The sequence below is a fragment of the Sorex araneus genome, chromosome 1, assembly GCF_027595985.1.
Source record: "Sorex araneus isolate mSorAra2 chromosome 1, mSorAra2.pri, whole genome shotgun sequence".
In the NCBI taxonomy this organism is placed as follows: Eukaryota; Metazoa; Chordata; class Mammalia; order Eulipotyphla; family Soricidae; genus Sorex; species Sorex araneus.
The window spans coordinates 238,160,812-238,294,953 of NC_073302.1; the positions used below are offsets into that span (position 1 = coordinate 238,160,812).

At 43.9% G+C, this 134,142-nt stretch overlaps 1 protein-coding gene across 1 annotated transcript; it reads right to left on the reverse strand.

The window, feature by feature from the left end:
* Positions 1-850: 850 nt before the first annotated feature.
* Positions 851-89,921, reverse strand: LOC101542927 (WD repeat-containing protein on Y chromosome-like). Its single transcript, XM_055123996.1, has 21 exons — positions 89,810-89,921; positions 82,027-82,073; positions 66,852-66,969; positions 61,303-61,372; positions 51,285-51,528; positions 49,110-49,215; positions 40,743-40,894; positions 36,727-36,829; positions 30,468-30,574; positions 30,305-30,384; positions 27,618-27,672; positions 27,092-27,137; positions 21,705-21,870; positions 15,414-15,512; positions 14,474-14,532; positions 13,739-13,880; positions 11,207-11,246; positions 10,512-10,597; positions 9,176-9,339; positions 6,753-6,856; positions 851-1,880 (listed from the first exon to the last, which is right to left on the reverse strand). The coding sequence occupies exons 1-21, from the start codon at positions 89,882-89,884 to the stop codon at positions 1,673-1,675; spliced, it is 2,271 nt and encodes a 756-aa protein (XP_054979971.1). The 5' UTR covers positions 89,885-89,921; the 3' UTR covers positions 851-1,672.
* Positions 89,922-134,142: the final 44,221 nt, after the last annotated feature.

Below are 134,142 nucleotides of genomic sequence, written 5' to 3' on the forward strand. Positions count from 1 at the left end.
TTGCTAGGGGGGGTCCGGGTGGGGGTTTCTCTGCAGAGATCCAGGGGTGGGAGTCCAGGGCAACAGCTGCATGCTTGGAGCTCAGAGGTCACTGCCAGCATTAAAAGGCCACTCTGGAACTGTGGTTGGAGCACAGAGGGCAATTTGGCCTTCTGACTTTATTCCCAGAGATTATTTTCTCTTCTCAGAGCTCCAGCATGGTTGGGAAGGAGGAGAGTGGGTTTCCCTGGCACGGGGTAAGTGTTCAGAGCGGGGAGCTGCTGGCCCCGACCGCCTCTGCTCCTGCGTACACGCATGCCCGAGCAGCTGCTTCACGCTGCTCTCAGTTCCAGTGCAGCCTCAGCTCTGGCTCCCAGTGCTCTTCACTCCCATCAAGTCCCAGCTTCCGAGGAAGAGGAACCTTAAATCCTGTTCACTCATTGCAATCCAAGTTGTCTAGCTCTGGGAAGAAACCCGAATCAGCTGGTACTGTTCTGTTCCAGGTGACATGTGAAGTGGGGAGGGGGAAGGAGGCAGCCTCCTGAAGGGTGGAGAAGGGCGTTCACCACTTCCCTCTACCATTGTGGTAGCCCCAGGAAGTGCCTCGGGAAACCTAGGACTGATGAGTCTGTGATGATGCAGATCTCACCTCTCCCCAGCTGCAGGAGGTGGTCATCAAACCACGCCTGGGTTCCACTTGTCTTGCCAGGTGTGGAGATTGACCCTTCCCACCCCATTTCCCCAGGACCTGTGGATTCAGGCTGCAGTGAAGAAATGCTCTTTGCAGAAAAGGGAAATTTAGTCTTAAATCTCAGCCAGGTCTGTCACCTTCCCTCACAGGAAAGAATTCAGGGGAGATGAGGACTGAAGTAAAATGATTTTATTTAAAGATTATGAGGAAGGAAAGAAAAAAATAACCAACACATTCAAGAGAGAACATGGGCATCTCCAGTGGGGAGAGAGCTGAGGTTCCACATCTCAGGTGGAATGCAACCCCCCAATCCCACCTTGCTCCCACCATGGGGATGCTGCCTGCTTGCCTTTGCAGAGTTGATTTTATAGGTTTCCTCCCAAGCTGCCCTATGTCGGGCTTTCTACCTAGATAAAAGTCTGTAGCTTGGGCCAGAGCAATAGTGGGTAGGGCATTTGCTTTGCATGCAGTCGACTTGGGTTTGATCCCTGGAGTTCCACATGGTCCCCCGAGCATCACCAGGAGTAATTCCTCAGTGAAGAGCCAGGAGTAACCCAAAAAGCCAAAGGGAAAAAACAAGTGTTGCTATGACATTGTCAAGGGGGAAGAGTGAAACTTTTGGTGTCCACATTCATGTCCTTACAACAATCCTTTGTTCCTCTCTCCAGTGGGGTCAAGCCTTCTCTGGTCTGAGTTGCCACCAGCTAGAATCTTATCAGTTCTGAGTCCACAAAGTGGGTCCAGCCATAATGCTTTTGTCTTTAGAATTAGTGACAGCAACTTCCTTATATCCCATCTTGTTTCTATTACTTCCGGAGCACTCATCTCCCCTGTGCCTCCTATCTACTAGCGTGCTTTGGTTTTTGCTTTATTCTTCACGACCCCGTTGGGCCAAGCTGAATCTCAGTGGGTTAATCCCTGACGAATCCAGAAGAAGAATGGCCAAGAGAAGATGACAGAACCTAGTGTCTCCAGAACTCACAGCGGGGACCTGAGCTCCCATCAGCCCTCTGTCAGGGTGGTTTCACTTCCTTCCTTTTCCTGTGTCAGAATGTTGAAACTAAACAAATCTGATCCAATGACAGACAGATCCGGCTTCTCTCTGAGCATGGACACGCAGGCGAGCTCGTGGCAGCGAAGGGCCTGGTAAATGCTGGGCCATGCATGCCCCGGTGATCCCAGAGAAGGCAGGCTCCGTTCCAGCAGCAGCCTAAAGGCAAAGCTGAGTGAATGAAGAGGTTCTGAGCACCTGGATGCTCCCCACGCCTCCTGCTGAGACATAGGTCCCCTAATCAAGCACGTTTGCCCCTGGTGAGAACAGAGCTGAATTGATCCATTCACGTGATCCCCTGTCACCAACTCTATTTCTGAACTTCTCACAGCTGTCAACATCACCCTCAAGTTCCTTCCCTTTGAGGCTCCTCATTTTCACCCTCACCCTCTCCTTTCAACCCTATGCCAGGTATTTGGAAGTACCCACGGTTCCCAGATGGCCCCCCTGCTCTCTCTACTAGGGGTCTTACCTTGTGCCTGCCCCCCTCTCTTTCTCTCCTGCTTCCCCTTCTTCTCAATCTCTCCCTCTCCTCCCACTTACCCACCTCTTTAATTACCAGTTATAGGTAAGAGCCATGTAACATGACATTTGTCTTAAGACTGTATTAGAGGGAGGATGTTTGATTCCTGAAGAATCTGCCCATTGCCAATAATTCCTAGAATCAGAGCATCTTCAAGCTACTCCTTTCTTCCTAGGCTCAGATAAAAGTCCTTCTCAGGCCACATAATGTAGGGCTTAAGGCACCTGTGCATTTGCCTAGTACTTGTCCCCCTCCCCATCTCTCCTGATTCTTTCCAGCACAACTTAGGGTCTCTGGAAATAGAGCATAGATCCAGGTGTAAGCCCTGAGCACGGCTGGGTATGTACAATAAACCAAAACAAGGAAAGACAACAAAGAAAACCCCATCTCTATTCAGGGCCTGTTCACTGCAGAGTGGTGGGAACTTGTTCCTGCCTGACCACTGACCAGAGTTTGACTTCGGGCAAATCCCAGGTCCTCCCCAAGTCTCCTGTTCTCTGTAGCAGAGAAAACAAATAGCACATTTCCAGGGCCACTGCTCAAATAAAACCTGGGATGTTTAGTAATTCTCTACCTAAATGTCAGTGACAGGGGTGGGGCGGGGGAGAAGAGCCGCGCCCCACTTTGGATGCTGAGTAAGAGACTCCCTGTTTGTGAAGGCTGCCCTCCACCTCCACGCCGTGTGGGTGAGGCTGCCTGCAGAAGGGATGTGGGTGAGTGATCATACACTCATCGCCTTCCTCCCTTGCACATCCTCTCCCTGTTCTCAGACTTGCTGTCCTGGGAGAGGCTGACATAATTTCTAGCCAATTCTTGTTGCTCACAGGTCCCCCGAGGCTGGTACCCCGAAAGCCCCCTGCCGAGCCCCTCTAAGTGTTTGTACCAGTAGATAACTACAGGCTTCCAACATCCAAGGGGGTTGAGAATCTTCTAGTTGTTCCCACACCCCTGTGCCAGCTGCACATTTTATTGTTGTTTTCTAATTATTGAAAGTCAACTACAGTGGAGGAAATTAGTGTGAAAAAAAACCTATGAAAACTAAGAGGAAGACTTGGAGAGGACTAGATAAATGGTGGAATGGAATCAAAGAGAGTAGAGACAACCGTCAGGGTGGGGGGAGGGGGACCGTTAGCAATTCCAGCAGGCAATTGCACTCACATTGCTTCTCAAACATCTTTCAGGGTTTGCTCTGCTTCAACAGAAAAGGCAGGAGGTGGGAAAGAGGCTCCGAGGCTTGGAATGTGTGTTCGTATGCACGAGCCCTGGGTTCCATCCCTGCCACCATATGTTGGCATATGCTGGGTGTTCCCCACAAGACACACACACCCCCCCAAAAAAACAGAAACTGAAATTCATAGATAATTATTTTTGGAAGACAAGTGTTCAAGCTGGTCTCTTACTTGAAGATAAAACTTTGACCCTTCACCAAAAGATTAGGAAATGAAAGTAGACTTGACTGCTGCCAGTTGAAAGAAGATGTTAATAGAATGTATGCATTATTTCAGAATTTCCCTGTCTTATGAAATACATAAAATCTATAATTAAGTCAATGACCACTGGTGTTGAACCAATGTGTTGAGGGGGATCTGCTAAGCAGCTGCCCTTCAACGTCTTTCCTCCTGAATCACAGCTCTCACTTCACAGTTCCCTCATTCTGCCAAAGGCAGGTGGAGAATCCAGGCCAGCTCTGAGTTCCCGCCACCTCGCTGCCTGGGTAACCGGGTTGATGCAGGCAAGTATGCGCACATGCGCACACCCTCCTCTCTCCAGGGTGGCCTCCTTCTGCCCTGCCCGCTGGGGTCTTGCTTAGGCTGTGGGAAAGCCTGTTCCTCCCTCACACCCCCCAGCAGTTTCAGTTTTATGGATTAGATTGCATTCCCCAAACTCAAGTGTTGGGGTCCTACAGCCCCTGTGATGGTATTTGAAGGCAGAGCCTCTAGGGGGTGATCAGGGTCAGTGAAGACACGAGGGTGGGGTCCTTAGGGCTAGGGTGAGAGGCTTTACCGCTACGTGGGTGGATCTGGAGAGTATCGTGCGGAATGAAGTCAGCAAAGGGACAGACACAGGATCATCTCTCTCACATACAAGTTATGAAGAAACAGCAAGTAAATAGCAGATGCCTGAAGGCAACAGAAACTGAGAACTGGTCTTCAGCAGGAGGCTTACCGGGGAGGCTGTGGGGGGCGGAAAATGACAGTGGCAGTGGAGGGAGGTGAACCTTCTGGAGGAGGATATGATGCTAGAATGTTTCATGTATGAAACCTCACTAATAACAGTTTTGTAAACCATATTGAAGAGTTAAAATTTTTTTTTAATTTTAAAGGAAAAGAAATATTAGTGGGGGATAAAGGTATGTTTCCAGCGGTGCTGCAGAGTGATTTATTTTTCCCCCTAAGAGGGGGCAGTAAACTAATTACGTTTGGGAGCTCTGCATATTTGAAAATCATTGTCTCTTTACACTGTCAGGACAGAGAAAACCCCATCCCCAACCTCAACCCCCAGCCTGGTGGGAGCCCCTTGTCCAGAGTTGGGTGGGACGCCCAAAGCTGCAGGCAGTGAATATGTGCTGTCTGCGCGGCCCAGTCTAAGTACACCTGAGCCTGAGGAGAGCGGCAGGTCCCCTCAGCAGGCCCGTGAGAGCTGACAGAAGAGGCTGAGGGCATGGCCCTCAAATTCATGGGGACGGAGGGGCCATCCCCTTCGTCTCTCACACCCCCACTTGCCACATTCACCATCTTTTTGGCTTACAAAAGCACCCAGGTGATCTCTAGGCATATGAACTGGAGGTTTTATATATTTTACTTGGAGGGGGTGGGTATATGGGGGGCTTATACTTGATGGTACTCAGGGGCTATTCTTGGCTGTGCACTCAGGGTTTTCTCCTGATGGTGTTCGGGGGATCTTTCATGGTGCCAAGAATTGAACCAACATCTGCCACATGCGAGGCAAGCACTGAAAGCACTGTATCATCTATCTCTCTGGTACACAATGGAAGGAAATAAAATGTGCTCATGGTCCTGTGTTCTGGGGGTTGGGGTGTGGGGGGGTCACACCGAGGCTCACACCTAGGCCTCCTGAATGCAAAGAATGCTTTGGCCTCCAAACAGGAAGTTTAATGACTTGAACATTTAACAGGTCACTCTCTTTTCCAAGACAGCTCTGTGATCATTGTCAAATCTGTGTCAGCTTTGAAGAAGCTCACGGCTCTCCTGAGCTGACTCTGGATGGTATCTCCTGGCATGACCACACAGGATGGATGGTGTTTCTGTGTGTGACACCCTCTATCCTGACACCATCTCAAGCATTTCACTCTGACTTACTTGGTCGGCAATTGCTGGTTATAGCTCCCCCACCCCACTCCCAACCCTTCCTCCCTCTTTAGCTACACAACCCCCAGTTTTTCTTGAAGCTGGAGGTGGCTCTGATACTAATGAGACAGATGCAAGCAGAACTGGACAAAACCTCAGGGACTAGTCCATTGCAGGAGCTGATCTGGCTGCAAGGCCCTGATCCCTGTTTCTGTTTCTGCATGCTGCGGGCATGCGGTGGGAAACCCAGCAGCTGTATGAGCCATAAAGTGACCACAAATAGAGTATCTGGGGCTCAGATGGGGGAGCAGATGCCCTACGGAGCTTTGTGGCCCTTGGTGGCCAGGAAGCAGCTACGCCAAGGGACAGGGAAGATTGGGGTGATGTATCTCTCTGCTGGCCCTGTGGCTCAGCCCTAATGCCCATGATGAGGGGAACAGCAGAGAACATGAAAACTCTGTTCCTTGGGCCTCTTGAGATGAAACCCAAGAAGACTGCCGTGAGGACAGGGTCTTCGGGAGTCCTGACAGGGATGTCACTCACCTGCCTTCATCACACTTCCTGCAGAATCCAGTCAAGTCTGGTGTGAAGAGACTGGGGAACGCATAGCCCCCAGGTGTTCCTGTCCCTGGGACTTCCATGGTGTGCCCCCCCCAGCTTCTTGGGAGTCAGAGTGACTGCACAGGGCTCCTGTAGAGAACAGCTGGGCCACCCACCCCAAGGAGCCTTGTGGCAGCTATGTCAGCCATGAAGGTGGAGGCACAAAACCAGAGGAGACCCCACATACAAAGACCAGAGGGTGGGATGCCTTAAAGCACCCTGGGTCACGAGAGTAGGATTAAACTGTGAGGTTTGACCTGGGACTTGCTTACACTAACTGGTTGGGATAGGGGATTCCTGCAGGTGACAGAGTAGTCTGGGGAAAGGCTGGGAAGGCTGTCTTATCCAGGAGAGACCCCCACCCCAAACTGGGTGTTTTCTTTTTTGTTGTTTTTGTTTTGTGTTTTTTTTTTGTTGTTGTTTCGTCCAGTGGTTACTCCTGGGGTTACTCCTGGCTCTGCATTCAGGAATCACTCCTGGCAGTGCTCGTGGCAACATATAGGATGCCAGGGATGAAACTGGGTTGGCCACATGCAAAGCAAACACCCTCCCCGCTGTTCTATCATGCCAGCCCAGTCTGGGTGTTTCTTTTCAGCTGACCTGCTACTGCATGGTGCAGGCCAGCGGTGTGGGTGCGGGTCTCCTCTCCTTTCAGCTTCCGCTGTGGCCGTGGCATCTTCTAGGGGGTTTGAGATCTTCTCAGGCTACAAGAGGAGGGGGAAGGTGGGAAATGGGATCTCCAGTCACACTGATGACAGGGAACATGGATCACTGTGAGTCAAATGGAGTTTGTGTGTTGGCAAGAGATCCAGGCTGGCTAAATCTGTCAGAGGTGAAGACACCCCCTGCCCCCAGCCCCCTGAACTTTCCCTCAATTTTGAAATGAGCAGCACTGAAGCAGTGCTTTCCAGGAGACAGGTTTTCTGCTGGGTGGCCCCTGAGTTCAGTGGTGATTATGTCTGATACTATTATCCTGGAAGAATCAAATCCAAACAGTAGGCTCAATTTGGCAAGATTGACATTCAGAGGAATTTGCGTTCTCAGGACAGGAATGAAATGTCAGGAGCAGCCAATCCTCATGTCTTATTTCTTTGATGGGCAGAGGTCACCCACCTAATGAGGGGGAGCTTGAGAGGAGGATAAGGGGAGCCCTAAGTCACAGACTGGGTTACAAACCCTTTTGTGTGATTTTCCAGTGGGATGCCCACAAGTGGCCCAGATACATACTCTCTGCAAAAGCTCAGGGGTGTGTGTGTGTGTGTGTGTGTGTGTGTGTGTGTGTGTGTGTGTGTGTGTACACTAGAAAGAATTAGACTGTTCCTGAGTAACTTGCAGACAAATTGGACAGAACTGCGAATGAAAAAACACCAAATGGTTTCCTTACACAGTAGGCTGTGTCTCTCTGAAGCCTAATTGCCTCGCACTCCTTCAGCCCAGAACAGCAAAGCTCATGGAGGCACGTGTCTTCTGATTTTGCTGTATTGAGTACCCTTCCTCTCCTATTCACCCTCCTTTATTTCCTGTCCTTTCCTCTTTTCCCTCCTCTTCATCCTTCCTCTCACTTCCTGTCTCTTCTCCTCCTCCTGATCTCCCTTCCTCTCCTCTCCCTCTTCCATTCTCCTTTAGTGTGTGTGTGGGCTTCTCACCTGGTGATGCTTAGAACTTATTCCTGGCTCCGTATTCAGGGATCACTCCTGGTGGTGCTTGAGGGGATCATATGGGGTGCTAGAGATTAAACTTGGGCTAGCCATGTGCAAAAACAGTGCCCTACCTGCAGAACTATCTCTCTGGTCACTCTTCCCTTCCCCTTCTCTCTCCCTCTCTGTCATTCTCCCTGTCCCCCTTGTCTTCTCTCCCTCTTTCTCCCCAGCTCCCATCCTCTTGTCTCCACCTTCTGCTGGTTTCCAGCTTCCGGCTCCTGCTCCTTCCTTCCTACGAATGAACTTGCCATCTGACTTCCCTGCCCTGAGCCCTGGAGTAGCGTTTGCAGGCAGCACATTCCCCCATGGGCCCTTTTCCTTCCTCCACATCTCCTGGGCTTTTGTTTTCCAAATTATGGGCCTTTCAAAATTAATGAGCTCATTTATTTCCACCATGTCAAATGCACATGGAAATGATTATATATTCTCTCCATAGGCCGGGAGATTTGTTCTGCATGTCCCAAGCGTCTCAGGGCACCTCCTCGTAACCTTGGCAGCACTTAGGAGAGCACACGTGAGTGTGAGGGGCCTCCAACAGGACAGAAGCTTCGCATCCTCTGTGCCTGCCCACTCCTTTGTTCCCTCTCTGCACACGTGTGGTTCTCCGCCCAGAAGTTGGGGGCGAGGTTGTGCATGTGATCAGTATTCTAGCAGACTGCCAGAGAAAAAGCTCCGGCGCATTATTTCGCCCGCAGAGCAGGTGTCCTGCTTTTGGAGTTGTAACGTAGCCAGTGAGCAATAGCTCATGAAATGACCTTCTTTTCAATTTATTAAAGGGCAAGCATTTCTTGGAAATCCATATCTTTTACCGAGCTCTAAATCAAGGTTGCATCGACCAAGGCCTTCTCAGAATCTCTGCTCTGACTTAAACTTTCACAGACGCAGGCACAAAACCCATCATTCCTTCGCTGCGCACACTGAAAGGAAGCCTGGCTTGTCGGTGTAGTTTTTGGCAGCGAGTGTACGCTGTGGGATGAGCATTCTCTGTGTGTCTCTCTTAGAGGTGACAGCTGCATTGAGAATAGGGCTGTCTCTTTTGTTCTGAGGTCATGAACAGTCCCTAACAGCCTATTGGCTGGTTAAAAGGAGAAAGTTAAATGACTTTGGGTGATGAGATCCATCCCCCTCACAGATCCCGGCCGACACATTTGCTCCCTGACTCCACCTCCAACCTGCCATGTTTACTTGGTTTTTAGGCTCATGCCTTGACTCATTCCAGGTGATAGTTTGTATTCAAACCTGATCTGCTTGGAAGCTGCTCATTGGTAGAGATGAATTGGATGTTTGCACACTCCCATCAGCCCTGGATTTTCCCTGTACTACCTTTCCTCTCTCCTCCTTTCCTGTGCACACAGCAGAAACCTCTCCTTCCAGTGTTTGCTCAACAGGCTTGCTCTGAGCTGCTGTCAGAATTTCACAGGGCACTCTGGGGTGGCTCCAGGAATCAGGAGTGAAGATATCCCAGGGGTCACTTTGCCCAAAGGTCCCTGGAAGAAGAGAGAATCATCAATAAACAATAAGCGTAGGATGGAAATAACCCTGCTAATCAGAGCAGAGCCTATAGCTAAGATTAGGATTCCAGAGTCTTTTCTAGGTCAGCACAATCAGATTTAACTCTGCTTCTGAAGTTATGTCTGAAACAATTTCAGGGTAAAGGGTGTGATTCAGTGGTAGCCTAGCATGTGTGAGGCCCTGGGTTTGACCCCCAGCACAGAAAGAAGGAAGGAAGAAAGAAAGTAGGGGGAGAGAGAAAGAGAGAAAGAGAGAGAGAGAGAGAGAAGGACGGAGGGAGGGAGGGAGGGAGGGAGGGAGGAAGGGATGGAGGGAGGGAGGGAGGGAGGAGTGAATGATGAAAGAAGGAAGGAAGGAACGAAGGAAAGGGAAGGGAATATATGAGAAAAGAGGGATGAAAAGAAAAAGAAGAAAAGATTCCATGGCAGTTGGCTGTGCATGAGTTCATAACATTGCTGCATAAGTTACTCAATTATAAACTAAAACCTTTCAGGATAAATTAAATTGAAGTATCAACTAGGGGGAGAGAGAAGCTGTTGACGCAGGTACCCAGGCTTTCTGAGCAATGGGCTCATCGCACCACTGCAGCCCGTGCTGACAGGTCTTTCCTCACTAAGCATCTCCTCTAGCCCAGCCCTGAGTTGATCCTCCAAGACATGATCCTGTGATCACACATTCCCTGAGCAAACTCTCTGCTTTTAGTTCAGTTATGTTTTCTTTCCAAAGTAAACGCTCTTCACTTTGCTAATTTTGTCACAGTCAGATAACGTGAAGGCACTGTCAAATCTCACCTTTCCTCATCCTATGTTGAAGCTCCACCCACATGGGTCTGTAATCAGAGATAAGGCCCTAGTGGAAGTAAGAAAATAGAGTCCCTGCAGAAGGGACACCAGAGTGTATGCTGTCTGTCTGTCTCTCTGTCTGTCTCTCTGTCTCCCTCTATCATGTGAGGCAGCTGTCTGAGGCCAGGAAGAGTGCTGACCCTCCTCTCAGAGCTGAGATACAGCTCTGTTGCTTATGCTGCCCAGCCCCTTGCATTCTGTGGCATCATCCTGAGCAGAACGAGACACTTTGCTGCAAAGAATTAATCCTCCATTCAGTGGTGGCACATCAGAGGCCCCTGCTGTGCGCCTGAGGGGGTCCTCACCTATGTATTCCCCAGCCGTGCTCCAAAGGCGAACAGTGTGGTCCAGGGAGGCTGACAGCAGAAACTTCTCCTCTATCAGCTCCAAACTAAGGACATAAAATGGGAGGGGAGAGGGAAAAGGTGACTCTAGCATGGAAAGGACACTGTGTTAGTTCAGCTATACCCAGCTAATTAAAATAAGATGTAGAGCCAGGCAAGGTGCCTGAATTGTTTCTGGCACTCTCTTCCTTTTCTGAGTTTTCACCCCACACTTCCTCCAAGTTCCCCAGGTCCAGCCCCGAGACATCAAACAAGATATTCTGAAAATTATCTTACAGATGATGGGTTGGAAAAAAAGATCAAGAGGTTGGAAAAAAACATCTGGTGCAACTTCAGGTGCTGCCCGCTGCCCTAAGTACTGACACATTGTGATTCCAGTATAAACCATGTTGAACTTACCAAGCTTCCTAACAAACCCCAAGAACTGGGACAATTTGAGGAAAATATCATCCTCTTCCAAGAAAAACAAAAGCATTCCATCTCTTTATTCTGTACAAGCAATGGAAACTGAATTCTTTCCTTTTCCAGCAACTACAGAACTGTAACACTTCCTCTTGACTCATCCAGAAGGCTTCTGGGAGGATTGGTTTGATTAAAGGTAGACAGTGTCACAGCTCTCTTAGACATTTTTGAATTCTAAAACGAGTGGTACTCACCTGGTCACTGTGGTGGTATGGGACCGCCAAAAGGTCACATCTAGATCAAAGGAAAGAATGCATCTGTGTAGGTGGTGACATAAACACCACCACAGTGCTGATGCTGGATCCTACAGGACAGGGCCAGCAGGCTGAGTGTGTGTTTAGTGGGGAAAGATCTTGCAAATCTTTGATCTTCCACAACAGTTGACTAGTCCTCATGAAGCACCAATCGCTGGTGAAAGTTTGTGTCAGGTCTGGACAGAAACTGGGATGTATGAATGGTGCTGCCACTATACCTCTTTCAGAGTTTATAAACATGCATGAGTCGGTAAATAATTAAAAATACTCATTTGTCTGGTTTTGTTTTGGGGCCACACTTGGCAGTTCTCAGGACTCACTCCTGGCTCTGTGCTTAGGGATCACTTTGTGTCTGTGTGTCTTTGTGTGTGTGTGTGTGTGTGTGTGTGTACTTATATATATTTTTAATTGACATTAACCAATGTCAATTAAAATGCCTTCTACTTTACACCAGGGATCATTTTTGGTGGTGCTTGGAGAATCATATGGGGCACCAGGTATCAACCTGGGTGGGACACATGCAAGGAAAATGCCCTATCTGATATACTATCAGTCTGACCCCAGTAAAACGTGCCTTTTAAAATAGCTATACTTTTCAGTACCTGCAATAAAGACCAATACAAGGCATATCACTCCTACTTCCAAATTCAGGTTTTTCTAAAATGAGTCTCAAATTTCTGTGGTAGGACAGGACAGGTAGCTAAAGGGAAGTATGTGTAGATTTGCCTATAACTGACCTTTACAAAATTGTGCTTTATAAAATTTTAGTCATTTAAATATGTCAAATGGAGCTAAACATACTAATATGAATATTTAGAAAAACATGACCTGGACATTATGTACTGTGTGTATGTACATATATGCATATATAGATTACTTACGCACAATATATTAAACTTTCTGAAAGGACACTAAAATGTATTAATAGTATTACTAGGACTCGGAAACAGGAAGTTAGGTGGTAGAGGAGGTCAGAGAAATTGCTGCTTTGTTGTGGGGGGCGGGAGCACCTGGTGATGCTCAGGGGTTAAACCTGGCTCTAGACTCAGGAGTCACTCCTAGAGGGGCTTGGGAGACAATATGGAATGCTGGGGGTCAAATCAGAAAGTTAATCTTTATCCTTCATTAGTGCTGATTGATTTTTTTCTAAACATGAGTACTTTTAATATCAATATTGTAAAGTCTTAACATTTTAACTTATCTTTGTTATTATTATAGCGTTATGTGTGCAGAAAAGTTGGAAACACAAGTTTTAAAAGAGAAAACACATCACAATATTCCTTTTTTTTTTTTTTTTTGCTTTTTTGGGTCACACCCAGTTATGCACAGGGGTTACTCCTGGCTCTGCACTCAGGAGTTACTCCTGGTGGTGCTGGGGCACCATATGGGATGCTGGGAATCAAACCCAGGTTGCTCACTTGCAAGACAAACGCCCTACCCACTGTGCTATCACTCCAACCCCCACATCACAATATTCTACACAGAAAATGGTTGTTCAAACAAATTCCATGCAAAGCTTTTCAGACTGTCAATCTTCCAACTACTTTGCTTTACAGAATTACATTCACACTATAACCTTGTTTGGTTGGCTGGATTTTTAGTTTAACCATTTTTTTCTTTTTGGGTCACACCTGGCGATGCTCAGGGGTTACTCCTGGCTCTGCACTCAGGAATTACTCCTGGTGGTGCTCAGGGGACCATATGGGATGCTGGGAATCAAACTCGGTTTGGCCTTGTCCAAGGCAAATGCCCTACCTGCTGTGCTATTGCTCCAGCCCCCTAGTTTAACCATTTTTTTAAATCATATTTCTCTTGTGAATACACTTCAATATATGTGTCATTATCAAATCACTAAATGATATTCCAGTGTCTTATTTATTTAATCAATTCTCCTTATGGCTTGCATTCAGGTTCTATTTTCTTCTCATAAACCATGCATTCATTTACGACCTCACAATGATATCTTTGGGCTCAGGTTTATGATTTCTTTCAGTCATATTTGAAGTTGAATTGCTGGTTCAGAGTTTTTAGCTGCATATAGCTAAACTGCATTTACACCACAGCACCAATTTACCCTCTATTTAAGAGTGTAAGCAAGCCCATATTCCTGTTTCTTTGTTAAACAATAAACAATATTGATGAAAATCATTTTTCTCTAAATGTGTGGGGGTTTTGTTTTGTTTTGTTTTCTTTAAGTCACATCAGGTAGTGCTCAGAACATACTCTTAGCTCTGTGCTTAACAATGACTCATGGCCGTGCTTGGGACCATATGGGGTGCTGAGCATTGCCCGGCTGGCCACATGCAAGCCAACTGCTCTGCCCACTGTACTGTTTCCCTGGCCCTTCTAATCCTGCTCTTAAAGAGAGAAGTGCCCTTCTGACAGGTACAGTTTAACTGAAACCACCAGAATAGGAAAGTTAAGTAGATGGCTGGTGTTCACCGGAATGTGAAAGAAGAGTTCTCTGCTTACTCTTGGGAGGCTGAAGTTCCACACCCTGCAGGCCATAACCCTGGATGTCATAGACGTGCACAAATCCATCCTGATCAGCCACGAAAGTGAGTGTGTCTCCTGCTGTCACCACAATGCTGCTGACCCGGGCCTTGCTTTTAGACTGAAAGATATGTACACAAGGCCCAGTAACATACACACACACACACACACACACACATACATACATATTTACACACACATCAAAGACACACACTACAAAGTGTGTCTTTACAAAGACACACCCAGGGCCCATCTTTCACAGACATCACTCACACACACATACACACACATGCACATCAGCTCTTTACAAAGACAAACACCTACCCAAGGGTCCTTTACAAAGACAGACCCAGGGCCCATCTTACACACATACACATATACATACACGCGCGCATGCACACAACAACTCTTTATAAAGACATATCCAGGGCTCATGACTCACACACATGTACAAACACACACACACAATCACACACTGTAGGGACTCAAACCTGACTTACCTGTTAGCTTATGGTGAGTGAAATGCTGTTATTTCATTTTGAGTAAGCACTAGTCACCATGCCTGTGTTAATTCCAACCAAGGAGCACCGCCATTTAGATAAAGAAGGCCAGAGCCTACTACCCAGCACAACTGTGGGGCTGCTTTATCAGGCTAGTGTCAACCCACTCCCCTCATACATGCAGAAGGTTCAACCAACCACCTGCCCAACTTACAGGAGCGAAGTCTGCAAGGGCACAGGTGCCACTGGACAATTTCCAGAAGGTGAGGGAACCTGTGGAGAGAGTTAGGAGGACAGAGGAGGTGGGGGGTGGGGTTAAATCTTGGGGCTCCATGAGAGGCATTGAAGCCTCCAATTCCAGCAAACACCTCCTCTTCCTGGTGTATTCTAGCAGATAACAACTACCCACACATGTTGGCAAAGGCCTTCTCATTGGTAGAGTTGGGCAACATACTCTTAGATCACTATACCCCGAACCTCTTGTAGAGGGGCATGAGTAGGGGTGGGAGGTTTGATTTGGGGGGAGGGGAGCTGACTCTCCCTTCTGGGCAGGACTGAGGTGAGAGCCCAGCCTGGGCCTTGAGAGTAAGTGAGCCTTAGAGACTCTGTCTTGTTCCTCTCATGTCTCACAACCACTCATCACCCTAGGGCTTGCCCTGTTCCTCAATCCTAACAGTTTGTTCTCATGCTCTAGAGGGCCCAGTTAGGGGTAGAATGTGGGGAGGGGGAAGCAAATGCTCTAAGGACACTTCCAGGCCCCAGACCAAGGACTCCTCTGTCTCTTGGAGATGCAGCAATAATGATCCACAATGACTTTGTACCCCCCGCCCCTGACACCTGAAAGAGAATTGTTAGTGTTCTAAGGCAGAGACACCCTCCTCCAAGGATCCATGAACCACTGATGCCATTTCCAGGGCCTGGGGACAGAAGTGCCACCACCTAGACTTTCTCTAACTCACTTCCTCTCTTGGCTACTAGCCCTCAGCCCCCAGGCCCAACCTGAGATGAAGATGGGTCTGGGAGGTACGAGTCTCCCATCTTCACAGCTTTGTAGACCCTGAACAAACTCCTTCTTTCCCATCATCAAGGGGGTACCGGAATGTAGGTTCTGTGTCACGAGGGAAAGAAGGACCGAGGGTAGTCTCTGTTCTTACCTTGAGGCCCATTGGCCATCAGAGAAGCTGCAGCAGCACTGCGGTCACACACTGCCCGTGTCTTTAAGAAGGCAAGGCAGGAAATGCTCCTGTCGGAACCTGGAGACCAAGGAGAGGGTCTGAAAATAGTTTTATTCACTTGCTTACATGCTCTAGGGAGGGAGGGCTAGAGTGGTGCTCAGAGTATGTGGCTATGCAGACAGGGGTCTTCAGAGCTCAGACCAAAGATGTGGTGCTCTGGGATCCCGGGTGCTCAGGGGCCTCCAGGGCTCCCTACTCACCAATGCTTGGGACTGGAGGAGGCGCTTGTGTAGCTGGGGCTGGGCACGACATGTCGTCCTGTGCACGACATGTGCCCATGTGTGGCAAACTGCAGGATTTTGTTATTTTTGTAGAGTTAAACAATGGGAGAACTGAGCCACAAAACTGTGTGTGTGTGTGTGTGTGCGTGTGTGTGTGTGTGTGTGTAAGGAATGTGGGGGATGGAGGTGAGTACACTGGTGAGGGGTCCAGTGTTGGAATTTTGTATACCAGAAAACATCATTTACAGTACGGTAAATCACAGTACTCCAATTAAATTTTAAAGTGTTTAAAAATTAATAATAACAAATCCTGTCATTGGGGGCTGGAGTGATAGTAGAGCAGGCAGGGTACTTGCCTTACACACGACCAACCCAGATTTGATGATCAGCACCCCATATGATCGCTCAAACCTACCAAGAGTGGTCTCTGAGCACAGTCAGGAGTAAGACCTGAGCACTGGAGGGTGTGGCTCAAAATCTCTGGGTGGGAAAGGGGGAGGGGAATGGGGGCAGAAAATAAAAGATCTTCTGAGAACACTCCTGGAGCCAAGGACTCCTGTCTCTTGGAGAAGCATCAACAGAAGCCAGCCCCCCCCCCTCCAGCCCCCCGAGGGACTCTTCAAAGTCATCATCCTGAGAGAAGTATTGTCTGACAGGGTCCTAAAGCACAGGCATCATCCTCCAAGGATCCATGAACCACTGACGCCAGCCAGTGGCTTATAAATAAATAAATAAATAAATAAATAAATAAATAAATAAATAAATAAGGAAACTCTGTCTTCAAGTGATTGCCAACGTTTTTAAGGAAAGGGAAAAGAAAGCAGGTATCGTGCCTCCAGCAGGTCAACCTTTACCTGCTGGGTGAGTGCATCAGCAGACTGATGATGCCGTCAGGCTTCCTGATACCCCAAAATTGCCGCTGTGCTTTTGGCTGGACTGCAACAACTTGGGACCAAATTTTCCAAGAAATTAAATGGCCAAAAGTTAGTTATGTGGGAGCCATGCCCACAAACCACCTCTGGCTCAGCTATACAAGCTCATTTATTGGCCTTATTTCAGAGACCCATAGATAAATCTTGAAAAAGATCAAAAGCTACAGTTAATCTCATACCCACACATGGCTGAACAGACCAGGGTAAATTGGAGGAGAGTGGGTTGGCCTGATGGCCCTCCCAAACAGAACCCTCGGCAGCCGCTTGCTTCCACAATCCAAAATTGCCACCATACCCCTGGTCTGACTCCACCAGCTCAGGATGGACCTCACCAAGATAAAATCTGCTCAAAATTCTGGTATGCGATTTTGTGACTGAAATCTCCAGGCTTTCTTGGGCTCAGGATGGGCTACCTTCCCCCACCTCCCTGTATTTCCAGAAGCCTCAGCAGTCACATCCACACCCCAAAGTGGCCACCCAATTGAAAAGCTATTTCAGCCTTACAGTCCTGATAAAAATACTGAATGTCCAGAATAAGCACCATGACCTCTTAGCACCTGTATTGCAAACCATAATGCACAAAAGGAAAAGGAGAGAAAGAGCAAGATGAGAAGTGCCTCCCATAGAGAGAGGCTGGGGATGAAGGTGTGGGTTGGTGGGGGATGGTGGTGGGGAAATGGGGGACATTGGTGATGGGAAATGTCCACTGGTGGAGGGATGGGTGCTGGATCATTGTACGACTGAAATCCAATTGAGAACAGCTTTGTAGTGGTCTATCTCATGGATAGCCAATTAAAATTTTTGTTTTAAAAAAAGTAATGTGGAGTTTATGCCCAATTCAATCAGTTTAATCGATGGTTGAATAAATCGCAGTATTTCTACATTAAAATAAATTTAAAAATTCAAAAAATAAAAAGAAAAAAGAAAAACACACATCCTTGACACATGGATCCTCCAAGGACATTTTCTGCTTGGGCCTCATGTGATCACAGGAGTTCAGGGCCCTGGGATGAAGGACCAGTGGGGGCAGCGGAGAGTGTACAGGACTGGATCCTGCTTCTTGCTCCCCTTGCCTTCTGTCTATACTCCCACTGAGCACCTCTGGGGTGATGACCAGAAGATCACAGCACAGTGAGGTCAGGTATAACTGGAACTGCTGGGGAGCATCCCATTGTATAAATAAATGCAGTAAAGTACCAGACAGGGGTCAGAAAAATAGCACAGGGATTAAAGTGTTTGCCTTGCATATGGCCAATTCCAGTTTGGTTCCCAGCATGCATATGCCCTGTCAAGTGTGGTAAGCCCTGGGCACAGCCAGATGTGGCATAAACCTCCTCCCATCAACCTCCACTCTGCAAAAAAGAGAGAAATGGGCTTTGGGCAGAGAAGGGCTGCGGGTAGTGGTAGAGGGGACACCTGACCTTCACAGTTCAGCTAAGGGCTGTTAGTCTTTTTTGTTTTTGTTTTGGTCCATGTTCAGTGGTTGCTCAGGACTCAGTGTCATTGCTTCAGTGCACAGGATCATGTGTTGCCTGGGACGGAATCAGTAGCACACAGCCCGCTGAGCTCTCCAGCCAGTACAGTGACTCTTTCCTTCTTGCTTCCCCTCCTCCTGCTATATCTTCAGCACTGTCAGTACAGGCCCACATACTGTTCCTTTTCTTCACTTACATGTAACCCTCTTATACTGCTTCGTAGAGAGAACTCACATATTTTTTACTTGATAAAACTCTTGTAAACTAGGGCCTGAGTGATGGTGTAGTGGGTAGGGCATTTACCTTGCATGCAGCTGCTCTGGGTTGATCCTGGGCATCCTATATGGTTCCCAAGCATAGCCAGGAGTAATGCCTGAGCATGGCAGGGTGTGGCCCAACAAAGAAACAACAAACAAAACCAACAAAACCTCGTACACACCTATTTAGAAGCAAATTTCCCTGGGTATAGAATGTTACTGGTTAGATACTTTATCTCATCGTCCCTGAATCTGTGGGCTCTGGACTCCATTATCCATACCAGAGGCAAAGCCAATGGTGTCATGTGAGCAAGACTCACTATTGATGGTGTCCAGTGCTGGAAATAACTACCAGAGGTGTTGCCCTCATCTATCACCATTGTGTCCTGGGGACTTGGCCTGAATGGTCTCCACACTTGCAAAACCACAACAGATATAGCTGACTTAGGCCCTGTCCTCAAAATCACAGTGGTCACATTGTGCTGAGCAGTTGTTAGCAGGACCACCTTCAATTGGAACAGCAATGCGAGGCAGACAGGCAAGAGTTGTAACGTCTAAGGTGACACATCTAATGTTCAGAGGGGTTGACATTCCAGCCCAAATACGTTTTGCTTCCAGAGCTGCTGCCTTTGATATTGGGCTTTGTGATTGTCTTTGGGGTGTGGGGGATTCTCAGAGGTTGGACAGAGGGTCACCCACAGGGGTATGGCTCTTCCTTGGCTCCTTTGTTAGCCCAGTGTCTTTCCCAATGCCTGGTATGTGGGCTTCTTTCCCCCCCAGTTGTGGGCCTTGGTTTGGGGGTTGACAATAGGGGTGAAGTCGGGAAAAGTGAAAGGAGAGGCTGAGCAAAGACAACCCCAACTTTGCCCAATATGTTCATCTTTGTTGTTTTTGCTTGTTTTGTTTTTATTTGGGAGCCACACCCAGCTGTGCTCAGGGATCACTCCTGGCGGTTCTTGGGGGAACACGTGGGATGCCGGGGATTGAACTCAGGTCAGTCACACACAAGGCAAGCACCCTGGCCACTGTGCTCTGGCTCCGGTCCGCCCACATTTATCTTGGGAGAAGCCTTGAAATCCAGAGGAAAGCTTTGAGTGTCTGTCTCCCCACGTCCATGCTTGTGTTCTAGAGAGCATTCCACACCTCTCAGCCTCCTTTTCTCCATCTGTGATGTGGAGTTTTCACCTCCCACTCCAGGGCATTCTAGTGAGACTCAGTGAGATGTTGCGTGAGTGGTATGTGAGTCAGGCTGCATGCAGGTTGGGACCTACAGAACCTGGAACAGACACGACACAAGCCACTACTCCACTCTTGTGCCTCAACTCTTCAGCTCAGATTCCTCACCTATAGAAGTGGGCTCGGCAGGGCTGGAGGAAGATCCATGGTAGAGTGTTTCCCTTGCAGCCATAGGGCAAGAGTTTTATGTCTGGCTTTGCCCTCCTGCCCATGCCCTGTGAGAGCCTGATGGAAAATCAATGTGTGCAACTCCTGGCAAACCGCATAACCAGCTGTGTTAACACAACCAAGGATGTAAACTCCATCACTGCATCCACAGCAAGGCAACAATAGCAAAGGAGAGAAAGCGCAAAAAGGAAAAAAAGGGGTGAAACAAACCCAGTTTTTACACTCAGAGGCCAATGTGAGAATTATATACTCACATTGTAAATAGAAGTAAAATACTAAGTGTTCAGAAAATAATATATATGAAGTACATACCATTTATTTAAATAGCATATTAATTATAATTATATAGCTATTAAAATGCATATTACTTGTATGACTAAAATGCAATCATGAACAGCTTTGTGATGTTCTATCTCATGGTGAGTCAACTATAAAAATAATAAAATACAAAATAAAATGTACATTGCTTTATTTAATTTTTGTTAAGTGATATTTTGTTTTAATAAATATCATCATTTATAAATAAACAAGCATATATCACTTTATTGGTCTCCAAAACAAAAATCTTTTGTCTCCTAGAACTTCTAAATGAATTCAACAAAGTAGCAGGAGAAAAGGTCAACACAGAAAAATATGTTCCTATCCCAAACAAACAATAGGAAGAATTTAAAAAGGAAATAGTAAAACAAAGTCCATTTAGAATAGCATCTAAAAAGAAAACAAAAAAATAGAATAGCATCTAAAAGAACAACATGCTCAGGAATTAACTCAAGAGGTAAAATATTTGTGCAATGGAAAACCAGGAGACATCACTGAAAGAAATTAAATATGTAAATAAATATGAAACATATTCCATAGTTATGGATTGGAAAACTTAAACAGCACAATCCAAAGAGAGTTTCAGTCTCTGTACAATCTCTTTCCAAATCCCAATGATGATTTTTGTGGATATAGAAAAACTCATTCTAAAACTCACATGGCATCTCAAGGGACCCCAAAGAGCAAAAACAATTTTGAAAAACAAAATCAAGATGAGAGGACTCATACTTCTGGTTCCAAAACTTACTTCAAAGATACAATAATCAGCAGTGTGGCCTTGGCATACAGATGGATACACAGGTCAGTAAGAAAAAATAAGGAGCTCCAAAACAATACTTCAAATGTATGGTTAAATAATTTTTTTAAACAAGGGTGCTAAGGCCATTTGATAGGCAAGGACAGTCTTTTCAACAAATGATGCTGGAAAAGTTGAGCATCCACATGCAAAAGCTTCTGAATGAATAAGTGAATAAGTGAACCCATGGTCACACTAACAGAAAAAGAATGTGGAAGAAATGGAAGTAGCAAAACATGTGCAGTCATCCATGCATCCATCCTTCCATAAGTAATTTAATTTAGGGACAGATTTTGTAGTACAAGTTTTGAGACACATCCAGGTGGGGTGTTGAAGGCCAGTTTCATGAAGCGTGAGGGTATTAGACCCATGAGGAGGTGCTGAGCTGGGGGTCAGGAGAGCAGGGTGAGTTGAATGAAGCCAAGAGCATGCCATAGAAGGTGGAGTCATGAGAGCGAGACTAGGAGAACTTCACCAGCAAAGACTGGGGGGCTCAGATGTGAGAGAGCCCCCAGGTAGGTAGGGGAGAAGGAAAGGATTTCGGTGTGCTGGCCTGTGAAATGGGTTTTGGTGGACCCATTCCCAGGACTGAAGCAGCTGGACCTTCACTTAAACTCCCTTCAGCTTTGGTAATCCCCCTCTGACCACTTAAACCTCAAGCCAGGCCTATCCCTTTGAACATACCTGAAGCCAGGCCAATCTCTTTGTGGTCCAGAACTGAGATGCTTTGAAAGAATGTGGCTTGGGGCCTAGACCTGCTCTGTGTGTGTGTGCAGGGGGGGGACACAGAACTTGCCTGTCACCCACCTTCTCCCTCTTCTGCACCATCAGATGGGCTGGGGGTATTCAGCTTGCAGTACACGTGGCCAGAGATGACATTCCAAATGATGATCTCCCCATCGTAACTGGAAGTGGCCAGAAGAAATGGTGGGCACTGGGTCACACAGAGGATGTCTTCCTTATGTCCTTGGTTCTGAGAAAGAATGGGGGTGGGAACAGAGCAAGAACTGTTCAACTTCCAGTTGAACCAGTCAACTCCCCTTTACCTGACCTCTGAGAAAGAGGATCTTCCATCCTGAGTGGCCCCCTGTTGGGGGGAGTCATCTGAAACTAGGGGCCCCCCACCCAGAGGACCTGGGTTCCCTCTGCCCCCATGCTGTAAGATCTGTGGCAGCTCTGCCAGAGTGGTGCTGTGTTCTCTTGGGTCTATTTATCACCTCTGAGGCCCCAGGGAAGAGCTACTCCTAGCGTGTTTCCATGTAGTGCTGGCAAGCAGATTAGCTACAAGGAGTCCCCACGTGGGAAGAAACTGGGTGGAAATCGGTCAAAGGAATCTAACACTGGCCAAGGCTATGTGTCTTCCCAACAGCCCTGGCCTGTATCACTGAGCCTGGCATTCCTTCACTTAGTGCCTGCAGAACTTGTATCTGCCTTGCACCCTACTCCCCATTCTCCCACCCCGACTATGACACGCAAGTGATCACCTCTCCCCCTGAGAGGAAATAGAAGGGAGTAAGTAAGCAGAAGGGAGTGGAGAGACCAGGGCTATAGACACCAGCACTGGCCATTTCCCTTTCAACCTTCTCTTAGACATGCACTGTCGGTGTGAGGAAATTGGGTTCCTTGCGGCTGTAAAAGCACATTTTGTCCCTTGTTCTTACATACTTCCCAGAGTGTACACCCAGAGGACCTCTCCATGGGTATCTAAGATGCTCCTTCTTAGATTGGGGCTGTCAGGATAGCGGCTGGTGCAGTGAAGGAGGCACTGTAGACTGTGGAAGAGGCCAACAGCGTTCCTTCCAACTCCCTTCAAGTCCCTCTACTGTTCCCCTGTGCTCTTCATGGTTGTTTGTCTTGTTTTTATTTGGACGCCACACCCAGCAGTGCTCAGGGATTGCTCCTGGCTCTACATTCAGGGATCACTCCTGGTGGGAATCACATGGACTGTTGGGAATTGAACGTGGGTTGGCTACATGGAAGGCAAGTGTCCTACTTACCATACTATCACTCAGGGCCTCCCTTACTGCTATTTATGATACACATATGTGGAGTCCTTTCTTCTGTGATCCCCCACTGCCTGCAGAGTCTATAAGCTAGACTTCCACGACTTACAAGCTTTTAACATAACTTGCCAACTCCATTTATCTTCTGTGGGTTTTTACCTGTTACTGGGGATCAAATCCAGTTCTCACAGACACTGGGCAGGTGATCTGCCTCTGAACCACATTGCATCACTTCATTTCCTTTCTGACCCTGATGCTCAAGTTTTTCAGCCTTTTTATAATCCTCAATTTCTGGACTCGACACTGCACTGTTTCCCTATGCCCTCATCTCAATTGCCTTTTCCAACTACCACAGGGGACGTCAGAGTATAGTTAGTGATTCACACCTGGCTTTTCCCAGAATTTTCCATATTACTATGCCATCTACCATATGCATGATGATTATTTTCTGTTTATCTACTCACCGGTTTGTGAGATATTGGGCTGGAGATAATATTTGGGTGTGTGTTGGGGGACACCTTTAGTGGTACTTGGAATTTACTCATGACTGCACTCAGCAATATACCTAGCAGAGCTCAAAGGACCATATGCCATGCTGGGGATCAACCAAGAACTTTCACATGTGAAGCAAGTCCCTTAAACTTCTGTACTATTTCTCCCTAGAGGAATCACACTTTACTCATGCTCTTTTCCCTTCTGTGCCTATAGCTGTTAAGGAAGGCACCTGAAAGTGCTAGAATTATCAAACTATCTCACTCTTCCATGACTTCTTACCCTTGTAATTGCTATGGCATGTCCCCTATTTCTTTGTTCTGTCATTCAATATTAACAACATCAGTGGCAGCAACAAAAATAATTTGCAGGTTCCATGAAGACAGGTTCTGTATGTGGACCATTTTGCTCCTCACTGCATCTTCAAAGACCAACATGCATTTAGCTCACACTAGACATTTGACCAATGTTGACTCAATGAAAACAGTTATTGGTACATTATTCATCTACACACTGAACTCAATAGAGCCTGGTTATACCACCATGTGGACAGACCTTGTGGATTTTGTGTTCTGGTGCTTTACTCCTTGTGGAGTATTTACAGGTGGTATAAGGCAGGGCAGGGGAGAGGAATGTATGGAAGTTTAGGCACAAGGAGTGACCTTTCATTCTCAGCTCTGCCTTGACTGGCCTGGCTGGCATTCAGATGATGTTGTGGGCAGTCTTTGAATTGTGTCACTGTAGAAAGTTAGGAGCTCTTTTGTGCTCATTGAAATCACATGTCTCCTGGCTATGGGTCCCTGATAAGTCCCATCTTGGTAACTGTCCAGTTGCTCCAGGCATGCATCTGACCACACAGTGCTTACAGGCCCAGCGGATGCTTCTTGGAGCAAAGTCACACCTACCACATTCTGGGGTGCTTTGTCCCAAACTACAGAATTTCTGGCTGGAGTCATGCAGAGCTGCATGGGTTTGCTCCAGTGACCTCAACCTCCTAGCCTGAACATAGGCCCTCGGGCTTCCTGAAGCAGAAGTGACTGCCTGGAACTTCCTGGTTCAATCTGGATCCCAACCATAAATTTTCCATAATGGTTTTTTTTTTATTCCCTAGATGCTTGAAAAACTAAGCAAGACATGGGACACAGAGTGGGCCTTCACCAAAGGAAACGAATCCTCCTCTGCTTGGGTTAAGAGCCAGACCACAGATAGGTCCTCACCAGGTCATCCTGCCAGTGTGGCTGGGGCTTCCAGAAGTGATGAAAGTCACGTGGCACATCCTGCATGAAAAGCCAAAGCCGAGACACTGATGGGACAAGCAGTGAAATGAACTGCCAACACACTGGCAACTTCAGAGGAAAAGGCGCTGGCACATTTTATAACCCTTTCCCTCACCCCACCAGTGATGTAGATTTTCTAAATGTCAAAGCAAATTCCTCTAGTGCCAGTGGGAATAAAAAGCAATCCTTTCCTGACGTCTGGGTGATTGCATTTCAGAAAATCATATGTCAACTGACAAGCTCTCCGGGGATGGTCTGCAGAGCTTTGCTTCATAAAAAAAGACGCAGAGCTGTGGCACGCGTGACAAACAAAAGCCATCAGCCTGGGAGCCTATAATACCAAAGGACAAATTTAACGCTGTGACGTCCCAGGTCGTCGTCTCTCTGATTGTCAGCAGCTGCAAGGCTTATACTGTGAGATACAGCACACCTTTTGGATGAAAAAAGTGCTTTGATGTCTAAAGGCTTTCGGAAATCTGAGCGTGTGCAGTACAGCCAGCAGGGAAAATCAAATGCCACAAGTAGATTTAAAATCCTGCCTTAGCCAGCATTTTCAGTCTGTCCCCTCTCACAACCCCACTTCCACATCTCTAAGCCATAAAGGAAGAGTTTTCTTTTGCTAGAAATGCTATATGTGCATAACATAATCTTCCTTTTCCAGTTAGAGGGAAATGGGCATGAAAGCATGGTGGAGGAGACAGAAGAAAGTAAGGAGAGTCTGTCTGGAGCAATATAGTAGAGTAGGTAGGAACTTTTCCTTGAATGCAGCTGACTTGGGTTTGATCTCTAGCATCCCATATAGTTCCCCCAAGGACCCCAAGCAGTAAGTCCTAAGTACAGGGCTAGGAGTAACCCCTAAACACTGCCAGGTGTGGCTCAAAAAGGCAAAGAAGAATGAGGAGGAGGAGGAGATGGAGAAGGAGGAGGAGGAGAAGGAAGAATAGGAGGAGAAGGAGAAGAAGATGAAGGAGAAGAAGAAAAAGAAGAAGAAACAGAAGAAATAATAGAAAAAGAAATAATAGAAGAAGAAATTATAGAAGAAAAATAATAGAAGAAGAAGAGAAAAAGGATGATGATGAGAAGGAGGAGGAGGAGGAGAAGGAGAAGAAGAAGAAGGAGGAGGAGGAGAAGAAGAAGAAGAAGAAGGAGGAGGAGGAGAAGAAGAAGAAGAAAAAGAAGAAGAAGAAGAAGAAGAAGAAGAAGAAGAAGAAGAAGAAGAAGAAGAAGAAGAAGAAGAAGAAGAAGGAGGAGGAGGAGGAGGAGGAGGAGGAGGAGGAGGAAGAGGAAGAGAAAAAAGGAAGAAGAAGGAGGAAAGGAGGAGGAGGAGGAGGAGGAGGAGGAGGAGGAGGAGGAGGAGGAGGAGGAGGAGGAGGAGGAGGAGGAGGAGGAGGAGGATAAGCAGCAGCAACAGCAGCTAAACAGTTAAGGGAGTGGACAGATAATGCACAGCTGGTTGACTTGCCAATAGGGGTGAGTGCACGGGAAATGTAGCTTGAGCCCCTGCAAGCTGCAGAATGGAGTCCAAGGCTGGGGAAACCTGGCGAAAGTGAGAGCTGCCAACAGATCCCAGAGACATTGTTCTCTTTGCACCCAAGGATTTTCTAGCTAGCACTTCTTCCCATAGAAGAGAACTAGAGGGAAGGAATGGAAACAAGCTCAAAGGAATGTTTTCAAAAGAAAGAGGCAAGGAAAGGTGAGAGGAGAAAGATAAGGAGGAAGGGCTGGAGCAATAGCATTGCAGGAGGGATGTTTGCCTTGCACGTGGCAATTTGGGTTTGAACCTTGGCATCTCATATGGTTTCCTGAGCACCACCAGGAGTGATTTCTGAGCATGGAACCAGAAGTAAGCCCTGAGCATCGCTGGATGTTCCCCCCTCCCCCATAAAAGAAATAAAAAAGAGACGGAGGAATATATATCATTGACCTGCCTATGCCAGAAAACAAAGCATAAAATAATTTGAAGTATGTGTCTTTAGGGCCTGGGTAGATGGTGTGCAGGGGTTAGGGTATATGTCTTGCATGCACCCACCCCCAGTTTGACCCCTGCACCACCTGTGCAGTGGTTATCACTGGGTATAGCCCTGGAGACCCTGCAAGGCTGTGGGAGACCCCCTGCGCTCTTGAGAAGCACTGCATCCTCATGGCCTGTTACCCAAACATGTGTCAGTAGGTCAAGAATCAGCAGGGGTGCCTCCTGGGCTCCTGAGCACTGCTTGGGAGGACTGTCTCTTCTGCAAAATAGACATCTCTTTCAGGCTTGGGAATGTGGCTCAAAAGACAGGAGCACATGCTTTGCATGCAAAAGATTTGAGTTTGATCCTTGGGACCACTGGCCCCTGTGACTGAGAGAGGGTGGAGGGAAGAGAGAGAAAGTGCCCATTCTCAGGAGGGTTTGAAATATCATTTTGTATGTTTAACTTACAAAATACACATTTATTCTTCGGTCCCATCCAACAGCTATGATGCACCTAGAACAATAATACAAGATTATATTTCCATAAGTATCAATCATATGTTTAATTTTTGCAATGAATCCATTCATGGTCTAATTTTGTCATTATCAATTTGTTTCATATTTCCATATGAAATAAAGAGAGTGAGGAAAGAACTTTTTCCATTTGTTCAAAAATGTTTTCGTAAAGATCAAGGTAAAATGTGATTCAATAAATCAGGGTCAGTTTTATGTGCTTGAAAGATCAGGGGAGAATGGCTCAGCAGTGCAGAATGTCAGCCTCAAAATGGTTATCAAAGTGTGTGGAGAATTTCTTCCAGCTGCTCAGGCAGAGCCCAGCTACTTAAGTTACTATCAGGGAATAAGGAGGAGTCCTTGGAAATTCTTTGTCACATTTCCTTGTGGAAAATTCCTTTTATTGTTTTAGTATCCTTCTTTGGGTCAAACTTATACCAAAACAGATGTCCCTCTTATAACTAAGCTGATTAGAACTCACTTATTTTGATTCACTTCCAGGTAGACACAATCACAAACTTCACATTGCTTTTCATCTAGAAAGATATTAACATCATCAATTTATAAAGCATACTCTGTATCAGTTCTTTAGAATAAGCTTATACAGATTGATTTCACCTAGTTGATGACTGGGGGAAATGGGAAAGACACCAGTTCGGTATCTTTTATGACACTGAAGCTTTGCTAATTCCCTGTACCTTGAAAGGCTGGGACAGCTCTTGCACCAACCAGAAGATGCTCAGCTTCTTGGGACAGGGACCTGTACAGTGGCGGGCTTTCACTGAGAAGATTCATGAATGAGTAAACACAGGCAGGCCAAAAGCAGGGGGGCAAATCTCACTCATTTCTTTCAGGGATTTTTGTCACTTTTCCTTTGGCTTCATTGACACTAGCTGGCAGTTAAAGAACATTTACCTCTTCCTCGGGTTTTTATTTTAAGGGTGGGGGAACTCCTAAGCAGTACGCAGGAGGCCTGCGGAGCCCTTCTATGATTCTTAGCTAGCCTGGCATTTCAGTGCTAGGACCCAAAGATATGATGCTGCTTGGTTTTGGCAAAGCTGGAGATACCCAAACCACTATACCCAATGTTGGGGTTCCAGGATCACACCTAATAGTGCTCATGGGGTTTCCACTATTGCACCTGCCTGATGCTCTAGGGACTGTATTGTGCCAGAAATCTAACCCTGGTCAGCACATGCTGGCCATGTGCCTTAACCACTGTACAGGCCCATTCCTTACAGTTTTATAGACCAGAATTGTAGGAGTATTATCTAGTACTGACATAACAATGAACATAGAGTAAACAATTTTGAAAATAAAATTATAGCAATGCAGAAAAGAGACCAACTTTTAGTTTTTAAACCTTGATTTTACTCTGGAGATTTTCAAAATATATGGAAAAGGTAAATATTTTAAAAAATAAAGAAAGAAACTAGGAGTCAGAAAGAACTCGATGGGCTGAGCATGCTTTGCATATATTGGAAGCTGAGTTTGATCCCTGCCACCATAGGATTCCCTGATACCTCCAAAAGGAAATCTTGAGCACAGATCTGGGATTAACTTTTCTGTTGGGTGTGGCCCAAGCCCACCTTCCAAAAAGGGAAGAAACTCGATATATACCAAGTAATAAAGGAATAAAGACATGTGACATACATCTGAATTCAGCATTCCACTTTTAGATATTTATCTAAAGGAGATGACAGCCTTATTATGGGAAGATGCATGTCAGCCTGTGATCACTGTGTCCCCTAATCACAATAGCTATGTTATGGAAACAGATTGTGGCTCAGTGGTCAATCATGTGCCTGCACAGGTGGCCCTTGGCTCCATCCCTGGAACTGCCAAAAACTAATAAAAAATAGATACAATATAAAAATAGATACAATCTTGGAAATTATTTGTTATATTTACTTATGGAAAATTCCCTTTATTATCTTAGTGTGCACAATACACAATAATGGATGAGTGAATAAAGAAAATGTGGCATGTCTGTATAGTGAAATACTGTTCAGCTACAGAGAAAAAGATGAAATCTTGCTATCTGCAGCAAGATCTTGGCTGGATATAGTGGAATTTTCTAAGTGAAATAAATTAGATTGGGCAAGAGATTGGGATCAGAGAGGTAGTTCAGGGGGTAAGGCACAATAAAGTCAACCCCATTTCGATCCCTTGAAATATGTACGGTTCTCCAAGCACTGCAAGGAGTGACTATGGAGCACAGAACCAGGAGTAAGCCCTGAGCACTGCTGGGTATGGCCAAACCCCCTGCATCTTCCTGCCAAAGATAAATATTGTATGAGTTCACTCATAATTGAAAGACAAGAAAACAAAGCATACAATCAAAATAAAACAAATTATAAGAAAAAAAATTAGAAACAGTGGTATAGCAGGTACTGTGACTGACTTGCATGTGGCCAACCTGGCTTCAATCTTAGCATCCCATATGGTCCCTCAAGCCTACCAGGAGTGATCCTGAGAGTAGAGCCAGCAGCAACCCCTGAGCATCGCTGGGTGTGGCTCAAAACCAAAATAACCCCCCCACCCCAAGCCCTTTGACTATGATAATAGAATGTAAGAGCCAAAGAGAAGGGGAAATTGTGTAGGTAAAATGGGTAACTGTGCATTGTATGGTGTTGGAGGGAAATAAAACATCCAAAGTGATCATAATGTAGTTTATACAAATGCTGAAATATAAAGTGGTACATCTGAAACTTAAAAATATAAAATAAAATAAAATAAAATAAAATAAAACCACCACCAACTCTCCCTCCATGGATTATGAGAACAAAATGGTGAGCAACAGAGGGAAAGGGTGAAACGGTGTGGTAAAGAGGATTCTGTTAAGGGACCGTTAAGAACTAGACTAGCTGGAGGTCACATGTAGTGCAGATAGCTGCTGAACAATCAAACTGTGCTGCGAAACATAAAAAAACCAAAGCTCCTCCAATAAAAAAGTTGCATGAGGCGTAGCTAGGTAAATAGACATTTCTGGTGAGTAATCCCTGCCAAATGGAAGTTTCAAAGCCTGGGCAAAGTGAAATACCAGAGAAGAAGGATGTCAGATTACGCTGTGCATCCTAGATGCTAGCTAATTAAATTTTCTTTGTGATCGCTACACACGCATATTCTTGCTTCATGATTTCATGCCAGTGAAGTGAATTGACTTGCCATGTTCCAGAGTGTGGAGACAGTGCCCGTTGTTGTAGTTCCATATTTTCAGGCGGCCGTCTCTGCCCCCCGTGACCAGCCTAGGAAACAGACTCCTGTTAGGATGTTATCTCCAGGCTCCCCCGTGCTGCCCAGGGCTGGAGGATTCTGAAGAGGCACATACCTTCTTCCACTGGAGTCGAAGGTCAGACAGGTGATTCCAGTGTTGCCATGAGCCCCAATGAATTCAGATGACAAGGCTCCTGTTTCAAAGTCCCATACTTTCACCACCTGCACCAGGAAGTTCAAAAAGAGTGACCGAGAGGTCCTGGCTATCAGAGGAGAGGGAATTTCACATTTAGTTGTCTAGTGTCAGAGCTAGAAAGCTTGACCCCAAAGTATCTGTAACTTTCTATATACTTTAATTGACCCAAGTGTATTAGTCAGTTAGAGTTGCCCTATAAATGTCATAGACTTCGGGGCTCAGGCTGCAGAAATTTGTTTTTCCAAATTTGGGAAGGTGGACGTTCGAGATCAAGGTGTGGCTAGGGTTTACTTTCTTCTTGCAGATGGACTCCCTCTCACTGTGCACTCACACAGACTTTTCTCTCTGTGTGTGAACTCCAGTGTCTCTGTGGGTGTCTGAATATGCTCTTTATCCAGCCATATGAATGAGAACATATTTAAGCTCAGTTACCCTCAGTCACTCTGTCTTCAAACTGACCCATTCTGAGGTTCCGGGGCTATGCTTCCTGCATATGAACTTTGAGAGAGCACAATTAAGTCTATAGTACTCAGTGAGAAGAGGAGGAGATTTAGAAAGCTTAGGACAAAAATTTCCTGACATTTAGGGCCAGCGAACATGAGGGTGGTTTGAAATTTGAGCAGAACATTCATTTCCTGTCAGAGCAAAAAGCTAAGTGAGAAAGATGACTTGCTTTGAGCTTCCATTTTCTAAAACTCAACACTGTCCAGCTTGTCCTGGTGTTCTAGCTACATTCATTTAGCTCATTAGCAGTCTTTTTTCTGAGAATCATCTTTTTTTTCTGAGAATCATCTTTAAAGGGAGTTGAGTGGTAGCTCTCATGACTGATGAGAGTAAGGGCCCAGGAGGATACTTTTCAGGGAAGGCTTTCTGGAGTATGGAGATAAAAGGTTGTGACAATGTAGGAAAGTGCTCTCGCTCAGAACTAGCAAACATCCCTTTATTCTGTACACAAGGTTGCTCTATTGCCATAGGGAGCATCTTCATACTGCAAATCAGAAGGCGTCCTCTCTGCAGTTCATTTCAAGTCACTGATAACTGTTACACTGTTCAGTACTATATACTGTTCCCTCTGTTGTTTCCAAATTCCTGATTTTTGGGGGTAAGGCACAATTGTGAACTTCCATTTAATTCTCCTTACTGTTGTAGTGTACATTTAGAGTTAGTAGGATTTACTTGAGTGGTTTCAACCAAGTGCAGATTTCCCAAAGTTATACAACATGTAATCGTTTGTCATAAGGTCCAAAATGGAATGCAGTACCTGTTGGCATGGAAGGATGAGCAGAGAAATCATCATCTGGCAGAGAGCCCAGGGTCTGCACCAAGAAAGGCAACTTCCTGTACAACTTGCCTCTCCACTATGTGATTAAACAGGTATGCCCTTGTTTCTTTAAAACAAAAATCCCTCCCCAAAAAGAGACTCATTCATTGTTGGTGAGAATGCTGACTGGTCCAGCCTTTTTGGAAAACAATATGGGCATCCTTAAAAAACTAGAAATTAAGCTCCCATGTGACCCAGAATAACACTCCTGGGAATATATCCTGAGGGTTCAAAAAAGCACAGTAGAAATGGCATCAGCACATTCATTATAAACTTATCACAATAGCCACAATCTGGAAACAACCCAAGTGCCCTAGAACAGATGACTGATTAGAGAAACTTTGGTACATCTACACAATGGAATACTATGCAGTTGTTAGAAAAGATGAAATAATGAAATTTTGCATATAAGTGGATGGACATGGAATTCACTTAGTATCATGCTAAGTGAAATTAGTCAGAAAGAGAGAGACAGTCATAGAATGACTGTACTCGTTTGTGGAATATAAAGTAACATAATAGAAGACTAACACCCAAGAACAGTAGAGACAGACCCAGGAGGATTGCACCACGGCTTGAAAGCCAGCCTCACATGCTGAGGGAAAAGGCAGCTGGTCAAGAGAAGGGACCAATAAGTAAATGATGGTTGGAGGGATCATTTGGGATTAGAAATGTGTACTGAAAGTAGACTATGAACCAAACATGATGGCCTTGTAGTACCTGTATTGTGAACCATAACGCCCCAAAAGAGAAAGAGAGTAAGGTGGAATGTGCCTGCCACAGAGGAAGGGGTAATGGTGGCAGGAGGAATACTGAGAACATTGGTGGTGGAGAATGGCCATGAGTGGAGGGATGGGTGCTTGATCATTGCATGACTGAAACAAAATCATGAAAGTTTGTAAGTCTGTAACTGTATCTTACAGTGATTCAATATAAACAAATAAATGAATAAATAAATAAGTAAATAAGTAAATCCCTCCAGAAACTATATTTGTCACTACTGGTAATAAAAGTAAAATGATTGGATTATGCAATGAAAAGTATCTTAAAAATAGCCTGAGGGTAAAATGTCACAGAAGTCTAAAGGTGTTATTTATACTTTTCAAGAATATTTTACTTGAAATTTTTATAGTAGCTATTTTGGGTAACTTAAAATTTTTACTATAGTTTAGGTAATTTGTTTATAATGGTGTTGACATTTATGGTCTTGGCATCCCTTGGTGACCTCACCTCACCACCACTAAAGATTTAATTGCGTTTTTAGAGGGAATTTTATGTCAGAGCTGGGCTCCTTTAAGAACTTCATTGACTCAATTATTCCTCCTTCTGGAGATTCCATCCAATTCTACAAAATAAAGTACAACCACTTCATTTAAATTATGTGTTTGTTTTTTTTTAAAAAAACTTTGAAAATATATTTTTTAAAAAAGATTAGTCACTATGAAATTGCAAAGCTATGATTGAATTTCAGACATATGACATTTCAACACTTATCCCTTCACCAGTGTCCACTTCTGTCCATCAATGCATCCCAACCCTCATTTGCCTCTCACTCACCAGTCTGCTTCTATGAGAGGCACTTCTTTTTAAATTTTTTTAATTGAATCACTGTGAGATAAACCCTTACAAAGCTGTTCATGATTAGGTTTCAGTCATACAGTGTCCCAACACCACCGGGGTACATTTCCCAGCATCAAACCAATGTCCCCAGTTTCCCTCTCATAACCCCTACTTCACCTAGCCTGCCTCTATGGCAGGCACTTTTCTTCTGTCTCTGTCTCTGTCCCTCTCTCTCTCTCTCTCAGGGCATTGTGTTTAACACTACAGGTGTTGAAATGTTATCATGTATATCACTTTACTTAGCTCTTGTCCAGCGTGATCATTTCCAACTATTATTGTCACACTGGTTCCTCCTCTATCTTACCTACCCTAAATCCCACACACACTGTGGTAGATTCCAACAATTGACCAGTTCTCCTGGTCCGGCCCCTGTTTTCCCTGGGAGAAGCACTTCTTCAAAATTTTTTAAATTAAAATAATGAAAATGTGATTTTAAACTGTTTAGTAAAATCTATATCCTAAGTACAGGGGTTAAGGCATATGACTTATGTGCAGCTGACCCCAGTTAAATCCCTGGCACCACATGGTCCCTCAAGCATTGCTAGATTACATCTTTGGAGACCTCCAAGCACTGCCAGGTATGGCCCAGGTGATCAGGGCATCACAGCACCTGAACAACACCACATCTTCAGGCCTTGCTTTTAAGCACCAGCCCAGTTGGCTGAGGATTTCTTGGAGAGGCCCCCAGACCTCCTGAGCACCACTTGGAATTCCCCTACAAATCATTCTTATTTATATATATAAACATTCCATATTATACACCATTGTGTTTTAAGTTTTAGTTTATATGTATTATGGCTTAAGCACTTAATCGAACATTTATTCATTTTTGTTATACAGTTTTCAAGCTTTCTCAGAGTCAAGGAAAGTTGTTGGTCCTTAGTATTCTGTCTATATGGACCAAATGTGGTATATGGGCATCAATTAATTCAGGTTTCATGAAGATCATGGGCTCTATTTTCTCATAAACAGATATAAAGATTGCAATGAGGTTTCCATGACTGACTGTAGCGGTGGTGGTGGTGGTGGTGGGGATAATGATGTGACAGATTGCACACAGCCACAAATCTTCAAGGTGAGCAGGTACTTGAATCAATACTTTAACTCAGGAGGTATTAAAGAGTTTATTGCCAGAAGGGGCCTAATACAGTAATAGCTGTGAAAGTACTTATATCCAATTCAACATCTTCTTACCACCTGCTGCCAAAGGAATACAGATCAAAAGTAAGGCTCTTAAAGGAGGCCGATTATGGTAACATGGATTCAGCATCCCCCAAGACTAATGGAACAATTCATTCTGCCTGAATATGGGAGGGGATCTAGGAATGTATCTGCAGAAAGGCTGACATCTGACTTGCGCTTGAAGAATAAGAAGGGGGAACACAGATATTCCACTGATTCCCTGCCCTCAGTTCCTACCAAGTGTTAGAACAGCACAGTACAGGTGAGAACACAGCCTTGTCTTACACGCTGGTCACTGAACACGAGGGAGGAGCCAGTGGGAGCCAGTCTGTGAAGCTGAGACTCCTAGTGAGAGGCTGGAGAGATAGTAGAGCAGATAGGGCATTTGCTTTACATGAGGCCAGCCCAGGTTCAATCCCAGCACCCTGAGCCTTACAGGAATGATTCTTGAGTGCAGAGGCAAGAGTAAACCCTGAGCACAAACTGGGTGTGGCCCAGAGACAAAACGAAACAAAACACTAAGACTTCTCATGAGCAGATCTTGAAGGACTGCTAAGGTATGTGTAGGGATAAGGAGGAGGCAGGAAATCCCAGGGTGGAGATGGGGGAAAGCTTGGTCAGAGCATAGGGCTGGAATATTTAAGAAATGCAGAAGGCAAACTAGTTTGGCTTCCTTGGAGCTATAGTTGATTCTGATAAATCTGAAGGACAAATGCATTGTGACTAGCCTGAACCTGAGCTATGCAGAAACCCACCTCCTTTGAAGTGAATTGAACCTGAGTCATCATGAAAAAAATCATTTTATGATCAACAGACCAGCTAATCTATTTCTTTTTATACTGGAAAAGATATTATAGTGATCACTAATCTTCTGGGTGGAAATGAGGCAAGAACACTAATGAAAGAAAATGAGTGTCACTGGAAGTAAAGCTATAGTGAGTGGGACGAGGAAGAGGTTGGGTCAAAGCTGAGGTGCTCCAGAATCTACTTTTCCTAAAGGTAGGCTAAGGCCCAAGAAGAGAAAGGCAGCTGGCCAGGAGGTCTGGGGCTCTGGCTTGTAACACCAGAGCCTAGGTCAGTGACACATTAGTGACATTTCAGAACATTGCAACCCCACAGTATACTTGAAACATGTGCTCCTGTTGGTTCCAGGACAGGAGAACCTGAAAAGTGGGAAACTCTCTCTCTTCTTGCTCTTTATCCACACACTCTCACTTTACCCTCTCCTGGGGACACTGCCGCTCACACAGCCAGAACTTTGCTCATCAGCCCTTGTGAAAGCATAAATTGACATGCGATATTCTGTAACTTTAAATCCAGATAAGGGTTTTGGTATGTTAGGGGTGTAGTAATCATCTTACATTCTATGAGAATCAAACTGAACTCAACTCATTGAGAAAGAGAAAGAGGGAAAAGAGCTATAGAGAGGGAAAGGGAGGAGGGACAGAGAGAGAGAGAGAGAGAGAGGGAAGGAGAGAGAGAAAAGTAAAGTGTCTGTCATAGAGGCAGGCTCCGGAGGGGTATGTAGGTGGGAAACTGGGGACATTGGTGGTGGGAAACATACACTGGTGCTGGATCATTGTATGACTGAAACTTGATCATGAACAACTTTGTAACTAGTGATTTAATAAAAAAAATTTTTAATTAAAAAAAAGACTTATTCCATGTTCTTATTATTAAGGTGGTTCTTTTGTTTTTGTTTTTGGACCACACTGGAAATGCTCAGAGCTTCTTCCTGGCTCTGAGCTCAGGGTTCATTCTTAGTGGGGCTTAAGGGACCATATGGGATGCTGGGGATAGAACCCGGGTTGCAGTGCAAGCACCTGAGCTACTGTGCTGTCTCCAGCCTGTACTAGGATGGTTCTTCCAAACAGCCACTGAAGGAGTTGTGAGTATTCCCAAACACATTTCTCAGAAGAGCATCAAAACAATGTCACTGACCCTCCCTAGGACAGAATGTCCTTAGAACACTGTTCAGCTTTATGGGAGAATATCAGGGCCAGGTCCACACTCATCCTGACTTCTCTGGGAAAGAGAGCAGATTCACTGACTTACCGATGCCTCTGAGCAGCTGACCACCTGCCGGAAGACTGGGTTGTACCTGCAGCACACCACAGGCTCTCTGTGGGAGACCACCAGGTGAGGCTCCAAAGGACATCTTGGTCATAGAAAACAGTGAGAAAACACAACTATTGAACTGAAGGAATGAGAACGACATACTTACCTGGGAGGAGACATCTGTGGTCTTATTAGAGCTTGGTGAAGACATTAAACTTGAGTTAATTTTATTGTCATGATGATAATTATTTTGGGGTTCTCTAGTATCTGGTGGTGCTCAGGTCTTACTCCTGACTTTGTGCTCAGGGATCAACCCTGGCAGAACTCAGTGGACCATAAGTAATAACAGGAGTTGAACTCAGGTTGGCTACATGCCATCACCTTAACCCTCCAGATTGCTCCTTGCCCTATGGCTTGAGTTTAGATGATGGGTCTGTGATATTTGTCTGATTTTGACACATTGCTTAAAAACTCAAAACTCAGGGGCTGGAATGATAGCATAGTGGGTAGGGCGTTTGCCTTGCACGCGGCCAACCCGGGTTCAAATCCCAGCATCCTATACGGTCCCCTGAGCACCGCCAGGAGTGGTTCCTGAGTCCAGAGCCAGGAATAACCCCTGTGCATCGCAAGGTGTGACCCAAAAACCAAAAAAAAAAAAAACTCAAAACTCTATTTTTCCTATCTGCTAAAGAGGGTTAATAATACCTATCAGGAGGGTTTGTTTTGAGATGAGTTGAAAAAAACACATATAACGTCCTTATCACAGAACCTTACATACACGCACATACTAGTATCCATGTACACATACATGTACATTATAGGCACATCACATGTCTCTTTAGGTTGTGAGTTTGTGAAAACATCAATGGACCATTTTCCTTGTTCCTTTGCATCTTCCCCCAAATAGCACAATTCTATGAACCCATTCTGAGTTCTCAAACCTGAAAAGTAGCACTTCTCTCTCACTTAGAAGACAGGTTCTGGGGGGCCCAGAAGGCAGGTGGGGGGTAAGAGCCTCCTGCAGGTCTCTTACCCCCCCACCAGCAGTTCCAGAGGACTCCCTGGTGCATGCCAACTTTGCCCTAATATATCCATATGCAGAGGTCAGCACACTGATGGGACAGGCCTCGAGTGAGCCACTTATCTCTCAGCAAGCATGGCGTCATCTGTCAACTGGGATCCTTCACAGAAATGTGTGCAGGGAGTAACGAAGTGGCTTTAAAATGCCACTTTGTCACGTCAGAGGAACGTGAAAGCTAGTGGATACTAAATAAATGACTCAGTTTGCAACACTGCTGCTCTTCTTTTTCCTTTGTCCTTCTAATGCTCAAGCCCAGGTGGGAATGCTCCCAGAGAAATCTGGAAGGTTCTGAAGCCTCAGACTTAGAGCCTGAACTCATCTCCTCATAGAACCATCTTCCCAGATGAACAGGACCCAGCACAGAGGTGATGAGGGTTTTCTCAGGATGGTTCTGGGATGGCAGGATGTCAGGAGGAGCCTGGCTGAGAGAGGACTGGGGCAGAGAGCCAGGGCTGCTTTGCCTACCTCACCTCTCTTTTCCAGTGCAGGGAAGAGGGATCCAAGCCTCCTCTCCTCATAGACAAGGAGACCAAAGAAGGGTTGAAAGTGGCGGAGAGCCTTGCTCAGGCTCAGAGCTCCCACACAGGGCAGGGACCTGGCAGCTGTGACTGATTCTGCAAGTAATTGTTGGCACTAGCAACAGAGGCTGTTTGTGCCATGAGATAGAATTTCAATGACTCTAATGAAACAAACAAAAAAAGTCAATCAAGCAGTCTGTGTGTTCTATCCAGGGATTTCACTAGACTCAAGTCCCTGCTTTTTAGCTGACTGCCTTGATCTTGAGTAAAGAGTTGCCAGCCTGGCTGTGCCCTTGATTTGACAGTTGTTCTCCAATCCAGGCTAGCCTTTCCCATGGCCCCTGTGGGCAAGTTCAGAAGAGAAATTACAGGAACAGACAGCTACTTCTCCGTATAGTTCTGATGATATGAAAGCTGATGACTTCTCCAGTAAGTACATTATTTTGGGAAGAGTGGAAGTTGGGTCACATTCAGCAATGCTCAGGTCTTACTCCTGGCACTGTACTCAGGGACAATTCCTGGAAGTGCTCAGAGGACCCTATGTGGTGCTGGGATCTACCTAGGTTGGCTGAAAGCAAGACAAGAGCACTACTCCCTGTATTATCTGCTTCTTACGTTCATTCCTGACATGTGACTTAGTTGTACAGGACAACAGGTGGATTTAAGATTAAGATTTTTATGAACTTTTTCTTTCTTTTTGGGTCATACCCAGCAACCGCACAGGGATTGTTCCTGGCTCTGCACTCAGGAATCACTCCTGGCGGTGTTTGGGGGACCATATGGGATGCTGGGAATCGAACCCGGGTCAGTCGCGTGCAAGGCAAATGCCCTACCCACTGTGCTATCACTCTAGCCCCTTTTACGAACATTTTTAATTGTTCATAAAAATGGCACCCACCACTGTATGCCATCACTTTTCTACTCAGGAAATTCAGTCACTGTTATGTTCATAGAATGTGAAATGAGCCCACCACAGTATTCTGTCTAGAACCTTCTCTGCTTGTTTTTGCCTGGACTCAGAGACTCCTGTGGAGCTCCCTGGGGAGAAGCTGCAGGTGGGGGCTGAGAAATAAATTTATGTCTGGGCAGCCAGTGGGGGACATCTAGGTGGGAGATGACAATGGACTGTGTCTGAGCTACGAAGGGTAATAAACAACTCTCTTATTTCCAGACACAGGCGGTCCATGGTCCAAGGGCAGGCGGTGGGAAAAGCCCTGCCCCTGACTGGATGTGGCTAGTCCCAGGGGCAGTGACGTCTGGCCTCCTTACCCCACAGGAGCCTCCTAGCCCCTGGGAAGGATGGTCTCTGTGGGCTCTGGGGAAAGCAGGTTAGCCCAGGACACTTCTTAGTGTCTGAAATGCAGAGTGTATTTCCATTTTTGAGGTCTCGGATGGAGGCCTGCAGCCTTTCAGAGGGATGTAGGGGAAGGCTCTGAACAACGGCTCAAACAGGATCCAGGGTGCCTCTGGAGCTCCCAATTCTCGCTGTGATCTGGGAAATTTATCCCTTGTCTAGGCCTCCATTTGTTCATTTCACAGCTTCCGAGTTGTCCTACTTCAGTGTTGCCTCTTCTCTGACCCTGGTTCTCTTCTGAGGTCCCTGTCCCTGACCCTGTTGGGTCCTAAGTCTGGTGCTGTCTGTCCCACCTCGTAGTTACACCATATCCACCCATGGCCTCCTTGGACTATCCTGGGGGTCACATGGGAGGGGCCTCATGGGCCCTGGCTAAGAAACACCAGCCTAGATGACAGGTAGAACTCAGATCTCTTCCATTATCACAGACAGCCTCACCTGGGCAGGTGGGCTGCAGGCACCTGGGATTAGTCTAAGGGAAGGCGCAGGTCAGGGGACCTTCTGAATGTGGAAGGTCAGGGAGGTGGACCCCCACTGAGCCTGCTGAGGTGACAGTAGCAAAGGGGGCTGACAAATGAGTAGCAGAACAGGGGAGGTAGGACAGGACTCAACAGAAAGAGGAACCAAGGAGGAGTGGAGCAAGGTACTGAGTCAGGAATCTTCATGACACTGGACCCCTCTGGCCAAAAGGTCCTGGGCAGGAGGAGCCCAGTAGGGGATGTCCACATGCACCTGTCATTCACACACCTGCGTGCTCCCCCTGAGTGCTCCCCCAGCCTAAGACATGGGGGTCTCTGTTGGGGGTTCTCCTTTGCATTGACTGATTGCTCCCCCCCCAGGCCCGGTCAGGTGCTTTACTCCACCTGAGGAGTTGGCAGGACTCAGGAGGCAGGTTCCAGACTTTTGGGTACAGAGGGTTCCCTGAGGCCCATGTTCCAGAGGTTCTCTGCACACAGATCATGAGATGGGGGCTCTCTCAGAGAAATTGCTGGCAGGATTCAGTCAAGGTGGGGGGCAGCTCCAGTGGGCAGGTGGGTCAGGGTCAAAGACACCTCCGTACCTCAGTCTCAGGTGCAGGAGTGCCATGGCATTGGTGGCCACGCACAGGGTTCTGAGGTGGGGGAGGTAGAGGCAGGCAGCCAGCTCGCCCGTGATTCCACTGGCTTTAGCTGAGGCAGAAAACAAGCAGTCATGGCTGTCCAGGTCCCAGATCTGAGGAGGAAAGGGGTGGAGGTGTCACTAGAAGTTTGGGACAGTCCCCTGTGCCGTGATTCTGCATCCCTGTTGTGGGGATGTGGCGAGTACCATTCCGTTCCCCCACCACCCAAAAGGGTTTCGAAATAGAAGGAGAGAAGGGTGTCCTTCAGAAAAGGAGGAGTTTCCAGAGAATCGAAGTGACCATCATGAGTTCAAGGCTTTTTCCCTTTGACACCAACCAAGTTAACGTTTCTGTGTGCAGAGAACTCTAGGCCCAGGTAGTTTGGATGAAGCTCCACTGTGACACCAACTTAGCAAAGACACTCTCAGCCCTGAAGATGGTTGCGTTTCCATAGGAACGTAAGATACACACACTTGGCTTTGCCCCCTCTGGAGAAGCCCTTGTTCTCTCTGGAACATGTATCTCTCTCATCATAGTTCTTTAAGTAAACCTCTGTCAACAAAACTATTTCACTTTCCTAAAACTAATAACAGTCAAGCGGTGTTGTCTTCTTTATTGTTTGTCAAGGAAGTGGGAAGTGGGCCTGTGTTCTGACCCCTCTGGGAAGCTCATGTGGCCGGAGTTGCACAGCTAACTCAGTAGTTCCTGCCCCGACACAGATCTGGTTTTCATATTAGAGGCTGATTCAGTGGATCTGACTTTCCACTAAGAGCATATACCTCTCTCTGTCTCTAAGATGAGTTCCCATTTTTTTTTTTTTGCATTTCTTTTTTGGTTTTTGGCCACATTCAGTGCTGCCTGGAGGCTACTCTTACATCAGTGCTCTGGGGCCCACAGTGTGTGAGGAATTGGAGCCTAGACTCCCTCGTGCAGAGCATGAGCTCCAACCATCTTCCTGGACCCGTTCCCATGTCTTAACACAGGTTCTTGAAATAGTCGCTAGAGATTTGGAGGCCGTGAGGAATAAATCTCAGGGCTGGTTGAGAATGTAGAATTCCCCCAGCCTGAGGTAAAATCCAGCTCTGTGGTTTAATGGTTGTGTGGCCCTGGATAAATCATTATACCTGCTTTTCCTCTGTTTCTTCAGCTGTAAAATGGGAGAGACTATTAACAATACCAATCATATAGAGTTGCTTTAAGGATCTAAGACAATTTTTAAAAAGAGTGCTTAGAATTGTGGCTAGAACATGCTTTATGTCAATACAGATCAGAATGATGATATTGCTGTTAACATTTATTAAGTGTTATGCCATGACTCCTGTCCTGGGAAGGCTGGACCAAACCTGGCTCTGTGCTTCAGAGTGACTCCTGAGGGTGTTAAGGGACCAAAATAGTTCTGTGGATTTGAACCAGGAGCTGAACCAGGGTCAGCCACATACAAAGTAAGTGCTTTAACTGCTGTGCTATCTCCCTAGCCCTGTCTTTTATATTATCTTCTGGTCCTGAGATTGGATGAGAGCTACAAGATGGCAGCATCTCTGGAAAGGAACAGATGGATAAGCCAATCAGAAAGATCCCCATCATCTGAAAGGTGGCCATTTTTAGTGGGCTTTTTGTGTTAGCCAGGCACTGGTATTCAATGTTTCACATGCATCATTTCATTCATTCTTGTTATAGGTGGAATTGTCCCCTGCTCCTCAATTAATTATGTTGAAGAACATTTTGTAGGTGCTTCAGAACATGGCTGCATTCATAAATTGTGTAGTTGCAACTGTAAGTAATTCAGGTGAGGTCATTCTGGAGTCAGACAAAAAACTGATTTGACATGTATGGTTTTTATAAGAAGAGAACACTGAGAAGAATGTCACATGAAGATGAAGGTGATAAGGGTGAAACATCTATGAGCCAAGACAGCACCAAAGATTGCTAGCAAAGCCCAAGGATTTCTCACAAAAGGTCAGAAGCTATGAGAGAAGCAAGGTATTAGTGCTTTTCCACAGATCCGGAAGAAACCAACGCTGCTCTAGACTTTTATTTCTAATGTGCAAAAAAAAATATTTCTAATGTGCAGACTCTGGAACTGTGAGATGGTGTATTTCTGTTGGTCAGGTGACCTGTTTGTAGTTCTTTGTCACAATGAATAGTCTCAAACCCACTTAGGGAAGTCGGCATTGTCTACTCTGCCCAAAAAAGTTCAACGGCTCTCAAAAACTCACCGAGTTCAGTGAGTAGTTATCCTTGGAGCCAGTCTCAGGCCTCCCACGAACAATTCCCTGAAGAATCTAAGGATGTAAGTGTCTGGGATTGCTTCAAATGAGGCTTCTGGGAGGTCAGCACAGGGATTGGAACAGTGAAGTAGAATAATAGCAAAGGTGATCACCAAGGCTGCCTATTCAAGTCCCACCCTTGCCCCCTGGAATATTGCTTTGCTATATTTGAGGATGCTTAAGTGGAAAGATAGTACAGAAGGCAGGGCTCTTGCCTTGCATGCAGTTTACCCCAAATCCATCCTCAGCACTGCATAGAGTCCCCTGGTGTTGTCCCAACTCTCTCTCTCCCTACAAAAGAGAAATGCTTACTTTCCTGGATAGAAAAGTAATATAAGAATCAGAGTAATCATTTATTTAACTGATTTCTCTCTTTACTTTATGAGATGATGTTACTGAGAGAAAGAGTGGTTTTTTTTTTCATGAGTGGAGGGGAGAAGGCAGATGGAATAGAGAAGGGATCACTAAGAAAATGATGGCTGGAGGAACCAGTTGGGATGGGAGATGCATGCCGAAAGCAGATAACAGACCAAACATGATGACCTCTCAGTGTCTGTTTGCAAGCCATAATGCCCAAAAGTAGATAGAAAGTATGGGGAATGATTATCTGCCATGGAGGCAGGGGGAGGGTGGGAAAGGGGGGTATACCGGGGATATTGGTGGTGAGGAATGTGCACTGGTGGAGGGATGGGTGTTTGATCATTGTGTGATTGTAACCCAACATGAAAGCTTGTAACTCTCACAGTGATTCAATAAAATTTTGAATTAAAAAAAAATAAGGTGTTTTTTTTGCCGTGTATGTATGTATGTGTGTGTGTGTGTGTGTGTGTGTGTGTGTGTGTGTGTGTGTGTTTAAATGGGGCTGTGCTGTGGCATTTACCTAGTTGAACTCAGGGAATCATGTGGTACAGGGATTGAATGCAGGGCTCCCACATGTAAAACATGCAATCAGTTCTTGGAGCCATCTCCTCAGTCCTAGAAACAGGGTTTTGACAAGGGGCTGGGTTTGGGGGTAGGGGAAACAGAGAGAGAGGTAGTTCTGTAACCTGGTGAGTCATCGAGGTGGGATTCTAAAGGGGCCCCATCAAGGTTCACAAAATGGGAGTGTTGGAAGCAGTCCTTTTTTCTGATGTTGGAGTTGTTGAGGTTGACTCAGCAAATTGAATGGAACCCTCTAAATAAAAAGAGTCCGTTGACATCTATTTAATGTCTTTTGTTGGCCCAGCACTTGTGTCTAATAGAAAGAGCTCTATCTGCAAGGAGTAAGCATAGGAGCTGAGCCTGGTCAAGCAGAGTTCCTCTCTCAGCTTTTTATTGATGGAACTGGTAGTGAATCTGGAGTTGGGATGCGAGTTTAGGCTGCGGCATTTACATTTGATGCAACTTGGAAGGATAAAGTCTTTCTCTGCAGTTGGAATCAATAAAACTTGTGTGCACTATGAAACACAAATAAGAACTGAGGTGCAGTGGGCAGGACCCAGGGGAACATTCTTCCTCTTCTACCCCTGTTCTTTGAGCCATTGAGGGTTACATTACTGATAATGCTGGAGTTTCATGCATGCAGTATCCAGCATGTCCACTTCCCCCTGCCATTATTAGTTTGTATTATTGTTGAATTAAAGGTTTAACTCCTGCACAGTTAAAACCTCTATGGGTGTGCAGGATTCAAAGAAGTACCACCATTTTCTGGGGTCATCCCATCACCAAAAAGGCCTTTTTTCTGGTTCCTTACCCTCCCTCCCCTTCCTTCTAGTAATTACTACCATTTTATGCCAGTTTGTTTGCCTTAGTACTTCATATTCCACATATAAATGAACCAGGCATAATTGACAAAACTTCTTTACACATATAATTTAGCATAATTACTTTGTATTTTATCCATACCTTCATTTTACCCCAAATGTCACAACGAATTTACAAAATGAATGTTTTGCAACCCATTTCACAGAAGACTGAATGACATACCAAAAGGATTAAGTGGCTTTGTTCAGGAAATTCCATCCAGATTCACTGAGTCTGTGTTTATTCAAGAATTTGGAGCCAGGGTCTGGAGCAATAGCAAAGCGGGTAGGGTGTTTGCCTTGCATACAGATGACCTGGGTTGGATTCCCAGCATCCCATATGGTCCCCTGAGCACTGCCAGGGTTAATTCCTGAGTGCAGAGCCAGGAGTAACCTCTGTGCATCGCCAGGTGTGAGTCAAAAATAATAAAAAAGAGAATTTGGAGCCAATTTTGCATGTCTCATCTCCTGAGCTTCCGTCTTATTTCCCTTACAACCCAAACTTCCCTGGCCCTACTGTGACATGGCTGCTGGTAGCAGCTGACCCATGAGTCAGGGTGATATGTGATGAAGGGCTTTCAGTTCCTTCTCCTTCCATCCAGGACTGTGAAATCAGCAGCAGAAAATGAGCATGAGTCAAAAAGCATTTCTGTTATGGATGGGAATGTTCTTAATTTAAATTTTTTTGGAGGGGGGCAGGGGGCATACCTGTGTGCAGGGCTTACTCCTGGCTCTATGCTCAGGGATTGCTCCTGGTGATGCTAAGGGGACCATCTGTAGTGCTGGGGCTTGAACCTGGGTCAGTTGTGTGCAATGCAAGCACCCTATACACTGTACTATGTCTCTGGCTCTTGGTGACTAAGAAATTGAAGAGGTGAGTATGCTCCTGCCTGACTGCTCTTGGATGAAGAAGACTGCAAGAATCTAGACAGCATGAGACTGGCAGATGGAGTCAGCCTGGTTCTTGAAAGGGAGAAAAAATGTCTCTTGCCAGGAATACTGTTCTCGGTTTGTTACAGTAGATAGAAATGAGCACTGCTGCTTCCAATCTATAGAAGGTATTTTATTTGTCAGTAGTTAGCCTTGCTTTAACAAATACACCATGCTCCCTTCCTTCCAAGAAAGAACTTTCTTTCCATCCTAATTCTTGTTGACACAAAACAGCTCTCTTTGTGCCGTGCAATATTAAATTTGCAAAAAATAGCAAGTGAAAACGGAAACCCAAATCTGTCATTTTGCTCTCCTTTAGAGAATGCCAGGAAACAGCAGACTCCTGAAACATTGCCTGCATCCCCGTGATTTACAGAAGTGAAATATTTGGGCTGAAAAATCAATTCAAAGAGTGAAGACAATCTGATCAGGCTTGCTAGAAACTTAGCTGTTTGGCTCTTAGTTGATTAGTTTTTATTTGATAGGAATAACATTATTTTGAAATCAATTATACACCATATTTGCGAGATAGGATTTCCATATATTTTAAACACACATGAAAAATGATTCAATATATCTGAATCATCACAGGAAAGATGCTAATCTTGTCATGATGAATTTAGATGGGAAGAAAATGGAGAGATTCCATGAAAAGAAAATAGGCAGAAGACGTGTCCTCACATACCGAAATATGATTCTCAGATGCAGGCAAGTTTGGGGAAAGCGAGGCTCATTAAAACGATGAAGTCTAACTTCATGGCTTTGGAGACTGCCTTTGGATGAAATTAATTTTCAAAATCAATAAAACAATTTAAGTTCAGAAATCCTGTCATTTCAATCATCATTTTTCCTTAGAGAGCTGAATTGAGTTAGGATCTTATTGGTATCATGGATGGGTTCTCCAGAGATAATTTTATATAAAACATCCTCATCATTACCATAGTGAACATTAAACTCGCTCTCTGAGTGCCACACTGGACCCCAGCAACAGCAAATCCCTGAACAGCCCAGAGCCCCAGGCCCTGTATGGAAAGCTTTTCAGTATCCTTCCTGTCCCTTCAGATTGCCTTTGCAGCCTCCTCTACTCCCAGGCTTAAAGTTTCATCTAAATGCTAATGCCTCTAAATTTACATCTCTAGCCCTAACCCTTTTCAACTCTAGAGGATTCTACCAAACACATCTCAATGGGGACTCCTGGACAAGCTACTCTCACCACCTTCTCCTTGGTTCAGTTTGGCTCAGGTTCCAAACCTCGGTAGCATCCTGCCCTGCTATCTTCTTTCAAAAAAATAAAACAACAGCTTTTTTATGTAAAGAGAAAGGAAGGAAGGAAGGAAGGAAGGAAGGAAGGAAGGAAGGAAGGAAGGAAGGAAGGAAGGAAGGAAGGAAGGAAGGAAGGAAGGAAGGAAGGGAGGGAGGGAGAGAGGGAGGGAGAGAGGGAGGGAGGGAGGGAGGGAGGGAGGAAATAAGGAAGGGACGGAGGGAGGGAGGGAGGGAGAGAGGGAGAGAGGGAGGGAGGGAGGAAAGAAGGAAGGAAAGGAGGGAGGGAGGGAGGGAGGGAAGAGGGAAAAAGAGAAGAGACCAGTATGACAGTAATAGCTGGGAATGATCATGCTGAACAAGATCCGAGGACTAAAAGTAGGTAAAGGGATATTCTTGATAACCTTTCAGTATCAATGTTGCAAACTATAATGCCCAGAAATGTGTGTGTGTGTGTGTGTGTGTGTGAGAGAGAGAGAGAGAGAGAGAGAGAGAGAGAGAGAGAGAGGAGAGAGAGAGAGAGAGAGAGAGAGAGAGAGAGAGAGAGAGAGAGAGAGAGAGAGAGAGAGAGAGAGAGAGAGAGAGAGGAAAGAGAGAGAGGAAAAGCACCCGCCACAGAGGCAGGCAGGCAGGGGGTGGGGGTTGATGGGAGGGAACCTGGAAACACTGGTGCTGGGAAATGAACGAGGATGGAGGGATGTGTGTTGGAATACTGTATGACTGAAATCCAATCATGAACAGCTTTGTTAAGGGTTTATCTCACAGTGATTCAAGAAAAAGTTTAAAAATGTGCATTTTAAAAAGTATCTATTTTGCTTTTCTGATTGTTTGTTTTGCATGTTTACAGAGTTGGGCAACCACTACCATGTTCTAACTTCAAAACATTTTAATGAAGATGCCAGTCACAGTGGGTTCGAGCCATAAGAACTAACTGATCCTTAATAGCATGTGAGAAGGCCTTGTCTCAAATGCAGTCACATTCCAAGGTGCTGGGGACTCAGACTTCACTATTATGAACATGAACACACACGGCTCAGCCCATTATCTCTATTAGTGGCCTATCATTGAACCATCAGTGCACTAGTGTCTATTTCTGTACAAAACAGAGACACTTGATAGCACTCTTTTGGGATTCCAGAGTTTATTTAGCTCAATGGGCTTCTAATTCTCACCCTCAACCTCAAGACAGTCCAGAAAAAGTGAATGGCTCATTCATACCTGTCAGTCACTGGAAGACCCTATGAAGTGAGGGCTAAGCAGAACAACCAAGATTTCCTTTTTTTGTTTGTTTAAAAAGTATGCATAACAAAGATCATAAAGAAATGAAAATTTTACAGGTAGACAGAAACTTAAGTATAAAGATAGGTATGTGAGGCAATAAAATGAAGATGGTGATAGTTTTGCTAATGGGTCCAGAACCTTTGGAATATGATGCCTTTGCAGACAGCATTTTAGAAAGGGCTCATGTGCCCAAAGTGTGTTGCAAGGTGTGGTGATAAACATCCTGGTCATCAGGATGCCTCCTGGATGTCCCTGTTTCTTTTCCCCGTCCTCCAGCACACGTGTTCACACCATGTGTTGCAACATATTTTTGCCAGAGAGTAAATAAGGTAGGATCTTTGTGCTGCAATGTTAGCACATTTAATAAGAAACACCAAGTTTAACAAGCTTAGCAAGAAATGCCAGGTACAGAAATTCTGGGGGTGTCAGAGAGTTAGCACCTTGTAGAGCTCTTGCCTTGCATGCTGCCAACAAGGGTTCAATACCTGTTACCCCATATGACCCTCAAACCCATCCAGGAGTAATCTCTGAGTGCAAAGCCTGGAGTAACTCCTGAGCACTGCCGGGTATGGCCCAGAAACCAAACCAAGAACCCAAAAGACAACAAAAAACTATAAAATGCCACCCTTCAATTATCTACACATACTCCCTTTCCAAAGCAAACTCACACGTGTCAACACATTTGAGTATCTGCCATAGCAGTGGTATTTAAAGGTGCAGAGAAAGAGAAACAAAAGAAATCACGAAAGGAACATGGTCTTGGTGTGAAACATAAGGGATAATGCTTCCAAACATAAGAGGGCAAAGACCTTCACTGTGTTGTCAGTGGACATGGAGAATATTTTGTTATCCTCAGCAGACACATGGATGTAGAGCACTGGAGCTGTGTGACTTTTCAGCAGCCCAATTGGTTTTCTAGAATGGAAAGAGAACAGATGAGCACCAAGCAGTTCTAGCTGCTATTTCTAAATAAAAATTTAAGACTAAACTTGGCCCGGATCTGGCAGTTCTATTCAGCCTGGAGGAGGGTTACGTTTCCCTCCAAAATTACACAAGTAGATGTCTTGTGTGATAAAAGGAGTGAGCAAATAATATCCAGTTATAGCAACACAACTCAGTGTGAGCTGAAGCCCAGGGCTTTGTTTCTGCCACTGCTGATAACATCACTATAAAAGGAATGAATGAAGATGCATGCAGGGCAGGCTGGAATAGATTTTCATGGCTGTTGCTTGATGCTGTTAACAGAGTTTTGAGCTGGGTGGGGGTATTCTTTTAAAGATAAGTTAATTTTATTAATTTTTTTGGTTTAAGGCCATAGCCAGTGATCCTTAGGGGCTATTCCTGGCACTCCTGGTGTTTGGGGGACCATAGGTGGTGCTGGGGATCAAACAGGGGTTGACGTAAAGCAAGCACTTTACCCACTGTAATATCTTCTCTGGCCCTTAAATCTATGGGCTGGAGCCATAGTACAGCGGGTAGGGTATTTGCCTTGCATGTGGCCAACTCGGGTTTGATCTCCAGCATCCCATATGGTCCCCTGAACATCACCAGGACTCACTAATTCCTGAGTGCAGAGCCAGGAGCAACCCCTGAGAATCACTGAGTCTGGCCCCCAAACAAAGAAACAAAAAAATATCTTCCTAAATCTAAGTTATTTTAAGGAGCTGTAAGAGACCAGAGAGTGCTGAAGGTCTCAGGCTGGACTGTGCGGTGGAGGAGAGGTGAGACCAAGACTGAAGGAGACAGCACAGAGTTCTTTCATAAGCAAACACCAGAAATTAAGCTGAGCGTGCTCAGTAGGAGACAAACGGGGGTTTAAGGGAAAAGACGTGGGAAGGAAATGATTTTTCTTACTTACTAGGCATCTGACATTATGTTGAGTGCTCTCCGTGGGCTACCTCACTGGGAAGCTTTATTCCTGCCTAGGAGCAGGTACTCCTGTTATCAACATCATAGAGATAAACCTGAGACAGGGGCCTGGTTAAAATCTCCCAGCCAGAGAGTGATCAGATCCCACCTGCTTGCGGGCCTTCTCTGAGCCTACTGCTACTGTCAAATCCCCTTCTGCCCTGCCCCAGGCTCCCTAAATACTCCTAAACTATATGCTGTCATTCTCTCATCCCCACCATCATTGTCTGCAAAAGCACTTCCTACCTTCCCCCTACTGCCTTTCACACCTCAGTTTCAAAGGCATAGGAATGTTGCTCCTGCCACTACGTCCCCCCAAACTCTTCGGTATCTTTATTTGCCAGTGGGATTATTGGGAGGATTAGAGATAATCTATGTGAATTGCCGGGTACAAGGTAGGTGCTCAATAAAATGATGGCATTTTGGTGAAGGAGACAGTGACCCTAAACCTGTGCCTTAGAGGGACACACGCACAGTAGCATTCTGGCCTGGTTCTCTGCAGCACAGAGAGTATGTAGTAAGGATGCAATAATAAAGTGTCTTCAAAGACTCTTTGCCTCCCAGTGCCCCATTTCTAGGCTTTAGAGCACAAGTCCTGTTTTCTTACATCTATTGTCTCTTGAAGGAGATAGAATCATCAATTCTGGTGGCACTGGGCAACTCCCATGGAGAAATGATTGCAAACTTACTCCTGAGTGAGGCACAGAATGGTACATTGTTTATGCAATAGACCCTCCCTAATCTCTCTCTGCAGCTGGTCCTGGCCCCTCACAGAAAGAGAGTGATCGGATGAAAGGAAACCATGTCGAGTGGGGGGTGCAGGGAGGAGGATGGTGCCCACACCAGGCTCTTCATCTATGTAAGGTGTTTGCATTTAAAGTGAATTGTTCCCCTCCCCAGAATGAATGGTCACAAACAGCAATTTCACAGGTTGTGTGTAAGACACACCAATTTCAGACAGACTCCTAAGGTTTTTTTAAAAGGGGATGGTGATCTCCAGTTCTGCTGTCATGTCTCTTCCTACCCTGGTCTTATTATCACTGGCACAGTCAGTTGGAGGGAGAAAGAAGACTTACCCTGGCAGATAAGGATTCCAGACACGAATGATTCGATCCATCCCACCTGTCAGCAGCAAGTTCTTTCTTCTACAGAATGAAAATGCTTTAACTCCTTTGTAGATGTGAAACACTGTATGATCCCCTTCTGCTCGCCTTTGGGGCAAACCAAGGAATGCCTGGCTTTTTCTTGCTTTGACGTTTTCCCAAACATCCTGGTTATCTTTCATCTTTTGATGGACATATGATGCTCCCATAGTGCACCCTAAAATAGTCACATATACACAAAAAGCAAAACCAAGACAGTTTCCTAATGTCATCAGTCAATTTTCTGACAAATGCCTGGTTATTCTGGGGCCCAAGTCTGTGCTCAGCAATAATTTCTTCGTGTTTTTTTTTTCATCCCTTACTTCCAGTTATTAAGCCATTGAGGCTGAGAAGTGAAAGTGATGTGTACAAGAAAAGCATGACTTTGCCCCTGATTCTCAAACAAGAGACAAGAAGGCTCATTGTGTGGGGAGAGAGGAACCACGAAGAAGGTGAATTCTCACTGCAAAACAATTTTATTAAATTTCCCCAAGTTTCAGGCATTGTGTCAATGTCTTCCATTCATGATCTTGTTTGGTCCTTGTGGAAACTCAGTGAAAGGGACATATTTGTCTGCATCTTACAGATGAAAAATATGCCTCTGGAGAAGTTATGAAGCTGGGCATCAAGGGAATGGTGAAGAACTGGGCGTGTGGCTAAAAGGTTAGAGCACAGGTCTGCTTGTGTGAGAGGCTCACTTCAACCCCTCTGTGCGCACTGATGACTTCTATTGGTTCGTGGGTCTGAGCACTAAACTGTGGGCTTTACTCACTGCCCAGCTAAGCACTATAGGGAATGATCTCATCCTGTGCTCCAACATCGCTGGACAATACCCTATAAAAGAAGGAAGGAAGGAATAAAAAAGGCAGAAGAAAGAAAAAAGAGAGAAAGAGGCCAGAGCAGTAACAGTGGCTAAGATGGTTGCCTTGCATGCAGCTGATTGGGTTCAATCTTGACTCAGGTTTGACCCCCAGCACCATATATGGTCTCCAAGCCCCTCCTGGAGTGATCTCTGAGCAGAGAGCCAGGAGGGAGCTCTGAGCAGTACCAGAGAAAGAAAGAAAGAAAGAAAGAAAGAAAGAAAGAAAGAAAGAAAGAAAGAAAGAAAGAAAGAAAGAAAGAAAGAAAGAAAGAAAGAAAGAAAGAAAGAAAGAAAGAAAGAAAGAAAGAGAGAGAGAGAGAAAGAAAGAAAGAAAGAAAGAAAGAGAGAAAGAAAGAAAGAGAGAAAGAGAGAAAGAGAGGGAAAGAAAGAGAAAGAGAGAGAAAGAGAGAAAGAGAGAAATAAAGGAAGAAATAAAGAAAGAGAGAAAGAGAGAGACAGAAAGAGAGAGAAAGAAAGAAAGCGAGAGAGAGAGAGAGAAAGAAAGAAAGAAAGAAAGAGAGAGAGAGAAAGAGAGAAAGAAAGAAAGAGAAAGAAAGAGAGAAAGGAAGGAAGGAAGGAAGGAAGGAAGGAAGGAAGGAAGGAAGGAAGGAAGGAAGGAAGGAAGGAAGGAAGGAAGGAAAGAAGGAAGGAAGAAGACTCCAGGCCTCCAAACCAGAACTCTCTAGATAAAATTGGGGCTTCCTGAATTGACCTGTCAGTTTCTTCAACTAGCCAGTTTTGTCCTACAAAATTTTTTTTTGCAGAAATTTTCAGCCAAATGACTTACTGGCTTATAAACTACTATATAGTAGTTTATAAGCCAGATAATAGAATCAAAATAGCAGCGTTATATAGAAGCATATCCCAAGAAAGATCACGGGCCTTCTTCTAGGTCTTAGGCACTGGTTTCAGTGGGAGATAATAAATAAAACCCCAAGTACCCTCACCCATACACCTGGTGGCCTATTGTGACCTCCAGTCTCAGTCTTGTCTAGATGACTGAAGACCTTGGAAGTGGGGTGCAGCGGTGGGGGTGAAGTAAAAGAATTTGGCTCTTCAGTGCTCCTTTCCTCCACTCCCCCCGTAATAATTTATTCTTTCATTATTGGCAGCTTTGGTGATTGATGGGTTACTGTCTGTCTGCTGTGGCAAATTGCAAGTTCAACTGTTTTTAGGAAGAGTTTACAATTGCCTCCTGGAGTTGGGCCACTGAGCTCTAGAGGAGCTTTCTTTGCATGGAAGTTCTGTTCTCATGCTGGTCTGTTGATTTTCCAAGGAAAAGTATTCATCCTTTATTCTCCTTGAATACTTTCACTTGAAATGTTGACTCTCAATTTGAAGCACACTGAATCTGTCTGTGGCTGGGGAGGCGGGGGGCGAGGGGGGGGAGTCGCGTGTGTGTGATGTTGCTACCTCTTGAAACCTATAGTTCGGGGCACATGGCAGTTCGGGAAGGGGGCCAGAATCTTCATCTTTCTGCTTTTCCTGAGTTCCTCTGAGTCATCTACTGACTCTCCAGACCCAGAATTCTGACAGAGAAGGAGGAGTCATTTGTGAAAGATGGGGATATGTGATTTTCATATTACTGGGACTATCACCTTAGTCTCCAGGAAGTTTATTAAGAACTGAGTTGGGAGATCAGCAGCTGACATCACTGCCATGGTGGCAGGAGTGGGTTAGGGAGGACGGCTGCTTACATACTCTGGCAAGGTCCTCCTTTGGTATGCAGCAAGAGGTAAATAGCCTTGAACCTGTAGCTCTTTTGTGGCCAGGCAGAGGGAACGAGAAGGGTGGTGCTGAGCTGAGCATACATAATTGTCCAAGATGCACCTGAGTACTGGGGAGAGCAGTTGAAGTGTCAAAGCAATGTGGCAAACGCTGCTCCAACGCCAGCTTGACATTTTCACCTGGCTTGTTATGAGCAGAGAGCTGAAACTTCCAAGCAGGTGTGTCACTTTATTTTTATTATTTTTTTTTTAAAGCAAAGGAGAACAGCCTGTTCATTTGCACGCTCACTAGCAGATCCTTTCCCACAGAGCCAGAGATACATGTTTAAAGGGTTGTCATGGAAACCAGAGATGGTGGCTCTCCCTCAAGGACTAGAGGAAGGATGAAAAGTTTAAGTGATCACCATGGAAACTGAAAGCAGATTCAAGGGAGGGGAGAGATTGGCTTCTCAGCTCGCTAACTAGAGGCTTCAGGTGTGAGGTCTGAGAGGTTCGAGAGGAAGGTGAATCCTGAACTTCTGATTGTTCACTGTAGCTCGGAGAAGCTGGTTGACCCAGACCCAGGGCTCTGTCCTCTCTCACGGGCTCAGAGCATCCTGTGAGGCAGCAGTGAGGTGGGTGTGGTCCCCTACAACTCAGACCTTCACTCTTTTCTGTTTCAAGGGAGATCTTGTGGTCTCTCCTATCTATCCTTTCTATGTCGTACTCTTTCTTTCCATTAGTGACTTCAGAACAGCAGAAACTCACAGATCTGTCATAAGTGCAGGTTGGCAAGAGGTTGACTGTGCTATAACCCCTCCCCCCCCCCCACACACACCGCCTTGTGTTCATTATTTATCAGGATGGAGCCAGGGCCTCCTACTCCCACCATCGACCATTAGAAGCCATATGCACAGGAGTCTGGGTCACCCTGCGAAGCCTTCCTCGGCTACTGATATTGGGTCTGTCACATTCTCCTTTAGCTGGAGGCGAGCCTGTGGGAAGTACACTAGTGGCCTGAAGCTAAATTTTGAAGTCCGAAGGAGGATTCCCTAGGGGCTGTGAAAAATTCTTCCTGGAAATAAAAGCTAGAAGCAATTTGACACAAGTCATGAAAAAGGTTGAATAATCCTTCCTGTTTTTTGACGGGGTTATACTCTAGTGATCATTCAGGGTTAGAAGTGCTGGTATTGTAGGAGAGAGAGAGAGAGAGAGAGAGAGAGAGAGAGAGAGAGAGAGAGAGAGAGAGAGAGAGAGAGAGAGAGAGAGAGAGAGGAGAGAGGATCAAATAAATCAACTGCAGCAATGACATGGGCAAAGGGCAACATGGGGACATGTGGCAGGGGTGTGGGGGTGTGGAAAGAAAAAAGGAAGGAGGAGGCATGGAAGAACACTTGAATATTCCCATATGAAACTCTTATTTCCCTGAACTGCTCTGCTTTGGAGCACTCTTTTGGGAGAGAGGTGTGGAACACTGAATGTATAAGGAATTCAATCCAACAAGTATTTAATGAATGTTTATTATGTGGCATGTACTACTCTAAGCACTTGGGAAAGAATGGTGAACAAAGCAGACAAAAGCACCTATTTCTGTGCCTTCTGTGATTGCCTTCTGTGAGGAAGAGAAACTAGAAATAGCAAAATAGATAAATTATAAGGAATCTAGAAGATGATTTGATTTACAGATTTGAGTGCGAGGAGTGGTGAAGTAGAGGAGATAGGGATGTCAGAAGCAGGGTGAGGCTGTTCTAATACATAAAAAAGTGAGCGAGGATGGTATCATGAAGAAGTGACATTGGCTCAAAGATTGCTAGGATGTTAGGGAGAAAGTGATGGACATTTGCAGGCAGAGACAAAACCAGTGAAAAGGTTCTCAGTGTATACAAGGAGTTGGGTATGACAGGAACAGTGGGAAGAGAGGAGCTAGAACCCAGGTCAAAAACATAAGAGTTGGATTAGGGGCTGGAGAGATAGCACAGCGGGTAGGGCGTTTGCCTTGCACGCGGCCAACCCGGGTTCGATTCCCAGCATCCCATATGGTCCCCTGAGCACTGCTAGGGGTAATTCCTGAGTGCAGAGCCAGGAGTGACCCCTGTGCATCGCCGGGTGTGACCCCCCCCAAAAAAGAGTTGGGTTAACACACTGTGCCCTGGAGTACCCTGATTTTTACTGAGTGAAGTAGAGCAACTGGACAAAACTGAATGTCAGTTTTCTAGGTGCTCTCTGATCACTAGATAGAGATTAACTAAGTGGGCAGGGCGGATGGTGGGAGAACAGTTGGGTACTTGCAAGGCCTCCTAGCAAGGGAAGCAAGTGATTCTCCTTAGGTGGTGGCAGTGACTGAGGAACAGCAGTATTCTGGGTACTCCTTGAATACAGATGCGCCAATTTGGGTGTGGACCATGAGAGAGTGGGAACAAAGATGACTTCTAGGTTTTGGCGAGAGTAACTGGAAAAATGGACTTTGAGCCAACTGAGGTGATAAAGACAGTGTGAGGGAGAAGATCTGGGTTCATGTTGGACCTTCGTTTTCTTTTGTTTGGCTTGGGTTTGGGTTTTGGATTACACCTGGCTGTGTTCATGAGCTACTCCCAACAGTACTTGGAGGGACATGTGGTACTTAGGGTTTGAAACATAAGCACCAGCTCTTTGGACTATATTCCTGGCCCAGAAACATAATATTGGTATCCATGAGACAGACACCCAAGTGATAATGTCTCTAAGAGAGACCCAAGGTAGTTGGAGACATAAGACAGAGAGTAGACTGGAGATACAGATGTGGAAACTGACAACAATGGTACAGGCGGGATGTCAGAGGAGTGATGTAGACAGGAAACAGAGAACATGTGAGGACTGAACTCTGATGGCTCCAATGTTAATTCATGAAGATATGGAAGAACAAGCAAAGGAAGCAGAGAAGGAGGCAGGGCAGAGTCCTGTCTAGAGAGAATCAAGGTGGCATTTCACAGAAGGCTGAGACCATGGCCATGACTCATGACTGATGAATCCATGATGGTCATTCGGAACTGAAACCAGCTGGGGTTTCTCCTGTCTCCTTAGAGGAGAGATTTGTTGCTCCAAGAACTGGAGAGAGTGAGAGGGCTGAGAAGTGATTTGGGGACTGGGCTTGGAGGAAGGCCAGAATTATTTTTTTTAATTGAATCACCGTAAGAGACACAGTTACAAAGTTGTTTATGATCAGGTTTTAGGCATACAATGTTCTATCACCCATCTCTCCACCAGGTGTACATTTCCCACCACCAATGTCCCCAGAATCTCTCCCACCCCGCCCCACCCCATCCAGCCTGCCTCTATGGCAGTTACTTTCCTTCTCTCTCTCTCTCTCTCTCTCTCTCTCTCTCTCTCCCCAATTTTGGGCATTATGGTTTGCAATACAGGTATTGAGGGTATTGAGAGGTTATCATGTCTGGTTCTTTACCTACTTTCAGCATGCAGTTCTTATCCAGAGCAATCATTTACAACCATCATTATCATAGCGGTCCTTTCTCTATCCCAGCTGCCTTCTCCCCCAGAACTTGGGCCAGGATTGGTTTTGGACAAAATGGGGAGAGGTATTGGAAAGGGTGAGAATAAGCCACTTTTTACAGGACTCTCTAAGCATCAGCTTTCTTTTATTTGTTTTGTTATTTGAGCCACATCCATTGGTACTTAGAGATTCCTCCTGGCTCTACACTCAGGGATCACTCGTGGTGGGTCACAGGGGAACATGTGGAGGGCCAGTGAATAACCAGGTTGACTGCATTCAAGACAAGTACCTTACTATCTCTCCTGCCACCTGAGTTTTTCATGTCATATGGCCTGGCATGTCACAAAGTCTCAGAACAGAGACACAATGAGATTGAGCTGGGGCTGAGTAGGGCCTGGTTGATTCTCTAGCATTGTCTAGACTTTTAGAGATACTTTGTAGTGCTTTAGAGTTGTACGAAATCCTATAATGTGAGAAAGAAGAAAGGATGGATAGGAGACATCAGCAGAATGAATAATAAATAAATATTTGCTAGGGTCTAGTTAATCTTCTTACAGAATAAGAAAGGAAATAGATGTGAGTCACAGCTCTGATGGTGGCCAGGCTGGGGTTAGAATCAGAAACCTCAGGCTGGGGTTTATTGTTTTTCTTCTGCCTCCAAACAAACCCTGAATTTCAAGCTTCTTATGTCTCTGAAGAACTAAATTGCAGTTTCTTAGGATTCATACCCATCACTGTTCCAGAGAAAGACCATTTCCTAGTTCTAAGAATGCCTAATGAAAATTCTCAAGAAATATCTTAACCATTGCCTGGCTTTTGGCTCCTTTGGTGATTTAAATGTCAGTGAGTATGAAACTGATATAGGATATATCCTTGCAAAATACACAAACTTAGTGGCTATGAAACAGAGGGGGAAGAGGTCTTAGTGCAGAGTCCTGTCAGGAAAGAAACAACTGAAACTTCTCAGGAGGGGGAGACCATGAACATGACTCATGGCTAAGTTTTCATGATGTTCAGTGGCAACTGGTACCCTACACTAATGGATAAAAAAGTAGAAAACAGAACCTGGGATTTTAGCTTTCCTAAAGCTTAGTTATGCTCAAGACAGCTAGGCTGAAAGACAGCATAAAACAAATGAGAGGCTTAAAGAGATGCTAAATGTTTTATTTGCTGCAAACATTGCTTGGTGATCTCAGCCCAGGCCAAGTAAATCCACAAGTGGGGCAGAGGATAGGGGTAAGCGGGGAAGAATGCCAAGAGCAGCCTGGAAGGTCAAAAGAAAAAGAGGAAGATCATTCCAGCCAGCTCATTGGCTGGCGAAGCTCTTGGGTAGGGAGAGAGTCAAGTTGAGACAAACACCAAGTCCCCCATCTTCCCAGTTTGCGTTCACCGCTCCCTCCCCTCCTCTGGCCCCAGCTGCCACAAAGAGCAGCTCTCAACACTGGTGGCAAATTAAAGTCACTGAGACACATCCAGAAAGTTGCCTTCCTCACAGACAGTGACTTTTAATTTGGGTGACACTATTGGATTCCCTGGAAGAGCTTTAATTTTACTCTTATTTTATTTTACCTCATGTTCAAAACATTTATTTGAGGGGTTAAGTTTCCCCAGAAGAGCTCAGATGGACCCTTCTGGTCAGCTGTGTGGACCTGAGTGCTTAGGCAATGATGTGGTACAGTTTGGGCCCAGGAGTGTTGGGTGGGGGACATTCAGAGCCAGGGATAGAACTCAGGTCCTAGCACCTGCAAAGCACGCTGGGAGAGCTTTCAAAGATTCCCATAGAAAGGCTTTTGAGTTTCCAAATATTCCCATGTTTCAGACCAGTTAAGTGAGAATAAAAATAAGGCCCAGATACTATTAGGCTGCTCCAGGGTCAATAAGAGATGAAAAAAATTCATTTCTTTTTCTTTCTTTTCTTTGCTTTTTTTTTCTTTTCTTTGCTTTTTAAAAATACATTTAAATTTTTTTTATTTTTTATTTTATAAAGTAGCTCACAATAGTTGATTATATTTAACATTCAAGCACCAATCCTACCAACATTATGCCTTCCCACTACCACATTTTGGATGTTTCCATCCTGAACCCCAACTCCTGCCCCAAAGCACAACCAAAATAATGTATTTTGTATTGCTTGTCATAAAAACTGCTGAAAATGTTACAAAAAAAAGTATCTTTAGAGGAAAGAGTGTGAAGATTATTGTATTTCACCGAGGGGCCATTAAGCCCTTTCATAAGAGATCACTAGCATGTTGTTAAAGGTTGAGCCTATGTGCATATATATATGTACATATATATATATATATGCACACACACATATATATCTGTAAAAAAGTATTTTCCTCTAAGATTGGTTGCCTCCTACTTTGAACCAAATGTTTTTGGAGTATGGGTAGGATATGTGGTATGAAGTATCGCACGGCCATGAATGCGGCCCCTGGGTCCAGAAATAGGTTCACTCATGGGTGAGGCTTGGCCTGCGTGTGTGGAGAGTGGTTGTGAGCATGGCAGTAGTTGAGTTCTAGAGGTTTTCAGCTTCCAGGTCTGGGTTCCTTGGGGCGGGGAGGGGTCTTACTCACCCCCCACCCCCGGGGAACCCCTAGTGAAACAGCTTGGTGTGGGGTCTGGTGGCATGATTATGGCAAGTGTCATGTTATACTCCCTTCCGGGAGAGAAGGAGATGCAAGTTTTTTTTTAAAAAATATGTTTGGGGCACACCCAGCTGCACTCAGGGCTTACTCCTGATTCTGTGCTTAGAAATCAATGTTGGAGGGGTTTGGAGGACCATATAGGGTACCTGAGATTGAACCTGGATCAGCCACATCCAAAGCAAATGCCACATCCAAAGCAAATGCCTTTCCCGCTGTACTACTCTATTCTGGCCCTATATCTATTTCTAACCAGGAGTTGGTATCAAGGCAATAGACCATTGTCAAAGAACTGGGTCAAATTTGAACCAACCTCTCTGATCTTGTGGTTCACACAGCACCAGGACATATGTTCTTGTTCTGGTTCGGACCCCAAATGGCTCCCCTGTGAATAACACAGACCCATCCTGACCCCTTTCTTGCTCCACAGATGTAAGATCATCTTAGTCTAGTCCACTAGCAGGACATCCCATACATAAGAGGAAGGGACAGACAGAGACTTGGGTTCTACTTTGACCTCTCTTTGAATTCAGTGGGTCCAAGTTCAGCTTCTCAAAATTCTAAATTTCTTTAAGTTCTGGATCTCCCCACTGCCTCCAGTGAAAGCTTTTATATCCAGCATGCCATTGGAACTCTTAAAATGTTCCTGGTTTTTGGGCTGGGGAGATAGCTTAGGGGTTAGGGTGCTCACCTTGGCTTTGATCCCCAGCCTCATGGTCTCTCAAAAGCATTGCCTAGGCTGACCCTGGTGGCCCCCAACACTATAGGACTCTAGCATTGATATGCTTGCCCCAGGCTCCCTAACACCACTTGGAGGCCCCCTCCAAAATTCCAAAATCCACTTCATGCTTACTAGTTCCACAAGACTACAGTGCAGTGTGGATGTCACTATGTATATATGCTTCTATGATACTTTAGGGCATTCAAATGCAGTAGCCTGTGGAGGTCGCTTTAAGTGGATTTTGCTCTTATTTTATTCCTAAATATTCTGATGGAATGCTCAGTCTGTGCTTTGTTGGCACGGCTAGATCTAGCTCTCACCTGCCCGGGGATGGGCCTAGCCTCCCTCTGCCTCCCCCAGAGGCTGACTAAACTGTGGATCGTGGCCCACTCTGAGCTGTACCATGAGTTCTACACAGCGTGTGGGATGTCTGTTGCAATGCTAGAATGATCGATGTGGGAGGTGTGCAAGGAGGGTTCCAACACACAGAGAAATGAATGACTGTAGACGCTAGGGGAATGGAAGTAGTACCTATCACGAGAGCGGTGGGCTCATGGTTGCAGCTTGAAATGACAGCTTTGATGGAGTCGTAGTAGTTCAACTAGAAATGAAAATAAGAGAGGAGGACATGCACATTAATATAAAGGTTGCATACCATGCCAACTAAAGTCAGAGCACTCTTTCAACATTCCTTGAAAGGGGAAGAAAGGGTTGTCCAGAGAGGTACATTTTTATTTGTTTTGTGTTGTCTTGGGACCAGGCCCAGCAGTGATCAGGGGTCATTCTTGGCAGTGATCAGGGGATTGTATGTGTGATTTGTGAGATATAACCTCTATTTGTTAAATGATTTAACCTCTGTGCTATCTTTACAACTTCAAAGGCACATTTTATGAGACACATTATATGGACAGCACATGGAGCTTGTCATTCTTTGCCATGTGCTCAAGGCTAACCCCAGAACATACTTCCCTGGTGTCCTGCCTGAGGATCCTGCTTGGGTTTCCTCTGTCTTCTTTGTTTTTTGGGGCGGGAGGTGGGGCATATCCAGTTGGTTCTTAAGGCTGACATTTGACTCTGCACTCAGGGATCACTCCTGGCCAGGCAGAGGGGACCATGTGGGGTTCATGGTATTAAACTGCTGCGTGTAAGGCAAGTGTCCTATGTACTATTTGTACCCACTGCACCATCTCTCCAGCTCGGGGTTTTCTATTTTAGGTGAAGCTGAGAAACCCAGAGTGAACCTGCATAGTTGCAGAGCTTTGATTTGAAAACCAATCCTCTTTCACTGAGAGTCATACTTGTTTATTTTAGTTTTATTCTTTATTTCTCACTCATTTTTATTTGGAGGAATCTTGCCTGACAATAATCTTGGTATCAGTGTTTCGGGCCTCACATCCACCGCCAGTGTGACACTTACCTCCTCTGACCCCTCTCTCAAGGTCCCTTCTCATCATCCACTCACCCCTGCCACTCCCTCCCTGCACCACTTGGAAGACTCAGGTCTATAGGCAGAGTCTTTTTTTTTGGCGGGGGGGGGGATGTGGGGGATGCATACTTAGCACTTCTCAGGGGTTACTCCTGACTCTGCACTTAGGAATCACTCCTGGCGCACTTCTCTCCTGGCGCACTTGACAGAACATTTGATGCTAGGAATCAAATCCAGGTTAGTGGCATGTAAGGCAAATGTCCTACCCACTGTGCTCCAGCCACTGTAGGCAGAATCTTGATGTTTGTTTTCATTCCCATGGTCTCTATTTTTCTGTATTGACTTCATTATTATCTCTACACACTGATTTGTTATTGGCCTCTTTTAAAAATAGTTCTAATATTGTGTTCTGTGTGTGGTGCTGCTACACCCTACCAACCACCAGAGTGCCCAGAAACGCCCCCCACCCCCTTACCCCCAGCACCCTCTGCTCCCAGTTCTCTTGACTGTAACTCAAGGTCATTTCCATTTGGGACAGTCTAATCTCTTGTTTACACTCCACATATGAGTGGGAGTCATATTTAACTGAAAATTATCCAGCATGGTATACAAAGAAAGGCAAACTCTTCTGTTTCACTGCCTTTGAAAATAGAGGGCCAACGTTTGACTCAGCAATACCACTGCTGGGAATATATCCCAGAGAAGCAAAAAAGTATAGTCGAAATGACATCTGCACTTATATGTTCATCGCAGCACTGTTTACAATAGCCAGAATCTGGAAAAAACTCGAATGCCCTAGAACAGATGACTGGTTGAAGAAACTTTGGTACATCTCTACAATGGAATACTATGCAGCTGTTAGAAAACATGAGGTCATGAACTTTGCATATAAATTGATCAACATGGAGAGTATCATGCTAAGTGAAATGAGTCAGAAAGAGAGAGACAGACATAGAAAGATTGCACTCATCTGTGGAATATAGAATAACAGAGTAGGAGACTTAACAACCAAGAATAGTAGAAATAAGTATCAGGAGGCTGACTCCATGGCTTGGAAGCTGGCCTCACATTCTGGGGAGAAGGCAACTCAGATAGAGAAGGGAACACCAAGTAAAATGTGGTTGGAAGCCATGCGGGGGAAGGGCGATGCGTGCTGAATGTAGACTAGAGACTGAACACAACGGCCACTCAACATCTTTATTGCAAACCACAACACCTAATTAGAGAGAGAGAACAAAAGGGAATACCCTGTCACAGTGGCAGGGTAGGGTGGGGGGAGATGGGACTGGGGAGGTGGAAGGGATGCTGGGTTTACTGGTGGTGGAGAATAGGCACTGGTGAAGGGATGGGTTCTCAAACTTTGTATGAGGGAAACATGAGCACAAAAATGTATTAATCTGTAACTGTACCCTCACGGTGATTCACTTATTAAAAAATAAATTAAAAATAAATAAATAAAATAAAAAATTTAAAAAAAAAGAAAATAGAGGGCCAAGCTTCAGGACAGATATACTGGAATGAGAGCACCAGAGCTTGCAGGTAGGGCCCTAATGTAATGTCAGGACCCAGCCACAAGTGCCAAGAAGAAGCCAGATTTGGTGGGGTTTGAAGGGTTCTGTTTTTTCTTCCAGACACCCCCCCTCCCTTCTACCACAGAATAAAACCTTGCAAATTGGATTAAAATCATTTGGGTCTTGAAAGAGCAAGATGCTAGCTGCTAAGGATGGCATGATATACCCGCCAGGCATGACACCAAGCCTAGAGAAAAATACAGAAGAGTCCTTGACACCAAGGCTCACGGGGTGTGGAAAACAAGCGAAAAAACCCAAAAAGTAACTTTGGAGGTGATAGAGGATTTCTGGACCACGGCTCAGGACAGCTGGACTGAACTTGGTGCCAACGCAACCTTGGATGATTAGAACTAACTTTCAGCTTTTCTCCATGGGAACAGGCTCCCCAAGTCAGTTCCCAGGGTCAATCCCCCAGTTCAGTTCTTGTTTAGTGTTGATGCTCTTTGTTTTTTTCCCTTCAAGTTCCTCAGTGCCTGGCACTCTGCTCTTGGGCAGCTCTGGCCTTGGAGCACTTGGAACTATTTTTCCTTTTATCTTGATAGTCAGACTGGAGCAAAAGCACAGTGGGTAGGGCATTTGCCTTGCACGCAGCCGACTTGGGTTTGATTCCTCCGTCCCTCTCAGAGAACCTGGCAAGCTACCGAGAGTATCCCGCCCACATGGCAGAGCCTGGCAAGCTACCCATGGCGTATTTGATATGCCAAAAACAGTAACAACAAGTCTCACAATGAAGATATTACTGGTGCCTGCTCAAGCAAATTGATGAACAACGGGATGACTGTGACCGTGACAGTGACCTTGATAGTCACCAATCCCCACAGAGAATGAAACTGCAAAGGGTAGGAGAGTCTGAGGCTAGTGGTTACAGTGGACCAACTCCCCACATTCTGGCAAAAACAAGGCTTTTCTGTCTTAAGCGGGAGAATCCAGGCACAAAAGCCCACACATGGAGTGGCACCATAGACATGAAATGGCTAGAGGAGGTGACTGGACAGACAGAAAATGCATTGGTGTTTGCCTGCGGTTGGTGGACAGAAATGATGTTAACTATCTGTGCTTTAGAGTGTTCTTATGGGGGTGATGGAAATGCTCTGAAACTGGATTATGGTGATACTGCACAACTCAGTAACTTCATCAACAACCGTTGATCATGAACTTAAAATGGGGGCATTTATGATATTTAAATTGGGCTGCAGCAATGTTGCAGGGAAACAAAAAATTAAAGAGATTTTATGTCTGCCTATTTAATCAGACTTTTATTTTCTTTTTTATGTAGTTTTCTTAACTCACATTTCCTCTCTACTGTAGGTTTGGAATTTTATTTTCTTTGTGCTGAAAATTTTATTTATTTTAATCTTTTAGACAAAGGTTATTTTGTTGTTCTATATTTTTTCACTTAGCAAGTAAGTTTAGTTTTATTTATTCCCCCTTTCCCACAACAATATATCTGACTTTCGTTTCCTGGATGTCTTAGTTTTTGGGGTGGGGGATGCAGACGGGTCACACTCAGATCTGCTCAAGGCTTACTACTGACTCTGGGCTCAGAGATCTCTTCTGGTGGTGTTTAGGGGATGGTATGCAGTGCCAGGGATTGAACAGGCATCATCCATACATAAATCAAGTGGCTTATCCCCTGAACTGGCTATCTCTAGCCCACATCTTAAGCAAAAAGTCTCTACTCAGTTTAAGCACAATGTGTTTAGAAAGAGGTCAGAGATGCAGGTGAGAGTCTGCTGTCCCAATTGTGTTCCAATGACTCCTGAAGGACTTCCGAACCACTTTCTTTTTTTTTTTTTACTTTATTTATTTTTTTTAATTAATAGTTTATTTTTAATTAGTGAGTGAACGTGAGGGTACAGTTACAGATTTATACATTTTTGTGCTCATGTTTCTCCCTTACAAAGTTTGATAACCCATCCCTTCACCAGTGCCCATTCTCCACCACCAGTAAACCCAACATCCCTCCCCCGCTCCCCAGTCCCGTCTCCCCCCACCCCACACTGCCACTATGGCAGGGTATTCCCTTTTGTTCTCTCTCTCTGATTAGGTGTTGTGGCCGAACCACTTTCTGCTTCTCTCAATGGCACATACCATTTGCCTCCCAAGATGCATCATTATAAAGGACAAAGGGGATTTAGTTTTTCACTTCCCAGAACCAATAGAAATGTCAGGAAAGCTGCCTCAGCTTCTTGTCTATTGACCGCCATCCTTCCCAGAAGAAGGGAAATTCACCAACGCCTTCAGACCTGACCCATAGGATACTTGGGGAGTAGAGAGGGTCCATGGAGCATGTCAAAGACTTTAACTCTTTCATTCACTATCTTCTAGTAGCCAGAGGTTTATTATTCTTTATACCTTCCTGAGTCATTCGTGTGAATATCTTTTCAGCTTTAATATTTTTTCATTTGGCTAACAAAATGATCTCAAAACCAGCGGAGTAGTTAGTAGATCTCATTAAAGAGTAGATTCCATTACTTATCTGCTAGCTAGCTTGGGTGATAGATTTGGAAAGGTAGGAGAAAAAGCTTAAATTGCAATTAACTTTCAGTTAAACCCCCCCCCTCCCCTCTCTCTCTCTCTCTCTCTCACACACACACACACATATACACACTCTTTCTCTTTTGGTGGCTTTTTTTTGGTTGGTTTTTGGGGTCACACCCAATGGAACTCAGGACTTATTCTTTTTTATTTAAATTTATTTATTTTTTTATTAGTGAGTCACAGTGAGGGTACAGTTACATATTCACACATTTTCATGCTTGTTTTTCCCTCATGCAATGTTTGAGAGCCCATCCCTTTACCAGTGTCATTCTCCACCACCAATGAACCCAGTATCCCTCCCACCCCCCCAATCCCATCTCCCCCACCCCACCCCGCCTCTGTGGTGGGGCATTCCTATTTTATATCTCTCTTTTCAGAACTTATTCTTGACCTCTCCTCAGGCATCACTCCTGGCGGGACTCAAGGGATCACACGGGGTGCTAGGGAACTGAACCTGGCTCAGCTGTGTGCAAGGTAAGCAACCTACCCATTATACTACTCATCTATTCTGGCATCATCTCTCTCTCTTTTTAAATGCTTACCTGAGTGACCCAGTCTCCATGCACTTTCCAGCGGACATAGTTCACGTCTGGCGAGGTCACAGCATTACTAATGCTAGTGTTGGGTATGTTGTCCACTTTGGGCAGTTTCTTCCAAGTTCTATGACGAAAAACCCCAAAACTCAGTAAGATAAAATGAAAGCCTTTCCCTTCATTCCAAACCAGGTTTTCTCTTCTGGGAAGAAATTCTCTCATTTTTCTCCTTTGCTCTGACAAAATCATCTTATCCTAGGTGGCACTGCTAAGTCTGCACAGTACCTTCTGTAGTTGCTAGCCCATGTGATGTCTCTCTGTTCTGGGCTTTAGGAAGACAAAGGATATACCTGCTATATGTTGCTCTAATATTATCACCTAGATGTACACAACCAGGGGGGCCAGGGAGCTTCTTCTTGAGTTCCAGAAGGGCCACAGTGAGCAGAGACTCACTATGATTGCAATACTTAGCAGCCAGCGGTGCCCATAAGTCCCTGCATGCTCAGAAGGGGTTTGAGCAGCCTTCTACAAGAAAGTATTTTAAGTCAGTCCTTCAAAAAAAACATAGGCATCACACATAGAGGCAGATGAAAGCACTTAGAGGTGCATGAGGGGCATCACATGAGATTCACGCTCCTTAATTACTGATGAATTTACATGAGAGAGACAGAACATCCTTCTAGTGGCAGATGCCAAAACACGCAGTCCTGTAACAGAGGAATGGTGAGTCGTGGAGGAATCCATAGTTGTCTACTCAGTAGTCATTCTCCTCCTTCTTTCTTGACAATAATACTAAGGCAGCAGGTTGGAGAGCATGAGGATAAGGCACTTGCCTTGCATGCATCAGACATGGGTTTAGTCTCCAGCACCACATACAGACCCCAAAGCACTGTCAGCCGTGATTCCTGAGCACAGAGTCAGGAATAAGCCCTGAGCATTGGCTAATTCCTATTCTGTCCAAAGAAGAAAGAAAGAAAGAAAGAAAGAAAGAAAGAAAGAAAGAAAGAAAGAAAGAAGGAAGGAAGGAAGGAAGGAAGGAAGGAAGGAAGGAAGGAAGGAAGGAAGGAAGGAAGGAAGAAAGCGAGGAAGGAAGGAAGGAAGGAAGGAAGGAAGGAAGGAAGGAAGAAAGCGAGGAAGGAAGGAAGGAAGAAAGTGAGGAAGGAAGGAAGGAAGGAAGGAAGAAAGAAAGAAAGAAAGAAAGAAAGAAAGAAAGAAAGAAAGAAAGAAAGAAAGAAAGAAAGGAAGGAAGGAAGAAAGGAAGGAAGGAAGGAAGAAAGGAAGGGAGGAAGAAAGGAAGGGAGGAAGAAAGAAAGAAAGAAAGAAAGAAAGAAAGCGAGGAAGGAAGGAAGGAAGAAAGCGAGGAAGGAAGGAAGGAAGGAAGAAAGAAAGAAAGAAAGAAAGAAAGAAAGAAAGAAAGAAAGAAAGAAAGAAAGAAAGAAAGAAAGAAAGAAAGGAAGGAAGGAAGCGAGGAAGGAAGGAAGGAAGGTAGAAAGAAAGAAAGAAAGAAAGAAAGAAAGAAAGAAAGAAAGAAAGAAAGAAAGAAAGGAAGGAAGGAAGGAAGGAAGGAAGGAAGGAAGGAAGAAAGAAAGCGAGGAAGGAAGGAAGGAAGGAAGGGAGGAAGGAAGGAAGGAAAAAAGAAAGAAAGAAAGAAAGCGAGGAAGGAAGGAAGGAAGAAAGGAAGGAAGGAAGGAAGGAAGGAAGGAAGGAAGGAAGGGAGGGAGGGAGGGAGGGAGGAAGAGAGGGAGGAAGGAAGGAAAGAAGGAAGGAAGGAAGGAAGGAAGGGTGGGAGGAAGGGAGGGAGGAAGGAGGAAAGAGAGGAAGGAGGAAGGGGAAGGAGGGAGGGAAGGAAGGAAGGAGGGAAGGGGGAAGGAAGAAAAGAAAAAAGGAAGGAAGAAGGAAGGAAGGAAGGAAGGAAGGAAGGAAGGAAGGAAGGAAGGAAGGAAGGAAGGAAGGAAGGAAGGAAGGAAGGAAGGAAGGAAGGAAGGAAGGAAGGAAGGAACCTACGGTCAGAATTTCTTGGTTTCAGGAGTGTCCAGTGACTCATTTCTGGTCAATGAGAAAAGATAAAATCTGCAAGAAGAGTTTTCCCTTCATAACATGTGAAGTGCATAAGAGACATCCTTTTTTCTCTGTCTTTCTAGCTCCCTAGTTATTTCTTCATTCTTTTCTTTTCCTTTTTCTGGAATGGTGCTAACATTTTTGAGCTGAGAGATGCCTAGATATGACCCCTGCAAGTCCATGCCATAGACTAAAGAACAGAAACCCAATGTGCTAATGATGGTGACAGGACTCCTGATAAGGCCATTGATAAGCTATCCCAATGCCACAGTGACCTAGATCCTGACACCTTTTGTTACTGAAAGCAAAACATTACCCTGCCCTAGTCACTTTTTGTTACTTAACAGTAGCAAACATTTATGAACTTCTCACAATATGTTCCAAACTGTTTCCAAACATTTGATAAATGAGAACTCTTTTACTTCTCAACATCATCCTAGGAGCTAGGCATTATTAATATTATTATTATTAACTTTCCAAAGTGACCAAGGAGCAAATTTAGGATTCAAACCCAGGTAACCCAAATTGCAGCTTAAAGTATTCTTTGCGGATGAATGAACTGAGTATAGTAGTCTATCATGAGTTTTCTTGTGATTTGATGAGAATCACAGAACTGTGAAACTGTGTAGTGTTGTGAACAATCCTTTGAGATGATTTTGAAAATATTAGAACTGGTGCAACTGTGTATTTCTGAAGGCCTGTGAGTGACATACTTTTATCCTACCACCAGTGCATTGCTACCCTCCTAAAGAAGTTTTCAATATTATCTTTTTTTTTCCTTTTGGTAATAACTGGAAAATTGGGGAGGAGATTAGGCTACACTGGTGGTGCTCATGGCTTACTCCTGGCTCTGTGCTCAGGGATCACTCCTGGTTAGGTTCAGGGGACTATATGGGATGCTGGTGATTGGACTATGGCCAGTCATGTGCAAGTCAGCAACCTATATTATCTCTATAGCCTCTTGTAACTCTGTTTAAAATGGAAACAAACAAAAAAAACAAACAGGAACAACTAAATCCAGCTGGTGAGACATGAGGCCTGAACATGCATGTGCTCATCACAGACTCTCATCAGTTCTAGATTTCCCCAGCTATTTCCTTAAATGACTGAGGTGGTAGACAAGGGAGTGGAAAACTCATTTATCCAGCCTGACTCCTCTCTCCTCCCCACTTCATATAAGCCAACTTGGGGGTCTCTCTCTTTCTGGCTGCAGGTAAGGTCTCCCATTCACAATGTGATGATGACTAGTAATCATAAGTGATTTCAAAGGTTCATTCTCACTTCAAGAGATAAAAATTTAGGGAAAAATATTTAAACTTCTTAGAATATTGCTTAGAAACATGAATTCAATATCATGTACATGAATTAATTGGTAGGGATAAAGTCTGCAAAATAAAAACTTGATTGCAATTTCTATTTCATTCTGAGAATAATTTCTTCACCGTTCCCCAGTTTTTCTTAATTCAGACATGACTCATGATCTGTGCTTTAAATTTCCATGAAACAGAAGGTAGATACGTTTCCTGGGATACCTATGACAAAAGGTATTCTTTTATGAAAGCACCTACGGGAGAAATGGAAATAGTCTTTGCTGCATCTGCTTTTCATTTACTTTGACATTGGTTTGGATAGATCTGGAGTGACAGTTCTTCATGGTGCTGATTTAATGAGTTTGAACACATTGATGTCACAGTCAGTTGTTCACCTTGGAGTTTATCTTTCAGTTTGTAAAAAATAAACTAGCACTTGTCTAAGCACCATTGCAATTGGGACCTAAGTCTCCTCCCCACCAAGATGCTATGTGGGACCCTGCATGTGGCCCATGGGAACCTCCTTGCACACCTATACTCCCAGAAGTTTTGTTTCAGTGGCTGTGGATGGGCTACAGCAGGTGGGATTCATACTCCAACAGATGAAATAGACAGAAAGAGGATCTATTGGAGGCCAGTATTGCATTTAAAATGATATTAAACACACAAAAAAGGAACTAAAAAATCAATAAGATGAAATGTAGTAAGATTAAAAGCCCCAAATTTAGGTTTAAACATCAATAGGGAAAGGAGGAGGCATGAATGGCTCAATCTGGAGCTAACATGTCAGTGGGTAAGAGCTTCGGGGCCATCTGGGGCCTGACGTTGTACAGCTCTGAAAACTCAGGTTGTTGTCCAGAACAGATTGAGGATGATAGGATGGACACCTTAGAATAAGGTCGACTGAAGGCAAGCCCAGGAGACCAGGAATGTTTATCTGGAAAATTTGATAGGTCATCTTCAAACACTTGAAAAACTGAGTTTCTTTTAGAATCTTTAAACATTTCTGGTTTTATCTTAGTTATAGACACTTGCTTAATGAGATTCACAGCTTTGTGTCTCAAAGCCTTGCTTCTCTCCACTCTCTAACCACAAAGGCTTCCTCCTTCCACATCATTGATAATTATTTAGTGTAGGATGACATTGCTTTGTCCTTTCCCCCTTGCCACAAGGAGCTTAGGTTTATCCTGGTCATACCCATCAAGGTGCTCCCAAGTCACTCCCATTCCTTTGTCTATCTGTAACCACTTCTCTATGCTCTCTTCCCCAAACAGTTAATCAGCTTTTCCCCCAATCAGGCTCTGTTAATTTGTAAGGTCAGATCTTTCTAGGAATCTGGACTTATATTGTAAGTTAATATTGCCTTTTACCTCTCCTTATGTCTTTTAGTTTACTTTAAAGCAATGTCCCTTTTGTATAGACACAAGAAGACAATATTATGCTTTTGTAGTTTGGGATTTAATTGGCTTCAAATATTATTCATTCCCAGGCATCTGCTTTCTTGACTTAAGCCTCATTTGCCCTCAGTTCCTAGCACCCCAAAATCAGGGTCCTCACAAGGGACGGGATGGACCCAGGGTAAGCGGTGAGTTATGTGCTACCCTGGCATCGAGATGGGCCTGGCCAAAGTGCCACGATTCTTAACTAAGAGCTTGATCATGGACAAATGCATGATCCAAAAGTAATGATGAGACTAGGACCCTGCTAGGGATAGGAAAGACTAATCTGGCCTGAGCACTGTAGTCTGAGATAGAGATGGCCCCAGGAGAGCAATTCTATAAGCTTAATGCATCTCTTAATGTGTCCATACAAAATGATTAATATTATGAATGGTTATATGTTTGTTGGCCAAGGAGAGGAGAAACACACTCATGGGATTCTGCCCTAGGGTGGGTCATCCTGCTGAAAGAGAATCTGTCCTAGAAGCAGCATCCCCTGAAGGAAAGAACTTTACTCCTATTGATTGCGACCACACCTATGTGTGAGCCCCAACCCCCTCATGCTGGGGGGATTTAACGAGGCTGTAAGAGTAGGTTGGGGGTCCAGATCAAGAGCTGAGAGAGAAGCAGAGAGAGAGAGATAGGGAGAGACAAGAGTGAATGAAATAAACAGCAACTGATCAATCAACCGGCTTGGCCCTCGTTTCCTCCTGTCTGCCCCATGGTCAGGGCCAATCCGGCTGGATGAGCAGCCCGGGACTGACCCCCTGAACACCCGAGGGCAGCCAATGGTTAGAGCTTCCAGGGCTCTCCCCTGGTGCCCCTGGCAGAAGTTTTTTAGTATCTATCTTGTATCTCCAATAATATCCTTGCATTGTTTCTAATTTTTCAATGTGCGGCATCTCCCACTAAATCTCTCAAGATGTGCAACCCTACCAGATATTCCCACTATTGGCTTCATCTTGTAAAGGCCCTGGTCACCCTACACCTGCAATGTGATTATCATCTAGGTTTTTCCTTTAATGTCATGCTTCTTTTCTGCATTTTGTGCCTTTGTTTTTTTTTCCTGTATTTTGTTTTCTGTATCATGCACCCATTCTTCCTCTTTTCCATTATCTCTTCCACTTGATGCAGAATTATCTTCAGTAGTTCTCTGAGAAGGATACTCAAATGGTAGGTACATTTTTGAGGCTTTGCCTCTTTGGAGGTGGTTTGATCTACACTCCTGGTTCTATAATCATTTATCTGGATTTTTCACTCAGCAACAAAGCAAAAAAAGCAACAAGTTCTCAAACAGAGGAAGGGATTGCTCCATTGCCTCCTAGCCTCCAGCACTGCCGTGGCAATGCTCCACTTGTTCACAATTCCCAGTCCTATCGTGGCAAAATGATTTTTTTCCTCCTCCGGACCCTTTTGAACATTTCTCTTACCTCTTGAAATTTTGGAAAATGTTCTCAAATTGTTTATTGGCTTATTACCGTACCTCTCTTTACTCTTTTTGGTATGCTTAGTATTTGGTCAGTTTTCTTCCTCGAGTGATCTTATGGTTTTCTTATTTTATTTCATTTGCTTTTTTTGAGTTTGGTTTTCTTGCTATTTTCTGGGAGAGCACTATCTTATAATCCTTCCATAGAGTTAGAAAAATTTACATCACAATTTTATGTTCTAATAATCCTTTTTTATTATGTGACCCTCCCTTTAACAGTACCCCTTATTTAATGGATTTTATCTTATCTCTTCAAGCATAATAATGCTTTCTTGTTGCTATTTCCTGAATAGCAGGGGAAAGTGAGTGAGTTGGGGTTGCTGTATAATGAATTGAATTGGGTCTCTGTTATCCCTGTGGATTTTATGCCATGGGGTTTCCATGTGTGAGACCCTGCATTTGGTCATCAGAACTACAGGGGAAAAGTCCCTTCCTTTTTTGAGACAAGTTTTACTTAGAAGGGAGTAAAAGTAGATGTATGTGTTCAAGTAACCTTGCCTGAATGTTACAAAATATCTAAAACCTATTTGAAATCCCATAGAGATTATGTTTTAATATTTGGAAATGTCCACATTTTAAGGAGTTGTCTCCTAAATATAGAGACTTCCTTTTTTCTGGAAGGTGAGTTATGTGAGAAGTAGACAACCTCTCTTTATCTCAGCTTCAAAGTAATCAATTAGCTGAGATGCCTGCTGTGACCTTCTTGTTCAGAAGTCTTCGAACCTATCATTTAATCTATGGTGTCATTAAACTTTCTCTTGGCTTGCAGTGATGTTCAGATAGATACCCCTGAGACGATGGGCTTTCATTTTTGCTTCATTTTTCTATAGCCCACTGTGGACTTTTGTGGAAGAATGTCTATAGTGGAGAAGTGTGGAGAAGATTTCCTTTTTTTCTGATTCTGTCATCAAAAGGTTGCAAGTAATAAGTCAATCTGTGCTAATAGTCAGAAAATTGCCTCTTTTACCACCCCCACCACCCCCAAACAGCAGAAGGGTGAGAAGAAATCTGCCACTGACATGAAACATGCAATTGCTGTGTCCCAGCATTTCTCAAGAGGAGAAGAGCCTGAAACCTAACAGAATGATGACAATACTATACAACATATGAGTAAATGTTGGGATATAGCTCTAAATATTTTAGGCCTAACATTGGTTTGTCATTTCGCCCTTGCCACAAGTTTAGGATTATTGAGTCGCACCCATCAAAGTGCTCCTGTCACTCCCATTCCTTTGTTTATCTGTAACCAATGCTCTCTTCCCCAACCACTTAGGCCCTGCATTTGATCATCAGAACTACAGGTGAAAAATATCTTTCCTTTTTTGAGACAAGTGTTATTTAGAAGGGAGTAAAAGTAGATGTATGTGTTCAAGTTACCCTGTCTGAATGTTACAAAATATCTAAAACCTAGATTTAGATATCTTTCTTTAGAAAGTTATATTTTCTAAATATCTTTAAATATTTAGAAAAGTTAATCAGCTTTTCCCTCTAATCAGAATCTGTTAATTTTTAAGGTCAGACCTTTCTAGGACACTAGAAATTAATTTTGCAAATTAATATTGCCTTTCTCCTCTCCTTGTGTGTTTTAAATAGTCTACTTTTAAGCAATGTCCTTTTTGTATGGACAAAGAAAGACAGTTGTTAACATGCTTTTGTAACATGGGATTTAATTGGCTTCAACTATTATTCACTCCCGGGCATCTGCTTTCTCGATTTAAGCCTCTGTTGCCCTTAGTTCCTAGCACCCCAAAAGCAGGGTCCCAACGAGGAACTGAAGGGACCCAGAGCAAGCTGTAAGCTACGCTGGCATCGATATGGGCCAGGCCAAAACGCCACGATTCTTAACTATAAAAGCTTGATCATGGACAAATGCTGTCATGATCCAAAAACAACGATGAGACTAGGATCCTGCTAGGGATAGGAAAGAGTAATCTGGCCTAAGCACTATAGTCTGAGATCGAGATGCCCTCAGGAGAGCAATTCTATAAGCTTAATGTATCTCTTACTATGTCCATACAAAATGATTAGTATTATGAATGCTTATATGTGTAAGTTGGACAAGGAGAGGAGAAACACACTCATGGGATTCCACCCTTGGCTCGTCCTGCTGAAAGAGAATCTGTCCTAGAAGCAGCATGCCCTGAGAGAAAGAATTTTACCCCTATTGATTGTAACCACACCTATGTGTAAGACCCAACCCCTCATTTGCTGGGGGATTTAATGAGGCTGAAAGAGGGGGCTCGGGGGTGAAGCAGGGGGAGAGACAGGAGTGTATAGAGAGGAGATTGGAATAAACGGCAATTGAGACCAAGCAACCTGGCCCTCCTTCCTTCCTTCACCTCCTCATCGCCATCGGCCTCCCAGGGGTGGGGAAAGCGGCGTGAGAATACCAACCGAGAGTGGTGGGGGAAGAGATAGAGCCCCCGCTGTGCCTGCATACCCCTTTTTTGTGTTTACACAACTGGCATTCCTGGGTGGCCACTAACCTCCAACCAGCGTGCAACTAAAGGTAAGAACAGCGTTTGGTAGAACCCCACTCTAGGAAAGTTTAGTGGGAGAACAGGATTTTGTGGTGCATTGATTTAAAATACTAGCCATATTCCCCCACAAAGATGGGACAAAAACAGTGCCGCGTGAAGCCCTTTCAAAATCTTTCACACCAAACTGAATGTCGCAAGTTTTTTATTGAGCATTTTATTAATTGCTTTTTGCAATTAATTTATTTATTAATTAAGCATTTTGCAAAGAGAACTGGACATCGTGTAACTTGGGACCAACTCCTGTCCTGCCTAAAAACTGTCTACAAATTTCATCCTTGGTTTCCAGATAAGGGTACTTTGGAGCCTAAGGTTTGGGAAAAGATTAAGGAAAATGTCTTTAGGGAATTTAAATAAGGGGCTCAGATCCCCAAACAATTCTGGGTAACTTTGGAAATTGTTAACTCCATTCTCAAGGCTTTGGAAGGTACCTCCGAGGAGGATGTTAGATATACTATGGGAGGCTTTCCTCAGGAGTTAAACAGAGAAGATCTTAAGTATAAGGATGAAATAAAGAAAGTTCCTACTACTGAGAGAGCCATACCCTTGGCTCCTCCCATACCCAAACCTAGAAAGAAACCCTATGCTCAATGTTTGGCTACTCCCATACCCAAGCCCCAAAAGCAGCTCAAGGCATTTCCAGTGCAAACACGTTCTCAGAGCAAAAATCTCTCTGCCACAGATGAATTAACATTCCCTACTGATTTTAAGCCAGAGAGACCAACCACCCTGGCCCTCTTTCCTTCCTTCGCCTCCTCATCACCATCAGCCTCCGGGGGCGGGGGGGGGGGGTGGTGGAAGTGGCATGAGACTACCGAACAAGAGCTGCGGGGTGGGGGGAGAGATAGAGCGTCACTGCCCTGTGCACCCCTTTTTTGTGTTTACATATCTGGCATCCCTGGGTGGGACACAAGTAAGGAGCTGGAGAAATTGTTCATCAGTTAGAGGATTTGCCTTGCATGTGACTGACCTAGATTCAATCCCTGCCATCTAATATGGTTCCCCAAGCACTACCAGGAGTGATTTCTGAGTACAGAACCAGGAGTAATCCCTGAGCATTGCCAGAGATGGCCCCAAAACAAAATAAAACAAAACAAATAGGGAGATATCTGTTCATTACAAAGATTCCTCATGTTCTGAAAGGATTTTCTTAGTATTTTGGCAAACTTTAAGCTGAATGATATATCCGACATAGGTGGATAGGAAAGATGAACATTAAGAGGTGTGAAGTTGTAGCATGAACTATGACTAGTCGAATAGCACATCAGGTAAATAAAGGCAGATTTGAAATTATGTTTTGTTAATAGCAAATAAAATGTCATTTATCAAAATCTCTCTAGCAAAGCAGTCATAACATGCAATTGTGGATATTGTTTGTTCACAAACAAAAATTAACAATGAAGTTAACAATGAAGTTAACATTGTTCTTAACAATGAAGTTAAGAACTTGCAGTTCAGGGGCTGCAGTGATAGCACAGCCGGTAGGGCGTTTGCCTTGCATGCGGCCGACCCGGGTTCGATTCCCAGCATCCCATATGGTCCCCTGAGCACCGCCAGGGGTAATTCCTGAGCTAGTGCAGAGCCAGGAGTGACCCCTGTGCACCGCCGGGTGTGACCCAAAAAGCAAAAAAAAATAATAAAATAAAAAGAACTTGCAGTTCATTTTCAAACCAACAACAATCTCTTGAATTGAAGATTCCATGAAAGAGGAAGAATCTGTCCATCCATCCATACATCCACCCATCCATCCATCCATCTTTCCACCCATATATCCACCCATCTCTATATCAAGCCACTCAACTATCCATTCAGCCACTCAACTGTCCATCCCTTTACCAATTCAATGTCTGGTAGGGACTCAGAGTTGGGGGCAGGGAAGTTCTGTTATTATCTGCTAGAATTTCCCAGCCACTTGAAAGGGACAGATTGTGGACAGAACATTCTGGCTCAGAACTGTCATCCTAAATATGCCTGGACTACTTTTGGGTGCGTGGTTTAGAGAGGAGAGGAATGACTTCCCTGGGAAGAGGCTTCTTGGAGGCCCAGAAGGCAGTGTTCAAGCAGAGGAAGCTACATATGCAGACAAGCGGGGCCATAAGAGAAGAGGAGGCTTGTCAGAAGCCCACATGGTTCAGAACACCGTGTGAAGATGCCAGCAAGCGAATCTGAAGACAGAAGCAGTGCCCAACTCCTGAAGTGTCTTGTGCCTTCAGTTGAACAGCAGAGTTTAGATTTGGCCCCAAAACAAGGTAGACTCACTGAGAATGTGGGTAGCACAGAGTTATCACCAACTCTCAGCCTCCCCTTTGCTCCCACTTGGTTGAGTCACTATCATATCCAGAGCAAATGTTCAATACTCAGAGCATGCAATCCAGCGCCTAAAAGGCTGCAGGGGCTGTACGCATAGAAGACCTCACATGACCTGATCTCTCCTGGCTCTGCCTCTCTCATCCTGCATTGATTTTGTGCCAGCCACACAGCCACTAGTTCACTGAAGGGCTTGAGGAACAGATTTTCCCCCTAAACATCTGTGTGTCTGTCTCTTCCATCTCCAATAGAAAACGCCAGCCTCTCACTGATCACCCAGTTTAAAACTATACATATGTACAAATGTGTTTGCATACACACATGCACACACACACACACACTGCAATAGATTCCTAGACCCCATTTTATTTTTCACTTTATTTCATAACACTTGTTACTTTCAGACATCACTTGATGTATTTTGATTTTGTAAATCAACTTTTTACTCCTGAGAGCATTAGACTCCAGGAGGGTCTGTATCTTTGTTCAGGGACTTGTCCCAACCATCAAGGAAAAAGACCACCTCATAGTAACTTCCCAACAGCAGGTGTGGAATGAGTGGGAGATGAGAGTTGCTTCTGTTCTCTTCCCTCCCCCCTTGTCGTTGCTGCTGCTCTTGCCATCTTTAAAGCTCACACTTTGTTGCAGGGTTCTGGTCACATCCTGGCTGTCATGCTTGCACTCACGAGTGGCAACAGGGACCATACTGGCAGTGCTGCTGGGACTCAGCAATGTGGGGCCATGCCAGGGCTGCAACTCATGACGCCATGCTTGTGAAGCAGTAGCTCAGCCATTGAGCCACATCCTCACAGGCTCTAGGTTTGTTATTTTCCCAAAATCGCCCAGTGAAAATGGGGAAAATGCTGGGTAGATTTGAAATTGAAGCTAGATGGATTGTGGAGTGTGTCACCATCCTGTGGACAGGTTGGCTGGGGAAAAGAGAGGAAGGAGAGTGCAGGTCAGAGTCATTAAGGAGATAGGGCTGTCATTGGCCTGATGAATGGAGGCCAGTCATTGGCTTTGGGAGTGATGCCGTGGGATGGGCTTTCTGGTGTGCCACAAGGGGATGGGAGCATCAGTGTTGGAGTCTAAGCCAGAGAGAAGATACTTAGCTCTGGAGGCTGACAAAAACAAGCAACTTGGATGCTGTCTCAGATTTGCTGCGATGTGTTGGGACCATTTCAGGATGCACAATACCCCTAAACATGATGATAGCCATAATGATTTTTCAACTTTTCCCCTTTCTTTCTGTAGAGAGCCACTATGCAAGTACATAAAACATTCTTCCTATCTTTGGTTAGAATTGAAAGAACTGATTATAATTCACTGCTTCTCCCATACACATGGGCTTTCTTTATGGTCTTATTTGGGCATTAAAGAAACTCCTTGAATAGGGTCAGAGAAAGAACAGGGGCAAAGGTTCTTACCTTGTGAGTGGCAGGCCCCAGTTTAATTCACAGCACTGTCTATGGACCCCTGGGCCTGCCATGAGTGATCCCTGAGCACAAAGTCAGGAGTATTCATGAGCACAAGACCAGGAGTACCCCTTGAGCAAATCAAATGTGTTACCCTAACATCACACACACACAAAATCCAGGAATAGCCAAATATCCTTCCTACTCTTCTGTTACCTACATCCACAGATATCCAGAGATGCTTTAGTTCACCACACCTTATGTTTTCTGACTTTTCCTAAAGCGATCATGTCCATAACTGATTTACTGATTTGTGCACACTCCCTGCAATCCATTCCTCAGGAAACCACTATAAAAAATAGCTGGTAAGGTTCTGGCTTTTCTCCAGTTCCTCAAAGTGGCGGCCTCCTTCATGAGAAACTGTACCCACTTGCTAGAAACTCAGTAACTTTCTTCTTCCCTTTCTTCACAGCTCCCAGATGGCCGCCAGCTGGCCCAGGCTATTTCTCGCATCCAAATCCCTTTATTCGTCTTCTTGGTTTTCTTTTTGATTGCAGAGTCTTCTCTCCTAACAGCCACCATATTACACCCCTCTTTAGGAGCAACCGTTTTCTAAGTGAATTATAGGGTTTTGGGGAACAGCCATTCTCTTATGTATGATTATTTTTAAGGTTTATATTATAGGAAACCCAGCAGCATCGTGTGGAAACCCAGCACAAGCTGCTGCAGAGAGGAGGAGGAGAGCCTCCCGCGTGAAAGGGGTCGAAGCAGACTCTGTTCTTGAGGAGAATGTGGGGGAACAAACAGGCCGCGTGTTCCGGAAGTGCACCCCAATCTTGCAGGCACACTCCCCAGCATTGAAGGGCACTCACAGAGTTGTCTGCCCAGCCGACCCCCTGCTGTCTCTGTGCCAGACAGGGCCAGGGAAAGTGTGATCACACCATCTGGGCTCCTTGGGGTGCTCCTTGCTCTGCCCTTGTGACTACTGAGTCACACCATATTCCTGATTATTTGTGGTAAAGAACTGAGATGGCCTGAAATGACCAGTTGGAGCAGTGAAGCCAAGATGTCTGTTTGTGTGTGTCTCTGTGTGTGTTTCTCTGTTTTTGTTTGGCTTGTGAGAATCTATTCACAAGCTTCAGAGGAGTCTTCCTGTGAGGGGGCATCTAAGTGATAGCTTCTGAATGAGTCTGTGTAGGTGTGGTCACCTGTGCAGGGAGAAGTGGATGTACTTGTTTGTCTGAGGTGTGTGTTTATCTCTGTCATGTACATTGGATCTGTGTATGAAACCATGTGTTTATAGAATCTGTGTGTGACTGTGTTTGCATAGAATCTCTTTGTGATTGTATAGAGGATCCCTGTGTATAATGTGCATGTAAAATCTGTGTATGACTGTGAATGAGTACACATAGGATCTGTGTGTAACTGTGTGAGTTTGAGGAATCTGGATGTGTGCACAATAGCTGTGAATATCATTGTGTGGGCCCAAGATCTACTGGTTACCATATTTGTGTGTGGGGGGGCTGTAAAGGGGACTTGGGGTTAAGTGTCGGGTGAGGCTCAAGCATGTTTCAGAGAACAGAGTAAGGTGCCCAGTGTCTGTGTTTGGAGATTGTGGGATAACATAAGGAGGTGCATTTGCAAGTGTTGCAAAGGAAGCTTGCAGAAGGTTTGTAGAGGCTATAAAGGTGAATTTGAGGGTTATTTGTTGAAGGGTTTGTGGAGGATGCCGGGGTTAAATGTGAAAGCATCAGCAAATGTGTGGGGAGTGTGTGCCTTTGTGAGTGTTCCTTGCATCCATGAGGGTAAGTGAAAAGTATTTCTGGAGTCTAAGAAAGTGAGCAGTGCTGATCCATGGTATTTCCAGGCCTAACCTCTGGAAATTCTCTCACATACCCCTCACTTAGATCTCCTCCCCAAGCCTGAGTGGAACTGGGTACCCAAATCACAACATGGAAGCTCCCTTTCAAATGTGTGCAATGAACTGTTGTGTGACCAGGAAATACTCTCTCTGAGAAACACTGCTTGTGGGGGTTGTTTATTATAGCAAATCCCTGTCCCACTAATACTATATCTGGTCCTTTGAGCATTCTATGTGTGCTTGAAATGTTGTCCAGACTTCTCCTGTGTCTAGTTGTCTTATCTCGTTCATCTCCGGAAGCAAGTAAATTGCTTTAACTACAGAAAATATTTCTTGAATGAATGAACAAATGTGGCAGTGGTGGAGGTTCCATAGAGGTGTTAGAGCCCCAAGAGGGGCTGCAGAGCAGAGCCAGGAAATGGTGAGTGTGAAAACACATACAGGAAATTAGGAGGTACAAACTAAAGAGTAAACAGACCTATACCCTCTTAAGAGCATTTTCTTAATTGATTCTCTTATCCCATGCCAAGAGTTGCATACAAATATTATACATTTTTTAGTTTGTTTTTTTGTGGGGGGGCACACCTAGCAATGTTTAGGGGTTACTCCTGGTTCTGCACTCAGTAACTACTCCTGGTGTTACTCGGCTTTGGTTTGGCCACATGCAAAGCAAATGCCCTACCTGCTGTATTCTCTGCCATCCAAAAGATTATATTTTAAACAAACGTTGTTCCCTTTCTTTTGAAATTAGATTCAAACTTCAATATTTACCTCAGTAGTTCACCAACAGAAGCCAAAGCCAGAATGTTCACACATCCCTGCAACAGTTTGAAAAAGAAAAGTCAATTCCTTTTGGACAGGAAAACCCGACATAGTCCATAGATTTCCAGTGCCCTCAAAGCTCAGCAAAAGCATGCATTTTTTAAAAAATTTTTATTTACTAGGGAGTGGATCATGTTTTTCCCCAGACAGATGGGCTTTCATGGGCAGCAAATAGAGTGCGTTGAACATGAACTTGGCCAGACCGCAGTTCTGAAGCTGGGCATCAGGTCCCTGGGGTGTTCTTGTAGTCCCTCCCAGTGGTGCCCCTGGGTTTCCCATCACTCCAGAACAGCATTTGATTGGAGGAAGCCACTGGCAACACAGCCAGAGCAGTGGAATAGCAACACCCACTGTCTGCCACTGGAAATAAAATGGCCTATCGCAGTGCTTTCCAGTGTCAGCATGGCTAGAGAGCATCTCCTCGGATAAATGCCAGATATTGCACCCTCTGACAGTTTCACATGCACTGTTCCTTTAAGTCGCCACAAAAACATGCTCTAGGGTAGCAACTTTATTATTTCTATTATACAGATGAGAAGACTAACGCACATCAAAGTTGCAGAATAGGAGGTCCTGCTCTTGCTAAGTGTCCTGCAGTCTCTGAGACAGGACCAGTGTGACAAGCTATGACTGGGGCTGTATCCACAGTATGTGGGGTTAACATTTGGTGCCTAGCACAGTGGTAGGGCATTCGCCTTTCACGCGACCGACCCGTGTTTGATTCCTCCGCTCCTCTCAGAGAGTCTGGCAAGCTACCGAGAGTATCCTGCCCGCACGGAAGAGCCTGGCAAGCTACCCGTGGCATATTGGATATGCCAAAAGCAGTAACAGTAAGTCTCACAATGAGAGACGTTACTGGTGCCCGCTTGAACAAATCGATGAGCAATGGGATGACAGTGACAGTGACAGTCCAGATACAGATGAAATGTTGGTGCGCTTGTTTGCTTTTAGCCCTGATGTGACATAGACCCAAAATTCTGAGTCATGTGTCTTAATAAGATCCCCCCCACCCTTCAGGGTGTGATCTATTAATGAGAATTATTTCAGCATCAGCAGGTCCTGACACCATCTCAGGTTATTACAGGATGTTTTAGAAATGAATTTGATCCCAGGGAGTCAGCGCAGTACTATTCCTCTACCCTCCGTAACTTCTCATTCACCCTCTCACTCCCACACGTGCCCTGCTTAGCGCTCTCTCATCTGTTTCTCTCCCAGCTGCCATTTCTCTCCGGGTTTGTTCATTTTTAATATAGCAAATGGTATTTTATCTCATCTTCCTTGAGCTCCCTGCCTCTTCAGCTAGGGATGGGCTGTTTCCTCTGGGATAGCCCCTCCTCCATGGGATTCTCCTAGTTCCTTTCAGCTCTCAGTTCCCTGCTCTTCCCAGTTTGGAGTCTCAGCCCTTGGCTTGCTTCTCCCAATATTTTTAAATTATTCCTGAGCTGTCTTTCCTAAACTATTGGCATTCGTGTCTACATCTCTACCCCAAGCCCAAGACCAACAAATACCTGCAGCGTTCCACAGACCTTGCTCTTACAGGACTGTGACTGTTGGGATGTTGTTTTGTTTTCACTGTGTATCACTTCAAGTCTATTACTCTCCACTGGGTCCGAGCACCCATCTCAGAACTCCTTGGATCCCAGACTTCGTGCTTCTCCTGGGCTCCTAGAGACCTATGCTTGGAGCTAGCTAGGACATCGAGGAAGCTAGCTACTCCAATATTTGGTAAGGAAAATGTGGGTTTTTTTTCCTTTTCCCTTTATTTCTCTCCCTTCCCACCTCACTCCAGCATTGATGTTGCCATTCGGTCTATCTAGTAGGGAAGCGAGCATGAGCTTTATTACATCCTGTCCATCCTGGGGCTATGCTACTGAATTCTCATTCTTTGAGGCTGGTATAGTGCCTGCCATGGGTAGTCTCCCAGTCTCAAGTTGGTGCAGTGAACCACCCTGTTCCCTGCTTCTAATATAGGACAAGTGTTTTGAAACCAAGGTCTTCACACCACCTCTGTCCCACTTAAAAAAAAAAAATCACAGTGGTTGCTTGTTACCAATTAGGTTAAAAGGTTAAAACCTTTCAGTTCGGCTTTCCAGAACTTTTAGTAGGGTTCTCATTCGCTCAAGATTTCCTCTCCTGCACTAAGGAATTGGAGCCTTTCCATCCTACCTACCTAAGTCTTACCGCACTGCCCCTGTCCAGTTCTGTCTTGTTCATATTTGTTTCCTCCATCAGATATCCAGCCCTTACCCAGAGCTTCTATTTCCTTTAGGATCAGCTCATCCATAGAGGCTGCCTTAAGTGACCCAATTCAAAACATCCTTTATTTCCTTTGAATCCCTCTGGTATTTGTAGTTCACACAGTGTGTTTTCTATCAACTATGAACATCCTTTAACTAGGAGGGTGTTACTACTAGTACAAAGTATGGCACTGATTCAGTTTCTCTTAGTGATAATTCCAAGGGACAAATATCCACCTGATTTTGAAGATACTAAAAGCTGAGTTTCAAAAAGTTTCTTTGCCCAGAATTGCCTGAGTTTTAACCCAGAAAGCCCGATTCCAATATTTTCTCCCACTTATCTCCCTACTGTGTTGATTCATTGTATCCTGTATTTGTTGTTTTTTGGGGTCCCCAAAGATATCAGGGAAAGATCATTTATTGGACTTATTTTTCGAAGTGCTCAGCCAAGGTTACAGCATATGATATTTATTTCATAAACACTCATGTTGTTTGACTTCTGACTTCCAGACTTAATTGTGTGACCCCGACTGAGTCATTGTTCAGAGCATCAAGATTTTTTGTTTGATAAATAAAAAATCATGAGTACGGGTCAAAGAGGCTGATGGCATTCTGACAATTAGCAATTTGTCCTTGGTGGTCCCTTTACTTCTGATTCCTTTGGAATAAAAAAGGGAAACCAAGATGAAAAACCCAATCAAAAAAAAACTAAACAAAACCTGGGAGCTCATTGCTAGTCTGAAAGCATTTTGCTTCTGACTTTCATTCACATCATCTCAGGGCTTTGTTGACATTATCTGCTAACGACTGTAATCCATCTCTCTGAGTGGAGAGCTGCACCATGCTGTCAAGCACCACCTCTGTCCACAGGGATCTGAGGTCTGAGGTCCCCTCCCAACTGCTGGGGTAAGCACTAACCACCCGGCCCAGGGCTGCGTGGGCCCGAGGCATGCTTTTCTAAGGGTGATAGTTACAGTGCTGAATGGCAGGCACCGTGGAGCTTAATGGGACTCTTAATAAAGGCAGCTTTCATTAAGACGGGCTTGCAGGCAAGGTGCCCTTGCTTTTGAGGAAAGGACGGCCCAGCACAAGACAGATGCTCCTCTTCGGCTTAGAAATCATGTGGGTCAAGTGCCTTGTCATGCATTAACAGCCTTTTAAAGTTCCCCTGGCAGACTGAGAGGAGCAGCTTAGATAAATGAAGGAAGAAGGAATCATGCGATCCGTCTCGGTAGCCTCAACCCTGAGACACAGCAGCTGCATTTAAACAGAGCAATTTGCTAAATGAGTGGTTGGCTACATTCCAGATGGCCAGTATGACATGGGGCTTGGATGAATCCTTGATTCAGTCATGCATTTGTCTAGACTGAGACATGAAAGGCCAGGTTCTAGCCACTGCAGCAGCAAGAGCAGCAACAGCTTTGAAACCCTGACATAAAACATGCTTGATATAGCCAGCGAGATGGCGTAGCCTCAGATCAGCTGGAGAGGAGGTGGCAGCATGCATAAACGTGGGGGAATGTTGAGGGAAGCATATTCTTGGCTGAATGAAGTCCAGTTTTGGACAGGGACTTTTTCCTTTTAGTCCTTCCCTATCTGCCTGCTACATGATGAGCTCACTGGGATGAAGCCATGGTAAATGACTGAAATACTGGTTGTATTGTGTTTTCTTTATCTGCACAAAATTCAGCCATTTCTGGTGTTATTTGCCCTGATTTTTCCTCTGCTGGTTATGTTGTAAGATTCCCAAAGTCAACAAAAGAATTTATTTATTTACTTTGCTTTATGCACACACCTCCCTTACCTTTTCTTCTCCTTGGTTCTACCGTCATTAAGTTCATCACCTCCCTAGAAATGATGGTTCAAAGCTACAGAAGCCAAGGGTAGACCAGATTACCACTCAGTTTATTCTGAGGCTTCTGAGTCAAGGAGATATATTTACTGGTAGAAACTAGATCTGGTGGTGTAGAGCTATTTGATGGACAGCTTGCCCAACTTGAATAAAACCAATAGCCACTGGAATTCATTGGACTGTGTCAGGGACCTTCCATAAGGCAGTTCTACTTCTTTTTCTTCTTTCTCTCTGGCAAATTCTGCCCCAAGCCTAAGTCTTATTATTGCATTGAAAGTTTCCACAGGTAGTGGGTGCATTTTGTTCCCCAGAGTACTATGGCTGGAAGCTTCTGTTTATTTCTGACCCAGGAGGAAAAGTTTAAACAGATGAATCACCCGCCTCACTTCCTGCAACCTTCTGGGAGGAAAACTACTACTTGTCTAGAAAGAATTTTGAAGCACTTCACTTTCTAAAGATGGACAAGGGTGGAAAAATTTGAATTTTATCCTGTGCTGACACACCAGAACTTTCTTTTCTGTGTCTTTCACCCTTAGAACTTTCCTTTCATTAGGAATATATCTGCTTTGTAGTTTCATGAAATAAATGAATTAAGTGAACAAGGCTGCCCTAGAGAGACACAATCACCCTGAGAATCTCACCTGACATCTCTCCTGTTGTAACTTTCTTCTTATTCTTTTTTAAAAAGTTTATTTTGGTGTGGAGGTTACACCCAGCTGTGCTCAGGGCTTATTCCTGGCTTTGCTCTCAGCCATCACTCCTGACGAGCTTAGGGAATAATATGGGATTCTGGGGATCAAACCCAAGTCAGACGCATTTAAGGCAAGTGCCCTGCCTGCTGTATTCTCTGGCCCCAACCTGTTGTAACTTTCTAAGCCAGTGTTCTTCACCTGAGTCCTGCACAGACAGTGATTTGGGGTGCTATTTTCTGAACTCTCCCAAGGAAGATACAAAACTAGCACTCTTTTTGTGAGCTATACGCAGGGATTATTTGGGCCATGGTTAACCACGATTAACTCGGATGATGGAAATATTTATGGCCAGACTTCAGGCCATGAAATTGTTCTAGTATCTAGAATATTGTAAGATTACCCAAAGATCAGAACAATAAAGTGATTGAGCTCAGATAGTGACAAGTCTGTTCAAGTCCTTGCAATGAAGAGAGGTCAAGAAAGATTTAAAAGTAGATCATTGACCTTCTTAAGGGGCAGGTTTCTGGGGCTGGAGCAATAGCACAGCGGGTAGGGCGTTTGCCTAGCACACGGCTGACCCGGATTCAATTCCCAGCATCCCATATAGTCCCCCGAGCACCACCATGGGTAATTCCTGAGTGCAGAGCCAGGAGTAAACCCTGTGTATTGCCAGGTGTGACCCAAAAAGAAAAAAATTTTCAAAAAGAGGCAGGTTTCTAAGTCTGCTGAATGTAATGCTGACAGATATTATTAAGTGATCTATAAGTGCACAATCTTGGGCTGATGCAACAATGGAATGAAGCCCAAGATGGGTCAGGGAATTCCTGTGGTATGCCACTGGCAGATCAAGTTCCCCTTGGCTTCAAAAGCTAATGGGGTGGCTGATTTCCCCTCTGCTGAGTGTGACTGGATCAGAATTCAAGAGGGGTGCAGAGTATAAAAGCCTGAAAGCTGCAGAAGGATGCTATGTGACACGAGGTGATAAGTCAACACTTCTGACTTATAAATCAACTGGTGTTCCTTTCAGGTACCACACACGACTTGGCAAGGCAGCAACTTGTATTCATCAATGCTACATTCAGCAGAAGCCTTCTTGTGGTCTAAAGAACGCTTTCATATGAAGAGGAGCAACAAATGAGGACTCAAATACTCTTTGAAAAATGCGATGCCTCTTTTTTGTGTTTTTAAACATTCAAATACAGCTGCCCGAAGAATCACCTGTGACTGACATTGTGTTTGAGCCCCGTCGTGTTGTTTATTCAGAACCAAAGTCAATCACAACAAAGTTGACAGCAGAACCCCCGACCTCCTCCGGGGTCCGATTCTGGAAACCAAATGCAGAATTGGTTGATGTGCGCTGCACTTCAACCAAAGAAAAGGCAGCGGCCCATCCACATTCTGTGCACTAGGGGGCAGCGAAGGATCGCGTTTCCCTGGGTCGGATCCGGCTCTGGAAGGTTGCTATAGACACACCTGCGCGTGGCAGGCCTTTCACACCAAGTGAGCAGCGCTGCGGCACTGACAGGTGTAGGCAGCCGCCAGATACTGCTCCCAGCGTACTGGCAGAAGGAAGACAGCAGAGGAATCACTTGCGTTTGTAGCAATGAACGTGCATGCTGACCAACAGGCCAGTGTCGCTGGCACTGCCCTGGCGTCAGCTCCCGCAGAAAGGGCCACACCCACTGGGACCACAGGAAACAGAAGCTGAGCCCGGAGTCGCTTTATCAGTCCCTTCGAGCTAATGATCACAGGGGCACAGCTGACCAAGGCAGGGTGCTTCGCAGACCTCTCGGGGCCCTGCATCCCCCATCCATTGGAGAATCCCAGGCCTGGAAGTGGTAGGACATTACAGACCCCCGGACACTCCGTATGGGTGGCGCTCCCTAGAGGAGGGCAGTGTGTAGTTCATCCCTCATGCCCACCGTGGGGTATGTGTGGTATGTGTGTAGGGGGCGGGGAAGGGATGTCCCCAGCCTGCAGGATGCGGCAGAAGTGTCCATCTGCTCTCCCTCTCTCTACCCCGCTGTTCCTCGTTTCTTAAAAAAGCTACATTGAAAATCTTTAGGGAAAAACCTAGAAAAAGACAAAAAAAGGAGCATAATGAGGGTTTAGGACCAGCTGCATCTCTTTCTTCCTCCGTCTTGTTCTGTGACTCAGGTTTCTTTTTTTTAATTCTTTTTTGATTGTTTTTGGGAAACACTCTGCAGTTCTCAGGACTTCCTCCAGGCTCTGTACTCAGGGATCTCTGCTGGCGGGGGCTTGGGGAGCCACACGGGAGGCCCAGGATTGAACCTGTGTCAGAGGCGTGCAAGGCAAGCGCCCTCCCCCCTGGACCATTGCTCCGGCCTTGATTGGGAATTTGGTGCCCTGCCATCGTCTGCCTTTCCCCTGGTTCTTCAAAAAGCAATCTAGGGTCTCAAACCATTCGCCATTACGTATGTTTACAGTTTTCTGTCCCCTCTCTCCAGGAGCTTGGCATTTAAACGGAATTTCTTATTGGGAAGCAAAATACAGAGAAAGGATTCCTCTCTCCCCGGCCCTTCCCTCCTGGTACCGATTGACAGGAGCCTCCCCACGGCTAACAGGAGGTGAAGGAGACTGATGGCAGAGTGACTCCCTTGCTGCAGCAGAAAGCAGCGGGGTTAAGTGCACACATTCCCATCAGGCTTCAATGCCCAGACCAGCTGCCTCTGTCAGGCAAATTGACTGACTTCCCTGTGCCTCAGTTTCCCCATTTCCACCAACAGGCGATAATCCCATGAGCACAGGGTAGCAGAGTGAGCCGAAGGGAAAGTGCGGGGCACCAGCGAGCACTGCCTCCCTGTTAGTGCTCAGGACTCTCCTAACTCCCCACCCACGGGTCCTCTCCCTTCAGTTTTGCCCCTGCCCTCTCCCTGCAAGCCTGCACATGGTCTCCTGCCCACCAATTTGTTCCTGCCCTTCCAGCCTACCTGATCATCGCCGTAGAGAACCAGGCACTTGTCAGGCTCCTCGTAACTAAAACAAAGAACATGAAAAGAAAACATCTTCAGGCACGAAGAGCCACCGTAGCTCTGGGATAGGGTTGGGGGTGGGCCTTGTGACAAACATCTGTGATGTCATGCCCATCGTTCCATGGGTCTAAGTCTTGGAAATAGGCACTTGTTTGCCTCACCCAGATTAGAAGTGATTTCAGATTCTCCTCACTTAGTCATCTACTTCCTCTTCGCAGGTTGGTGATTAAAATAAAACAGTTGTTTTTACCAAGCTCGTGCAGGAGCTGGGAGAGCCACTGTAAAGAGATGCATTCTGGCAAATAAACCCACTGTCAAGTCACCCAAACCACAGCAGACAGCCTGGAGGAGGTGACAGGGACATGGATGGCCACAAATCTCTCCTGTTTGGTGAGAGTTGGGGGAGTGGCTCCCCAATCTAGTGTGGGTGATGGAGAGTGAGACATTTCTCCTCGAAACAATCTGGTTTTTATGGGAACATTCTATGACTCTGGGCAGGCTCTGACTCCGAGGCTTTGACACCCTCTGGGGATGTCAGCACACACAGCCGTATGTGACTGAGTGGAAGACAGTCAGCCTTGCATGAATGAGACCCATATTGGATTCCCAGGAGGAACAAGGAAATCAATCGACCAATATTTTCAAGAAAGTGGGGAAACCCAGGAGGAGGTAGGGAGAGAGAGCAACCAAAAGGCAAAGCCCAGTGTCCAGCCTTTTCTACTGGTCCTGCAAACCTTTAGCAGTCTTGATTCAAATCACACATGCTTGGTGTATCGGGTGGGAGCTAGTACAGGGGTGAAGGTGCTTGTCTTGCACGCAGCTGGCCCTGGATTCATCCCCAGCACCGCCTGGTTCCTGAGCACTGCTGGATGTGGTGCCCAAACCAAGCCAAGCCAAGTCAAACTAGACCAAATAAGCCAAGCCAAACTAAAACCAAAAAGCTAGGTGTGGGTGGGGGGCTTGTCAAAACCAGGGAAAAGGTTAAATTCTGCCAATATCTGGAAAATAATCAAATAACAGTTCAATGGCTTGGTTGACATTTTAAGTCTACATTGGATTTAAGGAATAACTCATCAGTTTATTTATTGCTCTTTTAGTTCCAAAGACAGAAATGTCCTGCTAGAGATGGTGTGTCTTGAGTCAGTATCAGAAATCTGTGTCTCCTGGATGCCTTCCTTGATCGCTCTCTTACATGGAGCTGCCTGTGGATACTGTTTCCCGCCTTTTCCTAACTTCCAGGTAGTTCAAAGGGCAATACACTGTTTAAAAACTATTTTTAGGTTACTAGGGAATAGGTTTTCTTTTTATATGTTCTTTTTACCTCCACCCCATTCATGTGGTCAATCATGTGCATATTTATTGTCCTTTATTTCATTATATGGTCATTCCTGTATGTACCTTCAAATCTTCTTTTCTTAAGAAAGGCATAAATACATGCATTTTTGCCTATCATGAATGCTTTAATACTGTCTCTTACTATGTAGATATACTCCTCAGGTCTTTTTGTCAAATCTGTTTATTAGCCTTTATATTCTGTTTTTGCAAAAGACTTTATTATAGAAACAATTCATTTTTATTGAGGCATAATTGCATGAACATTGTTTTCAAGTGTACAACAAAATTATTTTAAGTTCATATATTTATGATGGGAAAAAATAATTCTTTTACAAATTTTATTAAAGCATCCCACTGACCTGGAGTTCTGAGCGGCCCCAGGGACCCCTCCAGCTGCTGCTGCTCTGCTGGCTATGGTCCAACCTCCTCCTTCCCGCAAAATTTCAGAGTCAAATGATCTGTTACTGTATCAGCTGCTTGCTGACAGGACCACAACCTTGCTTTTGATTTTGTCATAACTGGAACTCTCCAATGTCAAACATCCTAATATTTCAGTTATTTCCTCTACATCCCAGTTCAACACTAGAGCTTTCAAACAAGGGATCCTAATACATACGTTTTGTGTGTGTGTGTGTGTGTGTGTGTGTGTTGTGTATGTGTGTTTGGCCCACACCTGGTGCTCAGGGTTTACTCCTGGCTCTGTACTGAGGGTGCACCCCATGGCGGCTCTTGGAACAACACGGGGTGGAGGGGATTGAACCCAGGTCCATTGCATGAAAGGCAAGCACCCTACCTGCAGTACTATCGCTCTGGCCCACATTCTTTTCTTTTCGATTCCATTTCTCTGTCCAGTCCACTTGAAAACATTTCTACCCAGCTTTCACTCCACCTTCTGCAATGCTGCAGTGACCTCTCTGTGGCCAAGGCCAGTACAAATGCTGAGTGCTTGTCGCTGTAGCAGCAGCACGTGACTCTGGCCCTGGCGAGCTTGCATGCCCCAGACTCAGCCCTCACCTCCAACCAGTGAGCCCTCAGGGAGGCAGGAGAGCCACTGTCCGTCAGCCCCTGGCCACAGCTCCGTTTCTCTGTACTAATAACTTCCCCAGCTCACTCACACTGAACCTGTTGAACGCCTAGTGCCCTCCCCTCCGCCCCACCCCGCCCCCACTCTGTCTCTCTCTCTCCTCCTCCTCCTCCTCCTCTCAGTCCCCTCCCCCCATCTCTCCTCTTTTTTAATGTTTTTGTTTTTGTGCCACACACAATGGTGCTTAGATCTTATCCTGGCTCTGGACTCTGAGTTCAGGGATCATTCCTGGCAGGGCTCAGGAGAACGATTGATACCATGGATAGAACCCGGGTTAGGTGCGTACAAAGTACTACCCACTGTTCATTTCTCTGGGCCCCTCTCCTCTCTCTTCAATCTGTGTTTTCTTTTCTTCCTCTCTGCTATCTCTTCCATTTTCTACCCCCTTCCTTCTCTCCCTCTTTCCTCCTTTCCCTCTCTTTTCTCTCTACTCTTTTTTTCTCCTCTCTCATTCTCCTCTCTCCTCTCTCTTTCCCATCTTGTTCTCCCTCCTTCCTTTGTCCCTCTCTCCCACTCCTCCCTCCTTTGCTTTTAATTTCTTCTATTTATTACCTTCTCGTGTCTTTTCTTTCCTTCTCTCCTTTCTTCCACCTCTCTCTTCTATTTTTCTCCCTCTTCATTCTCTGCCTCTCCTCTCTTTCTCTTTCCTCATTCTCCCCCTTTATCAAATGGGCCACTCTTAGCTCAGTGGTCAGACCGGATGGTCCAGTGTTTTGAGGTCACTTGCACAACCCCTGCTGTGTATGCTGTGGGTAGGAGACATAGACTGCTGGGGATCACACCTGTGGTGCAGGCGCCTCTCAAGCTGTCTCCCCACCCTTGTTTTGTTTTAATTTTCTGTAACACACACCTGTCTCTCAGGTCCTCTGCGATCATATATTCTGGTGCATATTCACTGTTTAGAAGCTGGGCTCCATGAGGACAAGGGCTTCTTGGTCTGAATTCACTATCTCAAAGCCTGGATCAGTGTTGGGCCTCTAAAAACTGACACTTATCTTTCCAAGGATGCAGTGTCCAGGATCCTCTGTTCAGCATTCTTTTTTTTTTGTTGCTACACATTTTTAAATTTATTTTTAAAAATTACTGAAACTATACTATATCCATGGTGCTTCTATATGTATTTTATTATAACTTATTCTTGCTTTAAGTTTTTTTTTCAATTTTTTTTCAATTTTTTAATTTTTATTGAGTCACAGCATTCTGAGCTTCATGTACTCGCAGCTCCTCGTGACAAGTGGTCTGGAAGGGCCCAGAACCAGGAGCTGAGGTTCTCAGAGTCTCTTCCTGCATGGTGTGAAGGGTACCTGCCCTGATGCCCTTCTCCTGCACTTTCTAGTCACTTCTGCACTGTTCTTATTCTCCTTAGCTCGGCCCCTCTGATAGTCTGTTAATGTGCACACTGCCTGTCTCCTTCTTTGTGCCTTCAGTGTCGGCAGCATTTCTTTCTCTCCCCTTCCCTGCCATATCCTCATCTCTTATCTCACAGCCAAACTGGCAAATGGCTTAGAAAGAACAACTTGTAGGCCAGAGTGATACTACTGTGGGTAAGGTAATTACCTTACATGTCTTACATGTGGCTGACCTAGGTTTGATCCCTGGCACTACATATGGTCCTCCAAACTCTGCCAGGAGTGATCCCTGAGTGCAGAGCCAGAGCAAGACCTGAGAACAGCTGGGTATGGCCCTCTACAAAAAAAAAGAGAAATAAATAAGGAAGGAAGGAAGAGAGGAAGGAAGAAAGAAAGAAAGAAAGAAAGAAAGAAAGAAAGAAAGAAAGAAAGAAAGAAAGGAAAGAAGAAAGGAAGGAAGGAAGGAAGGAAGAAAGAAAGAAAGAAGGAAAGAAAGAAAGAAAGGAAAGAAGAAAGGAAGGAAGGAAGGAAGAAAGAAAGAAAGAAAGAAAGAAATAAAGAAAGAAAGAAAGAAAGGAAAGAAGAAAGGAAGGAAGGAAGGAAGAAAGAAAGAAAGAAAGAAAGAAAGGAAAGAAGAAAGGAAGGAAGGAAGGAAGAAAGAAAGAAAGAAAGAAAGAAAGAAATAAATAAATAAAGAAAGAAAGAAAGAAAGAAAGAAAGAAAGAAAGAAAGAAAGAAAGAAGAAGAAGAAAGAAAGAAAGAAAGAGAAAGGAAGGAAGGAAGGAAGGAAGGAAGGAAGGAAGGAAGGAAGGAAGGAAGGAAGGAAGGAAGGAAGGAAGAAAGAGAAAGGAAGGAAGGAAGGAAGGAAGGAAGGAAGGAAGGAAGGAAGGAAGGAAGGAAGGAAAGGAAAGAAGAAGGAAGGAAGGAAGGAAGGAAGAAAGAAAGAAAGAAAGAAAGAAAGAAAGAAAGAAAGAAAGAAAGAAAGAAAGAAAGAAAGAAAGAGAGAGAAAGGAAAGAAGGGAGGAAAGAAGAAAGGAAGGAAGGAAGGAAGGAAGAAAGAAAGAAAGAAAGAAAGAAAGAAAGAAAGAAAGAAAGAAAGAAAGAAAGAAAGAAAGAAAGAAAGAAAGAAAGAAAGAAGAGAAAGAGAGAAAGGAAGGAAGGAAGGAGGGAGGGAGGGAAGGAAGGAAGGAAGGAAGGAAGGAAGGAAGGAAGGAAGGAAGGAAGGAAGGAAGGAAGGAAGGAAGGAAGGAAGGAAGGAAGGAAGGAAGGAAGGAAGGAAGGAAGGAGGGAAGGAAGGAAATTAGTGGTGGGTATCCCTGGCCAACTCTCTAATGGGCTGCCAGAGGAGAAATATCGCCCAGGAGACGCGAGAAACCTGGCTTATGGAACTTGAGACAGACAATACCACGGGTAGACTGTCTTGTCTTATGTCTGAGCCAAACATAGACTGAGAAGGCTTAGATATGGCTGCCATCCTATGTGGCTGCACGAATCAAGACCAAATGGCACCCCACCAATGGGACCAGAGTAGGACATGGGCTTGATGAAGGAATCCCTCAATCCACCAATTTACAGTGTGTGGTTGAATTTCAAAATACAGCCAATTCGAGTTCTAGGAAATAGCATCAGTTAAATTTTATGTATACTTGAAATTGTGAACTGAGAGTCACACTCTTGATATTATTCTAAATAAATTAAAATATAGGGCACATACTGTGGCCACATTCCTGGCAAATCTTCCACAAGTTTTTGTGCCTGGATATTGGAATAGTGTTCTTGCAACGAAATTGCTGAAAAAGTGAAAAGAGTTGCTTCTAAGTAGAGCACTCTTCTCGGCTGTTGCTTTCCCTGAAAGGGACCTCTGAGCCCACCTCAAAGTGTGAAATCACCAATTTCTCTATCTAAAAGAGATAGACTCCAATAGGACTTCTGCCAAAGAAAAATCCCAGAAATACATCCATCCCGAGTATCAGAGCCCAGAAATTATTCATATCACTCTGCAGCTCTGGCAAGAGACCAGATTCCTGGATCCAAGGCATCTGAAACATTTCATTGTGTTGCAGCCACTGCAGTTGACAAGTTGGTGACAACCTAGAAAGACTGCGTTTGTCCCAGAGGCTCTCTGATTTCTCACGGAGGTCCAAAGAAGCCCAGATGAAGACCAATCATGTCCTTCGTTAGAAATCTACCTAGCTAATCTGCATATCTAAATCTCAAGAAAGAAAGCAAAAGCTCTCATATCAATCAGGACTTAGAAGTAACAAAGATTTGCATCTACTGAGATGGAGCTGAGGGATTCTTGAGGCTCTTTTGTCACATCTCATTAACCTGAAGCTATTATACACATCCTCACACAGAGTTCAGACCCAGCAAAATTAGCATATGCCACGAGAGGAAGGGAAACTGGAGTACCTGAAAGTGTTTGGATGGACTCCAAATTATCTCTTTAAACTTATCTCAGTTGCAAAGCATTATGATAAATGGATCTATTTTTGACAAGTTTTGTTATTCTAAGTTCTGATGATCTTTCTATTTCCATATTAATTTTTTCTCTTTCTCTCTAGAACTCAGTTCAATTAAATATAGAAAAATCCTGGTTTTCCCATTTTAAATGGAAAACACAATTATATTCCAGTTATGGAAGGGTGATGGGAGATTGAGATCAATGGAAACTGTCCACCAGGAGATAATCAGTGCTTGTCTAAGGTGACAAAATATAGCACTGCATTGCAGCACTGTAGTCGTGTTGTTCATCGATTTGCTCAAGCAGGCACCAGTAATGTCTCCATTGTGAGACTTGTTGTTACTGTTTTTGGCATATTGAATATGCCATGGGTGGCTTGCCAGGCTCTGCTGTGAGGGCGGGATACTCTCGGTAGCTTGCCGGGCTTTCCAAGAGGGACAAAGGAATCGAACCTGGGTTGGCCTCATGCAAGGTAAATGCCCTACCCTCTGTGCTATCGCTCCAGCTCCCCCCTTCCCCCCCAAAAAAGCCAGATAATAGATCCCACTGCACAAACTATTGATGTTAGCTTCTTCCCCTCTGGACAATAGCTTTCTAGGAATAAGAGTAAATGGAGCATCAGTGTCCACAATTCACAACCAACTAAGGAGGAAACACAGGCCAGTTTTATTTGATGCATGATAGACTTCACCTTGCTTTGTGACCAGTATTTCTTGTACGAAGGGACTGAATGGTAGCTAGGATCCTATGGCTTATGTGAGAAGGCTTATCTGGGACATCATAGGGATTACTATTATGGCATGAAAAGTCCAAACTCTTTTAACTTTTAACTGGAAAAATAATACCCACTAAAAAACTGTCATAAGAACAAAGAAATATATAATGAATGATAAAAGGATTAATCCATCAGGAAGACATTATAATAATAAAATACATATTCACACAATGTTAGCTAACTCACAGATAGAAAACAAACATTTACAGAATTGAGTAGAAAACTAAATAGTAAAACAGCAAAGGTAACAAAATTCAATACTTCGCTTTTAATAATGGAAAGAACACTGAGAGAAGAACAGTAAGAAAAGGTAGGGCTTAACACTATTAAAAAATGTATACATATACACGGAACATTTTACTCAACAGCATCAGAATACATTTTTCACAAGCACTCATGGAATTTTCTCCAGGATAAATGATATACTAGGACAAAAACTAGCCAACAAGTTTATGAAGACTGTAATCAAACTTAATATCTTTCCTGACAACACCAGAATAAAATTTTAAATATCATCAGCAGAGGGAAGATTGAGAAATTTACAAGTATGTGAAAATAACAAATAGCAAAAATAACAACAAAACAAAACAATTTTGAGCAACAAATGGGTGAAAAAATAGAAATGAAATAAATTGTAAATATCTTCAGGCAGATTAAAATAAAAATTCAAGGTATCAAAACTTAAGGAATCTGCTGAAAGCAGACACACTCATAGTGATAAATTCACTTCTCTCAAAAAAGAAAGACCTCAAATCAACAATTTAACCTTACACTTCAAGGAGCTAGAAGGAAGAAAACCAACAATTAAGCTCAAAATTAGCAAAATGAGGGAAATGAAGATTAGATATGAAATCAATAAAATGGAAAAAAAGTTTAGACTTGGCTTTTTTAAGGGAAAATTTATGTCAGCAAAGTTTCAGTTAAGCAGGATAAACTCTAGAATCTGCTGTATAACATTGTGCAATTAGCAGTAATGCATCAAACACTTAAATTTTGTTGAGAATATGTTAAATGTTCTTATGGCAATTGTTTTTTAAATGCAATGCAAACTTCCTAGACTATCATGCAAATTATGCCCCAAAGCCTCTTAATCAGGAAAGCAATGTTATCATTAAATGAAAGTTAAAAACATGTTTTAACTAATACATCTATATGGCCAAATTTATAATTTGCTTCTGTGAGCTTCATGAATATTTTATAGGTTGAATTATAAGAAATTGCTATTAGTTGCCTATTTTGGAACTACAAAAATGAAAATACATTGCTGGCGATAGTACATAATACAATGTTCTATTTCTTTTTCTAAGACAGAATAAGAGTCAACTATTAAATATTTATCAAGAGAAAAATAAAATCCACATAAAATTTAGGATGTAAGACCAAGTCTTTAGCAAGGAATATATAACTCTTTGTTAGCAAATTTCTATCTATAAGTTCCTGTTTCTCTTTCTTTCTCTTTCCTTCAAAATGCAGCCTTTGTTCCAAAATATGTTTGTTTTCAAAAAAATTCAGCACCTCCCATGGACTGTAATATTCCTTCTATTCCTGCATCTGTCAGTATTCACTTATCCTTTACGTCAAGGTCATGCCCCCACAAATCCTTTGCTATTTGGCCCCAAAGTCTGAAGGAGTTGGACTCCTTCAATCGCAATTTATACTCCTATCTATCACTTAATTCTCACACTGTAAATGTTAGTTGATTGGTTTGTCTCCTTCACTAGAATGCAAATATCATGAGAAAATAGTCACTGTCACTGTCATCCTGTTGCTCATCGATTTTGCTTGAGCGGGCACCAGTAACGTCCCCATTGCGAGACTTGTTACTGGTTTTAGCATATAGAATATGCCATGTGTAGCTTGCCAGGCTCTGCTGAGATACTCTCAGTAGCTTGCTGGACTCTCTGAGAAGGGCGGAGGAGTCAAACCCAGGTTGTCCTCGTGCAAGGCAAACGCCCTACCCTCTGTGCTATTGATCCAGCCCGAGAAAATAGTATTTTAAAAACTTTATATTTTAGAGTGTATTTCACGAAGAAGTTGTATTTGAGACATCAACATCTGTGGCCACAGAGTGATAGTACAACAGGTAAGGTGCTTGCCTTGCGCGTGGCCAACCTGGTGTCAGGTCCTGGAACTATCTATGGTCCTGAGTATTGCCAGGGGTGATCCCTGAGCACAGAATCATGAGTAAACTCTGAATACTGATCAGTGTGGCCCACCACCTTGACAAACCCTCCCCCTCAAAAAAGACATAAACATCCTTTTTACATACTACAGAACTATATCTAATTTATGAAGGGAGTTAACTTTGGAGGGGGCGGGAGGCATCAGACAGATATATGCTCAGCTCATGCAATGCCTGGGATTAAACTCAGGATCATGGCAATAAAAGTGCAAACTATGGTCCCTGGATCTGGAAAGTTAATTTTATTTCATCTCTTACCAGAATATTATTTTAACATAGAATCTAAAATTCTAAGTTTCTTTCAAGAAGTCCTTTGTTGATGTCATATTTTTAAGCTATTTTTTCCTCCTTCAGTTGTTTTTTTTTCCTTTTTTCCTTTGTTTTTTATTCAACCAAGGCAAAGCCTTATCTGCAGACAAATTAGCAGAAGACTTAACTGAAATAAAAATGTTTATTTTTATGTATTTATTTGCTTAGTCAAAAAATAGCTGTTGCAGATGCTATGATTCAAGGATCTATGAGGGAGACACATGCAACATTCATAAAAAATGTTCTTGTTGCCTTTCTGTTTTATTTTTATATCCAAAAAAAATTTTTTAAGACTGAGGCATATTTTACAGTGTTGTAGGCACACCTACAGTGGTGTGAAAGCAACAAAATAGAAGTGGTATTGTATGTGAAATTGTATATTAAAGGTAATGATAGAGTGAGCTCTCTACATGGCAATTAGTTTACAATGTGCTCCCACAAATGCACTCAGACACCATGATTAATGCTCCCTGGAGCATTCAGTCCCTGTAACAGCTATCATTGTACTTACTAGAACTCGGCTCTCCCAGGTTATTATGATAAATACCATGTTGATTCCAACATTGCTCTAGGTGATTAGGCTGGGTGTTAAGGGGAGGGCGGTGTGAGAGATGAAACAGAGATAAAATGCAAAGCTTATGCCCTGGTTGCTTAGCTAAAAATTAATAAGAAATCAAACCAGCTATCCTTAAGTGAGGTTTTAAGGTGACATAAAAAACTCCTCCCCAGCACCCATCTATGGGATTTATAATGGGATCTTGTAAGTGCTATTTATAATAGGTTTTCTTTTGATTGAATGTGTTCAGAAGTTAGGTATCAGAAAGTGAATGAAAGAAAGAAAAAATGGGCTCACGGCAGAGGAGAGAGTAGAGAAACATCCCAAACCTTCTTCCTAGCCCTTGGTACTATCCTCTAGGAGAGAAAGGATGTTCAGAGAAGGGGGGCATCCACACCAAACTGGTTGGTGGGACTCACATGGGAAGATTTACCGCTGATGTCACCAAAGGTGACTCTCTGGGCAAATGAAGGTGCAGCAGTAGCATGCAAGTCTCAAGTCTACATACTTATTGTTTTGAAACGAATATTCGTGATGTCCCCCGCCCCCGCACCATGACTTCACCCCACCAAAAGTTCTTTATTTAAATCTCTGTTCCCCCAGCGTGACAGCATTTGGAGATACTTGGAGATGGAAAACTTGGGAGTTAGTTTGAAGTTAGATGAATCACAACTCTGGGGCTCCCATGACAGGATTTGGGTACTTATAGGAAGAGAGTCCAGAGAGTTGTTCTCACAGTTCACATGTACGCTCATGAGACACTTCAGGAAGGCAGCAGTGTGCAGCCCAGGGAGAGCACACGCCCCAGAACAGAACAGACGGCAGCTGCATTTGGGGTCACCCAACTCCAGGCCTGGGAAGAAATTAATACTGGCTCTTAAAGCCAGCATTCTTAAACTTTGTTATTTGTGGATCAGCACCTGTCCTTCACACCAGTGCACAAATGGGCAGCTCTGCTTGGAGTGGAGAGAAAGGAAATATCCAGGGTTTCCCAGCTCCGTTCCAGTGCTTCTAGCTAGTGGGGTAAGCAGATTAAATGGTCAGGGGAATGGCACCATGGGAGGTTGACCTGCGTTTGATCCCCTGAATCCCATATGGTCCCCTCAGCTCCACCAGGGGTGATTCCTGAGCACAGAGCCAGAGTAAGCCTGAGCACCTCCGGGTATGGTTCACTGTCTCTGTCACTGTCATCCCGTTGCTTATCAATTTGCTCCAGCGGGCACCAGTAACATTTCCATGTAAGACTTGTTGTTACTGTTTTTGGCAAATCGAGTACGCCTCGGGTAGCTTGCCAGGCTCTGCCATGCGGGGAGATACTCTCGGTGGCTTGCTGGGCTCTCCGAGAGGGATGGAGAAATTGAACCTGGGTCGGCCACGTGCAAGGTGAACACCCTACCCTCTGTGCTATCTCTCCCACCCAGGTATGGCTCAAAAACCAAAAATAAAAGAGAGAGACAGTGACACGGTTAATCAACAGATGTTCCTGTGGGCCCACTACCTGTTGTCTCTCCCCCATACACTTTCATTTAACACTCACAGCTCTCTTATAAGACAAGAACCATGAAGACTCCCATTTTACAGATTCTGAAGCTGAGAGGGGACCTGAGATCTGGAGTCCCAATTATGTGTCTTACTGAGTCCACACTGGAAAATATTGCCAGTCTCTGAATGGAAAAGGAAGTTCCCATTGGCTAGTTAGAACCAAGCAGAGAGAAGAGAATTGATGGGAGTCTCCATCTTTTGTTTGTGTGGGTGTTTTTTTTTTTTTAGCCATGCTCAGCTATACTCAGGGTTTATGCCTGGCTCTGTGGTCAGGAGACACCTCTGATGTGGCTGGAGAACCACCTGTGTGTTACGGGAATTACTTGAACCAGGGTTCTAGAATGCAAGGCAAGTTCCTTAACCCCTGAACTATGTCTCTGATGATTGTTTGAGTGTGCGTGTGCGTGTGCGTGTGTGTGTGTGTGTGTGTGTGTGTGTGTGTGTGTGTGTATGATCTATCTTGCCAGGATGTCTGGACAACTGAAAAAGAGTTCTGTCTCAGAGTCTCATAAAGGGACTATCTCTGAGCAGGTGTCAGAGAACACCTGGAATAGACTGAGGTGTTCAGTGGTGAGTGACTAGAGCCCACTCACCTGTGACATCATGCGGGGAACCTCTATAATCAGAGCCTTCCCAGGGGTGATGTTGATTTCTGGGCAAGAAGATGATTCTGGGGAATGCATGGAGATGACATTTGGCTTATGAAGGAAGTTGAGGGCCATGGCCCCTCATCTGATCAATGTGTGTACCCCCATACTCTGCGATGTGGGCCACGCAGTGGGTGCTCAATGAGCCCTGTAGGGAGGAGGTTCTGCCGGGTGGGAGCAGCATGGGGGATGAAGAGACCCAGCAGTGGGAGCAGGTTACCTGGAGGCTACGAAGTGAAGGGGAAAGAAAGGCTTGGGTGGGGCTTTGTGTCACCCCACAGGCGTGGATACTCCTGGAGTGAAAATGGCAGTGGGCCAAGAAGCAGAGTGACAAGGTCAAAGATGCATTTCAGGAAGGTTCAAACACCCCACTGAACACACAGGTCACTTCACAGTCCCAGGACTCTGAGAATCAAGTGACCGTCTGGGTTTCCCTTTTCTATGAAAAGTCTTCTTTCTAGGGGACTGATGTGGACCATACTGGCTTCACGAAAACCTGGCTGGTATTGCCCAAACACAAGTGAACCAAGCTGCCCGAAAACAGAGAAGGAAGTTTCTGGTGCTCAGTGCAGAGGTGCCACAGATGAGTGAGGATCTGCCCTGAGTGCTCTTACCAGTAGTCCAGTTTCAGGGGGACAGCTTCCAGGCCACCCATCTGACAGTACGGCTCCAAGTTAGAGATTTCATATAGCTGGAGTTCTCGGTTTCTGTTCACAGATTAAGACATGCTGAGTGAACATCAACTCCCACCATACTTTTGCTAGAACTTGTTCTGCATTTCATGGGTTCCAAAAACCAGAGAGCTCCACCCAGCCTGTGAATCACCTGCCAACACCCAGTCACTGAACTTGAGTTCCCCTCATCATTTCATCCTTTGAGCAACCTCTTTTCTGCCTGGTTTTGAATAGCTAACAGACCCCTCCTTTTCCATTTGGAGACTGGTACTGTTTTCCATGGTGTGGGTTCCAGAATGCCAACTGGTTGGGATGTTAGGTCAAGTCTCATAACTGGGTTCCCTCATCTATCAAGAGAATCCTCACATGTCCCGTCTTATTGGAGAGGAGTAAATGAAAGCATGTATGAAAAACTCATTGGTTCAGTCCCTGAAGTATGTTTAGTGCTCGGGAACATGAGCTGGTGTTTGCTGATGTAGAGATAACTCGATTTAAAAAAATGATGGACAAGTGCTCTCTCTGCACTCTGGTTAACTCATTGTACCCTACTCCCATCTTTCTACACAGTTCCCTGGACTTCCCCCTTCTAGGTTAGCTCAGATGTGGAGAATAAAAAAGCAACTTTTTGCTTTAACCCATTTGCATGGAACACATGGGTCTCTTTTTAAATATTAAAGCTTTTGCTTTTACTTTGGCATGGAATATCTTTTTCTCACTTCCTTCTTGATGTTCATGAAGTAAAAGAATGGATTTTTCCTCTCCACCCTGTTTTTCTGCACGGAAAATAGAGGCGGCAGCAATATCCACGTGGCGAGAGCCACCTTCTAAGACTCCTAACCCAGAGGTACGGTTTTTGCAGTTTTGTGGCTCATAGGCAATCATGGGACATGGGAGTTACCAGCACACCCTTGGCCCAGATAAGATCCGGAGCTGCTGAGCGCGAAACGGACCCTCTGCTCCTAAAGACTTTGATTCCAGAGGTCTTCTAACCCATTTTGGCACCCAGAGTGGCTTCTTACAGCAATGCATTGGGACTGTGAACTGAGCTAAAATATCAGAAATCCAAAACCGTGCGTGCTCATAGGGTCTTCATTCTCAGCAATGAAAACAAATTATTAAATGACGCCTTTTCGGCAGACCTGATTGTTGGGGGAAATTCCAAACAATAATAGTGAGTTCTCTATTGAAATATTGAATGTATTCAAAGTATAGAGAGAATAAAGTGAAGATCATCAGCTACTTAAGTGGGGGCTGGGTGGGAGGAGGGTATTTTGGGGTTTCTGGTGGTGGAACATGTGCACTGGTGAAGGGATTGGGGTTCAATCATTATATGACTGAGACTTAAACCTGAAAGCTTTGTATTTTTTTCACGGTGATTCAATAAAATAAAAACTTAATAAAAAAAAAAAAAAGAATGGCACCTGCCTCCAGGTGTCATAGACCTTGCCTCCGCTTCTGTTTCATCAGCTAAGAGAGCCTCTAAGTTACTGTTTCAACCTCTGAACTGTGTGTATGTGAGGATGTTTTTCAAAAGCAAACTAGCTCAGTTTATATGCATTGCTTATTAAGAGCAGTAATTATATGAACAAACACCAATGTCAATACATGCATATAATTAAAGTACTCTCTAATATATATATTTAAATAGCTAATCAACATTAAATTTAATTACAATTAATTGTTCAGATGACCTAAGGTTAGAAAAACTGTTTATTAAACTGGTTGAAGTTTCAGGGAGCTGAAGCTTTAGAAACCTCCACCTGCTAATGGAAAACAGTAAGGAATAAGAAAGATTAGAGCTTGGGAGGAGTCCAGTGGGAGCCTCTGTAGGCAGGACTATGTCAACCCCTTAAGCCACGCCCCTTTTAGCTACACCCTCAGCCAGTGAAGACCCGAGGAATCCCTCAACTTCCACCTGGGGCTCACAGCCCATACCCCTCTAATGTTGAGCTTGCTTTGATTCCACCTTGATTTGAAATTTTCTAACTTCATGCTTCTCACCATGTTGTAGTTCTTTGCAGTCAATTATTGAGGGCAATCAAACAGCATGAAGGATCTGGACATGTGTTTTAATTTTATTGCTATTGATGAAAATCCTGCCTTTAGGATATTCCTTCCAAAATAGAGAATATGTATGTGTATATTTGTGTGTGTGTGTGATTACTTTTCATGGGAGCAGGGGGTGTCACACCTGTCATTCCTAGAACTAACTCCTGGCTCTGTGCTGGGGCTCACCCTGAGGTGAGTCGTTCTACTGTCAGGGATGTTCAGGAAACCAAATGTGGTGCTGGTGACCAAACCTTGGTGGGCCACATGCAAGGCAAGTGTCATACTTGCTGTACTATTTCTATGGACTGAGAACACATTTTTTAAAAGCCCATCATCAGCAAGTCTTCTCTTTTTACTGTAGATTGTGCTTTTGGAATCATTTTTGGTGCACTTTGGTCTGAATTTTGGTAGATAATAAAATAGGAATATAGCGATAGCACAGCGGCAGGGCGTTTGCCTTGCAGGCAAACTGACCTGGGTTCAATTCCTCCGCCCCTCTCAGAGAGCCTGGCAAGCTACCGAGAGTATCCCGCCCGCATGACGGCAGAGCCTGGCAAGCTACCTGTGGCATATTTGATATGCCAAAAACCGTAACAACAAGTCTCACAATGGAGAAGTTGCTGGTACCCGCTGGAGCAAATCGATGAGCAACAGGATGACGGTGATACAGTGAATTTTGACTCTAAAATAATGTGCAACAAGTAACAAGATTGTCCCACCCACCATCTCCCACCAACCTTCCTTATACCTTTGTCCTGGAAATATTCCAAAGGAGTACCTTCCTTTAAGGCAACAGTAACATCATTTCTGCAGCTTTCACAATAGCTTTGATTGAGTCATGACTTGTAGTACTTGTGGTTGGGAGGCCATACCCAGCTATGCTCAGAGCTTATTCCTGGTAGTGCTCAGGGGACCACATGCAGTGCTGGGGGTGGGGAACCATATATAGTGCTGGAGACCCAGTCTTTTCAGTCCTACAGTACTTCCCCCCCATCATTACATTTATTTAATTTTGGTGGTGCTAAGAATTGAACTCAGAGCTTCACACATGCAAGGCAAGTAAGTGCTCTACCAGTGAGCATCTTCCTGCTCCCTTATAGTGTTCCTTTCTCTCTTTCTCTCTTTCTCTCTTTCTCTCTTTCCTTCCTTCCTTCCTTCCTTCCTTCCTTCCTTCCTTCCTTCCTTCCTTCCTTCCTTCCTTCCTTCCTTCCTTCCTTCCTTCCTTCTTTCTTTCTTTCTTTCTTTCTTTCTTTCTTTCTTTCTTTCTTTCTTTCTTTCATTTCTTTCTGAATCAATGTGAGATACACAGTTAAAAAGTTGCTCATGACTGGTTGAACTCTACAAGAAGAAAACATCCAACCCCATCAGAAAATGGGGCGAAGAAATGAACAGAAACTTTACCAAGGAAGAGATACGAATGGCCAAAAGGCACATGAAAAAGTGCTCTACATCACTAATCATCAGGGAGATGCAGATCAAAACAACCATGAGATACCACCTCACACCACAGAGACTAGCACACATCCAAAAGAACAAAAGCAACCGCTGCTGGAGAGGATGTGGGGAGAAAGGGACCCTTCTACACTGCTGGTGGGAATGCCGATTGGTTCGGCCCTTTTGGGAAACAATATGGACAATTCTCAAGAAATTAGAAGTTGAGCTCCCATTTGACCCAGCAATACCACTGCTGGGAATATATCCCAGAGAAGCAAAAAGGTATAGTCGAAATGACATCTGAACTTATATGTTCATCGCAGCACTGTTTACAATAGCCAGAATCTGGAAAAAACCCGAGTGCCCTAGAACAGATGACTGGTTGAAGAAACTTTGGTACATCTATACAATGGAATACTATGCAGCTGTTAGAAAAAATGAAGTCAAGAAGTTTGCATATAAGTGGATCAGCATGGAAAGTATCATGCTAAGTGAAATGAGTCAGAAAGAGAGAGACAGACAGAAAGATTTCACTCATCTGTGGAATATAGAATAACAGAGAAGGAGACTAACACCCAAGAATGGTAGAAATAAGTACCAGGAGGTTGGCTCCATGGCTTGGAGGCTGGTCTCTCATTCTGGGCAACTCAGAGAAGGGAACACCAAGTAAAATGTGGTTGGAGGCCATGCGAGGGAAGGGTGATGCGTGCCGAATGTAGACTAGAGACCGAACACAATGGACACTCAACACCTTTATTGCAAACCACAACACCTAATTAGAGAGAGAACAAAAGGGAATACCCTGCCACAGTGGCAGGGTGGGGTGGGGGGAGATGGGACTGGGGAGGTGGAAGGGATGCTGGGTTTACTGGTGGTGGAGAATGGGCACTGGTGAAGGGATGGGTTCTCGAACTTTGTATGAGGGAAACATGAGCACAAAAATGTATAAATCTGTAACTGTACCCTCACGGTGATTCACTAATTAAAAATAAATAAATTAAAAAAAAGTTGCTTATGATTAGGTTTCAGTCATACAACGTTCCAACACCTCACCAAAGTACATTTATCACCAGCAATGTCTCCAGTTTCCCTCCTGCCAACCCCCCAACCCCAGTTTTTCTCTATGTCAGGCATTCTTCTTCTCTCTCTCTAGTTGTCTCTGTTTGTCTCTGTCTCTCTCTTTCTGGGCATTATGATTTGCAATACAGGTACTAAAAGGTTATCAAGTATATCACTTTACCTACTTTGAGCACTCAGTTCTTGTCCAAAATGATCATTTCATGACTTTATCCTTGAACTGCATGTATGTATCTGTGTAAACCCACACACAGAAATGAGTTCCCCACATGATGCTTCCTAATAGCAGAAGAATTGCAGGCACTCACCCAGTGCCAATGATCAGTTTGTTGTACTGCGGCATGCTGACGACATCTGTCACCCACCTAGGCTTTCGACTGCTGGACTTGTGCTAAGGGATTTGAAAGATGCAAATGAACAAGCATATTTCTTTTAAGTGACAAGACAACTTCAGTTATCCCCAGCCATTCTAGTCCATAATATGACTACTTATCATCATAGAGTTTTCTTTTGCTGGTTTTCCCTTCAAGCTGTAAAGAATTTGCTATCTAGATGCAAAGAGTCAACTTTGTTTCCTTTCTTCAAGAAGGAATTTTTCCCTGGCCTAAGGAGTTTCAGAGAACTGTAAATTCTCATGTAGGTGATCATCCTGAGCCCCAAGAGAGTTTCTATATCCCCAGGGTGCCATAAAAGAGACTGCATATCTGGTCCTCAATAACTTGTTGAATGAGATGGTAAAATAATAGTTTTAAAAATATATTTATTTATTTATTTTTTGTTTGGGGGCTATACTGGGGATGCTCAGGGGTTACTCCTGGCTCTGAGCTCAGGAATTTCTTCTGGCAATGCTCAGGGGACCATAATGGATGATAGGGATCAAACCTGGATCAACTACAAGCAAGGCAAACACCTTACCCAGTGTACTATCGCTTTGGTCCCAGAAGAATGGTTTTAAAGCTATACTGTGTTCTGAAATGGACTTGGTGGTGTTGTGTCTATTCTAATTCTACTTTAAAAGTACTTTTTGCCTTCTAAACTTCTTGCACTGTTCTTCGTTCTTTAAAGAGAAACCCTAACATTGCTTTCCAAGCTGAAATAACCACTAACAGTGTGTGTGTATGTGTGTGTGTGTGTGTGTGTGTGTGTGTAAGGGGGATGACTAATTCTTTTTCATTTTCTATTCATTAAGACATATGATCAATTACATGATGGAATCATGTGTAATTCATCATTTCATCTGATTTTAGAAGCAAAATGAAGTATTATCTTGTACTACATACAGAGATCATATTTTATTTGCATTCCATAAACTCACACAATCCAACATGAATATATTATATTCAAGGACACAATTTCTGTAATCATGCCACTTGAGGAGCAGTTTAAAATAGCAAATAAAATCAAACTGGAGCACTCAGCATCCTTATCAAATGAAAATCACATACAAAAACCTGCTTTCTTCTTTTCAACTTCAGCTGCAGGGACCAGAAATAAATCGTTCCATCTTCTCTGATCATGATTAAGGTGTCATCAGGCGTAGAGAGAACGCGCAGCACGGGACCCCCAAATGACAGTGCTTGCAGCACAGCAGGCAGCTGGAAGGAAACCTCTTTTTGTTGGGCTAAAGCATCAGCTTGCTTCGAGTATTCTAGCTGCAGATACGTACAGAAGCTGTCCTGGAGAATAAAGGAAAATTCGCTAAGTTTCTTCCATCTCTCTGGCTACAAAGCATGCTTTTGTGAGCATGGCAAGCCTTCTCATGGACAAATCATCATCATCATCATTTTGACTAGGGGGCCACACTTTGTATTGCAGAAGGACTATTTTTACTACAGTGCTCAGGGAAAACTCTGAGCAAACTCCTGGGGATGCTTGGGCACCAGGCAAAGCTGAGGAGTAAACCCAGAGCGACCACATGCCGAGCAGGGCCTTCAGCCCTGACAGCAATCTCCCCTGCCCAGGACATGATAGTGAGGACAAATCAGTTTGTTGGTATAAATTTAGTTGCCAAAAGCTTGAAGTCTGTTATCCAGCTTCTAGACTCTTTTCCTCCTCCCAGTCTCTCTCCAAAATGATGGTGATGATGATAACAAAGTATAATGGAGAGCACGATGAAGAATGATGATGATGGGGAGCAAACCACACTCCGTGCAATATGGGACGGCATTTAATTTTCATGATGACTTGTGAGATAATTTATCTAGAACTAGTGTCCTCCCCATTCCATAAATCAGGAAATTAAAGCTTAAAAAGGTTTGAGATCAGACTGGTGTGATAGTACAGTAGCAGATGAGTTATTTGTCTTGGTTCAATCCTGGCACCTCCCATATGGTCCCTTGGGCCTTCCAGGCACAATCCCTGAGCCTAAATGCAGAGCCAGGAGTAAGCCTTGAGCATCACCAACTGTGGCCCCCTAAAATGAACAGAAAATAAACCAAAAAGCTTAAGATCAAACATCACTGACTGGAAGCAAGATTGTAGTGCCCCTGGATAGTTCTGTAGCCCCTCTCCAGGCTGTGCCTGGGAAGCTGCTCCTCAGTCTGAAGGAAAGGCTGAAAGGGCCACAGGATCCAGGGGCAGTTTTGTTTTCTGTCTCCCCTGAAGACCTACTTCACAAGATTCTTCTTGGGCCTTGGATCCTGACTATTCCTTTTTCAGTCAAATGGCAACAGAAAACACATGTTTGATTTGGTTGTAGAATTGGCCCAGGAGTGCCTGACGGCTCAATTTGTCATCTTAGAACTTAATTCATCCTAGAACAATAGGACACTGACAGGTACAATGGCAAAGAATGTTAAAAGCACATGTCTTTGCTTCTTATTATAGAGCCAAAACTGAATAATATTAAAAATAATGATGATGGCAATATTTGTTCAGAATTTACTCTGTGAATGTCTCTGTGTTAACTAATCTGGTTGTCATCATTTGTCATTGATACATCAGCTTTCTAGTGTACTGGTATTCTACTTTTGCTTTTGGGATAAGGTGATGAATGCATCTTCATTCCCTGCTTTTAGGTTATCTTTTCTGGAACTTCCCTTAGCTGAAAAATCCTGACTTAAACAAGTTTTAAGATTAATCAGACATGGCAAGAATTTGAAAACTGTGAACTTACCTTTCATTCTGTTTCACAATGTCAGACGTACTACTGAGGGCCAGGCAAATTCCACAAAGCAACAGTCTTATAACCAGACAATTTACATGTTTCCCTTACTGACTACAAATTTGACTTATAAAGATCCCAAGTTGGTGAAACCCAGCTTACCCACTGGATTCTGCCCATTGCTTCATAGTCGATTTTCATGAAAAGTTGTTCTATGTGTTCAATATTCTGGAAAGGAAAAACTGATTATAGACTTCATAAGAGTAAACTATTCACTAGATTATTGGAAAAGAGAATACAGGAGGAAGGGGGGAAATCTTCACTTTTCCCCCCTCTAATTCATATATTTGGTATAAAATGCCTAATACCAGTGATATCTAGAACTTCTGCTCCAAAACTTTAATAGGACTATTAATTTGAATCTGGTACACTGACAGTGACTCTTGTTCTGTGAGGGCTGGGGACTCCTAGGACTTATGTGTTTGAAACCCAACCTTAATTGGCAGAGAGGCTGTGTGCCTTTGAGTGTTCATGCTCCCAGCAGGCCCACCGAGCCTGCTTACTTCTGACCTCAAGACCGGTCTGAGTCTCAGAGCTTTACTTTGAGATAAACCGCATAGCAGCTGCTGTGGGCAGCCCTTATGGTTGAGACGTGAGGGAGAGTGAGGGTGCTCCCATGAGCAGAGCAAGATACAAAAAAGATGTGCAAGTCATCAACATTATTTTTGAATATTAGAATATTAGAATTCATTATTTTTGAATATTAGAAAGATCCTTAGTGGAAGGAAAGTATATAAATTTCTTCCATGTGGCTGAAGCAGGTGGACAAGAAAATGAGCTCCTGAGACTGCCTGGCCTTTTGGTACTCTTGCCCTGCGTTATCTTGCGGTTAGAGTACATGCGATCCTAATTCTCTCTTACTAACAGGATCACTCTTTTGGTGGTTTTAATGGAGCCTCCACAAAAGGATCCAAATCTGCTAGAGAAAGAGGATGGCCCCTGACCAACAACCAGTATGTCACGAGGCCCTAGACACAATCCCCCACATGGAACAGAACCTGAAAGCAACCAAGAACCTGAAGAAGTGACTCTTCCTTTGCAGAACTTCAGATGCCATTTCAGATGCCATTTCAGATGCCAGCAGTGCTAACTCCTTGATGCAGCCTTGGAGATGCCTTCCAGGGACTCTAGCTAAGCCAAGGCTGGGTTCATGTTACAAAACCTATGTGCTCTTAAATGTATATTGTGTTCAGCTTGTTAGGGGACAAATGGATAACAATTTCAGATTCTATTTCATAGTATTGAAATCTAGTTAATGCATAAGATGTCAAGAAAGACATATTTCATCTCACAAGGGAAAGCATTTCTAATAGCAGCTGGAAGTGGACGTTCCTATAAAGGACTGGATTCTCTCTAACTAAAACCAAGCAGCCCACGCTGGCTTATGGTTTAGCAAAAAAGAAAACTTGAAAATTGAAAAGATTATTTCCCAAGAGATCTTTAAAGTCATTTCAAACCCCAATATCCCACGATTCCAGTAAATGACAATCAACAGAGATGGGCAGGTTATGATATCTGCTTTTGAGGGTAAAATGTTAGCTTCTCTGGCATAAGTGTTATGAATATTTATCTTTATGCAGGTGGTGATTGTAAATAAAAGCAAATGAGATGAAGCCTGATCTCCAGGTCTCCATGGTGTTACCCCTGCCTCCTTCCAGACCAGCAGCGGAGGGGCCCAAACAAAAGAGACTGACTGTGGGACTAAATGCAGTCCAGGTCCTTCTCAGTCATTTAGGGGATGCTTCACACTCCAGGGCAGAGCTGCCAGAGCGGACTTCTTCATGGTAGCCAGACAACACCATGTACAGCACAATACATGACAAATAGATTGAAAATGAATGTCCCAACAAACCCAAATACCCAAAGGTGGGTTTCCACAAGATCCTAGACCAGAGATGGTATGGCAAATGCAAAAGCTCAGAGTTGGATGCTCACTGAGGGGACTCTTACTACAACTTACCACAACTCTTACCTGGTCTATGCCTGGCACCATGAAACAGAATCTGGGAGCTATGTGGCACACTGGTATTCTTGTCAAGGTGGCAAGGATCTCTCACACCATAAACTATGGTCAGCCTGCATTAGAACCTGGACATTCCCTGGGCCTACACACAGTCTGCAGTTTCCTCATCAACTGCCTCTGCTGTAGGTGCTGTCTCCTCAGAATGCTTATGCGAGACATTGAGGGACCTTGGATGTATTACTTCACACACCAAAGAAATATAGACTTGAACTCCCAGAGTAGGATAAGCCCTGAGCTCAGGTTTTAAAGCTTAGGCTTTAGAGCTGAAGCACATCTTCCTTGCCCTTATGGAATTAATTGTCCAGAGAGGTGACAGATAAGCAAACCAACAATGTAATGGAAAATGATCAATTTTGTGCTGCTGGTAACTACAGCTCATTATTGGGTTGGAGGGAGAGCAAATTCTTTCTGGGAAAGTTAGTATAGATTCCTTCCTGCTTATGGTGGTTACACTGCCTTATAGTCATTCATTTGATAATATTTATTAGGCACTCATATGCACTGAATATGGACCTACATTCTGGAAATAAAAAGAAGTATCAAAATCCAGAAAGAGCAGCATGGTTCAGGTGAAAACAAAGAAGAGAGATTTCCAGGCATAGGGAACAGCATATGCAAAGATATGGAAATGAGAAATCAGGGTTACACCTTCTTGCTCTATAAGCAAAGTATAGGGTTGGGTGTGCTTCAGAACATGCACACATATACCTCTTGATGCCATCTATGGCTGAAAAACCCAAATCATTGTTCACTTTCTGAACATTCTTCTTCTTCACCCCTGCCCTTCCCATTTTGATCATTAGATTTCGACTAGGTCAACATTTTCTCAAAAGTGCAAAGGAAGTAATTGCTGGCTCTCAGAAAGTAGAATGTAATAATAGAAATGGAATAATAGAATGTAACAATATGTAATATGTAATAATAGAATGGGATAATAGAAAAGGCATGGGATATTGCTCCTCTCAGCCATGTTTCCTTACTGGTAGAGTGTCCAACTTTTATCTGGACAAGCAACTCCAGAGAAAAGACCATAATGACTTTATTCCTTTACAACTAGATATGACCATGGTTAATTTAAGAAATCAGGTAACCCATTCATATGTGAAGCAACACAGCACAGGAACAGACAAAACCATTAACTTTCATGGCAAAAATTAGGTAGGCAGAGGGAACAGGAGAAAGGGAAGGAGAAACATTAGTACTTTGGTGGTGGTTTTGCTGTGGTAACATACTTTGAAGAGGTGTGAAATAATATATTTTAAAAATATCTTGTAAGCTACCATCTTAAGAAGAAAAACAAGTAGAAAGTTTTTGTGGCAGCTTCTGGGAATAGTCCTGAAAGGAAAGGGCAAGTCATTTCTTGTAACTCCCTCCTTCCTGCTCTCTGGAATGAGAACATGATGGTTCGAGTCCAAGCAGCCATTTGAAGTCATTAGTAGAAATCCTTATGAGGGTGATGAGGGAGCAGCAAAGCAGGAGAGGGATGACTACCTGATAATTTCATAAACTACTTGACCCTGACATTTTAGATGAGATTTTTTTAAAAAAGCTATCTTGGTCCAGTCTGTGGTTTAGGGATTTCTGTCATCTTGCAGGTGAACTGATATATTGAATGTTAGTATCAGACCAGAGTTTGAATTCCAAATATATTATTTAGAAGCCAGTGAAGTTTGATAACAGTGAACTTATACAGATTCTCTAAACCTCTGTGTTTTCTTTCAGTAATAAAAAAGAAAAAAATGTTTTCTGAACAGAGCTATTCCACTAGTTTGGACACCAATGAAATAAAATACATAAATTCCTTAAAACAATGGAGTGTATAGTCATAAATCAATAACTTTTTGGTAAAACATGCATGAAGAAATAGTTTCATGGATATGCAATGGATAATATTTAAGGGAGTTAAACTAATCTAAACGGCCCTGAATTCTCTCATGTCTCTCTGTATCCCCCACACATGTTCCCCTGGATTTGTTAACAGATGTCAAGTTGCATCTGCTCTCTGTGCTTCTTCTGCAAATGGCCTGGAAGCCTGACTCCCCCTCCTCTTTATGAAGCATTTACCTCTATCCCCCTCAGTCAGCCCAACTTTCATCCAACCTGGAGGAAACATTCTCCTGGTCTAGTTACGCACTCCCAGAATGTCTGTGCTTAATTCTAACCCTGTACCAATCTCCTGAGATCAGAGACTGAATTGTCTGATGCTGTGAGCCACAGGGATGAAGATAAAAACCTTAGAAAATATTTACTGAGTGTTGTCTAGTAAATACTGAGTGAGGAATTAAATGGTAAGGGAATAAGTAGGGGTCTAGACAGATAGGAATTCTAATAATAAAATCAATTAGAAATTAGACTGTTCTAGTTAAAATATCAGTGATATTAGTAAAACACCTAATAATTTACACACTTAAATACTCTCCTCTTTCTTTCCAACAGCAAATTCTTTGTTTAGTATTGTACAAACAAGTGGAAACTTCTGGAAAACAGCTGTTCTCCAACAATCACTTCCAACAGTGGATAAAAATCTAAACATATCCAAAATTCCAGCATCGAAGCTCAGAGGTTTGCACTTGGAAGGGGCAATTGGCTGCCTCAACCTACAGTTTTGCAAAGCCCTGTCTTTGTTCAGGATAAAAGGGTGCACGGTTTTAGCTTGAGTACTTATCTCTTTAATTTAGGATATAGTCATAGAAACTTTGCAAACAGAAGGTAAACAGCCTATCCTTTATGAATATAACTTTTATAATTACTATATCCTGAATACTTTTATCCCCTCCAGTTTATATGTTGAAATCCTAATACCCCGCATGACAGCACTGACCCCTGCGTCTTGGGAGGTGATTAGGTGATGAGGATGGAGTCCTTAACATTGGGATTTTGTTTTGTTTTGTTTTTGTGGGGGGGGTCACACCTGGCTGTGCTCAGGGCTTACTCCTGCCTCTGCACTCACAGATCAGTCCTGGGGATATTGGGGAACTATATGGGGTGCCAGGGATCAAACTTAGTTTCAACTGCTTAACTGTGTGCAAGGTAAGCACCTTACCACTTTATTATTTGTCCAGTCCCCTAGTATTCAAACTCTTATAAAGGAAACTCTGGAGTACCCTAAGTTTCTTCATCCTTGTGAGATTTCAAGAACAAGTCAGCAAACGTATTCTTGTAAAGATGAAAGAGGTCCCAACCAAACCATGACAGTCCCCTGATCCTATACTTCAGCTCCTAGATTTCAGATCACTGAGAAATAACTGACTTTTATATCCTACCTCATAATTCCAGTTTATGTTGATTTGTGAGAGGAGTCTGAACAAGCTCAGGCACTCGTTAAGATTTCATAGTCTAGGGGACAGAGATAGCACAGCACAGCAGGAAGGCTTCGTGCCTTGTACGTGGCCAACCTGGGTTATATCCCTGGCATCCCATCTGGTTCCCTGAGCACTGCCAGGAGTGATCACTGAGTGCAGAACCAGGAGTAACCCCTGATCATAGCCAGGTATGGCCTAAAACAAACAAACAAACAGAAAAAAAACCAGGAAAAATATTTCACAGTCTCAGCTCTAGGCTAAGATGGTGGAGAGATGGCTAAAATTCCAGCAGACTGGGAGTGGGAGACAAGCTCAAACTCTTTAGAAGCGACACATACAGAAACAATAAGGAATCTTATTTTTCAAGAAAAATCTTCAAACATTTTACTAGTCACTAAGGTGCAAGTAATTCAAAGACGTTTGTCCATATAAGCTGCTGAGTAATCAGATGGATATTAGTAGAAACCAGAGTTTAGAAAGCGATCTTGCAAATAGATCATAAACCCTAATTGGTTCATATGGCTAAAGCTTCAACTGTGGTTTCAGTGATCTGACATTCTCACACTGGAATACATAACACATTTACTTCAATTTGTGACCTCATGCTCTGCTTCATTATGCATTTGAAAGTTTCCACATCCAGTAGCTGTTTTCCTTTCTTTTCATATTCCTAGAAGTATAAAAGAAGAGTTAGTTTTGAACATAGTTGCGTTTTGTTTAGTCTAGGTGCTAGAGTACAAATAATTTTATGTCTAATTGACTTACCTAAATTCTGTATACTTTTTAGCATGTTACCTTTTTTGCTAATTTCTCCAATGCATCCACAATTTGTTTCTAATTTCATTAAAAATGACAATTCAAATTTATTTTTATTGCTCTCAGACAGTTATTAAAAGTACTATACTTTTCAGTGAAAAAAGAAGTTAAAAAGAGAATCAGATTACTCAGATGAATATTTAGAAAATTGAGTCCTACCTGAAAAAGTGTGTTTATGTTTTGTAGGTCTTCAAGGGTCATTTGATGTTCAATCTCATAAAAACAAAAAGAAAATAACTTAAAGACTTATCATGTTAATAGCAATGCCTATCAGATGCAATTTCTTGAAACCTATAATTTCTCTCCTTTGGAGAACAATGAGATGGTGGAGTCTCCAAGAAACACCTAGGACACTGCAAATCTCACCCCCCTAGTTTTCATTCCAATTCAACTAATTCCTCAGACCCCCAATTCTGGGCTGAGTTGAGTGCTGGGCTGGAAAGAAGGAAGAGATGGAGAAGGGATGGGAGGGGAAGAGAGGACATTCATTGACTAGCAGAGAAAGCCCGGGATCTGAATTGAAAGGAGAGAAGTGATCCAACAGTATTTTGCCACTTCATGTTCCATAGGCTTCCCCGTCTGGCTCCTGTGCATGAGAGCTGTCTCTACTAAGTCATCCCAGGTCCATTTCTCCTTGATATGAGTCTGGAGAGGTTTGGAGAAAATAATCAATGATCTCTTTCCTGGGCTAAGTTTTCTGAAACCATGATAGAAGCTTGTGCTCTTGGTATACAAGCTGATGTACAGGAAACTGGTATCTCATAATCATGCTTCCTCAGATCAATATACCAGAGAATGCTCCCCTACCTCATGTCTTAGCTGCTCTATCAGCAACTAGCTTCCTTTCATGAAAATCCCTACATTTCTGCCTTAGATAGAGTGAATGCACTTGCCAGTGGGTGAAGCCAAGCTACGCTTTTGATACTCTTGTTTCATCTCAAAAGGCCTGAGGAAGATAGCAAAAAGAAGATAGTGGCAATTTTCCCACTAAGATCTTCTTCTGAAGTCTCTGTGGTCAGTCACCAAAATGGTCTTTCCATAAAAATCAGGCCGATGTCAAAGGTATTGGAAAATTTGCCATTCTGTTAAATTGAAGAAGCACCTTTTAAATTCTATCTTGAATGACTTAATCACTGTATCACTATCATCCTGTTGTTCATCGATTTGCTCAAGTGGGCGCCAGTAACATTTCCATTCATCCCTGTCGCGTGCTAGTGTAGCCCGATGGCATATTAAGGGCTATTTCAGGATCAAGGGAATGAGGACCATCTTGATACTGTTTTTGGCATATGGAGTACTCCATGGGTAGCTTGCCAGGCTCTGCCGTGTGGGCGGAATACTCTACCTCTCTCTCAAGCTACCAAGAAAGAGAGAGAGAGAAAGAGAGGTAGGGGTGAAGGGAGGGAGGAGAGATAATGACTTATAATGACTTAATAATTACACTATATTATTTTATTAATTCACCTTTTATGGGGGCCATCCTTGGCCATCATGGGTTGCCAATAGGGTCATTTACTGTGGTTCTGGGGATGGCAATGCTGGGGGGAGCCATGAACTGAACTCAGGACCCTGAACAAGATAAATCTGTGTTCTTCCACTCTTGTCAAACCCTCGACTCCCTCCCTCATAATCATTTTTTCAATTTGCTTGTTATTGAGGAACAAAAATTACAATCCCAGCTCTAGAATGAAAGAAGAACCCTCAGAAGTTTATATTTAAATTTTCCCATATGACATTTTTTTTCTGGCAAGACATAACCCAGAAAGTAAAAAGTAAAAATCTGATGCAGGGGTGGGGGGAAACACAAATACTTGTGAGAAATGATTCTATTAAACTGGGGAAGGGCAATGCCTTTACCCCAAGGAAATCACCGCTGACAACTCAAAGTTGTTTTGGGACAAACCCCTAGCCCATAAATCAGGCAGAATAGCATTTATCAGGCTTATACTATGCTCATACACAAACAATATGGAAAAAAATGTATTTGAATCTGATGTCTGACTAGAAGATGGTGTCTTCTCATCCTGTACCCTAATTGTAAGTTCCAGGGAGGTAAAGCAGTTAGAAAATCCCCTCCTTTAAGACTCAAAATTGATGGGAAAGACATTTTTTGAAGGGGTCACACCCGGCAATGCACAGGGGTTACTCTTGGCTCTGCACTCAGGAATTACTCCTGGCAGTGCTCAGGGGACCATTTGGGATGCTGGGAATCGAACTTGGGTTGTCTGTGTGCAAGGCAAACGCCCTACCAGCTGTGCTATTGCTCCAGCCGCAGACATGGTTATTTTTTAAATACATTTTATTTTGCAATGTCTTTGCAACTCTAATGTATAAGTATATTAAGTGTAAAATTCCCTAAACAAATAGAGTTTAAATTGATGCACTCATAACAATTGCATATGTATATATATATATGTATACATATATACATCATTTTTATCTTAAACTCTTTCTATAGCCCCTTTTTTCCTTAGCTTTGAAATTTGAAATTTTATACTGTGATAATTATTTGTTCGCTAGCTACCTGTTGATACCAGAATGACCTTTCACCTTCCTCTCCCCCTACTACTGAAAAAGAACAAACAGAAAAATTTGCTCAGCTTCCCAGGAGGGGGCTCCCCAGTCCAGAAAGAGACAGACGCATCTTCTCAGTCCATTTACTAGAAAGACTGCTGAGCGTGGAATAAAAGCCATCATTAATAACAGTAATGAAGGGCATGGAATCTAAAGCCAGTATGAGTATATAATTTATTTAAAGAGCTTTACAGTAATTTTCACTTAAGCTTAAAATGCAAAGAAAAAGCTACATTTTCTTCCCTGCTTCTGCCCAGAGTATGCCTCTATTCCCAATAAATATTCTACATCACCCTCCCCTCTGCTTAAAGTCATGACTTTTATACTTTCCAAGGTTTGTTCTCCCTCATCCTGGTCTTCCTAGTCTCTCCTTGCTTCTTGGTAATAAATCTGCATGTTCCCTTCCATCTCCCACCCTTCACAAAAATAATAAAATGGATCAAAGGTAACTACAGGAAATTATTCAGGCTTGCTCTACAAAACTGTGTTAACTAAATTTCCATTGCACTTAAGAAATCGGTTGTTAATCTCACAGAGCTCATCAAATTTTCATATGTCATGATGGAAAGCGAACATCCAGTGATCATTAGCCAACTTCGTTTGAAAAGGCAGCAATATCAATACGTTTTGGAGAAACACAGCTACAAAACAGAGCCATTATTGTGCTTTTCCTTGAAAATATAAATCAGGCCTTCACATAATTGCATGTTTTTAAGGCAAATTTGGAACACAAAGCAGAGAAAACATATGTCCCTTCTGGGGACTCCTGTGCTTGGCAGGGCTTGAAAATTTGTAACTGCGTTCGACAGCAAGTCACATTGTATCACTAAAAAGCTTGAATGACTTGTTTTCCTACAAATAAAAACAGAGAGAAAAGCCTGACTAGTTTATTTCCAAACTATCAGAGCTATGGTGACAGTCATAAATAATTCAGTCTACAACAGTGGAGTCAGTTTTTAAAGATATTATCTACTGCCCAGCAATGCAGGTTGCTTGATTCAAATGCAATATCCTTGAAAATTATCTGGATAATTCTAATATCCAGTATTAGGATTCATGGAGCAATGATTCCACTTGTCCTTACACTGCAGTCTTCCCAAAGCAAAGCGGTTTTTATGATGAGAGTGGTTTTCCCATAAGGGTTCATTTGCCTGCTGGTTGCTCATTTGCATTGCAAATGAGCTCTCCTATTGTTACAACCCAACCTCTCTTTGCTTCTCATTGTTAGAGTCTCCTTAGTCTGATGGTTTAGGGATAATTTCACATCTACAAGGGAATTGACTAATTAATTGAATATAGTATTCCTTTGAAAATGCATTCCTTGAGTGCTTGTCTCTTCAGCTTCAGAGAGAGAGATATGATCCTGGGATTTTAAGATTCTTTAACAGAGGGGACCGGAGCGATAGTACAGTTGGTAGGGCATTTGTCTTGCATACAGCAAACCTGGGTTCGATCCCTGGTATTCCATATGGTACCCCAAGCTTCACCAGCAATAAACCCTAAGCACTGCTGGGTGTGACCCAAAAAAAGAAAAAAATTCTTTAAAAAACACAGTAACTTCGAAGGATAGTTTGGGGTGTTCTCCAGGTTGAAATTTAGGTGTGCTTTTGACAGAACGTCCTGATAAAGAGGAAAGAGTAGAGATAGCCTGGAGCTCAGGTGAAAAGCACCTTATGAAACAGATCATTAAATACCAGGGAATGAGGAGACCCAAGCTGGCCTCGGTGACTCTGCCTAGGCTTCCAAACCTAGACGCTGAGGATGCAAGAATAACGTAGATATTTTTATCTACGTTTGGAAGGTAAAAATGGGGGCTTCAATTGCTTTAAGTGGTTATGCAACATTGGTGTACATTGCCCACCAGCAATGCCCGCAGTTTTCCTTTCGGTCCAGCCTTCCGCTTACCCCCCTCCCCTCACTGCCTTGGGTAGGTGTTAGAACACTATGTGACTGAAACCCAGTCATGAACAACTTTGTAACTGAGTGTATCTCACTGTGATTCAACTAAAAAGTAAAATAAAATAAAATAAAGTGGTTAATGCAGACTTACAGAGCACCACCACGAATAGCTATTATTATTATTATTATTATTATTATTATTATTGCTATTATTATTGCCATTATTATTGATTTGATTTTTGGGTCAGACCCGGCAATGCACAGGGGTTACTCCTGGCTTTGCACTCAGGAATTACTCCTGGTGGTGCTCAGGGGATCATATGGGATGCTGGGGATCGAATCTGGGTTGGTTGCATGCAAGGCAAATGCCCTACCCACTGTGCTATCACTCCAGCCCCCCAACACGAATAGCTAAACCTTTCTTTATTTGGAGGAGTGGGATTAGTGCTCAAGGCTCATTTCTGCCTCTGTGCTCAAGAATCACTCCTGGCAGTCCTGGGGATGGGATACGTAGTGCTGGGAATGAAACTAGGGTTGGCCACAGAGAAGGCAAACATCTTAACCCCTGGACTATCTCTCGGGCACCATCTAGCCTTTGTTGATTTTATTAGATCCAGCCACTGGTACTTTGCCTGCATATTTTCATCACTCTTCCCATCAGTTCTGTAAGGGAGAGACTATTATGGTCCCCATTTTACAGATAAGGAGACTGAGGCACAGTGAGGCCAATTAACATGTCCAACATCCCACAACTAAAAAAGAGCTGAAAACTGGTACTTTGCCTGCATATTTTCATCACTCTTCCCATCAGTTCTGTAAGGGAGAGACTATTATGGTCCCCATTTTACAGATAAGGAGACTGAGGCACAGTGAGGCCAATTAACATGTCCAACATCCCACAACTAAAAAAGAGCTGAAAACAAATTCCAAACATGATCTCTATGTTAGTCACCAGAAAACACCACAAGTTTTTACTTTTAATTGTTGTTAGGGCTCTGTCAGAGGCCCAGGGCCAGCTCTCGTGCCAGTTCCCCAGGAAGCACAGGTAAGCTGTGAGATTCTAATGCCGCTCATTCATGTCTCTCCTCCTCTGGAGAGGCTGAACATCAGAGTGGACTGTTGCAACCCAAGTTACTGCTTTTCTAAAGTGGAGCTCTAAATTTCCTCTCCATAGAGGTAGTTATTACCTTGTCCTGGCTGGACTCATGACTTCCTCCTGGTTCTGAGGTCAAGGATCACTCCTGGTGGAGTTCAGGGTACCATATGTGATGCTGGGGGTTTGAACCAGGGTCAGCCTTGCTTGTGCAAGGCAAGCACCTAAACCCCTGTACTATCTCTCCAGCTCACTGTCCATCTTTTTTATTTCTGATTAAAAGTAATGGTGACATTTGAAGAGGCAAACGTCCTCTCTTCCCTCAGTGAATATTAAAGACTTATGCACATTTTATAGGTGAGGTAAGATTTTAAGGTGATCCAAGGGTGTAAAGGTGTTTCAAGGAGCTGCCCAAGCATTTCCTAAATTAATTTAGGTTTGATTCCCTAAATTAATCTAAAAATGAATATACTGCAGTTCTTCCAGCTGTTTGGGTAGATTTCATAGCTTCCTAGCATGAGAGAGAGAAAGAGAGAGAGAGAGAGAGAGAGAGAGAGAGAGAGAGAGAGAGATCAGAGAATGGCCAAATAAGCATGGCCATGCTGATATTTTGCATGTGTGCACAGATTGACAACACTCACTGTTGGCAGGGAAAATGCCAAACTGAGGATTAAGCACTGTGTTGGAGATGTCTTCGAGTCCATATAGTAATCTCTTCACAGTAGGGGAAAGATACAAAAGGTGAGAAATTTGCTTAAAGTAACATAACTAGTTATTGCTCTCACAATAAGCCTAATTTCTTTCTATTTTCATTATTTAAAAAAATTTAGGCCACATCTGGTGGTGTTTGAAGCTTACTTACTCTTGGCTCTGTGTTCAGGAATCACTCCTTGCAGGGCTTGGGGGACCATATGGGATATGGGGTGCTGGGTATTGAAACCTGGTCAGATCTGTCTGTGCAAGGCAAGTGCTCTGATAACTACTATCCTTCCAGACCTCTGATTTCTTTCTATATTAGAAAGGGGACAAACTGACCCATCATGAAAAAGATTGATTGGGATTTTCCTCTGAATTGTATACAGATCTGGAAAAAGAGGGCCATTTCCAGACATCATCAGGGTTCCTGTGTCCTCTCCGTGTCCCAGCCACTTTCCTACTCAGACCTGCCTGATTTAAGGATGCCAGGTCTCTAGTCTCGTGTCATTCCTAGTCTGTCTCCCAAAGGCACCTCCTTGTTTACCACCTGCAACTCTCCTACCTGTTAGTCCATAAAGGGAAAAGGGGCAGTCAGCACCCCTCCTGGAGGACTAGGCACCAGATGTTGAGAACTAAGATCAGAGAAGGGGAAGGTCAATAGCCAGGGGATGAGATCAAAGTATATACAGCCTTATTGCTCATTGTGTGATAAACCATAAAAATGGTCCCCACTGTTTGCCAAGGAACTCATAATGCCTTCCTTATTGTGTCTGGATTTGTCTAGCTGACTTGCTTTCATTCATGGAAAATGAGGAAACATGATCAGAGACTTAAAAGATATTTGCACATTTGAGTATGTCCTCTTGCCTCTGCCATCAGCATGAGAACATGCCAGTTTAATTTGCTGGAAGACAAGAGACAGAGGAAGCAAGAGCAGCTAATAACCTACTGGTTTCCAGATGTGTGAACCAGTCACCCACAATTCATACAGCTGTTTAGCTGCCTCTGCAAGCACAAGAGAAACCAATGCTCACTGTCACATGAGGTTTTGTGGTTTCCTGTTATGCAGCATCACTTTGGGGATGAATAACAGATACTCTGTCTATTCCCTTACTCATGGGTTGGGACTCCTCCAGAGAGACACCCCTGAAATGCCATTTCCTAGGGTTTTGTACTGTAAGTCACAACTTTCAAGAGTTATTTTGTATTATAATATTCAGTAAAAATCTGTTAAAAATTATATACATGCATGTTATATATTATATATTCCACAAACTGTACATACAAACATATGAGCACATATATATGTGTATATATATGCATATGTTTATACAAATATATATATACATACATACACATGAAACATGAAACTGACTTCATAACCCACGTACAGGACATGATATGCCATTTGAAAATCATAGCATCTCTACCACAAGGCTCTCTCATGTTAGAAAATGGATCTCACTCATATTTGTACTCTTGGTAATTCTTTCGGTAATGGGCACGGAGAGGCACTCAGCAAATGTTGGTTGAATGCAATTCAACTGAGACACATGTATAGCTACAGAACACAGATGTGCATCCTTAGCCCCCACTTCCTGCACCTTACCTTTTTCTCAAGATTGTGGCCACAGAACAATTTGCTCATGTAGCTTTCGGAAATCTCTCTTCATTTAGCTCTGCTCTGGGCCTTTCAACCTCTAGTTCTTATTTTATTGAAAACTACCTATGCATCTCCATTCATAGATCTGTCAAATTAAACACCTTCCCACCAAGATTGCTCATCCTGGTGCTGTGTCTTCCCTACTCACAGGCCCACTGTGGGACACGAAGAAGAGAAGAGTCCCTCCGCAGCATAGCTATCACGGAGAGAAGGGAGCTCCCCTGGGCAGAGCCAGTCTTGTTTTTCTCAGGCTATGTGTGGTGCCTGGAGCACAGTGCATGTTCAAAAATGTGTTAAGCTTTACTTGGTTACTTCATTCCTCTAGGAATCAACTTCTTTTTCTCCCTCCCTCCCTCCCTTCCTTCCTTCCTTCCTCCCTCCCTCCCTTCCTCCCTCCCTCCCTCCCTCCCTCCCTCCCTCCCTCCCTCCCTCCCTCCCTCCCTCCCTCCCTCCTTCCCTCCCTTTCTTCCTTCCTTCCTTCCTTCCTTCCTTCCTTCCTTCCTTCCTTCCTTCCTTCCTTCCTTCCTTCCTTCCTTCCTTCCTTCCTTCCTTCCTTCCTTCTTTCCTTTCTTCTTGCAGAGAGGAGAATGTAATGTTTTGGATCACACCCAGCAGTGCTTAGAAGATCTCAGTTGTGCTGAGGAATATAGTGGTGCCAGAGATCAAACCAAAGTTGGCTGCATGTAAAGCAATTGCCTTAACCCCTGTACTGTCTCTGGCCCCAATGGTGTCTGTTTCCTTCTTTTCTTTCTTTCTTTCTTTCTTTCTTTCTTTCTTTCTTTCTTTCTTTCTTTCTTTCTTTCTTTCTTTCTTTCTTTCTTTCTTTCTTTCTTTCTTTCTTTCTTTCTTTCTTTCTTTCTTTCTTTCTCTTTCTTTCTTACTTTCTCTCTCTTTCTTCTTCTTCTTCTTCTTCTTCTTCTTCTTCTTATTATTATTATTATTATCATTCTCATCATCATCATCACCTGGTTTTAGGGCCCACCTGGCAGTGCTCAGGGCTTACTCATGGTTCTGTGCTTAGGAATCATTCTTAGCATGCTTAAGAGACATAGGGGATGCCAGGGATTGAGTCTGGGTCATCAGTGTGCACGGCAAGCTCCCTATCTGCAGTCCTCTAGCCCATGTTTCCTTATTTCTAAAGGAAGAAAAGCTGATAAGCTGCTTTCCAGCTTTAAAAAAATCTTATTCTAGATAATTCTTGCCAAATCTGGGTAGGTGTGTGTGGGAAAGGCTGTCACCAAGATGCTGTTCCCAACCAAGACAAGAAATGTCCATTGCCCTGACAGATGCTTCACTCCCTGCCCAATGCTGAGAGTTCATTTAGAGTTTTTTCGTCCACATTAAGAAACCCAGCTTTGCTCAAATACTATTCTTTTGCAAAGATGAGTTTAGACTATGATCAGTTTTATATCTTATTGAGAAATAAATATCTATCTTTATGAGGTCAGGCTTTAAGAGATTATATCCAGAATTTGACCTAGGACATTGCAGATCTAAGATTGGATTCTTCAAAGATGTGATGAGTCTGGAGATAACACTGTGAAACAGAACCTGTTCATAATGGGCTGCCCGGCAACCTGCAGTTTTCTCTGGACTCTTTTCTGGGGGGCTGTCAGCGCAGTTAGTGGAGGAATAAAAAAAAGCTTCATCTCCAACATCCCAAGCCAGTTTTCTATCCCTTGAGCAATGCTGGCTTTGTAGTATCTAACACAAATTAAAATTAGCTGCTGTGTGCTTGTTTTCCCAGAGCTAATTCCAGGATGTGCCTCTCAGGCCACCCCTTTCACGTTGAAGTGGCATCATCTCACATCCTCCTGCGTAGCCTTGATTCTGCACCATCCCACACATTCTTCACACCAGCTGCGTCAGATTCTGTCTCTTCCAAGATGGCAGTGCAGTGTCTCAGGCCTCCGAGGCAGCCTGCCAAGCACAGCTCAGTCTCTAGAAACTCAACTGGGGAGACTGCAGTCCCCAGACTGGTTAACTAGCAAAGAAACACAATGCAGGCGGTGTTCTGGTTCAAGACGGTGATGCTGTAGAAAAATCCTGAACTCACCTTCTCCACCGACACATACGGAACCTACTACTACATCTGGAACAGTTTCCTCTAGGGGAAAAAAAACACCAAAAAACCCCCAAACTCACCATAATCCAAAAACCCTGACCCAACAAGCCTTGCTGAGTGACTCCTATGCATTGGATCAACAATCAAAAAAAGCCACACTGATGTGGTTGAGATAAGCTACATCACAATCCCGCCATAAGCCCTGCTCTGTTGAGCTCCAGAATACTCCTGAAGGGAAGCCACTGTGGTGCTCTGGGTTATGTGGCAGTCACATAGAAAATGCCTTATCCTCATCTGGCTGTGGATGTCAGGGGGGCTTATGTTTCTGGATTCCACAGAGGCATAACACACAAAGGTACAGTTTTTGGCAGGCTGCAAGACAACAACAAATCTTCCAGCTTTCATGTGAAGGAGGTCTATGTGCTGGTCATGGCTCTGTGTTCTGAATGTCAGGTCTCTGGCTTGACTCACATCTAGGTGTCCATGGAGATGCTCTCCAGGAGCAAAGCAACACCATCTTTTTGTTCTCCCACTCTCTCATTATTGCTAGCCAGACTCTGCCAGAAAGGTTCTTCCACATTCCCCTGGAAACATGGTTTTGATGATTGCCTCCCAAGAGGACACTGACCATCTGGATGTGATGGTCAGTGGAACTTGTGCTACAGTCTCACATGCCAGGACACACTTTAAAAGGTCACATACATGGTTGGTAGTACATAATAGAGATAGTACAGTGGGGAGGGAGCTTGCCTTGCATGTGGCCAACCTGTATTAGATCCCTGGCATCCTTCATGGTCCCCTAAGTCCTCTGGGAGTGACCCCTGAGCACAGGGCCAGGAGTATACCCAGAGCATCACAAGGTGTGTCCCCAAAACTAAAAAAAGGGATCTAATATGACAAAACCATAATAGCATTATATTCAATGATTAAAGGCTGGAAACTTTTCCTCTAAGATTAGGAACAATCACTCTCCACTTTTATTAAACATAGTACTAGAAGCCCTTGCCAGAGCAATTAAACAAGAAAAAGAAATAAATTGAATCCAAACTGAAAAAGAAATTAAACTATTTGCATATTGCATGATACTATACATGGAAATCCGTAAAAATTGCACCTAAAATTATTAGAAACCATAAATCAATACAGTAAAAAGATAGGCTACAAAACCAATAGACAAAAATCTGTTATACACTAAAAGATAAACAAGAAAACAACAACATTGATAAGGGGATCAAAACTATTACCTAAGAATCAATTTAACAAAAATGGTGTGAGAGATTTATGTACTGAAAGGTGTAAGATATTTCAGAAAAGTAGAAGAAGGCACAGGGAACGGGGCTCTCTCACGTTCATAGATTTAAAGAATTAACAGCTAGAATGGCCTACCTGAAACTGCATAGATTCAACACAATCCTTATGAAAAATTCCAGTAGCACTCTTTCAGAAAATAGAATAGATATTGGTAAAATTTATATGGAATCACATACCAAAAAATCCCTGAATAAACAAAAAAATCCTGAGAAGATAATAAGAAGCTCTATGTCCGCAACCTTTATACCATAGTTATCAAAGCAGAGTAACATTGGAATAAAAGCAAACACACAGACTAATAAAATGAGTCCAGCGCCCAGAAAAAAAATCCTCATGTGTGTAAACAATTAATTTGTGACAAAGGAGCCAAGTGCACACAAAAGATAACTTCAGCGGTAAGGTACATAGTTATCTCAAGGCAAACATACTTTGAGGACACAAACAAAAAGAGGATATTGGAATCACACCACTGGATAAAAGTACAGGGGAAAAAATAAAAGATGCCAAAGAAGCAAAGATAAATTTCATAAACATTTATAATCATACAGAATGGTGGAATTAGATCTTTTCATTTCAATAATCTTACTTAACATTAATGGCCTGGAATTGCTAAAGTGTGGCAGGATAGATCAGGAAACTGAACCCAACCTTCTGCTGATTGTTTACAAGGAGTATACCAAAATGTTTATGATAAATATGAATTCAAAGTGAAAGGCTGGAAAAGATGCAAATAGTAGCCACTGCTCCATCACCCCCCCCAGCCAAAAAAAAGAAAAAAAGACAGGACAGTCATACTTATGTCAGACAATCACTGTATATCACTGTCACTGTCATCCTGTTGATTGTCGATTTGCTCGAGGGGCCCAGTAACATCTCCATTCATCCTAGCACTGACATTTTTAGTAACCTCTCTTTACTCATCCTTCTCAATGGTGCTGCATTCAAGGCTCTTTCAGGGTCAGAAGAATTAGACCCATCATTGTTACTGTATTTGGCATATGAATACGCCACAGGGAGCTTACCAGGCTCCCCATGTGGGCAGGAAACTCTCGGTAGTTTGCCAGGTTCTCCAAGAGAGAGAACTAGGCTATATGATGTGCGCTTCATGGCCGCATACTTCCGTGAGCTTGGTTTTAATACAGGCTTCTTTTTAAAAATTCTACTATCAAGTGAAATGAGTCAGAAAGAGAGGGACATACATAGAAGGACTGCACTCATTTGTAGAGTATAGAATGACATCACATGAGGCTGACACCCAAGGACAGTAGATACAAGGGCCAGGAGGATGCTCCATAGCTGGAAGACTGCTTCATGAACAGAGGAGATAAGGCAGATGGAATAGAAAAGGGATCACTAAGAAAATGATGGCTAGAGGAATCAGTTGGGATCAGAGATGTGTGCCAAAAGTAGATAATGAACCAAGCATGATGACTTTTTAGTGTCTGTGCTGCAAGCCATAATGCCCAAAAGTAGAGAGAGAGAGTATGGGGAATATTGTCTGCCATGGAGGCAGGGGGAGGGTGGGAAAGGGGGGATATACCGGGAATATTGGTGGCAGGGAATGTGCACTGGTGGAGGGATGGGTATTTGATGATTGTGTGATTGTAACCCAAACGTGAAAGCTTGTAACTATATCATGGTAATTCAATAAAATTTTTTTAAAAAATCTACTATCAAGCTATAGTAATCAAAACTGTGTAGTGCTTAAAATAAAGGTAGATTAAAGGTAGATTCTCAGAGCAATCAATGGAGTTGAGAGCCCCTAGATGAGCTCTTAGATATGTGGAAATCTTCAACAATGGAGCTTGAAGTATGAAGTAGAACAAGGAAAAACTCAACAAGTACAAGTAGTGTTTGGAAAATTGGTTAACGACAAGTAGAGGGGGGAAAATCTAGACCCCTATCTCAAACTATACATCAAAGTTCTTTCAAAAAGGAGAAAAGAGTTTGATATTGATACACCAGTAGCAGAAGTATAGAGTGCCAGATCACTTTAAATCTCCACCAATGGAACATGGAACATGGATCCATGTAGAATGTATAGAATGTAGAATGGGATGGGATTTGGCAGCAGATTAAAAGAAGCCACCACTCCTCTCTCTCTCTCTCTGTTTCTCTCATTTTCTCTCTCTCTCTCCTTTCACCACAAGGCTCTCTGAACTTTCTCAGGACCTTCAGGATCAGGTAGGGTTGTGCCCAGTCATGGGGTCCTGTACAGGCAGGACACTGAGGCCTAGAGAGGGGCAGAACACAGGCAGTGCTTAGTTACCCAGGAAAGCTCGGATACTGGCAGGGCTCGGATGTCCAGGTAGTGACAAGGTACTGAGCACAGGAATCTCACCCATGTGCACAGGGTTGTGGCCAAAGACTAGGAAAGCCAAACAGGATGACAGGTACTTCTGGGATACAACTGGGAGGCCCAGCAATGGGTACAGAGCACAGGGATCTCACTCACCTTCATGTGGCTGTGGCCAGATTGGGGAAAGTATACATGGGATAGAAAGAGCGGCTCAGGGACAGAACCTGGCCATCATTCACAGGAGGTGAGTAGACTGTGTGGGACCAGACAGGGAAATCATTCAGAGACCAGGCAGCATCAGGGACAGAATTGGTGACATCATTCATAGGTAAAAGAAAGGCCTGAGCATCTGGAGAGGTACCTGCACCCATATACTTTTTCTGTACAATAAACTAACTTTCAATCTTCTGAGTTTTGTAGGCAAATCTTTCATACACTTCTCAAGAACACACCAGCGCAGGAAAATCTGCTTTCACACTAACAATATCGTTACGAACACTAACAATATCAAATCTATAAAATACATTGAGGAAAACATAGGCAGATCTTTTAATAATATTTATATCAGAAGGTTCTTCAATGATTCAACTTTATTGATAATGAAAACAAAAGAAACAAACAGATGAGATTACACTTAACTAAAAGTGTTCTTCTTGCAAAAAAAACAATTGCTAAAATAAAAAGAGACCCTAATGAGTGTGCACATAATGAATGCAAAAATAATCATTTGACATACATATGACAAAGAGAAAATATATAAAGCACACATGAAATTTAATATTAACAAAATATACACAAACCCATCAAAAATATGAAGAGACCTGAGCAGATATTTCCTCAAACAAAAAATAAGATAGCAAGTAGGTTTATGAAAATGTACTCTTTATTATTTATCATCAGGAAAATGTCAATCAAAACAACGAACAATTACCTCACACCAATGAGTATGGTATATATTAAAAAGACCAGAAAAAAAACAGTGCAGAATGTGATGAAAAGGGAGCCCACACCTATTGTAGTGGAACTGTTGTCTGGCTTAGCATCTATGGAAACAGTACGAAGACTTCTTTTAACTAGAAGTTCCATATGACCCAGTGATTCCTCCTCTTGATATTTACACTAAGAGCACAAACACATGACCTATTCACAGTAACCACAATGTGGAAATTATCCAAGCTCCCAAGGACAGTTAAGTGGATAAAGAAATTGTAGTATGTCTACATAATGGAAACTCTAGTGAACTAAAAGGACAAATGAAATCCTGACCTTTGCTGCAACTTGGATTGTTCTGGAGAATAATAATGCTAAGAAGACTCAAAGGGAGAAGGACAAGAATCAAATGATTTTACTCATATGTGGAGCGTAAGGAAACTTACTTCATGCTTCATACTTATTAAATAAAGGAATAAACAATGGCCAATGGTAATAAGCCCCCCCATCTGCCTACAGACTGAGGTTTCTAAATGGTAGGGGAACGAGACAGAACTGAGAGAAGTGGTGGAGGAACACTGATACTCTGTGGTGGATGTGGTGAAGAAGTGCGGTATCCTTGAGACATTGATATTCGCAGTATTGTAAATCACAGTATCTAAATAAAAACTATCTTAAAAAAAAAGAATATGCAATGGAAAGTCTTTTCAATCACTGATAGGTAAACTGACAGCCACTTACCAAGTAATGAAACTAGACCCTTCTACTAATCGCTGGCCTGATCCTGGTACAACATGGTCCTGGACATTGCCAGGCACAGTGTTGGACATTGAAGCACTGCCAAGGTGGATCAGACAAACCCAGCACCACAGGGCTGAGCAATACTGTATCCCTGAGTCCTCCCCTTGAGTCCCCCAAGTGGTTGGCCAGGAATTCCTGAAGGAATTCCTTCAGGAATTCTCTGAAGGTCCCCCTGTGCACTGCTTGGGCCTATAGGCACATTTTAAAAAATGCTCAAAATTTGGGCTGGAGCTATAGTACAGCAGGTAGGACCCTTGCTTTGCAGGCAGCCAACCTGAGTTTGATATCCTGCACCCCATATGGCCGACTGAGCACCACCAGAAGTGATTCCTGGAGTGCAGAGCCAGGAACATCACTGAATGAGATCTGCTATTTTATGTGGTTGTTAAAATTTTTGGTGTCAATTACCATAAATGCAGTTAATAAAAAATTTTAAACCACATGATGTCATCATCTTAAATATTTCCTCTAAGGGAAAATCTGTTGTCTGTGCACAATCTTGAGAGGTTTAATTTTGTTTGAATTCCTCTCGGACTAGTATGGATCCATGCTATTGTTCCATAAGCTATTTACCTAATTGAAATAAAGTGAAGAGGACTGTCATTGCTTGATGCCTGTAACATATTGCCTGAATCTGATCTATTCAAAGCACCAGTTGTGACCCTGGGAAACACAGAAGGTGCTGGGAGAGGTGTCAGGCATAAGAAAAACGTTGCTGGGGACGGAAAGGAGAGGGAAGCGTAGCCCAGAGCCAGGGTAGGGAATGGTATCGGCATGCGGAGGGTGTGGTGAGAAGTGACAGAGCAGAGCAGATATGGATGGGACTTTCATACCGGATCCTAGTCGTCAACTAGGTGTTGGTGGAAGATTGAACTCCATGCCCCAGGACCCAGCGCAGACCCAGAAGCAGCCACAGTCCACGATGGTGGGGTCTACTCTCTGCCCTGCCCACTTACCTTTCCCCCACGCCAGCTCCGAGTCAGGTCCGAGTGGTGGGGTGACGTCACGCTTTGGGCCAGATGCTCTATTCCCATGGAGGGGTTGCGCATCCGGCGCCAGACGGGGGGCTCAGGTCGTGGCCGACCTTGCTCACTTGGCTGACGTACAGCTGGACAGGTATGAGCCCGCAGCTGTCGTGGTCGCCCCATGGTCGCTGCTACATTCAGTAAGCTGCCCAGAACAAGCCCAGAGATAGAGATCTGTTAGGGGCCTTGGTCAGAAGGCGAGGTCCCCTACCACTGCCCAGGAGGCGAGGTTCCCTACCACTCCACAGATTCGAGCAGCCTAAGAGGTCACCGTCATGACGATGGCACCAGATAGCGGAAAGGACAGTTGAGGGAGTTAAAAGGCTCTGAAGGATATACATAAGTAGGATGGCTGCCTTCATTGCCAGAGATAGAACATATCAAACTGAGCCCCTTCCATTCTGCTTGTTAAAAAAAATAAGGGTCCCTAAAAAAGACCCAGAACTACCAGTTTCTTAGATATTTCCAATTCTCAACAGACAATATAACAAGCAGTAAAGTATTAAGACAAAATTCAAGGAAATGAAGGATTGTAATTAAATAAAGCCTGCCACAAAGTGAATCTGTCATGATAATTTTTATTGTAATGCATGGTAATTAGATATAAATGACAAGTTGTTTAAGCAATAATCCTAATTACAATTAATTTAACAACAATGTTATGAGGGATGCTCAGGAAAGTCCCCAGTGGAAACTAAGATTGCTGTGTTTTTCAGGTAAGTGTCTTCATTTTAAGGAAGTAGAGGCAAAATCAGATCATAGATTTTAATTTTTTTAAGCACTCTTTGATACCTATACTTAGAGGAGCCGCACTATCCTGGCATAAGTGTCCTTCATTTAATAATCTGCTTACTGGATCTTTTTGAAACAGAGAGACTGTGAAGAAATACCTTACTATGTTCCCAAGAATGACAAAAGTAGTTCATGACATCTATTAATCTTGATAGGCAATGACACAATGTGGACTCTGGAAATAGGCACAAGAAGGTTGACCAGCTCTCCTACTCACAGGCCTTGCTTTCAACTCTAGTGCAGACTCTGGTTCCTCCTACCCCAAGAAGCAGAAAGTATCAACATCTGTAGGGTTCAGGATTGCTTTAGACCACCCTGGCTGTTGGAAGTTGTCTGTGGGAATTGACTCTATAAAGCTGTGA

Coding starts and splice junctions, on each gene's coding strand:
- LOC101542927 (XM_055123996.1), bottom strand. CDS start 89,884: ATGTTTTCTTTTCATGTTCTTTGTTTTAGTTACGAGGAGCCTGACAAG. Junction 40,895..49,109: donor CCACTGACAACACAGTGAAG/GTCTTTGCCCTC, acceptor TTTCCTCCTCAG/ATCTGGGACCTGGACAGCCA. Junction 13,881..14,473: donor CCCTTGCAGACTTCGCTCCT/GTAAGTTGGGCA, acceptor CATATCTTTCAG/TCTAAAAGCAAGGCCCGGGT.